The sequence below is a fragment of the Phaenicophaeus curvirostris genome, chromosome 4, assembly GCF_032191515.1.
Source record: "Phaenicophaeus curvirostris isolate KB17595 chromosome 4, BPBGC_Pcur_1.0, whole genome shotgun sequence".
In the NCBI taxonomy this organism is placed as follows: domain Eukaryota; kingdom Metazoa; phylum Chordata; class Aves; order Cuculiformes; family Cuculidae; genus Phaenicophaeus; species Phaenicophaeus curvirostris.
The window spans coordinates 660,235-777,511 of NC_091395.1; the positions used below are offsets into that span (position 1 = coordinate 660,235).

General features: G+C 46.6%; 4 protein-coding genes across 6 annotated transcripts; 2 read left to right on the plus strand and 2 right to left on the minus strand.

Moving 5' to 3' along the window:
* Positions 1-13,973: 13,973 nt before the first annotated feature.
* Positions 13,974-18,527, minus strand: LOC138719653 (uncharacterized). Its single transcript, XM_069854957.1, has 4 exons — positions 18,120-18,527; positions 16,283-16,289; positions 14,964-15,020; positions 13,974-14,728 (listed from the first exon to the last, which is right to left on the minus strand). Exons 1-4 carry the CDS (start codon positions 18,525-18,527, stop codon positions 13,974-13,976), a joined length of 1,227 nt encoding a protein of 408 aa, XP_069711058.1.
* Positions 18,528-18,542: 15 nt separating this feature from the next.
* PAQR3 (progestin and adipoQ receptor family member 3) lies at positions 18,543-27,087 on the plus strand. Of its 3 annotated transcripts, none has more exons than XM_069855057.1 (7): positions 18,543-18,747; positions 19,579-19,741; positions 20,761-20,916; positions 21,618-21,815; positions 23,171-23,261; positions 23,573-23,721; positions 24,811-27,087. In XM_069855057.1, exons 1-6 carry the CDS (start codon positions 18,563-18,565, stop codon positions 23,713-23,715), a joined length of 936 nt encoding a protein of 311 aa, XP_069711158.1. In that variant the 5' UTR covers positions 18,543-18,562; the 3' UTR covers positions 23,716-23,721; positions 24,811-27,087. The 3 variants fall into 3 exon arrangements, with proteins under 3 accessions (XP_069711158.1, XP_069711159.1, XP_069711161.1); XM_069855058.1 differs by having other exon boundaries at positions 21,681-21,815; XM_069855060.1 differs by lacking the exon at positions 18,543-18,747 and having other exon boundaries at positions 19,726-19,741; positions 20,685-20,916.
* Positions 27,088-27,638: 551 nt separating this feature from the next.
* BMP2K (BMP2 inducible kinase) lies at positions 27,639-83,850 on the minus strand. Its single transcript, XM_069855019.1, has 16 exons — positions 83,576-83,850; positions 63,685-63,803; positions 62,316-62,421; positions 60,540-60,682; positions 60,134-60,255; positions 59,064-59,145; positions 57,778-57,910; positions 56,358-56,461; positions 54,119-54,198; positions 52,261-52,421; positions 51,102-51,283; positions 50,029-50,124; positions 49,099-49,279; positions 46,892-47,056; positions 40,937-41,035; positions 27,639-32,988 (listed from the first exon to the last, which is right to left on the minus strand). The coding sequence occupies exons 1-16, from the start codon at positions 83,730-83,732 to the stop codon at positions 31,550-31,552; spliced, it is 3,369 nt and encodes a 1,122-aa protein (XP_069711120.1). The 5' UTR covers positions 83,733-83,850; the 3' UTR covers positions 27,639-31,549.
* A 1,285-nt stretch (positions 83,851-85,135) lies between these two features.
* LOC138719654 (micronuclear linker histone polyprotein-like) lies at positions 85,136-86,611 on the plus strand. The gene has a single exon (XM_069854958.1). It carries the CDS (start codon positions 85,136-85,138, stop codon positions 86,609-86,611), a length of 1,476 nt encoding a protein of 491 aa, XP_069711059.1.
* Positions 86,612-117,277: the final 30,666 nt, after the last annotated feature.

The window sequence follows — 117,277 nt, forward strand, 5'->3', positions numbered from 1 at the left end:
GTCACAACTGCCCTCTGAAATATATCTAGCTTTGGCTGCTTGTGCAAACAAATGTAGTATGACTATGTGCACAGGTAAGCACCTACGCTCTGACTGCATCAGTCAAGATCTAAAATCTAAACAGCCCTTCAACAGCAGCCACAGATGTTAGAATCTCAGCCCTCATCAGAAGAAAACTTGTTCCAGGGGAACCTGAGCCTGCAGCCAGCCCTCCCCTTGCTGCTCCTTTCGCCACATGTCTGCCCAGCACTCTAGAGACGAACAGCAAAAGGAGCAGCCCTGTTCTCCCTGCTCCTGCCCTTCCACTCTCCACACTGTTCTTTTTACTCATCTTGGGAGTTCAACAGAGGAGATATCTCATCCTCAGACACCCTACAAACCTCTTAAGGACTTGGCAGCGAACAACGCATTGCACTAGCTATACAACTCAGTGCGTTTAATGGCCTGCTTAGAAAAACCGTGAGCCTATTTATGGTGATGTGAGCCTGGAGCCAAATGGAGTACCTTCAAGTACCCCACTGCAGAGCTGACAGGTTTGCCTATCACTGACAAAGCAACATATACACAGATACAGCAACTGATGTACAATTCCAGACAGCGCTCAGCATGAATTACAAGCCCTGTCCCACCTTGTCCCGCACATTTAACACGTGACGGCTCCTGCAGGATATCCTATCAGGTGGTCTTTTTCACACTGCAAGCATATCAGCATGGAAGATGTGCTAAGGGAGGAATGCCCATCCTCTTGCCAGCCAGGTCTGATGCTCATGGGAAGCTCCCTGGTACTGCCCAGGTTTTACAAGATCCTGGTAGCACAATTTTCACCTGAGGGACTACTGCCCTACTGAGGTTCTCCTCCTACAGGGAACTCACACTCCAGCAGTTAACTCCTCCTCTACTCCAGTTTCTGTCTCCCCACAACAGCCCATCAGTGTGTGAGAAAACAACCTGCCCCTTCAGCACTGCTCAAACCTCTTCTGAGAGCAGCATTGCCACCCCACCGCCTCCCACCACTGCAGAGCCGTGAGGCACTTTCCTCTCCTGAAGCAGGACAGCATGTGCCTGGAACATGCAATAGAAATTAAAATTTCCTGGAGAAAACAGACTGGATCTGATGAGCAAAAGCAAGAAGAGGTTAACTGTCATTCAGGAAGGTCAGAATCCTCAACTGATTTGGTGAACAGGAGCGCTTGCATCTTCCCACTTAAGACAGCCTTTCCCAAGTAACAAGATAGCAAGAGAGCATCTTTTCTCTCAGAATTCATTTCCCCAACAGGGTTGTGGGGATCCTATAATCATTAGAACAGAAAAGGAATCTAAGCAAGTGAAGGAAATTAAGCTGTCACTTGGCCAAACACAACATAACCCATACCCTGCCTGCAGCATCGCAACACTGGGTAATCCAACTACATTGCAGTTGGATATTGTAAAAGATATTGCATCATCCTTTAAAAAACAACACAAATAAAAAGGAAAACAAGAGATCTCTTGCAACACACTCTGAAAAAAACCCAAAAAACCCCACAACAACAACCAAAATGAGACTTGCTTGTCTTATGAGGCTTGAACTAAAGGTAGTTCAAGGTAAAGGCAGCTCTGATTTCCAGCTGCTGAGCAACAGCGAGAAGGAAAAGCCGATGTACTGCCTGCCTCCCTCCTGCGTGAGCTGCACAGTTGCTGGGGTGGGCATGTAGACCGCGCATCCAAATTGCCCAATGTTCCCTGCACTGGCCTGATTGGTCAATTTGGGTGACATATTTTGGGCATTGATGCTTACTCAGTGACTGCAACTTGTACAGCATCCACAAATCCCCATCTGCATCTACAGATGGTCCCTTTTTTCCCCTTCCTTGCTCCGTTGTACGTAACAGCTCCTCAAGGGTGCAGAAAAAAGAGAGAGATGCAGAGTTGCTGTGCTTTGCTGCAGAAGCCAGGTAGATGTTAAGTGCAACAGAACTAAGAAACCCAAATTCTGAACCTGCAATACCACCCATGCCCGGCGGTCAAAAACCTCTTTGTCCAGTTCAAGCTCATACATAAAGCCCAGACTGGCACAGCATTCAAATGTGGATGTAAATTTGCTGTAGGACAAATGCAGTTTTCAACTATATGACCTTTATTTTTACTCTGTCGTTTAATAAGCTTTATCCTGGACTTTGTAAAATATTCTCTTTTTCTGCAGCTTCAAAGATGATAAAATTTAAGTTACAATATTTACCCAAATCTGGGGATTCTTTACAATGCCTGGAAGAGCTGGTGAAATGCCACAAGGAAATCAAGGCCCACTTTTACTTGTGGTGCAAAATATCTACCTGTCTTTTCACATTTCTCCTTTCCTTACTGTCCGTTTTCTTCTTTGCTGTTAAATAGAGACACGTGGGAGATGGAAAAGACATGCTTCACCACTCACCCGGTTTCGTTGTGCTTAAGCTCTGATGAAACTGACCCAGAGCCACGGGAAAGGGTTAAATAGAGAAGATTCAAGTCATCTTCTCTGCATAAACACATATATGCTGCTTCTTTCCAACTGAGTTAACTTACCTGTATGTTAGTACTTAATGCTGTCAAACTATCCTCAAGACCCAGGGCTTTTACCTGGCAATTTATTTGTTATTTTTCGTTGTTTGTATTACTAACTCCAAAGCGACCAAGTGAGGATTCAGAGCCCAACAATGCTCCAGATGTGTTTATATTTTCACAGAGACAAAGGGAAGTCTCATCATCCCTAAACACTGAGCTGGGCTCCTGTATCAGCTTTAAGTGCTCTTCGCTGCGTAAAGCCCAGTGTGTGAGCAGGTACCCGGGAACTCATTAATGCAGTGCCTGGGACTGCAGCACCGAAATGCTTCAGAGCTAGGGAAGCAGCACCATGCACAGCACAGGAAAGTGGGTTTTCCTTAACAATTATACATGCTTGTTCCTCCTGCCATTCTTTTATTCTACAGATTTCTCTTTTCCTTCATCTTTTTTTGCTGGTTTTGAGCATCCACTGGTAGAGGCCCACTTTGAGCACCTTGGTGAGATCCAATTTACATTAGTCCAACTCCGAAAACACTTTTCATACAATATCTTGCCAGCTGGGCCCAAAACTACTAATCCACTTTTAAAACGTAGACCATTTTGTTTTTTAATCACACACTTTTATTTTGAGTTGGGTGCACTGTAATCCATGGAGTTCTGTAATTTTCCACTTCATTTATTCTGGATTTAATGAGCTGGTAATAATGTATGTTTCCAGCTGAAACACTTGCCTGAAATGCGGAGCAGAAAGTCACAAAAGTAAAGAACTTGGAAAGGAACCGCTGCTGCGTCAAGTTTTATGGGAATAAAATTAAACGACATTAAGACATGGAAGAGCCAAGAGAAATCTGCCAGGTATTGCAGAGGGAAAGCCATGGCTAAATACCGGTTTTCCTTTTTTAATACGTTTTTTTCTTAAATTTTTAGCTTTAACTGCTGTGCTAGGCTAGACCCTTGAAGAAGTCTTGATGCCCCTCAGCACAGCATCAGTTACAGCTACGATCTCTTATAACAGACAGGACATCCCTTCTTCACTAAAGCCTTTCCCTCAGCTCCCACTGAAATCCACACAGGGCAGATTCAGATGCGGGTCCCAAGAAGTCAGGCTCCTATCATTCCCCTGGGCAGCCAAGCAACGGGGCTGATTTTTGAAGGCTCGGAACAACCAGAGACACTGGAAAATCAGGCCACTTAATTAGATGTAAAAATATGGGGCACTATTTTATACCTTGAAGCGCACTCTGAAGCACATGTCATCTCTTTCATGGCTTGATAGCTTTTTGTCCACTCCAAGAAAGCAGCAATTTGATTGTAAGTGATAGCATCCCTAAGTTTCACAGGTTAAATGCATGTTTATGTCTAGCACGCGTTCTTCTGCTCCCTCTGGGCATGCACAATTGAAGCTATCAAGTCATTATATACTACATACGTTATATGCACATGATACTATCCTGTCATTATACCAGCAGAAGCCTTTTTGGTTTGCCAAAGGTAAGTTTTCTAAAAAGCAGCTCTCCATCATGTGAAAATACATGCGGCTTTCACCTTGTTTCATTTTAAACTAATCAGAAAAGCCGCATCTTCTTGCGGAGCGCTCTTCTAAATAGAATAATAGGTACAAAATCACCTCATCCCTCTATTATTTGTCAGTCCCATCCAGTGCCAGGAAAGAGGGAGTATTTGCAGCAGCTACCTCAGACACCCGTGTTCACTGCTAGCACGATGTGTTCCAGCACAGCTACTCCAGCGAGGATCCAGCCTAGTAGGTCCTGTGTCAGCTAGATCTTGAGAGGAGACTTGGCAAAACCTCCCACCTGCCTCTTAAGCAGCCAAACTGCTGTTAGAGATGATGTTTAAAATATTAGTTTCAATGCTGCATTCACAGTCCTGCTCTGCAAACTGTAAACAAGAGCTGATTAGCCACAGACATTTTCCCCTGTAATTAGAGTCACTTGTCAGTTAACAAAAAACCCAACCAAAAACCAAACTTGCCAGGAAACAAAGTCCTGTGCTCTATTTTCACTGCTCTACATGGAGTGCTGCGAATAATGCGGCTGTGCTAATTGGTACCCATTAGGATGCTGACTCAGAATCCCCCTGCCCCGAACTGGCTGCCTTTCACTGATAATTACAGCGCTGGGAAGCACCCCCCAACAGCGCCAGGGCTAATCACAGCAAATCCTGTGTACGTCGCAACATTGCATTATTCAAAGTGGTAATGAAATTCCAGGAAACATCAGATGCAGCAGGTACATGGAGATAATTTTGTTTTTATAACCAATTTCAGTCAGATAAATACTAGAATCCTTTCCAATTTTCCCCCCGTGAAACTAAAGTGTCACTGAGATTTACAGCCCCCTCAAGTTCCCTTTTCAGAGGAACATTCATTTACATAAACAGATAATCCCAGATAAAAATTTCCATTAGACAAAGGTGAAATGGATCAATTTTCTCTGCCAAGACAAATCTTAAATCTTGAACAGATAGGGTCATTATTACACCAGGCCCATTTCAGAAATAATGTATTAAAAAAAACCCTCAGCCGATAGCAGCCATTTCCAGCTTTCCAATTATCTTTAAGAAAAGCTTATTCTGTGGACAATAAAGCACATTACTGCACAATATGATACAGTCCATAAAGATCACAATGTTTTATGAAAGGTTAAAGAAAGCTCAGCACATTTAGGGGAATGTCATAACCCACAAAGTCTTTCAAGACTTCGCTGAATCCAGGCACAGGCTGAGCAAATATTGCACTACACCTTGCAGGGCTCCCCTCCTGGTATCCAAACACCGCATTTGGGAGCATGTGCCACTCTGGTTCCACCCTGAAAATCGGGAACTCGTGTGCCATAAAATGGGAGGTAAACGAGATGCTTGGACAGCTCTTCTTCCTCCAAGGAGGACACGCAATCACCCATCCCTGCTTTATGTGCCAGCAAGGAAGCAGCGGTCACTTAGGAATCACAGAATCATGGAACGGTTGGAGATTCCGCCCAGTCCCACTCCCTGCCATGGGCAGGGACACCTCCCGCTGGATCAGGGGCTCCAAGCCCCATCCAGCCTGGCCTTGAACCCCTCCAGGGATGGGGCAGCCACCACTGCTCTGGGCAACCTGGGCCAGGGCCTCCCCACCCTCACAGCAAAACATTTCTTGTAAGATCTCATCTTGATCTCCCCTCCTGCATCTTCAAACCATTCCCCTCATCTTGTCCCTGCACTCCCCCCTCCCCCCCGGGAGAGCTGTAGATACCAGTGCTCCATGTCTGTGGATGTGCTCTGAAATAGGAGAAACAGGAACTACCCAAGAAAGAAATGAGAACCATCAGGCACATCTGGACCTGGTTTTCCAAAGGCTTCCCCTTTTTCACAATGTAAGGCAGACGTATTTCCACTCCTTTGTTAAGGGCAACACGAGGCTGTTGGGGGAACTGAACAGTCTTCCCAGCAGGGACCTGACTCAGTGACTTCATCTCTGTCATCTTTTAATGGGCTTTTTTACTGCTCCTGTTGTGACAGGTCTTTGGACTGACAGCCCAGTGGAACAGGGGCTGCTGGCTGCCATTTGCCCTCACAGAAGCCAGCACTTTGGATCCCTGCCTGGGATCTCTTCTGCCTGGTCATCACCACAATGGGAAATGCCCAAACTAAGGACTAACAGCAACCCACCCACCTGTGGAAGAGCAGCCACCATCTACCTAAATGCAAAAAAGATGTGAATCTGCACAAGGAATTTTCAACCTCTTCCAAGTTCTTTCAGTTTAGCTTTTTCAGCCTTTTTTGACCTAAAGGTCATTTTCTTCACACAAGCACGATCCTATCAGGCAGTTAGTAAAGCAGAGATGGGTCACAGTGTCCCCTCTAGGATTCCATTGCCCAAAGTTGTTATTCAGTCCTTGTACGTCTGAACACCTCTTACAAAAAGTGATGTATTGCCCCATTCACGTGGAAAAGATGGGGCAGTACGAGTCTTCAGAACAGCAAACTTATTCTGTAAGAACCAATACTCACAGAGCTAAGACTTGACTTGTGAAAAGAAGACCTCTTTATTCATTCTCACCACCAAAACCAGTTAGGTTTCTCTTGTCAGGTTTGGTATGTCCCTAGCTGGAATCACTGGTACAACAGATTACCACGTAACCACTACTGAAAAGTCTCTTCCTGCAGTGCTAGAAACGCAAGGAACTTTTACTGACACCGGTAGAAAAACCTGACATGAAGCAACCAAACAGTGACACCGCTCGATACAGCTGTATATCCAGTTCATTAGTTTGCTGACAGCACTGATGTTGAATGAAACTACACGTGCTGTAAAAGAAGAACAATGCTCTGAAATGAAAGCTAGGCACATTTCTCATGCAACATTTGTGCTTTTATTTCTGTCCTGTAGAAACAGTACAGAAAGGCTGTTGCTGACTTCTATAGATTGAAGCTAATTGCAAACTATTAAAAGAGTCACTTAGCGCAGAACTGCTGAACCACAGAGTGCCAGGTTAGAAGGGACCTCAGGGATCAGCTGGTCCAGCCTGTTAGGTGATCTCTAGTTTAAACGAGATGGCCCAGCACCCTGTCAGGCCGAGCCTTTCAAGTGTCCAGTGTAGAGCAATCCACCACCTCCCTGGGGAGATGATTCCAATGTTTAATTGTTCTTATGGGGAAAAATTCTCTTCTGGGATCTAATTGGAATCCAATCAGAATCTCCCCAGGAGAAACTTGTACCCATTGCCCCTTGGCTTTTCCACGTGAATTACTATGGTATCAGTATGCCCTCTGTTTGAAAAAAAAAGGTGACTTTCTGTAAAGTAAATCAATGCCCCAGTGGGGAACCGAAATAATTACTTAAAAATAATCAGATAAAATACATCTCTTCTATGCCCCCTCAAACAGCTTGACAACACCACCACTCCCTGTCAATGTTTTAAGCTCTCTCAGCCCATAGGCAAGGATCACTGTAACTCAGAGAGGACACAAGACAGCACAAGATCGAGCAGAACCTCGCCTCTGTCAGCTCTGTCTCGCAGGCACAAACACTGATTCCACTTGCTGCAGTTAGCAACACACATCACATGGTAAGAGGTGTGCTGCTTTTGAGAGGGACGGTGTTTAACTCAGTTGGGCAGTTAAGCTGAGGATAATGGATCTCAAAAGCCACATGATTTACTGACCACAGCACAGAAGTCACTGCAGAGGAAGGACCTGGATTGCCAAAAGACGGGTCACTGGACTAAATCGTTCTAGACCTGGTTGCCACACGCTTCTGAATAGAACAAGGTAATTGTTGTAACCCTGAAAAACCCGAAGTCGGCTTTTCCTATGAACCAGTATAACTATGGTAGGTCAAGTTGGGGCCTAATCTGCTCATTATGCAACATTCCAGCTGATTATTAATTGGCTGGAGATGTAGCAATCACATGAAAAGAAAAATAATGTTGATTTTCAGAAGCGTCAGGCAATGTGATTAAAGCTGTCAGGCGCAAAAATCAGCACCGCTTGAATAAACAGATCGGTGCAGTTCACTAGAAGGCAGCCCATGCCTGTCTTCATCATTGTAGAAAATTGCTTTAATTTTGAGCTCAGAAACTCTTCCAAGTAGAGCCATTCTTCCTTTCACTGTTATCGGAAACTTTTAATGCCTAGAAATACTTACTGTTGCAGTCACTGGCATCAGTCATAACATCTAATGATGTGGAGATTGTTGCCTTATAAAATTCACAGCTGGGTAGCTACATGGCTCAAGGCTAAAACCTATTTCAAAATCCAGTGTTTTAGGAGCGAGAATATTTATTAAAACATTTTGCCTATTAAAAATATATGACAAATCATTGGTCATTCCTTGTGATGCAGTGCCAGCCCTGTTTTGGGCTGTCGGCTTGGGATGACTGCTGAAAAGCTGGCAAGCCTGTCTAACAAGCCTGCATCCAAACAACTTACTAGTCCATCAAAAAGAGGAAGAAAAGAAGAAAAAAGAGCATTCCAGCAGCCTGAAAGAGACTCACCAGTGCCCCTCACGTAGGGTGCCCAGAAACTTGCTCTGACGTACAGCCACTGTTGGTCTCTTCAAGCTGACAGTCAGCACCTGCCATTCCAAAAGGGAAAACGGCTTGATCTCCTCATGTCAGCAGCTACACTGAAATAATAATGAGGCTGGGATCTCCTTTTTTCCTGGAAATGTGACAGAGAGAGAAAAGCTGATAAATATTCTTGCAGCAGTTCCACAGGTATTTGGCATCTGCCGTCACAATAGGATCCAGGTCTTAACTTGGAGAACACAAAGATGAATACCATGAGGCTAAACAAAAAATCTGGAATTGTTGTATATCCCCCCATCTGCACAGTATAAGGATGGTCTTGGGCACTCCCCAGGAAGGATCACAATTTTTCTGGGTGGAACTCTCTCTCAAACAAGTACTTCCATTGAAGTCAGTGGGATACCCAAGGGAATGACTGCAATGTGGATACAGAGCAATGGATGTGCAAAGTCATCTACACTCCCTGGCTATTTGCTGCTCATCCTATCACTCCTCTCACTCTGGCTGGAAGCGACAGGTCTCTCCATGAGGAGAAACACCACAACCCTTCACAGCTGCAGGCAGGCAGGCAATGCTCCAGTTGGGCTTTTCCCTCCAGCAGCAGCATCGCTGACGATGCCAGGCAGGAACTAAGAGGTCTCGCTCCCTGAACCGATGACAGCTTCTGGATACCAAAGGGCAGCCTGGGGATGGGAGAATGAGTGCAGACTGGACTATGTGACTACAAGGGCAGAAGGTCCCCAGATCAGAGGTGGAACCACATTCTGTTTGGTCTTTGCCCTGCAATGCCCAATCAGACGTCTCACCGCTGGTGGAGTTATCTGCTCTTCCTACTAGATACACAGAAGAGAGGGCCAAGCATCGAACAGACAGAGCTCGCTCAGCAGCTGTTAAAATGGCTTCCTGCCTCAGGCAACGCCAAGGGGGAACTGCACACAACTACATCCAGGGGACCCAGGAAAGCAAAGCCCACTCAGCAGGTGTCTGGTTTTAAAAGATCCCAGCTTAGCCTTTTGGACTGATTCTTCATCGAGAAGAACACCATGTTTTATAGTTGAAACAAAAACTATCTCTATTACTAACGACCAGGAGACCAGCCCTGACCTCAGTGCGCATCCCCTCACACAACAAAGTGTGGACACCACCATTCATACTTCCACTGTACAAATGCTCCCAAAATGTCAGCCATTCCTAATGATCCTAAAGTGACTGCAAATGAAAGTGCAGTTCTGGGCAGGGAAGCGACTCTATTAAAAAAAGAGACAGAGAGGCCGTGGCCATCGCCCGTAGCTGTTCCTAGCTGCCGTCCAAGTTCTATATATTAACTAAGCTTATGTACAAAAGCCATTTTTTAACTACTGCCAGCACTGCAGAGTCACTACAGCAGCAATAGAGCAAGCTGTTCCACCTCATGCCTCATCAACATTTCCCACACTCTGGATTAAAGCGCCAACATTAGCAAATTCAGCTGCCCTTCAAACTTTCAGCTCTAGTCAGGAGGAAGCATCTGTGGCTGTGCAACTCCTTGCAAGGCTGCTGAAAAAAGTCCTAGCTTGACAGAAATAACCACAATGGCCAAGCCTGATTGCTCTCCATCACACATGGCCATAGGACAAGCAGGACAGCTGCTGTTGCTCCCTCCCTAAGGTTCCATAATATCCATGCGGCACTCTGGTTACCACTTGAGCCCTCTCCCTGGCAGCACAGATTAGCAGTTAGCTGAAAGCTTTCAGAACTCCCTTATCATTCAGCACGTCTGCGAGAATCAAACCATGTTAGAAGCGGAAGAGGCACACTTCAAATGTTGGTAGGATCGCTTCCCAGTGACGCAGCAGAAGCTGACAAAACAGCAGCTCGAGCGATGTGTCTGATGTGGAGTGAAAAGCTTTCCATCCACCAGTCACTCAGAAGGCAGGAATGCTGTCAGAAGGCATCTATCAGTTTTGCAGGCTGTAGGAAAACATGACACAGAATAAAGATGGGCTTTGGGCGAGAGTAACAGAACTCTGTCTCCTCATGGCTGAGCGTGCACAGCACGAAAGTTACATCACTGCTTCATTTTACCCAAGCACAGCATCTAGATGAGACCACGCTGTCTTTATCCCAAGGGTACAGAAAAAGGAGCATCAGCATGATGGAATCTTCAAGGCTGGTGTCTCAGGTGTCTGGGGTGTGTCGATGAGTGTGCACGGCTGACAAGGTACGACACAAGGCACGGTTTGTGAATGGAAGGAAACAGCAAAGACAAAACAACTGGAGAACAGCAGAGAAAAATTCTAACCAATGCTTCTAAGAGTATGAAACCATCTTATACAAACCTCGCTTAGTGCTTGATAACTGAGAAAAAAATCCACACGTTAGCTTGCATATGTGGAATTAACTGATGAAATAATAATTTTGTCAGATAATTTGATGACAAAAGGGGAAAATTAGGCAGGAAAACAGGCTACCGACCCGCTTCCCTCTCTACCCTACAGAGGATTTTCAGTACAAGTAATTGTAGAAGCGTTCTAGGGCTCCCAGCCTCACATTGAGACAGGACTGGAGTGTCTAGCAGCATAAAGAGTAGACAAAGATAACACAAAACAATACATTAGAAACAATTGCAGGATTTTTTGTACTTCGTTCTTTACTGACTTTCCAGCACTTCCCAATTGTCTGCCCCCTACATCTTCGCATTAAAGGTCTCGATGACTTAAAGAAGCTGGACAGAGAAGCATGAGAGAGGGAAAATGAACCACATATCACAGGATCCCAATCCTAGTATCAAGATAACTGGTGAAAACCTAAAATCTCATAAAACAAATGAAGCAGCAAGGGGAAAAACCCAAATCTAGCGGACAGGCAACAATATCCACAGTGTAGTCAGCTAAGTCAGACAATTGTCTCCTCCTCGTTTCCCAGATCCTTCCACCCCAAAGCATTTCTAGAGACAAGGCAAAGCTTTATTTTGACATCTCCAATTCTCAAATTATATTGCTGCTACTTAGCAGAGATTTTGGCATTTAGCAACACAGGCAGGAAAAAAAATGTGATTTGCATGCACTCGTCTTGGCAAAAGAAGGAAAAATAAGTGCAGGGAAATGCTCCCAAATGCCAACCATCCTGGCTTCATTTGGGTTTGCAGTGGCACCTCACAGATCAGATTTAAAAGCATGTTAAACCTTTGGATGGGACTTCCAAAAAGCTGAAATCAATCTAGGCATACAAATCCTCACCAGAATCGAACGTGTGTCTCCTGTCCTGAGTACAACAACATTCCAGTCCCTTCAGAGGTCAGTCAGCAAAGGCGTGGATTTACCCAAAAGTGTAGGAAAGGGCACCCCCAACATCAAGAAATCCCTGAGTGTCCGCACAGCTCAAAATGTGCTTAAAACATTACTGAAAACCCAGCCTCTCTCACGGTCTGTTGAGGAGCTACACAAGATGCTATAATCACGTAAGCCACAGCTGTAGGACTACCTACAGAAAGGCTATTTTGACTTTCAACAGCGTCTTAGAAACATTACCCCCTTTGGAGAAACCTGCTGTCAGACACTCTGACCAGACGAGGGGAGATTCAGGGTTTCGCAGGAGCAGTCTGGTTCCTACTTCAGCAAAGTCAGAAACCACATGCTTGTCTGAGTGAAATCACCGTATCGACCAAAGCTGTCCACAGTTCCTGGAGTTTCACCCTCCCTATAAATCAACCAACCCAACTCACCACAGCTAGAGAAACAAATCCTCTATGGACAAAACAGTTTGTCTCTAAATGCCTTCTGTCATGGCATGAATTCCAGCTGTGATAAAATTTTACAGGCTAGACAGGGTTAGAGAGACCTTTCAATATAAAAAAATATTCCAAAACCTATGCTCCTAAAATTCAGGGCTCCACAGAAAGGAGTTCCTTTTTTCTGTACCAGTGTCACTGGGAACAGGGTCTTGTGTTAGGCAACACCACCTCACATGATTAAGCTGCTTTCCAAACAGTTTCTTTCCTTCCTTGAAAATGCCCCTCACTGCTTTCCCCTCCAGAACTTATCCAGGAAAAAAAAAGCCATTTGTCAATTAATTCCAGTTCCTTAGGTTCAGGACTCTGTTATGCTGCGCAATTGCTCATGTGCATCTGCTTGATATGGAGGGTAGAAATGCTGCTAAATTGGAACTCAAAGCAATAGGCTGGACAGCAGAGGTGCCTCTGCCATTGTGTGCAGCGTGCGTTTCTGCTGACTGTGAGCTCTCGCGCAGCAGGAAAGAGCCCAAATGCCACCCCTGCTCTTGCTATTGGCAGCTGTTCTCTTATCACCAAAGAGAATTTATCGCACCACTGACAGATGCCGAGATTCAGAAGCCGGAGCTGAAAGCCAAAGGCATTGAGTCAGACAACAAAAACACCAAAGAACAGAAAAAAAACAGGAGGAAGAGCCCTACCCAAAGAAGTCACTTCACTGCACACAGCGCACACGCGTCTCTCGGCGGGGAGAGGAAAGGGAGCCGAGTCCCCCACGGCAGATGTCGGTGTTTTGTTCCGAGCACTCCTGGAAACACAGGCTTTACATTGAGGAGCACTACGGGAAAACAAAAGAACTTCATCCCCAAAATCCCAGTGCAAGGAAGAAATATGTATCTTCAGGGATGGTGGCCTTGAAACCAAGCTCTATCAGTATGAAGACCACCCTAATTACCAAGCACAAGGTACTCTCATGAAGGGGGTTTGAGGATCCAGGGCATTCCAGGATTTCTATTCCCTGCTCTCCCGACTCTCCCAAAGACTCTCTGACTCCCACAAAGCCATGAATCTTATTTTCTCATACACAGCTCCAGCACATATCAACACCCAGTAGTTAATATCACAGATGCTTTGGCTACTTTCATGGAAGGATGAGACGGGACCTCCCTGTTTTGCATGACAAGGGACCTTAAATATCTCTGTCTCCGATGTAACCGTCAGTAAACAGCATTGTACAAGCTTTCTTTGCCCACTGATACAGGATGAAAAGTGCTTTATGCACATGAATAAATACATGGTCCCTGCGGTCATAAACCAGGGCCTATATTTTATTTACAGGCTTTGCATCGAAACACACTCCTGAACACCGTGTTCGGAAATACACCTCCTTCTTCCCATCCCAAGGGAAAACACAACTGCTGCTGTACACTGGCGAATTAAAACAGCCCTGTCCACCGATACAGCTGTAAGCAGATGCAAAGGGAGACAAATGATACCTTCCACCAACATTCCCAAAGGTATTTTCCCAACTAAGGTCAAGCTGATGACAGATTTCATTCCCAGGCTTTAAGCTGCCTTTCCTGGAAAACTCCGAGTCAGCCAAATTCTCTCACGGCAGCAGATTCCGGCAGTGGGAAAAGGAGTCCCAGGGCACCTCCCATTTCTTTGCTTGCAATAAACATACAAAACCAAGTCGGGAGCCGGCGTTTTGCCGGTCAGTCTGGGAGAAGAGGCTCCAGCACGGAGCCACAGCTACCCCGGGACGAGCAGCGGTGCCAGGCTGACCCCTGCAGGGCGAGCGCGGCGGCAGCGGCAGCAGGGAGGGACTCCCGACGGGAAGGGAAGGGATGCTCCACGGGGGAAGGGAAGGGATGCTCCACGGGGGAAGGCGAGGGATGCTCCACGGGGGAAGGCGAGGGATGCTCCACGGGGGAAGGCGAGGGATGCTCCACGGGGGAAGGCGAGGGATGCTCCACGGGGGAAGGCGAGGGATGCTCCACGGGGGAAGGCGAGGGATGCTCCACGGGGGAAGGCGAGGGATGCTCCACGGGGGAAGGCGAGGGATGCTCCACGGGGGAAGGCGAGGGATGCTCCACGGGGGAAGGCGAGGGATGCTCCACGGGGGAAGGCGAGGGATGCTCCACGGGGGAAGGCGAGGGATGCTCCACGGGGGAAGGCGAGGGATGCTCCACGGGGGAAGGCGAGGGATGCTCCACGGGGGAAGGCGAGGGATGCTCCACGGGGGAAGGCGAGGGATGCTCCACGGGGGAAGGCGAGGGATGCTCCACGGGGGAAGGCGAGGGATGCTCCACGGGGGAAGGCGAGGGATGCTCCACGGGGGAAGGCGAGGGATGCTCCACGGGGGAAGGCGAGGGATGCTCCACGGGGGAAGGCGAGGGATTTTTTTTTGCCACGAGCATTTGAGATACTCTGGACAATTCTTCTTCCAAGTCATTTGCCCCGTTGTTCCCTGAAGGAACCAGCGGAACAGAGCATAAAGAGATCGGTCAGTACTACAGAGTTGACATCAGGCAGCACAAACCAACCTGCTGCTTATTCCCAGGGGTTCCTCAACCAGCATGCTCAGCAGTGGCCAGGGGGTTCTTCCTCACGTGCCTGAAGGGGGGACAGTCCAGGAATACCTCTGGTGACAGAAGGGGGCTCAGTTGGCGCAGCTGGGCCTGACAGGGAACAGTCAGGCTCACTTGAGATCTCCTGGTCACCTCCCTGAAAGCCTCCCCACTTTTGTCTAGCCTTAGTTGCTGCAGAAAAGCAGGGAACATCTCAGGCATACTCATTTTTACTCCCAGTTACACTTATCTGCCAGTAAAATTAGAGATATGGTACAGGAATTAGGGCAAGCTACTCACTCCCCCAAGTGGGTCACTTCAGGTCAAAGCAATCTTGCACAGATGGCTAATTTCAATCACTTATGCAAGCCACACAATTGTTCAATAAGCTCCAAATAAATAGTGTAAGTAATTAATTTAAAGCTGCCCTAATTGTTTCTCAATTTCCCCTATTAATTTAACCTATAACACTTTCCTGATCAGAGCTTCAAAGCTTTAACTTAAGAGCCAATTAAACTCCTCTTCTGAAAAAGAAGTGCTGTCAGCTCCGATCCCTCCTGACAGAGCTCTTTGAAGCACTTGGGATTCCATATAAATTGCACAGGGCTTGGAAACAAAGCATTTTTCCCAGGTATCATGTTCTCAGTGCGCTAATGAGTCAATGGACAATTAAGACTAATTACAGTTTTAACTTAGTAGCAACTTTCTAAGCAGCATTTGGCCTGACAAAAGCAAGTCACCACTCAAGCAAACAACGACTCTCCTTGTTTCCCAGCGGACCGAGCAGGAATATGGGTTCTCCAGCTAGGTTTCACCATAGCAGCAACAGGCTGCTGGGGACAGCCGGAGCTCCCTCACCTGAATTAATGTTGCAGCTACGTTTTTGTTCCCTTAAATGCATGTGTGTGCACACACTTACATGTAGTTTCGGCTGGGATAGAGCTAACGTCACTGCAATCGCTCTTTGGGACTGGCTATCATCAGGTGATGAGCAGTGGTATTTTAACATATACTTTTACACATAATATTATTACTATTATTCTCTCTCATTATAAATTGCTTCCCCTTTGAGCAAGCTAGCAGATAACACCTTTGTAGCCTCCTAAGACTTAGGGAAAACTCTGGAATCTGAATTCTCAGTTCCTCCATTCCCTCACGTGTGACTCGCCGAGCCACCCCTGGCATTGGCCAGCTTCACTCCCCAGCACCGCCCTGCCCACAGGGTGTTTGACCACCCTGTGCTTCCCTGCGCACCTGATGCGACTGTGCCACCTGCAGATGGGATATCACAGAATCACTAGGTTGGAAAAACCTCGATATCCTGCGCTCTCCATCCTAAATACGGCCAGCAGCGCAATTCAGGTCTCTCCCCTCCTGCCAGATCTGCATCTACGGATCTTCTTTCAGAACGCACTTTCTCTGTGTATCTTGCCTAAATCATTATGTTTCTTTACCTGCAAGCTAGGGGGACGAAAGAACAGAAACAGAGAAGCCATAAGGGATGGAAGACAGAAACAAAGTAAAGCAGGAACGAGACATTCAGAGATGTGCTTTGGATACGCCCTGGAAAAGCAAGGAAGTATTTAGAGCTAAGCCTGCTAAATTATTACTATGAACACAACTCCTCCGGGTAGCTCCCCGAAGCCCTGTGGTATACGCAGGGGAAAAACATGCCCAGCACGCAGGGCAGCTGAGAAGGAGGGAGAAGGCACGAGGGGCAGTCAGGGGGTCTGCAGAAGCAGGAGGATCACAGCGCTCAGAGCATGAACATTGATATATCTTGGTGAATGATTGATTAGCGAGAATAGTCAAGAGTTGCTACTGACCAAAGGCAACTCATTTGGGGGTAACTAAGCGGTGTGGCATGGAAATTGGAGGTAGAGGGGGCACAGCTGGTGCGACTGCAATGCCCAGACCTTGGACGTGTCATTCTGGGTGTCAAACGCCCATCACCCTCCACCTTGTCCTGCTCCAAACCCATCTCCCTACCATGGGAAAATCTTTCGTACTCCCCGCACTCATGGAGATGCACTCTCACGTTTAACTACAGAAAAGACATTACCGGCAAGCAGGAGCAGGTGAGTAAGGGTAGCCAGTCAGCACACCCATTTTCAGCCTTGATTCCCATCCAGTGACTGACTTCTCCACACCTTTTTTCTTTAAACTAAGAATAAAAAAAAAAATAAAAGCAACTGGCAAAGAACCCACAGCTGCTCTTATTTAGGCAAAGCCAAGCCTTTAGAAGAATTGTCTTCACTACTAATCACAGAACGCCAGATTAGAAGGGACCTCAGGGATCAGCTTTTTAGATGATCTCTAGTTCAAATGAGATGGACCAGCACCCTGTCGAGCTGAGCTGTGAAAGGGTCCAGTGTAGAGCAATTCACTACCTCTCCAGGGAGATGATTCTAATGTTTAGCTGCTCTCACAGGGAAAAATTCTCCTCTAGAATCCATTCGGAATCTCCCCAGGAGAAACTTGTACCCATTGCCCCTTGGCTTTTCCATGTGAATGACTATTGGATCAGTATGCCCTCTGTTTGAAAAAAGGGTGACTTTCAGTAAAGTAAATCAATGCCCCAGTGGGGAACTGAAATAATTACTTAAAAATAATCAGATAGAATACATCTCTTCTATCCCCCCTCAACAGCTCAGCAACTGCACCACTTCCTGTAAATGTTTTAAGCTCTCTAAGCCTGCGGGCAAGATCAGTGCAGCTCAAAGGGGACACAGACAGCACAAGATTGAGCAAAACCTCGCCTCTGTCAGCTCTGTCTCTCAGAAACACACACACTGATTCCAGTCCCTGTGGAACCCAGTCTGAGCTGCACAGCAGGGTTATGTGTTCCCAGGTGCAAGACCTTAGAGCCATCTGCATTGGACTTGATAAGGCTCCTGCTAGCCTGCTCTTCCAGCCTATCCAGGTCTTCCTAACCTCCAAAGATAATTAAGACTACTCTTCCTTTGGTATTTCATAGACTACCCAGAAGAAGAGGGGGGGGAAAAAAAAAGCATAGAATCATGGAATCTTTCAAGTTGGAAAAGACCTCCAAGCTCATCCAGCGCATCCACCAGCCCAATCCCACTGCACCTGTTAAACCACGTCCCGAAACATCTTGTCTAAAAGTTTTTTTAAACTCTCCCGGGATGGAGACGCCGCCACTGCCTCTGCCAGCGCTTCACCGCTCTTTCCGTAAAGCAATTTTCCCCAATATGGAATTGTTCGGTTGGAAAAGAGCTTTGAAATTATCGAGTCCACAAACTACCCGCTCTGAGCCCCCCTGGGCACAACCCGAGGCCGTTCGCCCCCTCGTCCCAGGGCCCCCGGGGCGGGGCCCGGCGCCCCCGCGGCCTCCATCCTGGGGAGGGTCGCACCGCCCGGGCGCCCCCGCGGGAACCTCCATCGCCAGCGCCTCTGGGAGCCGGACACCGCCTCCCTTGGGCTCCGCTCCTGCCGCGGCGGCCCCGTGCGGGGTGTCGGTGCTCCGGGGAGCCGCGAAGGGGCCGCCGAGGAGCCGCTGACGGTTAAGCGGCTCCCGGGGGGTCCCGGCTCCTGCGGGAAGCGGCGCGCGCGCAGCTCGTTGGGGGCGGCGGGGAGAGGGAGGAGCGCGCGCCCCCTGGCGGCCGCGGCCGGGGAGGCGCGGAGAGCGCGGGTGCGTGACGTCATCTCGCGGCGCCGCTCGGGGTGCGGTGACGCCATCTCGGCGCGCCGCTCGGGGCGCCGGCGGGGCCGGGATGCAGGCGAAGGCGCCGCGGGGCGCGCACTACATCGAGCTGGGCGGGTACCAGTACTGGCCCGTGCTCGTGCCCCGCGGCATCCGCCTCTACACCTACGAGCAGATCCCCGTCTTCCTCAAGGACAACCCCTACATCACCGACGGGTACCGCGCCTTCCTGCCCTCCCGGCTCTGCCTCAAGAGGTGAGGGGGCCGGCCCCGCCCCGCCCCGATCTGGCCCCCTGGGCCCCGTTCCGTCTCCCTGCCTCACCCTCGTCCCGTGCCGCCCTCCCCTACCTCCCCCCCGACCCCATTCTGTAGCCCCAAGGCCCCGTGCCTCGCCCCCAGCCCCGTTCCCTTCTGCTCCCGCCCTGGTCTCTCTCTGCCCGGGTCCCCTGCCTCATCGCCCGCCCCATTCAATCTCCCCTTGGAACCCCCCCCCTTAGCCCTACCTCGTTTTCTCTTCCTGCTCGGTTTTGTCCCTCCCCCAACCTCACCTTCCACCTTGTTCTGTCTTTCCCCAAGTTCCCCTGCGTCCTCCTAGCCCCGTTCTTTCTCCCCCTGAGCCTCACGCCTCGCCCTTAGCCCCGTTCTGTCCTGCCACCCAGGCCTCCTGCCGTGCCCCCGCCCTGTTCTGTTCTTCTCCTGCTCCCTTTTGTTGCGTGTCCCCCACACCCTTCCTGCCACCCTCTCCCCCAGGCCCGTTCTGTCTGCTCCTGTGTCCCCCCCACCTCACCCCTGCCCTGTTCGGTCTCCCCCTGGGTCCCCTGCCTCACCTCCAGTCCTGTTCTGCCCATCCCTCCTCACTCTATTCTGTTCCCTCCCCAGCCCCTTTGTTTCACCTCCACCCTGTCCCAACCCCCCCAACTCTGTTCTGTTCCCTTCCTGCTTCTCCCCCACCCCATTCTGTTCCCCTCCTGGGCCCCCTGTCTCATCCCCAGCCCTGTTCTGTCACCCCCCAGGTCCCCTCACCTTGCCCCTACTCCGTTCTGTCCCCTACTGCCTCACCCTGTGTCCTGATCTGTCTCCCCGCAGCCTCTTCATCCTCTCCAATGAGACCGTCAACATCTGGAGCCACCTCCTCGGCTTCGTTCTCTTCTTCGCCCTGGGCATCCACGACCTGACAGCCGTCCTGCCCGCTGCTGGCGCCTCCCGGGAGGACTTTGTCATCTGCTCCGTCTGCCTCTTCTGCTTCCAGGTAGGGCTGGGAGCCGGGATGGGAGAGAGTGGGGCAGCCCCTCAGCTGCACTGCAGCAGGGTGGTCTTAGGTGGGAGCCCCAAAGCTTGTTCTCTCGCTTTAATGAGATCTCTAGGAAAGACGGGGATAGACTTTTTATCAAGTCCTGTTGTGACAGGACAAGAAGCAATGGTTGTAAAGTCAGAGGGGGAGATTTAGACTGGATATGAGGAAAGTCTGTTATGCTGAGAGTGGTGAGGCACTGACCCAGGTTGCCCAGAGGTGGATGAGGCCGCATCCCTGGAAATATTCAAGGCCACTGGGTTGGATGGGGCTCTGAGCAACTAGATGGAGTTAAAAATGCCCCTACTCCTGCAGGGGGACTGCAATAGATGATCAAAGGACCATTCCACCCAAAGCATTCTGTGATGCTATGGTTGAACTGGTTTTGACCTGGTTTGTGTATGGAATAAGGCAGGAAGGGCTGAGCCTGGCTGGCTCAGAGAGAGCCTGTGAGAAACAACTGCCCAGTCTCACAGCTGGGCACTGGGGTCCAACCGGTGTCTGCTGTAGCTCCCCAACCTGCGATGCCAGTGTAGAAGCAAACAAGCAGCCTGTGCACAAGAGTTTAAATTCTCGTGTGTTCTCTCAGGTGCTGGGTAGTCCAGGCGGATTTGGACTGCGCTTTCTGCTTGTGGTAGTTTGGCCAAGCAGAATTCATTGCCCCACTGTGCTCGTGCAGACACGGTCCCATTCCCTTGTGTTCTGGCTTGTCATTTGGCCTCACTAGCCCAAATTTCTTAGCAGTGAAACTGGAGATTATCGAGTCTTGCAAAGGTTGCTGTTCCTTCTTCAGTCTGCTAGAGAAGCTTACACCAGTTTATGCTCATTACTGGTAGGAATCATAATTATCTCCCGTAAGTTGCACCATAAAACACGTAACAGGTTGCTCACACACTCTCAGGTTCTGAGTTTAAGCTTGCTGTACTCTCTGTGCCTGTATAAGAGCCTGATGCCTCCTTGTTTGCCCATATGTGTAGGTGTGTATGCTCTGCTCAGTAGGATATCATCTTTTCTGTTGCCACCGCTCGGAGAAGACCAGCCGACGATGGATGGCCTTAGATTACGCAGGAATTTCCATTGGCATCCTGGGCTGCTATGTGTCCGGCGTCTTTTATGCATTTTATTGTAACAACGTAAGTTTAAAGCACTTGCTCACATCACATTTAATTCCTGCAGTCCCATTGTGGTGGCTCCCATGCCGTGGGAGGGGGGCTGACCACTGGGTGTCCAAACGGAACATTAGGCAGGAGACGGAGGGAAAGGGAAACAAGTTCCTTCCGGGACAAGCAGAACTGTGCTTGCTGAAGCGAGAGGCAAACTGAGGTTTTCCTTTCTGGCTGCCACACACACAGGCCTCAAGAAAGTACATCAAGGCAGGGTAAACATACAGGTAATAAGTACATAAGTAATTCAAACTCCCTTTCCCACTGGGTAGCTTACCTGAGACAGAAACAAGATCATTTTCTGTACATCTAGTAGAGGAACAGTAGAGCGAGTTCCCTTCAGAGGCCTCAATTACATCCAGGTCTGCAGCAGATGCAGTGATCGGGTAGCTGCACGTGTCTGCATAGGCAGAGGTGAGTGTAAAATGGTTTGGTGAAGGCACTGCTGGAATAAATGGTGTTATGCCAGGTTTTTCTGAGCAAGAGGCTCCCTTCCCTTGCTGTCAGCCGAGAAAGACAAGTCCATCCCCTCAATCCCCATCAGTGCACTCGCAGCACCAACAAGAGAGTTGTGCCTCATTACAAACAGTAGCGTAAGCTTTCTACCCCAAGCTTGCTTTTACACCCCGTGAGAACGCCCACAAACCTGCTTTCGTTTCTTCTTTCCCCAGTACTGGCGTCAGGTATATTTAATCACTGTGCTGGCAATGATCTTGGCAGTGTTTTTTGCTCAGATTCATCCCAGTTACCTCACGCAGCAGTGGCACAGACTGCGCTCCCTCATCTTTTGCTCCGTGTCTGGATACGGAATTATTCCCACCATCCACTGGGTTTGGCTCAACGGTGGTATCGGTGCATCTATCGTACAGGTAAGAGGAGATGAGATTTGCTTTGGCTTGTCTCTTTCTGTGTTCCCTTGGTCCTCTTACACTTGGGGAACAGGGTGAGAAGCAGTGGTAATGAACATTTCTTGGAGCACAGAGCTCTTTCCCATAGAATGACCCAAATGCAAACACTAAAAATCGTGTTAGGAAGCAGAAAACAGGCTGGGTCAATTAAATCTGCTCTCATTTAGAACTGCACACGAGGAGGAAGGCTGGGTGGACTCACAGCTGAGCGTATCTGCCCGAGGGACGGAGCAGCCTGCAGGGGTGGCTGCAGCCTCGCTCACCCAGGGCAAGGGGCAGGAGCAAAGAGCCAAGTCAGCTGCAGAGTGGGAAGAGGGTCTGCCCAGCTGCTCGAGGGCTCTGGGCTGTCTGCCTCCACAACTCGAGAGGAGAGGAGGGAACCAGAAGACAGTGATGGGGTGATTATTTGCTTCCTCTTCTGAGCCGTGGCATGGCAGCAAAAATGAATATTTGCCTTCTAAGCCCCCTGTGTCTTACGGAGCCGTCCTGTAACATCACTGTGAGGTTACTCTTACCCTGTTCGTGTCTTACCTCATAGTTATGTTCTGAAAACCAAGCGGCACCTAATGTGAAACCCCCAGAAAGCGCTGCAGTTAAACCAGGGAACCAGTTGTGCTGTAGAAGCTATGACTAGGGGTGGTGGGTTATCCTGTTCCAGAGCGGCTGCTGAACATGTAAGAGCATCATCGATGAGCATAGATAGTCTTTAGATAGAGACCTTCACACTGACTTAAAACTGCGATGAAGGGCAGTTGTCCCCCAATACCTCCCCTTTCATTTCTCCTGGTACAGCAGAGTGGTTGGAATAGCACGAGCTTGTCTTCTGTACTTCAGCAAAGTGCTCTGCCCCAGTAACAAAACTTTCTGTTAAAGCAAACAGAGCAGCTCGTGAAGGGGCTGTTGGGATTATTTACCGCTCAGCATGCGGTACTGCTGTGCCCTGGGCTCTAGCACCTACAAACCTGACTGGTAAGTGAGGTTTTGCACCTAAGGGATCCTTCTCACCTACTTCTCCCGTCTGTGGCCGCTCTGCGTGTCAGAAGATGTTCTGTTACTGACCGGTTTTGTGTCTGCTGCAGGCTGCACAGAAACGCTAAGGAGCTTGTGTACAGAAACAGGGAGGTCATGATAAAAAAGGTTCTTCCCATTTCTGTTTTCCCAAGCTTTGGCATTTGCTTCCCTGTTGGATTTTGTTTGTGGATAACACAGGTAGTGAAGTATGGTTCTGTTTTGTCAAGCCTTTTTCTTTAGGGACAGGGTTTATTTTTCAGCTTCTGCTTTCTGAGAGACTAGGAGAGCTTCCTTTTCTTTTGCAGGAGTTTGCTCCGCGTGTGGTTGTCATGTACTTCATTGCTGCTGTGGCTTTTCTCTTCTATATTTCCAAAGTTCCTGAAAGATACTTCCCAGGTAGGAAATGGTCTTCTGGATATTTTTTTACTGCAGCTGAACTTCCTGTAGTGTCAAGTCCTTACTGCAAGTCCTGAATGTTCTGTGAGAGAGCAGGCTGACTGTGCTCTGTGTGAAGTGTTCTCATGCAGCGTAAACGTTGTGTGTATTTGCATCAAATACAGACAATTTCTGTCCAAGTTTGTTAAAGAACTTCCACTGCCTCCCAGCGAGCGTATAGTTGAGCTTTGGGGAGGCTGATCACTAATTGCATTGCCCCCGTTCTTGCTGAATTTAACAACGAAGCCCCTCGCCCCCTCTCTTCCCCACAGGCCAGTTGAACTACCTCGGCTCAAGCCACCAGGTGTGGCACGTCCTTGCGGTGGTGATGCTGTACTGGTGGCACCAGTCCACAGTGTACATCCTGCAGTACCGACACAGCACGCCCTGCCCTGAGCGCAGCGACGACTCCTGAATACAGGTACGGCTGCTTCCCACCATGGAGCCACAGCAAGGTTGGGGTGGGAAGGGATCTTTAAAGGCCACTTCATCCAACCCCTGCAGCTAGCAGCAACATCTTCAACTACATCAGGTGTCTTAGAGCCCTGTGCAGCCTGACCTTGAGTGTTTCCAGGGATGGGGCCTCCGGTGCCTTTGGGCAACCTGGGCCAGTGCCTCACCACTTTCAGCGTGAAGAATTTTTTCCTTATGTGTAGACCAAATCTCCCCTCTTTTAGTATAAAACCCTTGCTCCCTGTTGCAACAGGCCTTGATAACATGTTCGCCCTCATCTTTCTCATAACTCCCCTTTAAGTATTGAAAGGCTGCCAAAAGGTCTTTCCAGAGACAATAAATTACTTCTCTGAAAAGTTCCTTTCTTGATAAATCAATCTGTTTGGGTGCCTGCACTCTGTGATGTCAGAGGAGCCTTGTCATCTTAGTGAGACAACAGGACAGCATGAGGTACCAAGTATTTAGGGCTAAATTTAGCGATTTTCAAGGAAGCGAATGACTGCAGCTCCAGGGCAGCGGTAACTTGCACAGGGACAGCTTATGTGTTTTATGTTTATGTCTGTGTTCACTAAAAAAGTAGTTACGTCATCATTGACCGTGCCATTGCTGCTTCTGGAACACACAACACCCATCTATGCCTCCTGAACTGTGATTAGTCGGGGGAACGGGACTCTCACTAGGACAGGGGTGAGCAATCCTGGCTTTAACTTGCACAGATGTCAGCCAGGCCCCTCGTGAGCTTCCCCAGATGAAATGCTGGTGTGTGCAATACCTGCTTTTAAGTGAAACAGCAGTGATTTGCTGCCAGGCACTCTGTTCATCTGTGCTGCTGAACTGCCTGTGGCCCCAAGCAGCTTTATGATGGGCTGGGCAGGTCACTCGCAGCGCTCTCACCATTCTAATAACCCTATACAGGCATCAGTATTGGTTCCCAAATAGCTTTTTCCTCAGGCTCTTGGTGTGCTGAGCATTGGTCTGCGTTCCTGGCAGTAGGCTAACAGTTGGTAATCCCACATACCCAGCGAGTGACTCCCCTTGTTTTCCCGCTTTGTTTCAGAGATGCTGCCACAGCATTTCTGACTTTGGGGGCCTAGACCTTACCTTGTGAGCTGAGCCACGAAGAGAAGCGCTGAGGCTGTTCCTTTTCTGACTCCTGGGCTGCTACCTGCTTGCTGGACAAGCCTGTGTTGTTACCGGGATCTGGCATTCACTTCCTCTTCTGCAATCGAGGATAAAATATCTTCCTGGAGCGGGACAGTGCAGCGCTGGCCTGTTCGAGTCTGCATTCGGATCATGGCAGTATTGATTCTGCTTGGTAAACACGAACAACAGAGACTGTGACCCTTACTGAGCTACCAGGCTGTATCCCGGGCTGTCTGGTTTTGTTCAAGTTAGTCACTGAGAAACCGCTTCTGCTGGTGTGCTTGGAAAACCACGGTTCCAGTGGGGCCCAGTCTTGGATTGCAGTCACAGCAGCATGGCGTGTGGCACCCATCACAGTCTGAGCGGTGCGGTTACGCTGCAGCATCAGAACGGTAACGGATCAAACAGACTTGTGACTCCTGTACTTCTCTGGACAAGCTCTTTCCCTTCCTCAGGAAGAAAACAGCACACGTTGTCCACCACCACCACATCCTCATTTCAGATCTCAAAAACTTACCCTTCTGACATGGATCATGCCATTACTTGAAGAAATCCCCATGGATCCCTTTGCTAATTTGGAATTCGCACTCTAAAGTAGTTCAGGAGTCACACTAAGCCTGTGTGTTCCCATTTGTTACCATCTTGCATCACTAAGAGTTTCCTTAAGCTATCTTTGTTTAGGAGGCTGAAATCCTTGCAGCCCGGGCAGCAAGCCTGCAGCTGGTGAGCACCAGCCCTGGAACATGTGATGATGCATCGAACTGTGCTGGCAGAGCCTGTTACTCCTGCCCCAGGCTTTCCCTGGTAACCAGGCTGCCTTGCGTTTGGACTCCGTTGTGAAACCATCCTAGGTTAGCGCTGAGACATTTCCATAGCAGGCAATTCTATAGCCGTAGCTCAGCATGATTAAGTTCAATGGGTGCCAATTTTTCAAAAGGGATTGGAATTATTTGGATTTTTGGGTTAGAATCAGTATTTTTGTGGCTGCTCATGGATAGCAGCTGCGCTTGTGTTTACAGTTCAGCTGAGCAGGGGCAGCAATCACTGCTGCATCACCTGATCCTGGGTGGGTCATTATTAGCTGGTTGGAGATTACCTAGCTTGCCTCAAGACTTAATGCCAAGCGGTTTGAGTTTGGGACCGGTTGCTGGCGGACACGACTGCACTGATGTGGCAGAAAGCAGGAGCCACCGTCACGATTCCTGCTGTAACTACAGGCAGGAAGGTTCTGTTCCAGGATGATGAACCATCAGAGCTGACCTTGCTCCAGCTCCCTGTCTTACCTGCAGTGTGGCCTTTGGCAGCGTCCCAGCACCTCCTCTCCCGTTTTGTCATGTCCACAGCAGCCAGGGCAGCGCGCACAGAGACAGCACAGACCTGGTATCCTATGTCCACAGCCAAGAGAGGGACAGCGCTGCCCAGGAAAGCCTTAGGCAGCCCTGCCTGAGGCTGCGCAACCCGCACCAAGCCCTTAATGACCCGTTGGCCTTGTCAGTGCTCTGCCATTGCCTCCTCCCCCCAGGGAGGGTTTCCCTGAGGGGTTTTGCTTACCCCGAGTGGGCCAGGCTTGCTCTCTGCATTGCCCTCCTCAGGGCGGCTGCTGCCTCCTTCCCCGGGGCTGAACCAGCCCAGCTGCCTCAGGGGGCCTCGCTGGCATGTGCCAAAGCCGCTGCAAAACAGCGATGGAAACACACCAGGACACATTGCGATGGAGAAAGTGGACACTCACCCCCCTGCTGGGGAGCAGCGCTGACTGTTCCGCTCAGGGTGGGTTTGGGTTTTTAACTCCAGGGAGAAGCAGCAGCAAGAACTGACATTGCATTTACGATTCAGCTCCCAGACTGCGGAGCCGTTCCTTGTAAACACTGATTTCCCCTTTAAACTTGACGGCCAAGCAAGTTTCAAGTGCACTAATCATTACTACTGAAGCCTGATGAGGAACCTGCCAAGTACAAAAGCCCTTTCCAGTGATGTGAGAACAATAATAGTCCACGAGTGTGTGTTTGTGTATTGAAGTGCAGTGCGGGGATGTGTTTTGTATGTAAAGTCTAACAACTGTCACAGTTTTTACTGGAGCAGGACTGCCAAGCGGTTTGTTTTTATTACTGACAGAATTTATCAAGCTGCATGGTGGTCTTTTCTGTATGGACTGAGCCTGTAAATAAATCCAAGCCCATGGGCTGTTTATGGGGAGTGACCTCCCTCCGCCTCGCCTGAATGTAGGTGGGAGCTGCTCAGCCACGGGGCGACTCGGATTGCCAGGGCAGCATCTGAACGGCACCGTTCCAGTAGCGCGGGCTGTGTTCGTGTTCCCTATGAGGCAGCTCAGTGCGCTGCGTCCCAAACCACTGCCCTGAGGGGGTCACATCACATTAAACTTACGCCTGGAAGATCGGGGGCAGAAGTGGGTCCACTGAGACAGCGCTGGGAACTGTGCACGGTGATAGGAAAGGGACTGACCCTCGGTCACCCCCTAGGAATGGGAACATGTCCTTACAGAATGGCACCGCAGAAAGACTTAAAAAGCAATACTGAACCTATGGAATTAAGAAGAGCACATGTTAACAATGTGTTAGTCAAAGACAGACGATTGGGCAGCAAATAGAAGTATTTCAGAACACTTTTGAGGGTGTGGCAGGAGCCTCAAGCCACAAAACGCAACCACCAGCAGCACTGATAGCAAGTAAATTAAAGCCTAAGTGGAAACAATCATGCAGTGTTTAAGGAGATCTGCACACTCGCTGTTACCAGTTTGTTTATTGAACAACTGCAGTATTTTGTTGTACATCGGTTTCACAAAAAAGTTAAAGTTCTCTGGTTTAGTGGTACACAAAAAAAGCTTTAGAAACTTGAAGACTAACAAGAAATGGAAGTGTCGGTCAGGAAAGTGCACTTAAAAGCTGAATGCCAGCAATTTAAAAATAGTTTTTATGCTCTTCACTATTAGGTGATGCCTTAGTCACAGGTTGAGCTGTACCTACCCGTCCCTTGATTCTCCTACCCAAAGACACAACGCAGCAGCCACCCGCGGTGCTTTTCTCCCTCCCTGCAGTCACACGGAGCTATGGTGGCTGCCGTGTTACTAAACTGCAGCACCTCCGATACACGATGTGTGCGAGCATGGAGATGGTTTATATATTCTTCTCATATATAAAAATACATGACAGTATAAAAGACTCCAGATAAACTCTTATTCTCACAGTATTGACTGATTTTCACAGTACTTGGCTTTGCTAACAGGGAGGCCCAGGATGATTAGAAGCTCTTTCCTCCTGAGCTGGTATTCATGGGTCTTGCATTACACGACTCGGCCAAAGCCGCTGCCTGCATCCTGGCCACTGGGGTCCACAGAGGAACTCCACCACCTTATTTCCCTTTCCAGGACCACAAACGCTAAGGGCTTCCCAGTACCTTTAGACAGAATCTCTCTGAAGTAGCTCAAGACCTGTGCTCCAGCCGTTCACCGTGCTGCAAGGGAAGCTGTGGATGTGACCTGCTGTGTTCCACTGGCAGGAAGCGCCCATTCCTTACCTCGCTGTTATTAGGGTCTTCCCAGGGAGCACGGCGCACGTGTACGCAGCCAGGTCTTTCCCGTGTGTCAGGTAAGGTGGCAAACACACATCTGAGCACGCGCAACCCCTAAATAGATGCAAAAGAGTATCCCCTTCTCTGACAGTACTACACGTCACCCCTGGAACAGTGATCAGAGCGAAAATTAAACCCAAACATAGGTGTACTTGTGTATCAACGCTTTATACCATGCAAAGTCAGCTTGGTAAGGCAAACTGATCTCTCTTCAGACAAAGGGAAAGATAATATCATTCTAACTCCAGAAACAAAAGTTACATTTATGCATAACCCTGTTCCTTAAGTGGAATACAAAGAAAAAGGTTTATTAAGGCCACTGGAAAGCCAGTATCACCGGCCGTAACTCGCACAGCCAGAGGCACAATGCCAGCCTCAGAGTAACACGGCTGACAGTTTGCTTTTAGCTCAGTTTCTGTGCACAATCTCCCTCCTTTACAGTCACAGAACCCTCTGCCAGAACCCAAGCCAACCCGGCACACAAGGAAGACCTGTAGTGCTCCCTGAAGTCTCAGGGTAGACAGAGAAACCCCAAGCATGCTCCCTTCCACTCTTAATTTACCTGAACGCCAGGACTGCCAGCGCAAAGCCTCTTCCCTGTGTCCGACAGCAGCCACTCTCCCTTCAGGCAGGGCAGCCTAACCCCTTCCTCTGGCACCAAGCGGCTGAGCAAGCCCTGAAATTGTTTTCCCACCAAAGAAAGCAGCTGCTGTGTGGCTTGGGGGAGGACTCGCTGCATTGCAGACCATGGGTCCATTGCCCCTCATTTTATTCTCGTTGTTTCCACCCACCCCAGCTGTCAAAGCTCTGCTCTGACGGCTCCTTGGGCAGTTAAAGAACGGCTCAAAAGGAAACTGCAGGAAGGCAGCTCATAAGCACACGCAGAGGGAAAAGACAGTTAACCTGAGAATCAGAAAATGCTACAGAACTTGGCGTGCGCTTCTTGTAGCCTTTGGCACAAAACACCCAGGTGAGAACAGCAGTGATAAAGCCTAAGAAACCCTGTGCAAATAGAGCCAAACCATTTCTACTCATCATCTCCCCAGGGCTTGATTCCTAAAGCCTGAAGAAATCCATGGAACCAAGTACAGCTTTAATATCTCACTTACACCCCATGAGAACCAAAAATGAGGAAGATAAAGGTAAGAAAGGGGTACAGATAGGGATGAGCTGCTTCCAAATTCCAGAACGAGGGGAAGCCACCTCATGTGTCCCCAAGGGAGGACCAACTTCTATCAGACCAACTGCAAAGGAGCCAAGCGACTGGTGTTAAATGCGTTGTTTTTAACCCATACTGTAAGGAATTCTTGACCTCCAGACCTCAGGACGACCATGTAACCAGGAGGAGACTGAACAAAAATGCACATCCTAAATACTTCACCTGCTGTCCTGCAAAAGGAGAGGACACAGGGACACACAACCCCCAGTCCTTATGCCCTCCATGCACAAACATCCAGTTATCTACTCTTCAGCACCATGCAGAGCGGAGACATAAAGCCGAGACAAGCAGAGGAACTGCCTCCTTCTGCCTCCTGTTGTGGATTGCCACGGGGAGAAGGCAGATGGATAGGACCATCCTGAGCAGGGCTCGCTCTGCCGACAGCACACATGTCTTGGCACAACCTGCAGGGCAGCAGAGAAGCCATCCTGCCCACCTCCAGCACATACTGCTACATCACAGGAAGGGAACCTTGTCCTCGACAAGCCCACTAGCATCACCTTCCCGTTCCCCATCAGCACCACACGCTTCGAGCCACATCCCATGCCTCCGAGGTACTGAGTGTGGCAGGACCCACCCTGCCTGTAAGGCTTCGTGGTGCGGAATGCAGGTTCCTGGCACAGTGGTGATTAGCGCCAGCAAGCAACCTGCCTCTCACCGCTCCTGCCCTGCAACAGACTTGGGGCCAGGGTTGTTTCCTTGACGCTCAGTGCATTTGGCAGAACTTTCTTACCAAACACCCTTCAGAACAACAACAGATCCATGGCAACTTAGAAGAACATTGGGTTACAGTCATCTCAGACAATTATTATTGTTTAAAAAACAACAGATTTGAAAGAATACACGTTTTCTTTGCAACATAACTGCAAGAGGAAAAAGAAAAGGCATTTTCAGACACCAATTCCAATTTGTAAGCAAATAAATTCGATGGTTGCACCTCACAGTCGACTGCACAAGCCATCCGGAATGCTCCATGTGCCAAATGACCTCCTCGTGCAAACCAGCGTGCTGAGTAGTCTCTGAAGTGCTGCAAACCCTGGCTGCATCCCTGCTGGTTTGCCCCCTACATTCAAGCTTTGCATCTTGCAAACCAGTGTATTCTCTGTATCTTATTTTACCTCTAAGCTTCCAGTTTGCTACTTTACATTAATGGCACTTACTGTAAAAAAAATAAATTGACCATGTAGGCACAGAGAAACTCGGTCTGCCTTTCACCTCCGCAGCTGCATAGATGTCTGCCAGGTCCTGAGCCACAGCCGAGCTCTGGAATTCGGGGCCACAGCCCCCAGAGAACTTGGCTTCTTGATTTTTATGATTAATAATAGTCTTTTTCACCTCAGAAGCAAAGATCTGACTGTTTCCAGCAGACCAATCCAGACATTCATATATTTTGGTGCTTAGGCCTGCTGTGACCAAGACATGAAGAACCACCACGTTCCATTTGCCTACCTGTACCCACAGGAAAGGTTTTGTGTAGGATCTCTGCCCGTTCCCTCCCTCCAGCTCAGTGCAGAGGGGCTGAAAAGGCAACGCAAAAGTGCAACGTGACAACATGCGCCAGGGCCCACGGTCAGTGACAGACAGTGACTCACATCCCATCACCCTTTTCATTCTGGAGCCATCTGTCAAAACGATGCCCTTGGGTTGGTTTTTTGTCTTCTTCTCCCAAAAAGCCAATAAAAAATTGCCATCATTCTCGGTTTCATCATGCAAGTTGGCTGAGCCTTCTCAAACATGAACAATCTGTACAACCCATGACCCTGTCAATTCAACCAGATAAATTACGCCACTAATTAAACCCTCTATTAAGTAACTCGGCAAGATGTCAGGGGGAACCCAGTGGAAACATTTACTGTTTGGAAGGAAAAGGAGCTGCTCCAAAGGGATCTAACTCCAGCGCCTGTTGCTGCTGGCTCTGCGCACTCTGCACAACCAGTTCTGTGAAGGGTACTGCACCAAAGTCATCTGTTTTGAGCCCCTCGCTGCTGTGAATGGCTCCATGCAGGGAGCTTTGCCGGGGTCTACCAGCCACTACTACTGCACCATGATCCCCGCAGTTGTCACCAAACCCTTGATGCTGGGGGTGCCGCATCAGGTCCGGCGGGTGGAAGGGTTTGGCTCCGAAAGGATCCAGCAGGCTCTCATCTGTCTGCAGAGGGTTGGTTCGATCTTTGCTGTCAGTCAGCGCAACGCTGATGTTCTCTTTGGAGTCTGAGATGGTCAGGAACTCATTGCTGCTCTGGGAGTCCCTGCGTCCTGCTTTCTTGTGCCTGCGGGCTCTCTCTGGGGTGCGAAAACTCTGTTTTAACACCTTCTTCGTGGTGGTTGGGGTGCCATGGTGGCGCTTCCCGTTGTTCTTCGAGACCTCCTGCTTCATGCGCCTTTGTCGGGAAGAAAGCTTCTGCAGGTTACGCTGCTGCTTTACCTTCTGCTGCTGCTGGCTCCCTGTGATCTCTTCAAAAGGAACCAGCCCAAACAGGTCCTCTTTACTCCCACCGCTCTTGGGGAGAGGGGAAGGCTGAAATGGGGTGCAGCCAAAAACATCGACGCTCTGCAGAGATGAGGGGGAGAGCAGAGGCTCAGTCCCCACCACCTGCCCATCTTGCTGAGTCACCTTTTTGCTGAAGGGGGCTTTGGTGAAAACATCAAAGTCATCCTGCTCTTGGGTCAGGCTGGGAAAAGCCATCTGAGAAGAGATAGCTTTGTCCATCTTCTCTCTTGCCTGAGGCTGCAGAGTAGAAAAGGGCACGGCCCCAAACACATCGAATTCCTGGCCAGGGTTCACCTCAGTGACAGTACTTGGCACCTCAGACAAGGCCACATGCATTGAACTGAGTTCTTTGATTTCACCACTGCCCACGCCATCTCTGAATCTACTGCTCAGGAGCCCTTCCACGGATTTTTGCTTGGTACGATCAGAGTCAGAATCAGAACTTTGCTTCTCCTCCTCTTCCTCCTCCACCTCTTCCTCCGAGTCCATGAGGAGAGGCCGGTGACCTAAATTCTCTGGTTCTGTGTCATTGTCATCATGGAAGTCTCCGTTCTCGCCTTGCAAGACTTCTTCATCCTCCTGTTCTTCTTCTTCCTCGCTGCTCTTGGGAGAAGGAGGATCAGATTCAAAATCGCTCTCTGACTCATCACCACCTTTTGGCACTTGTCCCTCTGCAGTTTTCCTCGCTGGCCGGGGATCTCTAAAAGCGTGGCTCTGTCTTCCAGCCTTGGTTGGTGTCCCTATGTTATTTCCTTGGTCACCAGCTGAGTTGTTTTCTGCTTGTTTTCCAGGGGAACCTGCAGGTCCAAAGAAAAATGCAAAACAAGACTTGAAATACACTCTTAAAGTCAACACTTTCTCCACACACACCACAGCCACACAAGAGCTGATGCAAATGTATATTGTGCACTCACTGAGGGCAATCAGTTAAAGCAGATCTGATACTTCTAATGCTACTCGTAGAACTGATCAGTCAGACATAGCTTTACTCCTCAAGCGCAAGAGAAACACAATAGCAGTGGGTTTGGGACACGAAGGAGGGATCAGTGGACACAAGGGATCTCTAGAGCCAGCTTTACATACACACACACACATCACGCAGCCGCTGTGCCCCAGGGAAATGGGAGCCAGCGTGTTTAAAGATTTTAAGTTGGGTTTTTAAAACCTATTTCTTGAAGTGCTTCTGCTGCTTCATTCATGAAAACAGCACGGGCAAAAGAAATTAACCATTACAAAGAAGTCACTTCAGACCTCAGGTACTGTTTCCCAGCAGCGACAGAGCTCTGTGGGCTCTGCCCCGCTGGCTGCTGGGCACTTTGTGTACTGGAGAGCAGAGACATCTTGTTGACCAACACAACCCTTTTCAGCTGGGGAAAGCGTATTTGCTGTTGCAACGTCCTTTTCCCTAGGACACAGACCACATGGCAGCCACACTGCCTGAAGGATGCATAATCAAATCTGTAGTGCTAATAACAGCCACGATAATTGACCCCTCTCTGCAGACAGAGCAACTGCCCGGCATGGGTGTGCAATACTTGAGAGCAAGGTTATATTGGAGCCACTCCAGGTGGAATATTAAGCAGGTCCCAAGCTTCCGATGGGGGCCAGAACACCAGCAAATCCAGCTGCGCTTCAGCTTGCGGGGTCTGGGATTGATGGCCGAGTTCACCTTTACCCAGCCTGTACTCACCCTCATGACACTGTGCCCAGAAAGCCCGAGCACCAGGGCCAAGTTCTTCTGTCTCCGGTGTCTGACACAAACCTGGGGACACGACTCGGTCCTCGGTAAAGCCATTACTACCAAACTCTGCGATAGACCCCTGACCCTTCCACCTCACCAGAATTAACGCCATCCCCTTACAGCTTTGTTACACCATCACTGACATCTCCCCAGCCACACGTGTTCACAGCAGGGGCAGCACTGGGGGTGGGTGTGCGCACCAGTCATTGCTCTGAAAAAATCCCCAGCCACAATCCAGCTCCGATTCTTCTAACATACAAAGTCATTTCTCAGGTAATTTCTCCTTTCCCAAGGGAACTGGCATGCAACTCCCAGGCCAAATCAGTCTTTTTTCTTTCTATGCTCCAGGCCAGACCACAAAGTTCAGTTTTACAGGATGGTTTCTACCATTTTGAAGAGGAATAGCCGATTTCTTCCTCCAGGAGCCCTCGCACTCTTTGCAATTACACTTAAAACAACAATAACAATTCTGCAGCAATGTATTTTATGTGCGGATTTAAAACCAAGATGACCAGAATGACTAAAAACATCAGGTGATTAGGGCTTTGAGCTGTTTTTTCTGTGCATGTGGTGTCAGATTGCTTCTTGTCTACTGTAATTTTAAATACTATGTATTTGCTTTACCCACTAAATTGGAATCTGGATTATTTAGCTGCTTCCTTTAGATTTCCCAAAGGTAAAGCCTTCGCATTGCACTGCACAACCCCCTGTCTTCCAAATCCCGCTGTTTACAATATTTACTGAGACACTAATGTTAACAGAAATGCAATTAGATTTAAAAGGAGAAGTAGAAGGAAATATTTCTAGGTTAGATGTTAACAGCAAAACCCCCAAACCTTTCACACATGTCAGTCTTCATGAGTCTGCGCTCCCAAAGAATGACGAAACCTTTGCATAGAGTTTCCAGATGCAGAGAACAATTTATGAAGCATTTTCTTTTAAAGCCAAGAACTGAACCGCAGGCCATCCAACGTACCCAGGAGGTTGAAAGAGCATTTGTGAACTGCTGCCACAGTCACACTCGCTGGAAAACAAACTGCAAAGGACAGAGGCGAGATAAAACCCAACCTCTACCAACCCTGAGTGGCTGAACGAGTCGTTTCAGCCACACCATTCTCAGCTCTTAGTCACAGACAACTCTGCATAGAGCACACAGCAAGCAGGACTTGACAAGGCACAGCAAAACACCGCAGGCTATTTCCCAAGCGACACCCAAGGGATGAGTACGGGCACACAAACCACCCCAACACCTCTTAACAGACCCACCAACAACTGTAGCAACAGGAGTACCTGCTGACAACACGCTGCAAGTGATTCTGGGGATCAGCCACCCAGACAACTCAGTTTTTCAGGAATCAGTATTAACATCCCAAATTTCCTTCCTCAACCCTAACAACTGCCACCTCTGGAAGCACTGGGATGGAGCCAGGAGCAATTCACTATGCGCTCCCACCTGCTAGGGACTCGTGTTCTATAGCAAAGACGGACGCTGCGTGCTCACTGTGGATGAAGTTACCGGTTTGGTTTGCACACTTGGATCTCTGAACCACTCTTCAGGGAAATGCTGAGCATGTTACTGACAGAGGCAGGCACGGAAGGTGCTTGAACAGCCAGCAAGGGGACTGAAAATGTGAAGTTCCTGCTCATTTTCACAATACTGGCCACACAGCTTTCTGTCTCGGCACCAGTCAGGTGTGGGGCTTCTTGTTCTACCGAGGGCGACGAAGCAAAGTCACCGCACACCAACTACAGCACATGATTTTTGATGGCGAGAACGAAGAACCACGCAGGCAAATACACTGAGCCAGTGTATGTCAACAACCATCCCTGCACATGAGAGAACGCTTTCCAAACTACCTCTGGTTTGAGGCCAAAGATATCGCAAGCAGATTTATTTTCTAGCCGTAACATCAACATAGCGCCCAGTAATTAACTGCCTGCTAGGTCATCAGCCTCAACCCCTTCATCCCACTACCAATGATTTCTGAACAGGGCTTCTGGATTTCTGGCTCTTTAGCCCTGACATTCCTCCTCACCCACCAGCCCCTTGCCAGTTACGAACACTACTTCTTTATTACCTTCATGTATTTTGTACAGACTCAAAATGACTGAAAAGGTAAAAAGTTGTGCAGGGATTAGGAACTCATGAGCTACAGGAACAGCTCGATAACATTAAAATTTCAGAACCACCGTGCCCATCTCTACGTGCACAAAGTCAACAGGACAGCAAACATCACGTGGCAGAGAAGGCTGGGAGCTGCAACTGCTCCTGCGACACCGCTGTGAAGAAAGCACCCTGGATTCTGCAGTATTTCAAGAGTGCTGGCTTCGCTGCTCCCCTGGTTAGGAAGAAGCAAGTATCTTGCTTTATTCCTCAGCTGGTGTGGAGGTGCTGTCAATAGAGGGGTCTGCTCCAAGCAGACACTACTCTAAGACACCAGTCTAAAGCGCTTCACAGTCTAAGATAGCACCTTCTTGCCTGCAGTGTCTCTGGTTTAGTTCCAATGACTGGAAGAAAAACTGCAGATTGGTGTCAAAAACAAACCAAAGAAACAAACCCACCCTCCATAAAGCTACCAAACCCATGGAATATTTTCTTTTTCTGCATTACAGTTGCTCCTCTTTCGCTCCTAAAGTCATCAGGGAACAAAACAAACACCATGAGCCACTATACACTACAAACAGAAACCATGACCCAAGAGGGAACGTTCCCTGGTTAATGACAATTTAATGCTCTGGCCGAAGAGATTTCATAAATGAAATTCTGTCACCTTGATTTCATGCAATCTGCTCAACCTGAGCTGCTGTGGAGACTGTTCTGAGAGAGGTTTATACAGAACGCTGCAAAACGTTGAGCAACATCTGCTTGTAATGTACTGTCCAGATTACTACACTTCTAATCAGGTTTGCATCTTGTAGGAGACAATTGTTCTTCTCCCAAACGCAAGGCAGGTGGAACATCTTTAATCGTATAAGAAGATCCCAATCTTCAAGGAAATTTCCCATTCTGATGTTCTTTTTCGAGACATCCGATTATAAGAGGATGAATTCTCTCTAACAACTGCAGTAATTACATGCCTGCTGCTGGTTCATCATTTTAGGGTATTGTGGGGGTGGCAGCAGAGAGGGGCATAAGGACTTTAAGCTTCCTTTGAATTGGGAACATACTGCCACCATCATTTCAGAACAATTTGCCACATGTCAGGCCTGAGGATTACCGGCACGCTGCAACTAAATCTGCACTGCTGCTTTGTCGAGGGCCAGGGCAGCAGCTGCTGAATATTGTTGTGGGGATTTGCACTGCTTACCCCCTTCTTGAAAGGAGAACTACAATGGGAGAACAAAACACTTCTGCCTGCCATCTACTGCTTAGATATGCTTTCAGATAATTAGTCTATGGGTTGAAGTGCGTTATTAACAAAAGCAAAACGTAACAGTGATTGCTTTAAGATTTCACACACATAAATATCACTGCATCGTTTTGGATGCCACTGGCACTGCCCAGACCTTGTTTATTTATGCAATATGTGAGTAAGTTTAAGTTACTTTGGAAGGATTACCTGGAAAAGCTGAACATTAAAGATTATCTTGCTATAGGGAAAGATCTTGAGCCTGCCTTCAGCAACACCCGAAACCAGAGCCACAGGATGGATATGGAGTAACACAGGCAGTATTTGCTGAGTAATTAAAATGATAGGAACTTATTTTAATGGTCAAGTTACCTAAATTTGGAACACTGAAGAGCCACCAGATCAAGCTGCGGGTGGGAGGATCTGCTAACCAACAGTTCCGGAACACCAATTGCCAAAGAGATGTGAACTGATGGCATGAGCTGCTTTAGTATCGTAGAGGACGTTTTTTGTTTCTCCTGTCCCATGTTTGTTGTTTCTTGCTAAACCATAATGAGCTGCATTTCACTTAGAGCTCTGGACTGTGCAGTAGCTCAAGGGCTCCAACACCATGATGCAGAAGCTTGCAGGGGTCCAAAATCTTGTCAGAAGCAGGTTACAAAAAGGAATCAAATGAACAGCTGTCATCCACATCTCTTCATGCCAGAAGAATGCACTTTGATGTAACACCGTGAGTGCTAATAATGAGCTACTGCAGCACAGCCCTTCCAGGGATGTCCTCTGTCCACGTCTCCAGACCGTTTCCATTGTACTGCTGGCTGGTTTTCAGTCAGACCCACAGAGCTGTGACTAGCAAGTTACAGACCACACCACAGAACGGCTCCTCTTCACAAACACCCATAACAATCATTTAAACACAGCACCAACTCTCTGAGCGCAGGAGGTCTGGAAGCTCCAACGAAGCCACCACACAACTAAACTTGCTTTTATCCCCAGTCTCCATACAGTGAACATGTGTGCAGTGACTGGGGACGGGCTACCTATGTGTGTCAGAAAAGACAAACGTGACTTGATCAAGAAGCACCAAGCCTACAGCACATAAAGTGAGCTTTACAAGCACTCAGTGGAACAGCTCAACAGAGGACCTGAGCTGGAGCTTCATCCCAACAAGACAATCCACACAACCGCTCACATTCCCCACAGGAGCAAAACACCTGGCAGACAGCTTCAGGTCAGCACTCAGACTCCAGTCGAGGTTTCTCCAACATCTCCACTTCACACACAGTCCATCCACGGCATTTGGAGAGTTACCTCAAATCCATTATTGCTTCTCTGAACTCCAGATTAGAGCTGAGGGAAGCAAAAGGCAGTTAAATACCAGAATGAATGAGTGCAAACAAACATAAGATGCAAAAGGCCACCGAGTACAACTGAACAGCAAACTGTACCATATTCATGACCTTTCCTCCTTATAATTTGGAGAAAATCTGTGTCTGTCCTGAGCTTCTGAAACACTCAACTCAATGCTAACAAAGGATGTTACAACACAAGCTGGTCAACACACTTGAAAGAAAAGCTGCCATTCCAAAGTGCCGAGCACAGGCACCAATTTTTCCACAGTCACCGTCCAGTGTTTCAAGCATTCCAGAACCAGAATCTGTTTTCCACAATACGTGCCTGTTCCAAATGCCCTATCATGGGCTACTCAATCATGCTTTCTTCTCTCTTTTTCATAGCAAGTTTGCTATGGTAGTTTTGTTTCTGTCAGATGAGGCACTGGAATGCTTTCTCAAGTCAATTTTCTTTTCCAGTTGTCTAACCTTCCAAGTCATTATTACCTCCCACAGACACTGAGGCATCAAACAATGCCTACGGCAAGTTTACATGCAGCGAAAACAGTTTTAATTGGACATACACCAAGCGTGAGTAACATTAACTGCTTCCACACTGCTCTCCTATCTGCTGTCATAAGAGAGCCCCCATATGTCTGTTTGTTTCACCCAAGCTGTTTGCCCTCTGCATGGCACATCGAGCGACACACATTGCTGGCTCTCCAGTCCCACCTGATAAGAATAAGCACCACAGCTCTGACACATAAGCAGCCTTAGTCCGTCCAGCTCCACGTTCTCCTTCCTGGTGATCCTTGCAGCAACAGCAGCTTGAAACGCACTCCTGGCTCCGCAGAAAAAAATCTCAAGGGCTCACAACGGTAGCACCCCATGTTCCTTTCCAGCGATGGTAAAAGGTTTCAAGCTTCAGCCTCTGTGTCTCAATTTAATCACCTTCCTGGACATAAGTAAACGTAACCGACAGCACTCATTCTGCTGGACAACCAGCTCCTTATGCCAAGCTGTTCAGTCAAAAAGTGACACATATTCAGCTTCTTGCTGCCACCTCTCACCAGACGATAGAGAACCCTCAGCAGAGAACCCTCCAGCCTCCAAAACAGCAGAAATACTGAGTACCTCTATACAGCTACAGCCCATATGCAAGGGCATTTATGAACCCAGGACCTACGTCACACAGCAAAATCAAAGCAGACCAAGACCACAGCTCCCACTCAGAGGCTGATAACACAGTAGAATCCATCTTCAATGGGAACTGTTGCTAGTAATTAAGTAAATGTTTGGGTTTTTTTATTGTGGTGCCCACCCAAGCAGCTCCAACACTCCCCTCCTCAGCTGGCCAGGGGAGAGAAAACAGCAGTGTGACCCTGCTCGCTCTTCACCATGTGTACCCGGAGCACGTGTGAGCACTCAGCAGCCCTAGCAGGTGATCTTCAGGAACGCGAAATGAAGGCAAAAGGAAACACGGATGCTCGCTTCAGTTGACCGCAAGTGATTTATTTTAAGGCACATTATCTGAGCTTTTGAACTGCTGTAAGAGGTTTGGCAAATCACATTAAGGCACCTTTATCACACGAGCACTCTCATCAACACTTACGTGGCATCAAAGTGGCTCCATAAGTAACTGCTTTTCTTTTTAACATTTAACTGTCATGTAGGCTTTGCCACAGGTTCCAAGAACAATTAAAGTGCTATCAAGCAAACGTTAAAACTGGCTTTTCAATTGGAGGACGAGGCAGTTTCGTATTCACATTCACTGTTCACATACAGGGCTATTTTCACTTCCATGCAAAATGAACTGAAACGGAGCAATGAATATCATCCCCCCTCCACAGTACAGATAACAGCAGGTATTTTGCTTGGTTTGACTCGACTGGCTCCAAAACCATACTTGAAACACAGCAGAAGCTTACAGTCTTAACTGGGCTGCAGAATAGAGCTAAAGAAATAGCATGAGTTGGAAGCAGGCTACAGGGAAGCAGCAGAATTTCATCTTCGCAAGCAGTCTGCCCTTAAAAGCATTTTTGATTCTACACAAATGATTTGCAACGCACTGGCCCCATGCATTTGCACTATGAAGACGACAGTCTGCACGCTGGGCAAGTACCAGGACTTTGACGCAGCGGTAAGTTTTATCTGGAGGTAATCAACATAAAAATCTCTTCAATACATCTATTGTCCTGAGGCAGCCAACACGGTTGTCATTCTTTGGTCATTCAACCAGATGTCCAGACATCAGATACACAGACATATATGTAGGTATGAATACATAGATATATTAGGCAGTGATGCTACAGATGTAACTTGCCTGGGTGAGAAACGAAAGGAACTGAACCAAAGGGATCTTCCGGAGGATTGCTCTGTGGAGCACTCTTATCTGAAGATGCTCTCCTGTCCACGAGCCTGTCTGCAAAAAACAAAACGGAACAGAACAAAACATAAAATAAAGTAAAAATGGCAGGTCTTATGCCTACACAGATATCTGCTGCATGGGCTTAAGGAGGAATATACTCTCAGTAGGTTTTGACGTTTAAAGATATCCTACATCTTTGATTCATACTTCTTGGAAAATTCACCTGCACAAAACTATTGTTAATCCCCTTTCCCACCAAGAGCGGCAGGTATCTGGTGACAGAATGCTTCGAGTGAGGATCTCTGACACATAACGTGCAGCCTACGTGCTCTGTTACAGAAGCTGGTCCATCCCTGTGCTCAAGGTTCTGAATCAGAATCATAGTGCCTATTTAAAGTGCAAAATCAGTCATTTCAACCAAGTGCGGGCCAGTCTTTGTCACAAAAAAGAGAAAATCAGACAGTCACTGTAAAATAGCTATAAGTACTTAATAAAACATATAACATCTGTTAGTAATTAAACACAATCTGAATGCCAGAGCAATGCAGCGTCTGTTTTGTACGATCATCAGCTGTTCAGAGATGGATTTTTCCTTTTTGAAATAGGCACATAAAAGCTTTTTAACACAGAAATTCAGAGAAGTTTTTCTGCCCAAGCTCTTATTCTAACATTGCTGCCAATGTAAGATCCAGAGCATCCAGCCCCACCGCCACGATGCAACTCATGAGGGTGCAACTGAGGCCCATCACCCTCTAGCCCCATCCCTGTGACAAGGCATCCACCATCGGCAAACACTCCACATCATTTAGGCAAGAATACAGCATTTTGCTTTCCCCTTTTCACTGCAAGCAGCCACTCTTGGAAATAGTTCGCAGCGCAGCCTGCTTGAGGATCTGCCAGCTGCAGAGGCACAGCAGAGCTGTGCCCTCATCACCTACCCATCTACCTGCACATTTCCCATTCAGCCCTTCAATACTGCACCCAGGAGACTTCGCAGAGCCAGCCTCCAGGGACCAGAGAGCAGGATAACCCTCTCCACACACAGATTAACCCCACACACAAAGCCCCAGCGTTTTGAAATTACAGGCCAATTTTCACAGACAAGTGTTCCGGTTGTGTAGAAGTGTTCATCGTGCAAGTTGTCTCACTTATACCTACCAGTATGCTTGCCAAAGAAACACAAGCAGGAGTTGATCCACCACAGGCAACCCCTACTTAGAACATAATCCCAACCAAGGATTCAAAACGCAGGAGACGAAGGAGTTGCTCTCACCTCAGCCTATACACAGGGACATGGGCAGAGTAACCGACCCGAAACAAGTCATCCTATGGTGAGACAGCCATGCAGAAGAGAACACCAGCCAAGACACAGCGAAGACCAGCACTGTGTACTTCATTCCATCGGCTTTGGGCCTTGGAGAGAAAGAGCTGCTGAGCATGACATCCAAGCACTACTCATTCCTATTGAGTACTCATTCCTGATGCTAAACAGTCATACCCACATCCCTTCCCCTCCTCAGGGAGGAACAGGTTGGGTTTTTGGTTGGGGGAGTTTGGCCAGGGTGGGGGGAAGTGTTTTGCTTTACTGTTTATTTTGAGTCTTGTCTTAGAACAAGTGTAGGTGACCTTCATCTTGTATCTTTACAAACACAGACCAAGTGAGGGATGCTTTTGTTCCACCACCCTTAGTGTCTTGCCTCCAGAAGAAAACCAGTTGGCTGCAGCACAGTTGGCAGGCAACTCTAGGGTAAAGGTGCAACAACTTCAATCACCCTTTGGGGAGTCCCCTAAAATGGTGGTGAACAAGACCCAGCAAGTTCAAACCCCCAGGTGATCACTGGACCTTCCAACTTGAGCAGCAGAGTGAGGGCAGCAGAAAAAATGGATTGAGATGCATGTAGGAGTTAAAACCTTGTATTTACTCACTTGACCTCATTTTCATGCATGGCACCTAGGCTTATATGTACTAGGATACATTTCCCTGGAAAATTAAGTTTAAAATGGTTAGTTCAGCCAATCTAAGCCACTGTTCAGTCACTGTTCCAGTGTTCTGAGGCACAAGTGTGTTTATTCACCTCTAAACAAGATCTATTCGCTATCAGAGAGCATTTGAGAAGGGAGACAGGGATGATTTCTCCAGCTTCACACAAGCAGGAGCAGATCCAGCAGGACTGTAAGTAACCAGCGTCATTGTGCTTCAGAGGAAACATCCTTAAACCACGATCAAGGTTTTTCCCCCCTCAGTGGATGAACACACCAATGCTGCCAGCACAACACAACCATGTGCCACAGGGCACAGCGGCACCTTCCACAGATCTTTGCAGCCCCAAACACGGAATCTAGCTGTTCCTATTTAAGTGACAAGCCAAGATTCCTCAGCAGACAGCACTCGTAGGCCTTGCTCAAGTACAAGCAGCATTCATGACAAAGGAAGCCTGGTAATCACCACAGCCCTATCCTGCATCGATGGCCTAGGTAACTCCTTCGTACTGTACATACTGCAAAGGATGAAGAGTTCTGTGGGCTCTGCACCCACGGTTGCCTCTGCTGAAGTACCAGGATGACTCTGGACCTCATGAGAATGTGTGTGATGCACTGTGAAGGTTGTGCTGGTATTTTTTTCCCCCCGATGAGAAAGCAGATTCATTTCTTGACTCCAGTTCTGCACAGGTTAAAGTGGTTGCAGGAACTCCTTTTAAGAAATCCGTTTCTCCACAATGCTGTTGGAATCTCAGGACTGCACGTTGCTTCCAGCCCATCACCAATATCAATGATAGAACAGTGAAACAGCAGAATGCACTAGAACCAGGAGCTCCACCTTGTACCTCCCTGTCAGAGCTCTCTAGAGGTGCCCTGTTCAGAAACCTTCCTTCAGTAGCACATTTCCTTTCACTGCAACTGACGTCTTCTTATTATGAACACTGAGAAAGTATAAGCAAGGTTTCCTGTTTCTGAGTCAGATCCCTTTAGAAAGGGAAAGTGATTAATCATCACAGCAATATCCATCAACACACACATTGCGACATTAAGCTGCGAACATAAAACAGCAATGTCAGCATGACCAATTACGATGGCATCCCGATCCTCTCACAAACGCCGTATTTCATTACTTGTGTACTACTGTTAAGAACAACAGCTTGGAAAGTAGCTGACAGACTCAAAAATATTTTTAATTAATGCATAAGGCATCAGCTCAACAACACAAACCAGGCTTCTGGAAGCAAAATGAAATTATTCATGTTCTGAATGCTACCCAGCACCATGACATTGCAAACTTACCTAGCACCGTACTTGAGTTATGAAGGACAGAACAACAAGCAGGTTTAGTAACAGAAAATACCCCCATTTCTCAAACCTGTATCATTAATTCCATTTGCCCTAGATAGAAACTAGGATCCACAGTAAACCCAGAAAGTGAGAAGGAAAAATACTTAGTAATGAACAGCAGTGTTCTCTCCTATGAGATCACCTACATCTAAAGAGAATTAAGCCTTGATCCTTAAGACCTGATGAAATTCCAGGAAGTACTGTACTGTTATAGACAATCTTTTTGGTATAAGCCTTATTTGTACCATTTCCCCAATTCCTCATTAATCCATCTAAATTAGAGAATGTACCAGTAGGCCAAATCAAATATAAATATTCCTTCCTTGACTGCTGTAAACACTTTACGAACACTGCAAGTTAAGTCCACACAACCTTTGGCACAACAGCCTCAATATCACAAAACAAAGCTCAAAGGCCTTTCAAGCCCTTGATTCATGTATCCACACATACACACAAACACTGAGATGACACCCAGCACTGCTCCCCCCTCTGCAGCACCTGACAGAAACGAAGCCAAAGGGCTGAGAGAAGCTGTAACTGCCTCCATTTCCTCACAAACAAGCCTGCCATCTAGTGTACTCTCAGCCAAGCAAGTACGCTTATTTTTACTGCTATATTTTCTGTATTCATGTGATTAAAAATCCCTTTTGGCTTAGTAATAACCCACGTAACTGTGCTATTCCATTTACTTTTCTGATAAAGCATATCAAGTCCATTACCACAACCAGCTCCTCCACGCAGTGAATTCCAGTACAAACTAAAAGGAGAACCGAAACCATACCCAAGTACATTCAGCCTTTAAAAACCTCAGGCAATTTTCACACATGTAGTACAAAAACTGGACAATAGAATTACAGGAGCAGTTAAGAATTCCTTCTGCTGGAGATTTAGAGACAGCAGCTAGAAGCACTAGGTAAAGGAGGCAATAACTTGGAACTAAGTCTAAGAGTTTGCATGCAATCCAGCATTTTCACCAGAAGGGCAGCCAATCACTGGCAGAGGCTGCACAGGGAAGCGGTGGACTCCCCAGCCCTGGAGGGGTTTAAAAGCTGTGTGGATGCAGTGCTCAGAGACCTGGTGTAGCAGTGGAATTGGCAGTGCTGGGTTAACAGTTGCACACAATGATCTTAAGGGTCTTTTCCAACCAAGACTATTCTGCAATTTCCTATATGCCCAGCTCACCATAACCAGCCAATTGAGCTACTCTAGGTAAGCTCATCTCTTAGATAGCATTTTCCTGCTTATTTGTAAAGCCACTTGAAAGTCCTGGGTCAACATGACAATCTGTACTTACGCTTGTCCCAAACGTGGTTTAACCCAGTCAATCTTGTAACACCAGGACTACAGACAGCGATGGAACAGTCAGAGACTGGAAATGGGCAACATTGTGCTGACCTTCTGGTTCAAGCTACCCTTCTCCAGATTCAAGAGTGTATTACCACAAAAGACCTCCAAGGCTTCAACTGGACACAGTGTGCTTGAAGATATTCAATTCTACTACTAAATAATTTCAAATTCTAGACTTGGATTCAGAAACAATGCTCATTTTCCATATCTCCCAGCTGGCAGTACGTGATTTTACAGTAAAATGTGTGCAGGCCACACCCACATCTCCAAAACAGGAGTCTTATTTGATCAGCACAGGATACTAGTGAAAACAATCAGCCCAAGTTTCACCAAAAGCACATCCAAATCAGACAATTCCCTTAAGGATTGCCAGGTAACGCACACATCTTGTTCACCTACATTTAAGGACACAGAAAAGCAAGAAAAAAAAGACTCAAATGAAGGCATACGAGTTTTTTTTCAATTACTTGAAATTCAAGTTTACTGTATTTTTAATTGCAAGAAACTTGCAGGCAGTCAGCCAAGAATGTACAATCTGGATTTTGATACTGTCACATCTTACAAGTCTCACTAATAAATCTGATCTTGACAAAACCAGTTCTAGGAAGAACATCCAGTTAGTGAGCATGTGTTAGTAAGCACCAGGAAGCAATTAGGAAAAGGCAGTAATTCCAGTAAAAACCATCGAGATAACTGACTTCCAGAGGAGAAAGTTTATTCAGCTATCGCCATACCAGAACAATAAAGCAGCCCTTACATGTAGCCACTTCGAGAGAACATTACAGAACATTAACATAATGTAGTAGATCGATTTTCTTTCAGCATTTTCAAAGGACATATCAGGCCCACAGAATCATCAGCTCTGCTGTGCAAGGAAAAAGCTGGAGAGGAATAAAGCAAGCAGCCAAACTTTTCTTCCCATCCAACAAGGTACCTCTGCTGTTCAGAGCTTTGTGACAATCCAGGTGACAAGCATATTCAAGAGCTAACATATTACCATTTCTGCAGTATTCGAGCCAGTAAGAACCAATTTCAACAGTGAGTTCAAATATGAGGCACACATTTCCAAGAAAGGAAAGGAAAAAAAGAAGATGGGCCCAACTGCCCTCAAATGCTCAGAAAGAATTTCTGTACACAGACTGCGTGGCCCTTCCACAAGACTGGTGCTGGAACTGCAGAGCCACTACAGTGCCCTCACTTACTGTGAAGCAAAATAAGCCTTCAAGTGTCCCTTACTTGATCTTAGCAGGTCAAATTCTCTGTCCAGCAGCTCCTCCTCTGTCAACTTGGAAAAATTGTCCTCTCCGAATGGGTTCCAGCCTGACATGTCAGGTGGGTTGCTAACGCTCTGCTTTGGGTAGCCAGCAATCACTTCCACATCAGGCATTCCTGATCTGTAAAGTCAGTTCAGGGAAGCAAAGAAAGAAGAACGTTACAGGATTGTTGACCAGGGTGAAAGTCGACAACATCCTTCATTATTCCAAACTATTACATACAAGTAACACACGTGCACTAGCAGCTTAGCCCAAAAGCATCTGAGCGCTAATTTAAGGGAACAAAATTATTTATAAGATGTGATTTCAGCATATCATTTATGTACATAATTCTTGGGCTTTTATTTTTCCAATTCATTAATTACAGCCAAAGCACAGAATCCTTCATCAAGGCGACATGCAAACATAAGAACTGTATTTCCCCTGTGGTCATTTCCATATTGCCATAGGAGACAGACTTGTTTTCCTCAAAATAAAAGCACCCACTAAATACGTTTTAAGTTTCCATCAGTTCTCTCTATTTTCAAACTATATTTTCTTGGCAGACACATTAAGTGTCTTTGAATCTTACATCTACCTGATTGATTCCACTAACATAACGAGCTGACAACACAGCTTCTGCTTGTATTGGTCTCATCTACAGAGAAAATGAAACCTTTGACCGGATGTGCTTTTCCTTTCATGCATGTTTTGGCACCTTCCATTTCTCTCTGTGTCTGAAAAGGACTGGACAAGCAGCCATGGAAAAGTGACCACCTACTAACTGGTTCTCCCCCTATGCTAGCCAGGCTCTGTGGGCCACACCAGCATGGCCACACTGCTCCACTCCATGTGGAACCATCTCTCCAGGAAAAGAGAAAAGGAAAGGGGGGCTCCATCCTGCCAGCTGGGGTGCTGCCATCCCACCAGGCCACCAGCTCTTCCTGCTGAGAGGAGGACAGCATGCAATAATGCAATGCACTTGCTCAGAAAATAAACTCAACACCTCTTCCTTTAATTAAGAAGTCACTTGTTTTGTTTAGAAGTTCAACCTTATGCATTGCAAACCATTGCTAACCTGCAATCACTGACTGAGCTATACAGCAGGGTCAAAACCTTCAGCCAAACACACAAAAGAGAAACTGTAAACATCCATTTTTACTCCCAAACAAATGACTCCTTTCACTGTGGCAACAGACCTGACCAAAGCACAGCTGGCCAGTCTCAGACACGGACAGATAACAGCAGGACAGCATTTTCTGCAAGGGACTAGACCACCTCATTGGCAGGATGAAGCCAAACCGGTCACAGTGATGTGTGACGTTCTATCCATTCAGCCTAAAGCTGCAATGTATTTTGCCTTTGACTCCTTCAACATACTGTAAGCCAGAAGAGAACAAGAACGACAGCAAGACCTGAAGCACATGCATCATGCTACTAACTGAAACTCTGTGGCACAACTGCACCAAAAACTGCAGCACTCCCACAACTGCAAAGGACTTCTCTTCTGATATAGAAAAGGAAAAACCTATATAAACATATAACCTAAAATAACAGCAAGCACCTCTAGCAGTACTTAACCTAAACAGGACAAATCTGTGATTTTTCAATTTTTAAATCAGAAAAAGAAGGATTTTTATTCCACGCACTAGTTTTCATAAGCATTCCTAGGAAAGGCATTATTTATCATACTTTATTAAGCGAGGGTGAGTCTGTGGTCCCCTGAAAAGGGACCACATCACTAATGAGGTGCGCACCATCATTATACAACGTACTTAAGTCAGACCATTGATCAACAGACAGAAGAGTTTATGCCCTAGCAAATAAACAAGCAGAAAGCCTCGTTTAAGAGTGCCCGAGATGATTCTCACATGCTATAACCTCATTCAGTGAAGGCTACCGACGATCTTAAGGTAGATGGTTAGCAGTTAGCTCCTGAAGTAAGTCCATGAACAAGTGGAAGACAGGTTCCTTAAGAACTTGTATCAGGCTCATCTGTTCACATGTGCCCCATCCTCCTCCCAAAATATCCAATATCTCACTAGCAGCAACTACCAAAAGCTTTAAGCAATACCTTACTATTGAAGCAAGTAATTTCTGAGCAGAGGATTCAGTAGCACTCACTGCTATAAGGAATGTAAGCAGTCAGTAACCCTCTGGTACATCCATGTTGGAATACTTGCCTGCTAGCAGGGAAGGGAGAATCCACCACTGTTCCAGCACGCACTGGGAGCGACCCAGGATAGGAGATTAAGGCTGGTGAGAAGTCTTGTGGAGAAGGGATATATTCAGGAGATGGTACCTGTTGCGACTGCTGCTGCTGCTGCGCCAGCATCTGCTGCTGTAGGAAAGCCTGCTGATACTGCTGCACCTAGGAAAGATAATGATCCTGTTACCAAAATCCACATGGGCCAGCATGAATTTCTTCTGCTAAACAACACTACTGGCCTTGCTGCCTAACACATCCACCACCATCACGCTCCAGAACAGCTCAGCAGCTTCAGCAAAGGACAGCAGCCAGATCTGCCCACTACACGGGTGAAAAGAAGCGGCCCTAACAAGGCAGTGATGTCCTTTTCCTCTTCCAACAGACTGCCACTCAGCTTTTTGTAATTGCTGCAACTTAAGTATATGCTACTGCAGCACCAAGTTAGTTTTCATCACACATGAACAAAAATAATCAAGACCTCATGACTGTTTCTCTTGACTTTGGATAAAAAGATTATTCAATTAGCTTTATTGTTATTAAAGTAGGAATTTGATGTTACTGTGTCTTCCATCACTGTGTAGCGTAACATGCACGTGTTGTGTGGTCAATACAGGAAAACGTAAGCACCAAGTATTCCTCCAATTAGTATATACCTCCTTAAGCAAGTTCAGGATATATTCCATCCAGTTAATACTGAAGTGCAGTTCCAGATAAGCTTTTATAACCACATCTGGGTTAACATTGTTTTCCCAACTGAATATCATTTTAGATGCTGAACTCTACACCGTTTACCCCATCCACAGCTCATTATGACTGCTCATCATCATCTTTTACTGCGTCTTAACAACAGACTTACGAACACAGCACATATTTTAAAACTGTGCCATATCTACGTTCCATCCTTGACGTACCATCGCAGGATACTGAGACTGCAGAGGTTGCTGCTGGTACACAGACTGCATCAACAGCTGCTGTTGGACCATCTGCTGGTGCATCGCTTGTTGGTACTGTAGTGGAAAAGAAGATAATGGCTCTAAGGAGTCATGATCCCCTTTCTAGGATTATCCAGATAATTAGACGAAGCATCAATTTGAATATCACTTCTGTGAATCAGCAGTATTTTTCAGCTAGGACATCAGATAACTGATAATCAGCCTGCAACTCAGTCACTGCAATGACTATATGCTTGAAAACTTTTCCATTTTTATTTTACCCAATTAATACCAGCCTGATTAAGAAAATATTAGACTAGGCATTCAGCAGCACTGCCTTTTCCAATTAACATTTTCACCTGTGCCGAGACCCTTTGGAAAAATAATTCAGCTGTGATTTAAAGAATAATCTGTCTCAAAGCAGTCAGGGGAAAAGTGGAATAGCAGTAAGCATCTTGTATAGGGTCTGGAAGTTCTTGCCTGACCTAGCTACTCTTCTGTTACTTTTACAGTTGCTTATGCTACGCGACTCAAGCAACCACACTTGACAGTAGACAAGCTGGGCAGTGCTAGAATACGTGGTACCCATGAAAAATCTGGATGGACAGACCAACTAAAAAAAGTTAACACTCTACTGATCAAAAAACACCAAGTAAGACAAAGACTGCAAAAATCCTGCTCAGACAGGGTATGTAGAGTCATCTACTCTCAGCATAGCATCATCACCTAGGTAATTCCTAACACTTCTCTCAAGCGCGTTTATACACACACAAAAACCTTTATTTTGGGCCACACAGCGGGGATTCAGAGCAAGCTAGAATTCAGGGTCTAAAGGCAAAAACAAGACAGCACAAAGAAAGCAACTTCCCAGGATAAGCCTTACAGTACCTATGGAAAGACAACTCAAAGGTAAAAAGCAGGGGCCGCAGCCTTTCTCTCTCCTAGCAGGGAAATGCAGGCAATAACAGCAGAAATGTTTAACTAACACACATTTCAAAGTGTTACTAACACATGTCTCCCTCAGAAACTAGTCTAAAGCACTTGACTAGTACCTGCTGGAGGTAAGCGTCCTGCACAGCAGGCTGGTGCTGCTGCTGGTGCTGTAGGTGGTGCAGCTGCTGCAGTCTCCAGTCCCCCTGCTGCAGCTGCTGGAGCACTCGGTGCTGCTGCGGGGTGGGCTGGCTGGGCCCGTGGGACGGTAGGATTGCTTGTCCGTTTCCGGGACGTGGGGTTCCTGTGATATTCAGACAACACCATGGATATACTGATCACTAAAGGTTAGCTAGAGAGCTCCCTGGCAGCTGATCTCCGTTTAACAGTTCAAGGTCAAAGTCTATACCTTCCCTCCCGAGCCTGATAACCAGTACAGCTGGTAGGTACTGAGTTCACTCTTCTACAAACACTTCCAGGCCTTTCAACAAACAATTGCTACTTACAAGATGAGGGAAGCTTTTTAGTCTCACAAGAGAGGAACCTGGGTTCAAGACTTCTGTTTCAGTAACACTGAAGCATCTAGCATCTCGCATCCTAAGCCTCAGAACAGACAACTTGGCATGCATACAACACACTCACTCAAATTCCCTTAAACAGAACACCTTAATAATTTTGCCAGTCAATTGGGTTTGCAGCCTTTTCAGTAAGCAGTTAGTGACATGAATGAATCTCTCCTGGTGCTCTATTTACATTCCAAAGTGCCCAGGAATCATCTGGTACTTGTCATAACATGAGAAACCTTCCAGGTTGGCTGTTATTTGGGTCTTGCCTTGTAAAAGCTGTTTACACCTAGGACACTAACGTTCCCAGTGGCTGTTTGATCAGAGGCTTTCATAGAATTGTGGAACAGTTTGGGTTGGAAAGGACCTCAAAGCCCACCCCATTCCACCCCCTGCCATGGGCACGGAAACCTCCCACCGGATCAGGGGGGCTCAAAGCCCCATCCAACCTGGCCCTGAACCCCTCAAGGGATAGCATAACTATGGCTTCTCCGGACACAGAGAAGCCTTACCCCACCCCATCCCTGAAGCTACTCTTCCTGTACTGTAACAGACACAAAGTGCAACGAGGAAAGCATTCGAGATAGAAATTAAAACTCTTGAAGTGAACATGTATCAAAGCTGTAACTCTTTCTGAATGTTATCCCTGCTAAAGCAAGAAGGGAAAGCAATACAGAATTCATTTATTCTGGTCCATCCTTAGACTTTGCGAGGTTACCTTTCTGCCCATGGTTACCGAATTCACCAGGAACTTGTACTTTGACTGGAGTCGCCGAGCTCTGGATCATCAGCACACCAGAAGTGGCAGTGCTCGAGTTGGCCTTTGGTCTTTGTCGCGGTGCAATTGAGGTTTCTGTTGGTCCAACGGTATCTGTTATTCTGAAATGGCAAGGTTTCCCAGAGAAGAGACTTGATAAAAAGAAGAATGTTTCTCTGCAGGGCCAGCAAAACCCACCATGCCCAGACCATGACACCACTTAAAACAGCACCAACACATCTGCACAGCTCAAACAAGGCTGACATGAGCCCACCCATTGCTTCTCACTCACAAGCTAACAAAGGCGGCATAGAAATAGAGCTGATCATTATAGCTGAGAGGAGACCTTATTGCTCTCTACAACTACCTAAAAGGAGACTGCAGAGAGGTGGGTGTTGGTCTCTTCTTCCAAGTGACAAGTGATAGGACAAGGCGGAATGGCTTCAAGCTACATCAGGGGAAGTTTAGATTGGACATGAGGAAAAATTTCTTCACAGAAGAGGTTCTCGGGCACTGGCTACCCAGGGAGGTGGTGGAATCGACACTTCTGGAGGGCTTTAAAAGGCTTGTAGATGAGGTGCTTGGGGACATGAGGTAGCTGACAGGTACAGTTGGCATTGATGATCTCCAAGGTCTTTTCCAACCTAATGATTCTATGATGACCAGCAGGTCCAGGGAGGTTACTTACTCTCCCTCTGTACTCAGCACTGCTGAGACCGCTCCTCGAATACTGTGTTCAGTTCTGGGCCCCTCACCACAAGAAGGATGTTGAGGCTCTGGAGCGAGTCCAGAGAAGAGCAACAAAGCTGGTGAAAGGGCTGGAGAACAGGCTTTATGAGGAACGGCTGAGAGAGCTGGGGGTGTTTAGCCTGGAGAAGAGGAGGCTGAGGGGAGACCTCATTGCTCTCTACAACTACCTGAAAGGACGTTGTGGAGAGGAGGGTGCTGGCCTCTTCTCCCAAGTGACAGGGGACAGGACAAGAGGGAATGGCCTCAAGCTCCACCAGGGGAGATTTAGGCTGGACATTATGAAAAATTTTTCACAGAAAGGGTCATTGGGCACTGGAACAGGCTGCCCAGGGAGGGGGTTGAGTCACCTTCCCTGGAGGTGTTTAAAGGACATGTGGATGAGGTGCTGAGGGACATGGTTTAGTGTTTGATAGGAACGGCTGGACTCGATGATCCGGTTGGTCTCTTCCAACCTGGTTATTCTATGATTCTATGATGGTATATACAAAACACAAACAATTTTCACTAACACAGAATACGTGTCTAAAGGCTTCTTCCAGCATTAAACACATACCACATAGCACAGCAAAGTGAAAAGCCTGCATAGAATTCCCAAGGTTTTGATTTGTTTCTATTAACAAGTACGGAAAAAAAGAATATTTTGGCGTAAAACCCTGGAATTTTTGAAAGAACAAAACTCACTTACCATCATAAATCAGATTAGATTTGCACATTTAAAGAAAACTTTTAAGTACAGCTCACCAGCACCACATTATCCCCACCTGCCACAGAAATCTTCTCTTGTAATTCACTCAGGAAAATAAAGCAGACCAGGACCAGACTAACATTTATTTCACCACAAAGCAGGATCTCTGTTTCTCTCCATGGATTCTCAATACAACAGAAAAAGCAATGGAGTGGAATCCAAAGAGAGACTCGGAGCAATCAGAATTGCGGTTTATCTACGCTAATGGCCTCCACTACCTAGACGCTTCTTGATTTAGTTACAAATACACAAAAAACAAGTTTCAGACAAACATGTAGCTTAATAATATCAGCAAAGGAAAGTAAAGCCAATTCTGCTGCTCACCTGGCTTTTATTTGGCTTTTCCTAGAAGCTGCCTCACTAGCAGTCATGGGTTCAGGAAGAGTTGAAGGGATAGGAGAATTCTTGGGAAAAATAAATTTGAATGCATTAAAAAAAAAAAGCATTAAATCCTGAAAGAAAAAAAAATCATTAACGATTCAAGAGGAATACTTGAGTTCCAGTTGTTCCTGTTACAAGGCTTCATGTGGAACTCGCTCACACGGCTGTAGATTAAAGTGTTTCAATTTAATACTATATCTATGTCTCTTACCTGCTGCAGAACTAGAACAAACGCAACTGGACTGGTTTTGCAACCACTTCACCTCACTTGCGCACTAACAGCTATCAACAATGAAGTAAAACATTTCCCCTGAATGTTTTCTTTTAACTGCACAGAACAGACCTATTTTAGCCTCAAGCTTAAGAGCTAACACAAAGCCTAATCTTGGGATGAAACAGTTTAGCCCACTGCGCTCTTCCACTGCAACACTGATTCCAGAAAACCATGCAGCATCTGTGCTTCTGTGGTCCATTTGCTTACCCTCATCCTAACCTAATTCCCGAATGGATTCACCTAAATCACATTAACCAAGCAGTTGGGGCAGGGAGGTGGAAGACGATCTCTAATTAGACGTGCACAACATCATTACGTAAAGAACACAACTCTGAACCTCTTCACAGATGGCAGAGACAGAGTTATCAAGTGTCAAACATTGCTCTGAAGACCACTGTTAGCACTGGAACTAGTCAGGAGTCTAGGAAGGAGAGAAGCACTCTTGTAACTTCCCCTTGACAAAAGAAGCTCCCATTACAGACAGAGTACGGCACACAGCTGCCTCTTCTAACCAACTGTGGTCACTGACACTCAAGGGGAGGGTCAGGGGTGCTTCATGTGCACATTTTTGTGTTGATCCTCTTAAGGCAGCATGGGTGCTGCAGGGGTAGGCACTGATAGGAGGAAACCAAGAGCAACCAGAGCAGGGACTGCTGCTCTCACACATCAGTGAACACACACAGAGCAGCTTCACTTGTAAGACTAATCCAGGCACTTGCACTTTTCTACAGGGTAAAGGGCAGAAGGAAAAAAAACCAAAAACCTCACAAGATGGACATATTCAAGTGACCCAAGTGAGGTGATTCCCCTCCTCCAATAAGTAAAGAAGCAAATTCTCAAATTACATTATGTCAAGGTAAAGCTATATCCTCACTCTTCTCTCAGGATAAAGTATTGGAGGCAAAGTACGGTTATTGCACCTCCTAATCACATGCTACAATGGGGTAATGCAAAACCAGGCAAACGACTGAAAATGTGGCTTTTACTGACAAACAGCAAGTGCCTCCCGGTCTTCTGATGGCTTTTTAACCAGTTTCCAAAAAGCTACAGTCACATTTACTGAGCACCTTCTACTCCAAGAATTGACACTAAAAGAATTCAGGAACTCCAAGTTCACCTTGCTGCCACTGAAAGAGTTTACCATAGCTGAAATTTATTCCAAAATGAACTCCTAGATGGATTTGTCCTGATGCCTGTTTTGAGAATCGCTTTATAATACTGAACACTATTGATGCGCCCTCCAATTCCAACACACAGTAATTAGACCTGTGGATGAGATCATCTTCGAGGGCAAGTTCGGGCTTCCAAACAAAGCTTAAGCTGACGTGCAAAGCACAGTTAGGACGGCAGGACAACCCAGGCACTACCCTCTGCCACCCCATTCACTGCAGTCCTTCCAATGGATCAACAGAATTGCTAAGGGCAGTTAAGAAAAAAGGTTCATCCAGAACAATCATGAATGCTCTTGGCACAACAGTTACAGCATTAAACCTTCTACTGACAAGAAGTTTAGGCTCAGTAGTGTACTTCATATTAATTGTGGTAGACACGAGATCAGTAATGGCTAAAAATCACAAGTCAGATATAACATGCATAAATACATATATTGTTATATAAATACACAGTTATACATAAACATAGAAGCTACATAATTATGTGTGTATAATTATGTGTATTCTTGTGTAGAGATAATACATGAAGCTATGCCCTCAAAATTAGTATTTTGTTTAGAGAGCTAATTGCATGTACGCAAATAGCAGCTTGAAGTGTACTCTGCTCTAGGTTTAAAAGTTAGGAACAAGGTGTATGAAGAAAATTAGATCACCTCTCTAAGTGGATTTGACAGACTTTTCTCAGTGCTACTTACAAAATACACTAAAAATACAGAAAAAAATCAAGACTACTTACATTAATATTAGACACTGGACAATCCTTTTTGGCGAGTTTAAAGGCAAAGTAAGACACTTGAAAGATATCAGGTCTCTGTCCTTGATCTGGTTCAAGCATATACCCTACAAAAATTGACAAGACCAAATTATCACTGCGGGATAGCAAAAGGCTCGCTGAGGCAAGAGGAAATTCAGTACCTCCACCAAATGAGTTTTCTCCATAAAAAGCCTGGGATTAAATCACGTACTCATAAAAGTGGCACTAAGACACAGAAAAGTATTTATTCATTTGAAAATGAACCCTGTTTTGTCAATTATGAAGTATTTGCACAAGGTAAATGCCATTTCTTAACCACGAATATGGTTTGGATTTGGAGTTTGCTGTTATACAAAGGCATAAACTATGTGGTCGGAACATTGAGAACTTGGAAATCAAATATAAGAGTTCCTATTCAAACTTTCTGAGTTTTTCATTATGTCAGTTGCCTGCTTTCAAGTTCACTTGCTCCAAGTTGCAAATGAAGGCAACTGAAAATACTCATTATTACTGTAATTAGTTCCCATATCTTTGTACCTCGATAAGCCTCAGAGCTCAGTGCTGATTAACATTTTCCTTCACACTCTTGGCGCTTATAAACCTTTGTCAGAATTCATGTCCAACATTCTGGGATGCACAAGGTTCATGAGGTCTTCGTTCTGTTATAACCTATGGACCTATCCTAAAACTCTCCTCAGTGTGACTCAGTTCAGCACATGTATGTTTCTGCACTAAAAATGCACTTCAAATGCATCCGAGTACAACTGTCCAACTTGAATAGAAAATTCTATTAACAGTCTGACATTTCACAGTAAATACACACTTAGGAGCAAAAAGGAACTATAAATAAATTCACAGTGACTCTTTTCATTCCCCTTATCCCTTTGTTGTTCGTGGCTTCCTACGGTAAAAAAGGATTCATCCTGCCTCTCTAAAGACCACAAAAAGTACTATTAACTTCAAAGCTCTCTGAGAGGTACAATATAATCTGGCAAGTCTTTGCACTGTTTTATTCTGTTTCAATTCCAAAGTTACTGACTCATCACCCAAATGCCCAATACCCAATTTTAACACGTCCAGGAGAAACCCCTGCTCGCATTTCGTTCACCTGGCTCATTTTGAGCGCCATTTCACATCATTTTCCTGTTGGTTTCTGACACCCCTCTATAGGCTGGCACGTCAGTCCTGTCTCTGCAGCACAGTTCTCTGCTGCACAAGCCTCTTTCCATGGCAAGCGCAAGAGTTGGGATGCAGCTGGTAGGCAGAAGCAACTCCCACTGCTCAGTCAAGAACCCAACCAGGCTGCACCACCCATCCATGTTACTTGCCTGCATTAGTGGGATATTCTGTGCTTTATTTGATTTATGGGGCAAAAGAACTGCCATGATGTCCAAATACTTACTTATCAAACAGTGCATGCTGTGAGAGTACCGGGAATTGTCCGGAATGGTAAAGCTTCCATCACAAATGGCAACTTGACTTTCTCCGAAGGGAAGTGAGAAGAAACAAAGTTTATACAGCAAGCAGCCAAGTGCCTGTAAAAACCAAACACAGGCACTGTAAAGGGAAGAGAGCAAGCCTTTCACACAATAAAGCAGCACCAATGAGTCAAACCGCATCCTAGCTACAGCTGATGCTTACGTGCTTATGTATGAGACAACTTGGGGATGCGACAAGCTGGTATAGAGCAGCTCTAGAAAGGCTTTCACACCAACTCAGATGTTAGACAATGAACAACCAGAACTAAAGCTTATTCCATGAGCTGTTTTGTCTATTTACCCAGAGAGACCACTGAATCAGTTTATTTACCTCACTGCACACTAATAAAACCACTTTCCCTTATAATGCTGCTGACAGGTTTCCACAAGAAATCATTGGGGATTATAGAGCACCAGCCTGAGCTGACTGAAAGGAAAAGAATTCTAAATCATAACCCCCTTGACTCAAAACGACCGCCACATGGCATTCATTTTATTCAAAGAAGACATAATCACCAAAGATACCTCTACTATATTCTGTGTTGTATAGCTGCATGATACCTCTCACTTCCTAAGAATTAGGGTTTTGGTTAGTAAATGTTGCTTTTAACTCCTCCCACACCACTTATGCATAGAGCCTTAGAATAGTTTGGTTTGGAAGGGACCTCAAAACCCATCCCGTTCCACCTACCTCCCACTGCATCAGAGGACTCCAAGCCCCCCATCCAACCTGGCCTTGAACCCCTCCAGGGACGGGGCAGCCACCACTGCTCTGGGCAACCTGGGCCAGGGCCTCCTCTCCCACACAGCAAAACATTTCTCCCTAAGATCTCACCTCAGTCTCCCCTTCTTCAGCTGAAAACCATTCCCCTCATCCTCTCCCTGCATTCCCTGACCAAGAGCCCTCCCCAGCTTTCCTGGAGACCCTCTCAAGCTGCCCTAAGGTCTCCCCACAGCCTTCACTTCTCCAGTCTGAAGAACTTCAACTCTCTCAGCTGGTCCTCCTAGCAGAGGTGCTCCAGCCATCACATCATCTGTGTGGCCCCCTCAAGACTCACTGTGATAGACCCGTGTCCTTCCTGTGCTGAGGACTCCAGAACTGAACACAGAGCTCCTAGTGAGCTTTAATGAGAGCAGAGCAGAGAGGGAGAATCCCCTCCCTCAAACTATAATTAGTTCCATATTTCACAGTACCAGATTTTTTGCTTACCCAGATATCTGCCTTGGTAGTAATTGGTTTTCCTCCATACAGATTGATCATTTCGGGAGCTCTGTACGATAATGTTGTGTACCTAGAAGTAGATAATTAAAAAAGGATATAAAAAGAAAGTGTATATTGGAACTGAAAGCACATTTTCCTGCACCTGCCACACACATGCCATTCACATTTGAGTTTCAGACACGTGCCCGGAACTGTCTAACACAATACAAGGCAGTTATTGCATCTGTGGCATCACAGGCAACATTTGGAGTAGCAACATAAAATTACCGTACACAAGAATAAACATTTAGGCAGCTGAAATTTGCTTTGAATGTTATTTCCCCTGCACATGTCATTTTCCAAGAGTCACTTAGCTTAAATACTGCAATAACCAGTTGTTTGAAAGATGTAATGCCAGAGTCCTAAGAGTGTTCCTATTGCACATGCATGAACGCAGGCTTCACAGAACTAACACCTGAAAATAATCACTAAACTAGTATTTTTCAGAGTATTTTTCAGAGCAGGGAAAATAAACCCCTGTATTACTTTAACTTGAGAACAAGCAGCCCACATTTATTCCTCTGCTGTAGGCAGCCTGAAGGGGCAATACCAAACAAAGACATTTTCTAGAGCATGACTGTATGACAAGTTAAGATATTTTTCTGATCAGTCTTAGGAGAATGAAAGTGGACCTTACTCTACAAGTAAGACTATGTAAATCCACTCCAATGCTTATTTACATCCATTCTTCTCCCGCACTGTTAGCAGTATTGAAAGAACACAAAATGAAAATAACAAGCTCCTAAAATGGCTGATAGTCAGACATCTTTGAAAAATCTGACTTCAAAACAGCAGGCTTTTTTTCCAAGTTTTACTCTACAGAGTCTCAGTTCTGCAAAAACAGCCTTTAAATAAACAGTAGAAATCTGTGCCACCAAAGAGTTTTGCTGTTTTACCCTATTTATGCCAACACCATTTCAAATTCAACCACAAGTTCAGTTCATGTTAATAAGATATGTGTGCATGACAATACTTGGAGTTTCCCCAGAAGCACAGTCATGCCACTTAAGAGAACTTACTTCTTAATTTCTTCTTCAACCATATTAACACCATCTTGTTGCGGATGAAGGCATTTGTTAGTAGCACTGCCAAAATCACAGAGAACATAGTTCCCGCTGTCGCTTAACAGTATGTTCTCCACCTTGAGAAGAAATCAACACATAAGAACATCAGAAATTAATGCCATTATTTTCATCTCACTTCACTGTTACTACACGTTCTCACACTCAGATGGGGAAAATGAATTGATAGGCTTGGCCTCAGCAGGAAGTGACCCTCTGTGGTTCAGTGTCTCTGCTTCCAGCTCCACATCAGCAAGTGCTTCCCTAACACGATGTCACTCTTAGACAAACACCTCCCATATTCTCAATCCTTTTTACGTAGGTTACTGATTGTAACAAGCATTCCCTTTTATCACGTCCGTACCTTCAGGTCTCGGTGAATTATAGGCGTTTTGCACTGGTGCAATCGGGCAACAGCTTCACAGGTGTCACAAAATATTCTCAGTACTTCTGACTCAGTGAAGCCCGTCTGCAGACGCTGGTTCATTTGATTCACAACTTGCCCAGCTGAAGAAACAAAGAATTTTTTTTTTCTAACAAATTCATATAATTCACAGAAAGATTTACATGCAGAAAGTTCACAAATAAGACGCAAAAAAGTTTTCCACAGTCACTGCACGGAAATCTAACAAACTGGTTTTCCAAATTCACACTCTTGGATCATGCTAGATAGAAAAAATACTGTCTCGAATGAAACAAAAAGCCTCCATAACTGAAACCTATTTGGGACGAATTGTCACAAACACAAAGAAGCACCCATCACACAAAGATGTCCCACAAGCATCTCCTGCAATTAGATCCATAGCCAGAACCCTGTCAACCACTCAAGTTAAACTGAGCTCATATTCCTGACATGCTCTGTCCTTCTGGGAGACAACAGAAAAAAGGACAGAGAACAAAAAAAACGAGCCCTAAATCCACCCTTCTAGATGGACCTCCATTAACCCCGTCATAGGTTTCTCTCTACAACCAAAAATTACCATTTCACTATTTTGCCAGATAATAAAAGGCTCTTCCAAGCAGAACGCTTACACAACACTAACAGATGAAGCAAAAACTCAGTATCTGCAGGGCCTTGGCAAGCATTTCGTTAAAACAAGGATGGTTGGAAAAATAAAAGCCTAACACCATCCAGGTATCTGGTAACTGACATCCCTGTGGCTGTTTACCATCAGAATTAAGGACAGAGCACTGCCAACAGGGAGTCTGACAGGAGCTGCCTTGAGAGTAAAGAAATTCACCTGTACAAGCAAAGCAGAGGACCAAGAACCATTAGGCCATTAGGTTTCAACTTCTCTCCTTACTCCCCTCCCTGAAACATACATCACAGCTGCCTTAGGCTCCTTACTGCAGGAGCTGCAATGTTTGCTGCTTCTGCTGCAAATAAAACCAACATAAACCTCAACTGAAAGTATTCTTAGAGCACTACAGAGGGTTTTAGACTAGAAAGATTGACCTGACACTTTGCAGCACTTGCTCCAGTATCACTTATACGGGTTAACCCTCATCTCATGTTATGAGCTAAGTGCCTCGCTACCCTACATTTTAGATGAACTTTAGAAATTAAAACCAATGGCAAGTTTATTCCAAAGCATGACGTGAAGAAAAATTATCTACAAGCTACCTTTTTGTGCATATTGTTTGAAACTACATTACATCATAAGGAGCGGCCCCAGGACTCGTGATTTTTGTCCAGCACTATGAAGACCAGCTGTGCCATGCTCATTTAGAACAAGTCAGCTGTCAGATAAGCTTAAAGTATCTTCAATATTGTTAACTTAAACAAAAATAGCAGAGGGAACAGCAGAGAAAAGCTCTCCCATCTCACCTGTGGGATTACGTTCCAGCTACACGCTGCTCAGCAAAAACAGCAGAGAAAATCTTCACTTCATACTTAATACAACTAATTTCCCTGTTTCTAATCCTACTTAATTGCAAAGCTGTGTGAAACCAGCTTTTACGTTTCCTCAGCCTTAAAGCTCAGTGCCTCAACAGCAGTGACGCAAACAGGAAGGCAAGAGGAACTCACTAGATTCCAGCTGCGAGATACATATGTTAAGCTTTTATGTTAAGGGAGCAGTTCTGAAGTACATATCCCAGCTGATGAATAAATTTTCCTCATATTTACTCTGACTCCTACCTCGACAGTACTCCATGAGAATGAGCACTTCCCAAACATTGTCAGTTATGGAGTTAACGGCACAATCCAAATAGCTCACAATATTCTTGTGCCCGGATAGCTCCTTCTGAAAGAGAAAACAGACGTTACACTTCAGCACAGAAAAACTGAAATGGATAAAGACAGTAGGAGTTTTCAGACAACTGTTTATGACAGAGTTAAGTTAGCTCCACGGCTCCTGAGAAGGTGCCACAAGCACAGAACTTCAGCTCATTGCTGCCAGCAGTGTCAGTGACCACTGCATAGCAAACACCACAACTGCTACTCAGTGAACACCATCTCTGTGCTGCTCGTTGGGCAGCATGAACACATCCGAGCTGCTGCACTCTAAAAACAACGTCATGAAGTATGAACAGCTGAAGCCTTGATACATAGGAGATAGGGGGGGGAAAAAAAAAACCAAACCCAAAAACCCCAAGCTACCTGCGACCATCCTAAGCACAACTGAAAAACAGGCACCCATAGTTTTTAAAGAAGGAGCAGGAAAACAGCAATAACTAACAGTTGAGACTGCAAAGTTTTGCAGATTTCATACAGGCTATTTAAGGCATCCCCAAGGAGAAACAAACAACTTAAGAGACATTTCACATGTGGAAATAAACAATGCTTTGTTCATATATGACTATACCAGTGCTATCAGCTGTACTAGGGAGCTTCTGCCAATGAGATGACTTGAGGAAATAGAAGCTGCCATGATTAAAGCATGCATAAGCTAGAAGTGCAAGGAGATGGAGATAAATAATCTACACAGCATCTGCTGGAAGGCAATAACAAACTTTCTCTTGCCCAGTCAGCAACTTAATTATTTTGTTTTCCCCAGTCAAGTAGCCAAACCCAAGTGTACCTGACTGAACCTTCTCTTTCTCCTCCTTTGACAGCCATCTTCTGTAAAACAACAGACATGGATGATGTCAGGGAGTTTGGTTGCACTATCAGCTACCTCAGCACTGGGCTGCCCCATCAAGCACAGGCTCACGCCTCCTCAAGACAGCAACGCTTGTGTAAGCCACCAGCGGCATCATTCAGCCAACAGCGCAGTGGCACACAGAGGCCTTGAGGATTGAAATTACCACTGCAGAACTGGAAGAAATTGGGAATCAGATGTACTGGCCACACTGACTGTGGTATCAAACACGATTTTCATAATCGCTTTACAAGTTCCTTGTGCTCCAATCCTAAACTCAGCATTAGTTCTCAAATTAACGGTGGAAAGTGAGGACTGCAAGATTAAAAGAAAACAAATCTAGACATGATTGTCATTGAAGAGGCATTTGGAATGAGTAAACTACAAATTAATACATTCTCCAGCTACAAATGACAGGTTTCTTACCATAATTGTGATTTCTCTCTTGCATATGTTGAGATCCAGCACGTTATTCACACACATTCGTTTCAGTGCACAACGTACCCCACCGTGGGTTCGTACCAGAAACACAGTTGAGAAGCCACCTGAAAAAGAAAAAAATTACAGTGAAGTGAAGCTACTTGAGTTTCTGTTATTCCTCCAGCCAACACCACGACACACAAGGAAATGGATGAGAAAGTCCATGTCAGGAGTAACAATCACTAAATTATTTGATATCTCAATCCATTTCAGTTAGGTGAGGTATTCTTAACAAACATATCGATCCTACAATTCTGTTAGAACACTGAATGAAAACATTTGAGAAGCCTTTTCACAGTCAAATAAATCTAAAAAGCCCAGCACAAACTCTCTGCATTCAGACGTGGCCTTTGAAGTGCTTTCAGTCTCATCCAGAAACCTGAGCAAAGTGAAGCGTTCTCCAGTCCACCAATTTCTATATCCCCCAATACACAATGATAAAGGTTAACACTAATTCCCCTAAACATACATTTTATAACATAAAAAACTAAGAAAAGGAAGTCTTGGGAGGCACTCAAGAAGCTGTGTAACTTTTCAGCACAGCCTGAACACAGGTAGAACCTCCCTGCCCATCAGAGACCGTGCGAGCAGTCAACTCCAAAGCAGTGTTTTTATCTCAACTCATGCTAAATACCCAGTTAAAAACTAAACTTTTTCCCACAGCTAGTCCCATTGGAGCATTCTTAGCCCAACAGTGGCATGAACCACTCCAGCTCACCTCCCACCGTGCGTTTTTTGTTCTTCTCTTCACTGGTGGAGAAGAACGACAGACAGGAACCGCATACAGAAGCAAAGCAAAACACCCTGCACATAAAGTTCCTCTACACACTTAGCAAACCAAAGGGAAAAACAACATTCCTGCTTTATCCATCTTCCATTCGTCTTATCACCTGCCCAAGGCCGAGCAGGTGACACCAGCACCATCTCCAGGCTCACATGCAGCTTTCCCACAGGTTTAGCAATCTCCATCAGACAAGAGTTGGTGTCGATCCAGACTTTCCCTGCCCGTTGTCTGATCATAAGACAGCTTTCACCATGGGAACTTTCAGCCAGGGCTGAAGCTCAGCTACACCACCAGGACAGAAATATGCAAGATGAAGCGATTAACTGCTCTGATAACCAGGCAGCCCACAGAAAGGCAGGCTTCTCGCATTTCCTGAGCTGATCTGCAAGCAGCATTTCAGTGGTACTGACTCGTTTGCTACGAGTCTGGAACAGACAGGCACGAACAATTCATAACTGAAATTTTATGAGGAACTTATTTCCTTGAGGGTTAAACACCTTATTTTTTAACTTAATTGCCCAGTTAAATAAATGAGATGCTACACTGTCAAAATGAAGCTACTGCCAGTGTTAATATGACATCTTAAATTATGCACAGTTGTTACAATTAACCAAGTTAGCACAGGGCCTCACCAAAAAACAAGCAGGACTCCTGATCTTCAGTTACTCAAGTTGCAATGCCAAACTCCAGCTGTGATGAAACCATCCTACGTTGTTTCCCTGACCCAGTCTGGGGAGCTGGATCTTTTGTACTCTCCTCCCAATAAAGATAGATTTCTTTTAAGCACCAATACTTTATCAAAAAAAGCAAAGCAACACTCTGGTAAGGCACCAAAGTAACAATTAGCAGACAAAGCCACTTCTTGTCTTCTTAGTCAGTTCTATAGCCTTAAAATTCCCCATGGTGAGCAGGAGGGCAAGAACAAAATGCCACATTTCAAGTTTCTCTGGCAATTGTTTTTATGTAACCACAGCACAGGACTGGGCAAAATAAATCACAAAAAAGTAGTGAAAAACATGTAAATATTCCAAGATCTGCTCTCCTCACCATTAGGTGGCAATGTCAGCCAACACTTCAACCTTGGAAGCGCCACAAAAGGACCCTATTGCCCATTTTGCCCAGCAGCAGTTCTGTGATCTTGGAGAGGTTTCCATTGGTAAATATCCCTGCTATAAAAATCCCTTCATCTGAGAGCCAAGTGGCATTAACTCTGATGAAAACCTGATGGAGGGTATTAATATTTACAGGAAAATTAACAGTTAAAGTTCTGGGAATCTCTATTCCTTGAACCATCAAACTTTAAACCTTTAAAGTTTGACGTTAAACTTCTCACTGAAAGTAATGAAGAAAGCAGTAATTACACGAACACGTTCAGAAGCTGGAAAAGCTTTCTACAATCTCGTATCAGCCAAAACAGGAAATACACTCAGTTTTCCATAACACAATGCATCCAGAAAAGCTTAAAATAAAGCTGTTATCACCTCCAGCACACAAAAAGATGACAAGGGAGTTCCAGATGCTAAGCCACCATTCTCCACACGCTTCCACTTTTCACCACCCTTCATGATAATTCAGGTTGCCTTCTGAAATTCCTGATAGAGCCAAGTCTCAACTCCCCACAGGTCCTTCCCCGTCTTCCCGCAGACAAGAAATGCCACATCACACAGCAACTGAGCCCACAACAGGCACGCAGACACCAGTATACGTTCTTTACCTACTGTACAGCAACCACAGCTTGGCCAGCTTTGAGGACTTTCTATCAAAAAGCAACACAATTTGGGGCCATCCTATTTATGAGAGCACCAAAATTTACAGTACTTGTGTGCAAAAATTGACAGAGGGCACAGTGACCCAATGTAATATCCAGGCAAACTGCATTAGTGCTCAGGCTGTCACTCAGTTCTATCAACCTCACCACCCTTTGTCATCTTGGTATTGCCATGTAGCAAGCCCTTAAGCTTTCCCGTCAGTCAGTAACTTCAAATACCACCAAAAAATTGCCACTAACACATAGAAGATAACGGCACACGAGGCTATGAGGCACAGGCAGAGAGCATACCAACACAAACCCATTTTTTCCTGTTCTGTACCACACCCTCAAGAACCAATTCAAGAGTAATTTGAGAGGCCACAGAAAAAGCAACCAAGGAAGCCACAGGGGCAGCAAATAGGGTCAGTGCTTGAGCCCTGAATACGGGACCAAATGCAGTTCTGAAGGGACCTGTAAGCAAAGCAAAAGCACAAAACAGCATCACTTGCCATGGACACAGCAGCACTGCATTCAGCCAACCTGTACTGGCCCGCTTGACCTTTGTGAGCGCACCCAGCAGCCAAGGTGAACCCATGGGGCACCACATCTGCCAAGGCGCATCCCTGCCACCCTCAGGCGTCGCCAGAGAGCCAACAAGAGGCTGCTGCTCCCTCAAAACACACACACACACACACACATTCTTTCCACTGTGCACTGTACCTTCAGAATCAAGTTCTCTCTATTCCTTTTACCAGATTTAAGACTTTGTGCTGGTTTGGGCTGGGAGAGAGTTACTTTCCTCCTGCTACGGGCTGTGTTTTGGGTCTGTGCTTGGACTGGGCTGGCAACACAGGGATGTTTTGGTCACTGCTGGGTCAAGGCCATTCCTGCTCCTCATCCACCTCACCAGCAGGCGGGCTGGGATGGCACGAAGAGTTCAGAGAAGGCACAGCCAGGACAGCTGATCCCAAATGACTAAAGGGTTATTTGACACCATACAGTGTCATGCCTCACATGTAAAGGGGAGCGGAGCAGGAGGAAGGGGAGCTCGTTCGGAGTGATGGTATTTGTCTTCCCAAGGAACCATCACGCATGATGGCTTTCCTGAGCACCTGCCTGCTGACAGGAAACGGGGACCGAGTTCTCAGTTTTCCTTTGCTTGCGCAGCTTTTGCTTTCCCTATTAAACTGTCATATTTCTTAGGGTAAAACTAATCCTTTCTTTACCCCATACTTGTTACAAGAAATACAGAAACCCTCTCTGTATTTCCATTTAGAATCAAGCTGCCTGAGAATCAGTCACAACACTGGGATGTTAGCATGCCCTCTTGCTATTCACTAAAAAAATGAATCCAACACATGTACTTCTACAACTGTACTTAACAGACCCTTGTATTTAAGTCAACTAATACCTTCTCTCAATAATGAGGAGAGCACAAAACATGACAAGTCTATTACCAGCAGTCCAATTAATTGACTGTGAAGATCAAAATGTTAACCTTTTCACTTACAGACTCCAAAATCCCAGTCTAACGGAAATGAGTTGAAAGATTAAATGGGTCCATTGCCTTCACTAACAGAAACTCAAAGTAAGAAATTATGGTAGAACATAGCAACAGATCACAATCCACTAGGCTTCACTCACCAAGGCAGCTCTTAAAGCTCCAGGGTGACACTGTCACTCAGACACTTGCAGCTGGAGTTATTAAAAAAGTTAAATGGAAGACAGAGAAAGGTTCTGTAGGGTTTTTTTTTTTTTCCTAATAAAAAAGAACGAGACCTTTCTTCTCACAGAAACAGGACAAGCATTTATGTTCAAAGAGACTAATGCAGTCTGCTCCCAGCACTGGTGGGACCAGGAAAGCCTTCAGCACAAGGCAGAGCTATCATCTGGTGCAGTTTGCTGTAGGGAGACAGCACAACAGTTTGTTTACATGCACATCCTTAACAAAAGCAGAACAGCACTCTTGTTTCATACTTACAGAACCATCCTCTAGCCTGGGAACAACACTATCTTCGAATGATGCAAGGATCTTAAAGGGATTTTTACTTCTGAGATGAACAGTAACGTGTTTATTTCCTTCAAATCCACTCTCCCTTTTCAAATGCATTTCTTGCCCATCCCAGGATACTGAAACAGAGGGGTTTTCTCTCTGCAGAGCAGGTCAGCATTTGTAAAGTGAGTTTCCTTTAGGCAGGCCTACAAAGTCCTGTCTAGTATTGCTGATGAGTTTCCTATCCACAGTGCAATACAATACACAACTGCATCCCTTCCCAACTCTCTAGAATCTCCTGAGATGGCATATACCAATTCTGGAATGAAAAAGGAAATAAGTTAAATAAGTGCAATCCATCTTTCCTAAACCAAGAAAAGCTTGTCAAGAGCGACAGCTGTTAGCAGCAGTGCACAGGATTGTTCTCCCAGAGACAGTTCTACGTCACTGAAGCTTCCCTTGGCAAACAGCAAGCTCCAAGAACAAACAGAAACCCCCACAACAGAGCCCCACCAACCAACCTGAACACCGGGTTTTTTAGGTCGAGGTCAAGACTGTTGACTAAACATTTATATAAGGGATTATGCCGTGTAATCTAGGCCAGAACAGTTAATTCTATCCCCTTTCACTCCAGTCTCTCAAACTTCAGCACGCTAAATGCATCATGTTACTCAAGATGTAACCAAGGCGATGTCTCCAGGCAGGATGTGCTTCCTGCCCAAGCTGTCAGAGAAAGCTTCCTAATGTGTCCAAGGTGTTGATAGGACACCTAGAACAAGCATCCGTGAGAGCAGTTAAAGAACAAACTGCACTAAAAATCTTTGAACAGGAGTTGTGTCCTCCCCCCCTCATCCCTCCCAGCTTTATCACTGAATTCAGCCCCATCTGTAGTTCATCTGAACTAACGATGGCACTGTGGATACAGACCAGACAGGAAAGTAAAGTTACTCTTTCTACAACACTGAGGATGATCAATGGGACCCACGAACTCAATTCATTTTATATATTGATTTCAAATGTCGTTTGCTAAGCACTTTTAATGCACACTGAAGTTTACTACTTAAAATGCTTGATTTTAACTCCAGTTTAAAAACAAGTGCTGAAATAAAACAGAAAACGGTTAAATCAGCAACTACAGATATATATATTTGTGCACTTAATGTTCAACCACTGTGACTTCTTTGGAACCAAACTCCCTTTTCATACTGAACCATTACCACCCAATTAACAAAACAAACACCTTATCTTTAACATATTCTTATTTGCTCTGCAGTTGGTCTTGCATCTTCCTTGAAATCACTATTTTAATTATGATTTAAATATGCAAGTGTAAGAATCCAAAGCAGAGAAAATCAGAGAATAGGTCTGTAACCTCACACACAAATAACTCTCCCACTGAACACCGCAAAGCTACCATGGCACAGAAACAAGGCAAAGCATAAGGTTTCCAGCTCTGGCAAAGCAGCTAGTTCTTCGGCTTCTTGGAGATGTGCCACCTTTCACTGTGGCAGAAACAAAAGAGTCACCAGGCCATGCAGAGACAAGCCAAGCAATTCATCATGCCAGAAGCATTTCAGACCAAGGCAGATGTCACAGGGAGCTTCTCCGGTTTGCTGGTTTTGTAAGGTGTTAAACACATACTGAATCAGCAGGACGAAACACACGGCTCTCCACCACCAGAAAGAGTCTGCTTGGTCTCGCTCATATCTGCGCATACGAATGCATCCACCAGTGAACTCCTAGATCATTTTTCATATGTCAGCATGATCCAAACTGAGTCAACCAGCAGGAATTAGTTGTTGAGAATACCCAATAGAACTATTTGAAGTGATCACTATTAGGTGTTTTGTTATCTCACCTCATCTTCTTTAGCTGTAAGCAAAAACTTCGGTATGTTTAAACTCTAATCATACTGAAGGAGCACACAGAGACATATCTGGCGTAGGAACAACAAGGGACCAATGAGCTCTTAAAACAAAAGTATCTGAGATGAACCTGCTTATACCAACGAACAGCACTGAAAACTGAACACTGAAACCTCTCAAAGACTAAGCAGCCTGGTGATTTTAAATAAACAAGCCATGCTGCAGTGGCAACAGGATTCTGAGTATCAGAGTAGAGATTATCAAAACCATTTAACATCTCTCGCACATTGACCATGTTTCAAGGGGTGTCAGTCGACAGGTAGAACTCTGAACAAGGCAGTTACTCATTAAATGGACCAGTTTGGAAGCCCACCTACTTCTGGGTTAGTCTCAAAAAAGAGAATTCTAGGACCCATTTACCACCTAAACCCAAAGGTGTCTTTCAGCAAAATTCCCTCTTACAAATGCAGCTATAATTCCATGTTAGCTCAACAGACAAGACAGTCAGAAAGAGACAATCAAATACTTAAGAAAGCACAAAGTCTGAAAAGTAATACTGTAAATTTAAACCAAGACTATGAGAACTTGAAGAGGTCCACACAACTACATCAAGCACACGGTGTTTTCTTCTAACGAGTTCCCATATGATTACACTTCTTTTAGAACTCCCCTAACAATACGAGCATTCTTGCATATCTTCAGAGTGCCTAAGGAGCCTCTGGACAGGTCAACCCGAGAACAAATCATCCGCACATTCAGTTGTCATTAAGTAAAAGCTGAGCGATACAACAGAGGTGATAACTCATCTAAACTGAACTCACTATGAAGGTCTCAATCCCACCAACATGGACCTTGCTACTGAGCTCTCTGGAGAGATCACTGGCCTCTGGAGGGTACAGTAACTTCATCCCCTTTTTTTCCAATAAGTTCGTTCTCCCAAACACCGTGTACAAACGGAACTGGTCCCACGTCTAGCACTGACACAACCCATGCATGGTCCCTACTCCTGCCGCATGGAACACATCCTGTACTCAGGTCCTTTTACTTGCGTGTCAGCAGTGTAATTAGGTGCCTCATATTCTTTAATGATCCCTTTGCTCTGTACCTGAGAGTTCAAAGCCAACGTACTAAGAGGAATCACCTTCTCCTGTGTTTACACTGCTGCAATCCAGAAGAGCACTTGGCTCTGCCACAGCTCTAAAACAGCACAGACCAAGCCCATTTAGCAGTTAGATGAGGATTAGTTCCAAGTTTTCTTCCTCCATAGCCTGTCTTTCCAAAGAAAGACCGCTTTCATATCCTTTCATGCAAGTCATTCAGTAATTACACAAAACAGAAAAGGGAAAAAACCTGTTTAGCAACAATTTCTCTAAATAAAAGCAGTTTTCCGACCTACAGGAATTGCAAAAGAACATAAGAACGCATCGTATCAATCGCTGACTGGGAAGACTATTTTTGTTTTATGAGAGAAGTGGCAAAATGCCGCAATAATATCTCATTAGAACTGCTGTTGAAAGACAAGATGCACAGATAGAAACCGCAGTCCAAACCAAACATTAAATAAATGAGCAGTAAAATGAGTCAGAACAACAGAACAAGGACTGGGCCATTCCTATATATTCATACATAACCAAGCGACTTGCACATCAAAGATTCAAGGCGCCACGGGAACAAATTCCACCATTACAATAATGTGCACATTTGGAAGGAAGCCCACCACATATATTATTCCAAATAAAATCTCCCTGAGTCCTGGAATATCAGAATTCCTTCCATTTGTCTATGGCAACCAAGGCATCGTCTATTATAGAAGCATTCAGTAATAAACCATCGCAGAGACAGAACATTCCAAGTTCTGCCCTTGTCACTTGTACAGACTTGCGTGACTCAGGGCAAACCCTTCGCATTCGTTTGCCTCCCAGTCCGCAGGAGGACAGCTCTCCCTCAGGGGAGGCAGTGGCTTTCAGATAAATACCTGCTCTGACACCTCTTGAAGGGCAAGGCAAAAAACGCTGAGTTCACAGAATCACAAGGTTGGAAAAGATGCACTTGGATCATCGAGCCCAACCATTCCTATTAAACACTAAACCATGCCCCTCAGCACCTCATCCACCTGCCTTTTAAACAGCTCCAGGGATGGGGACTCAACCCCCTCCCTGGGCAGCCTGTTCCAGCGCCTAGTGACCCTTTCTGTGAAAAACTTTTTCCTAATGTCCAGCCTAAATCTCCCCTGGCGGAGCTTGAGGCCATTCCCTCTTGTCCTGTCCCCTGTCCCCTGGGAGAAGAGGCCAGCACCCTCCTCTCCACAACCTCCTTTCAGGTAGTTGTAGAGAGCAATGAGGTCTCCCCTCAGCCTCCTCTTCTCCAGGCTAAACACCCCCAGCTCTCTCAGCTGTTCCTCATAAGGCCTGTTCTCCAGCCCCCTCACCAGCTTTGTTGCTCTTCTCTGGACTCGCTCCAGAGCCTCAACATCCTTCTTATGGTGAGGGGCCCAGAACTGAACACAGGACTCGAGGAGCGGTCTCAGCAGTGCTGAGTACAGAGGGAGAATAACCTCCCTGGATCTGCTGGTCACGCCGTTTCTGATCCAAGCCAAGATGCCATTGGCCTTCTTGGCCACCTGGGCCACTGCTGGCTCATGGTCAGTCACTGTCAACCAACAACCCCAGGTCCCTCTCCTCCAGGCAGCTTTCTAGACAGACTTCCCCTAGTCTGTAGCTGCTCAGGGTTGTTGTGCCCCAAGTGCAGGACCCGGCATTTGGCCTTGTTAAACCTCATCCCATTGGACTCTGCCCAGCGGTCCAGCCTGTTCAGATCCCTTTGGAGCCTCCTGACCCTCCAGCAGATCCGACACTTCCACCCAGCTTAGTGTCATCTGCAAACTCGCTAAGGGTGCACCCGATGCCTTCATCCAGGTCATTGATAAAGACATTGAACAAGGCTGGACCCAGCACCAAGCCCTGGGAACACCACTTGTCACTGGCCTCCAGATGGAGTTCGAATTTACCACCACTCTCTGGGCCCGGCCATCCAACCAGTTTTCCACCCAGGAGAGCGTGCGCCTGTCCAGGCCAGAGGCTGACAGTTTCCTACGCAGAACGCTTAGTTGTTTGTCCTCATGTCAGTCTCATAATCTCATCACCAGTGTTTTTATCATTTGCATCAGAGGTAGCAAGAATCAGGGTGAAGCAATGATTACAATACCTTTTGGGGGGAGAATGCTGCAAGTTGGCTAGTCTTCAGTTCTAGCACACAGACTTAATGTTTTGTAACATCTGCGTTCACGCCGCTCAAGAACCAAGCAGTATGTCACTTGTTACTCAAACCAAAAGAAATATTCCTCTTTCAATTAAAACAGACATCTAGGACCAAGCTTTCCCCCCCCCCAATTCCAGTTCTTAAGATTTCACTTTTCTGTGCATTTTCCTCTGCCCTGCTTCTGTTTAGAGTCCCAGATTCACAACCAACCCCACCTATGTCCAAGACACCCCAGTGCTAATAGTAACGAGTAACTGACCTATACAAGCATAAACAAGAAGAATGTGAAACAGAGGAGAGGAAGGGAAAGATTCCTATCAGCCTAACTGGTAGATAGACACTACAGAGACTGAAACCCATTCACAAGCCAATCCAGAAAGCAGGAGAAAAGGAATTAATCTTCTTTCTTTGTCAGCAGCTGGACAATGAAGAGCAAAACTAAAATCTGGAGTCCCTGTTCTCTCCGAGGGCTACATTCCCTGCCCAATTCATGAAGCTGGAGAGGAAAACACGGGACAAGCCACCTGTACTGCAGCAGAACGACAGACTGGAAGTGCCACAAGCTGCCTCTCTACTGCTGCTCAGCACCCCTGGGATCTGAAAACCACCCTCACTGGCAGCTTAAGGCATTACAAACAGACAAATACTCCCAACATTGCTGGAAGCAGCTGTTCATCGAGCATATTAACAGCATTTAAGCTAAACCTATAAAAGCACATGAGGAAAAACTTCCATTCTAAACAGATGCCTGTAAATCTAACTGTCTCTTAGGAGGAGGACAGCACCTCATCCAGGCTACAAATAGGCAATGCAGTCAGTGAGGCACACAGCTGCAGTGACACTGAATTCTGTGGCAGAGCACCAGGCCCAGGAGTACATGGTGGCTCCTAGAGCCAGGGAAACGCCAGGAAGAGAATAAAGAGACCTTCTAGGAGCTAGCAGCTCCCCACAGAGGTTGGCACAGCTTGAGCATTACCAAGAGCAACTGCAGGAGACTCCCACTGCCCTTGGGAGTGCTGCGAACCACAATCAAGAGGGCACAGCGGATCAAACAGCATGTGATGGACACCACAGGAAATAGGTACCTTGGACTCTGGAGACCCACACAGGCCGGGCTCTGCTGCAGTCCCCACTCTCCAGCATTCCAACCAAACCCAGACAGGAAACTCCAACAGCTGTAGACACCCACAAGTGAGGTCTGCAAGGAGAACCTGTGCCAGCAGCACACTGTGGACCCTGCAAAAAAGAACCAGCGAGTGCTTGCAGTGGGTTCAGCTTTGTCAAGAGGCACTGAAGCACCAGCCTGCTGGGGAGTGACAAGTGTACTGCCTTCCGGGAGCGAAGGTCTAAGATGCTACAGGGAACGCGTGTGCTCCTTCACGCTGGGACAGAGCTGAATTTCTCCACAGTAGCCAGTGTATGGGCTGTGTTTTGGATTTGTGCTGGGAACAGTGCTGATAACGGAGGGATATTTCAGCCACTGCTGGGCAGTGCTCACACAGCACCATCTTGTCTAGACCACGCTTTTGCCACGGATGGCTGGACCAAAAAATTCATGAGGTCCTTTCCAACCTGGTATTCTATGGCTGTATGACTGACTGTGTCTGTTCCTGCTCAGTCTCAAATGCAGACTAGAATCTGTTTACTAGAACCACCAGTTATCCGACACCCTTGCCCTCTGCATTTTGGCAGGCACAGAGCATTCATAGTGTCAGCTAACACAGCTCTGCTTACGAACAGCAGCTCACTGGACTGTGCTAGCCTACTTATCTCAGCTATTACGGAGGCAAAATATAGCCACAACAAGTAAAATATAGACCAAGGTTAAGAAATCTAACAGTTTTGAGAGTGAAGACTTAAAAATAATGCTGTGGACCAAAACAAAGCCAGAGACGAGCAGCACCTAACTGGCTACCTCAAACACTTTTCCTCTGAACCCAAGGTGCAATTCACTTAGCAAGAAGCAAGACAATCAGACAGCTTGTGTGCACGCATTGATGGCAAAACCAAATAAACGTCTACAGCTAGGAAGATGTCAAAGTTCACACAGTTAGCATATGTATTAACACACTCACCTTCCCAGACACCAAAGGAAAGCAAGCCTGCAATTACACTGCTCCGTGGAGACCGAGTGCCATCCCTGGCATTAACCTCAGTTCTCCACACACAGAGGCACTACACAAATGCTTCCATGTGGATAACACACTAGTTAACAACTGACAGCTCTGGTATTACAGCATCAGCAATGAGCATGCTCTTGCCAGAATCACTGCTTCCTACCCAACACCTTTCTGAAACTCAATTCTACTTTTATTAGCCAACAATTTTTTTTCTTCCATGCTGACTTGCAAAATACTGAGATCTAATTAAAAACAACAAGCTTTCAGCTGAACCAATGAAACATACCCACCCAGAATAAGATCCTGCACAGCTTCCTTTAAAGCCAGGCCAAGTCTTTCACAGACAGAGCCAATATATCCTCTATTATTACACACTGCCACAGCCTTTGAGGTTGTTCTCAAAGTGACAACACCTGCACGCGCACACACCCTTCTATGACTACTGTAACATGAGTAAAACCCATCCACAAGGGAAAAAGTGAGTAGATGGCACATACACTGGTTACATCTGTCTTTTGTCAAAATCTGGCAACGGGAAGATGGCTTAAGAGTGCGCATCATACTAACATGATACTGCTACAAATCCAGTTGCCTCTCCTGTAACCATCTGACTCTTGGCCACTATCCCAAAAGCTTAGCTCAGAATTGCTGGATTCCAAAGTTCTTGCTCAGTATTTCACTACTTCTGGCCACACAGAAGTTGACAATGTTCTTCAAGAGAACGAAGCAAGTATGTGCAGTTAAGAGGTTACATGTCTGTGTACCTCACAATGCCAAAAGAAGCATCCCTAGGAGATGCACAGACTAATAACCTGGCAGCCAAAGAGCATTAGGGCACATGTTTGTGAGAGCTGAGCCTGGTCTTAGCTGAACAGACACCTCTGTCAGCCTACGCATATTTCCTAACCTTTTAATTCCTTCACCCATGTAAGACAGGCACATGCAGCTCTGGAGAAGACGGTGAGAAAGACTGTTTTCCCCTCAATGTACTCCCAAGTTCCGCCAGGGCACTACTTACCTGATTAACAAAACTGAAGCTGAAGCATTCATTTTGGGCACAAATTTACATGAGAACATATTTCACCTGCACACTGACATCAGGCCAGGATCACATGCAAATACCCCAACTGCTTCCTGTTTGTTTTCTTTCTTATTGCACAGAATACAGCCACATCCCTCGATAAGCAGAACAATGCTCTCCTTTCAAGTGGTTACCTGACTCTCCAGGCCTGAACATTCCCAAGATAAATCCCAAGCACTACGGCATAGCCTCCCTCTCTGCCATTACCCAGAGATAACCCTTGGTTCAGTGTCTCCCCCACCACTCTGAAGCAAGGCAGCAGTGCCTCCCAGTAACAAAGTGGGACTGTGCCAGAGCCTCACGTGTGTCGCACTGCTCTTAGCCAAACCGAGATCAGAGAACTGCAAACAGTCACGCTGCTATCTTTCCTCCCTTTATCTTTTCAACTCGAACAAACCATTTCTGCTCCTGAAATATTATCAAAGCAGCACTGTTTGAGATGGACTAACAGGCATGACCTTTACAGTCGAGTGTGAGCTTAGATTCAGTAATGTTACACTCTGAAAGAATCAACGTGACCAATCCCAACTCAAATTCCCCAAGTTATCTTTCCAGACAACTGGCCAGCTCCTAGCCCATCTGTAGATTCCAACTGAAAACAAAATGGTAGTTACTGCAAAGGGCAGCAAGTCACTTACTGTGTAGCCACTAATGAAGAACACCAGTAATGAACGCATCAGCTTGCTGCAAATAAGGAGACTGCCATGTCACGTAGCCATGACAAAAGTGACCCTGCACCAGCTTCATTCATAATACCTGCCACCAAAATAAGCTCTCCCACTATACAAGCAGAATCTCCAAGTTAAAAAGCTGCTCCAGACCACGTCTATTGGAGTTAACGGATCTGCTATGATGGCACTTCCTGCTGCTTCTGAACAAAGTGCCACAAAAGAGCCCCATTTCCATGAGACAAAGAGGTGTACGCTGCACAGAACACTCATGAGCTGACAGCAGCTGCCAGAGCTGCACATCCCCAAGATAACTAAAAGACCTAAAAACTGGGATATGAAAGGTGAATTATAATGAGCCTTAACAAAACATCTGAGAACAGCAAGAACTTTTATGCACATCAGAAACCTCGTCTGTTTGGATTACTGACTGAATTGTTATTGCCAAGGCAGGTAAGGTGAAAAAATAAACCGAACTTCAAGACTATTCTAATTTTTTGACAGATTTCAGAGAACTTACTGTGCTACTGTTCTGGATAATAAGGGATTCAACCCTGACCACAGCTGTGATGCTGATTGAATTTTAGGATTCCCCTTCTTCACTCAGACAATTAATTGAAGAAAAACCTCCAGGAAGGGACACTTGTGCTGGAAATTCAACAGCACATACGCACAGTGCAAGGTCTCACAACACAGCACCTGGATTCCCCCCCACCAAGGTGCTCATTTTCTTAGGCCCTGACTGGAACAGAGGGAAAAGAAAAGACCAAATGAATAATGAATGTCATCCAACACTGACAAAGACAGCACGCTCAATTTAAGTAGGACGGTAGAGCTTGCAGGCAGCTCCTTCCTTCACTAGTTTGCCAGTAATGGCTCCAAGAGACTGCAGAGAGATGGATTATTAAAGAAAGAAGAACGACTTTCTGATTTCATAAAGGAAACATTCAAAGTTTCCAGTTGTCCTCTCTATTGTCCCTTTGCACAGAAAAATATGCCCTAATCCCAATATTAAACAAATGAACCAACCATTCTGTGCCATAAAGACATGTAACTAGCGAACTTAAAAGCAACCACCACCCATGTGGCTTTGTCCCTGCCTCTCTAGTCCTAGATATAAGGTCACTTACAAAACCAACAGCTTCCTAAGACACAGCACCCGAAGGCTCAACACAACACAGCTCCAAAATAACCAGTTTATCAGCCACAATGATTAAAATGAACAGCATAACCACTATCACTCAGTTTCCTTCCACATGCAGCAGGGCAAAGGAAACAGAGAAAGCCACAGCACGAGAGCAGCAATGTGTCACCTTCAACCCCTCCTACCCAGAATTCTAAGACACAGGAAAGCTAAAGAACAGCCTTTTGCCTTCTCTAAATAAAATGACACTGCCCATCACTACTTTACATCCCATTTGGGAACTTCTGGGAGCATGATGCACAGGGTATTACCCGGTTTCCTCCCCGTAAGCCTCTACATTTCACCTCCACTTTCCTAAGCAATGTGCTTGCTGGCGGGAAGGTTAACATGAAAAATCTCTAGTGATGGAATTACAAGAGCTCTGCACCCTCCCAATACAGCCCTTGCTAAAAAACAAGTTTTTCAGGGGCAAGATGATCTTCTTGTGATGTACTCACAGCACACAAGGACACTCCTCCTCAGTAACTTAGGGTTAACACCTGTATCACAGGCAAACAGCGATTAGCGGATAACCCCAAGACATCCAGTCAGGCAAAACTCTCCCACAGCCAGAGCAACATTCCCAGGATGTGACAAAAACTCCAAACCAAACAAAAACCCCTCATGCTTGTTTTAGGACACCGCTTTTTACTTCAAGGTTCTTTGCTGTGGATGCAACCACCCACTGCCCACACAGCACTTCCACCACGAATAAGAGAGCATCCCATTAGAACGTGCAAGATGGGCTAAGCTTCACACTCAAATACATTTTAATTGGGGACCAAGACCCAGCTCCTTTTTTGAGGCAATTCTGGCTCAATGAGCAAGGAGTGGCATGGATTTCCACCTCTTTGGAGGAGTACTTCCAGTGGGTAACACATTCAGTGCCTCTACATGCCGTTCCCTTAGGGCCAGGAGGGCAGGACAGGGACAAAGAGCAGGGGAATGCTGCCCAGCATGGAGTTCCTCCACAGCTCTGTTGGGCTCAAACCAGTCTAATTAAGCAATTGGGAAGGGTCCAGATCAGGTACTAACACAAGGGAGAACAAGGAGCCTGAGGAACCCCTTGAAACTGCAGTACTGTAAACACCAGATCAAGACATGCAGGGCACTGAAAACACATCTTTAGTTCTAACACGTGGAGGAAAACACTACCCAGTACTCTTTTTTTTAGAGGAATGCAACAGCACATGCCCCTCGATTCCATGAACCAGTTCCGAGTAGAAAACAATGAAAGCAGTGTGAGAATCATCCTTCCATGTGTGGGAGCCCACTGTACATTTCATCTGCAGCCTCCTTTTTTTCCCTTTTGGTCTTGTTTTTTTGTTTGATTTTTTTTTTAAATCCCTAACTCTGCTTGCTCTGTCTGCACTCATTAAAACCACACCCACACACTAAATGGCAACACAACTTGTAGCATGCCCACTGCTGTCTGCTTGTGGTACAAAGCCTACTTCAGACCTGGAAAAGCATTTGTTTACACAATTTAAACACCCCCAAGACCTGCCAAGCAATCGAGACAATAAGGCAATGGAGTATCTTCCAATGCCAGCCCTTACTGCCTCCAGAACTATCAGTGTCACTACCGTTACGACAAGGAACTCCTTTCTGTTTCAGTCAAGGAAAAAAACAAAGCAGCATTACATCCCTGTCAAGCCACAACTTTCTACCTCCTCCTATGGAAGCCAAAAAAGTTTGCGAAGTTGCTAATTTTTGCCTTCCTTTTCACTCCTCAGAACGTTAACCGTTCTGCACTGCCGTTTGAGATAAGTTAAAGGGGTGTTTCACACTGTGCCACATCCAGCTTGCTACAGTTCCTCAACTGAAGTCTTTCAGCACTGGAGTCACCACAACGAACTTCCCCGAGACTCTGAAAAAACAGAACACTCCATATTTTTGTCAAATTTAGTCTTCCAAACTTGAGCTGCATTGCACATGCCCTTATTCAACAAAAAAGATATAGAGAGGGGCACTTCTCCCTGCCTGTACCCGTCACATCTACCATCCCACTGAAATGCACAAGAACTCATTTTCTCCAAGTCACACCTTAACCCAAATTGTTCTGTGCCCATCTATGAGAACTAAAGCTTAAAACAAATGCCTGCATCCACCAACATACTGACCAGTGGGTTAAGAAATCACCAGAAATGAGGTGTGTTTAAAAGAAAAGAAACTATCTAACAACTCCAGCACTTCAACCTTTGTAACTCCTTCAGACGGATGAACTTACTTCAGGTAGTATTACCTAGATTTACGCACACACGAGAATCAGATTCTAATGCTGCGCACTTTTGCCTTTAAAGCATTGCAATAAAGCAATATTGTCAGACTACTGAAAAGCATTGAGGGCAACACCCATATCAGCACGGGAATTCCACCACAGATTGATTACTGCAGCCTAACAAGGTAGTTACAGCTTGAGCCTTCTGGTACCGCTGCTGCCACTCGCTCCAGTTCCCGGGAGCCCAAGTCCTCAGCAAAAACCAAGAGCTTGCTTCCCCAGACAACTCGGGTGCAAAATCCAGCCGGGGCAGAAGGGCAGGGTGTTTAGTTTGGGTCTGACAGATAAATGCCATCAATTCTAACAGCTGGTAAAAAAGCCTGTCCATATCACCCACTGCTAACAGAACATTACATACCCCTTCTGAAATAGGCTTGCTAAATTCATCTCATCCATTAACTTATTAACAATGCTTCGTGTTACACAACATAAAACTCCACTACGAGCCTCTTACAGTAGCTTGGAAGCAGTATCTTAACAGTGTCAAATAACAGGAACTACTCGTGAAGCCCCAGACCCTCAGTAACACTGGGTTTCAGAAAACGAAAGACAGAAATGCCTCATGCAGAGCAACTCGGAAAAATAAATTATTATTCCCACCCACATCCCACCAAGAAGGAGGATTATGAAGCAGGGGATTTACTAAGTTTTCATAATAGATTATGGTATGACTAATGCAACACCAATAACACAGAATTACTTACTACTAACTGTTACTAAGCTAAGGGAGAACCTGACTGTCAAGAAGCAATTCCTGCATCGAAAGCAGCTTCCTCATTCATAAGCTGTCGTGGTCTGTTGGGAGCATCGGAGCACCACTCAGACACACATCTGCTCCCCACACACACACTGCTGACCTAGCTGCTTCCTGGCACTTGGAGATGTTGAGAGTTGCCTTCCCATGGCTCCCTTGCTTCTTCCTCACCATCACAGCCACGCAGTTATGTCCCCCATGATCCTCTTACTCCTAAACATTTTTGGGTCCAAACATCTCTCGCGTTGGCTTTGAACACGCTTCCCAAGAACCAGCAGATCCGCACTGCCCTGGCTCTTGCTGGCTCCAGTCCTCGGCATCCATAGTAAGAGACCACAAAAAAGCTGAAGAAAACTTCCTATTTCAGTCTCAAAAGTAAGGAAGCCAGTTTGCACAACACACAGCTGTTATAATTTGTACACCCCTTGCCCCCAAGCCCTTCAGCACTACAAATTTGATTCCGCAAGCTACAAGAAGGAAAAAAGGGCTCTATAGTGACTCTCAAAAGAGGATATTATCACAAAACTTTTAATAATATGCTAAACTGAAGCAGGCAGCATGCAATTTTACTCCTTTCCGCTACATAAGTGGGTCTCGTGTCACCTCCTCAATTTGTTCCAGAGTCTATTTTCGTAATTTTTTAAAGTCGTCTCTATCCTGCAATCAGCCCTGCAGAGCATGGACCTCCTGTAAGACCACAACTGCTTTGAAGGAGCTCTCAGCAAGGACCACTCATATTTTAGGCAGCCAGGTACGTGGCTAGCTAGGCCCTAATCTCGTTTCCATAAGCCACGGGCAAAATACCGCATTCTAAATATTAAGAACCACTTCCACTACACTGCTAAAGCTTTTTCCAGACAGCAACAAGACCTTAGGTACCACCTATTCTATCTTCAACAGCAACGGCATCTGCATGGACTTGTTAAGCCTGCATCTTAAGTCTTGATCAAGAACTACACATAAACAATGAAAGTTTACGAGTACATTTATATGTGAAAGAGCCCAAGCACTACACACACACAAAATGATAAAGTTATTTTATTCACAACCTGCACAGCAACGTGTTGTAGTGCTACATACCTCATTGACTGCCAAGCAGACAGGGCTGGCCCTGCGCTCAGCGACCGGGGAAGCGACCGATACCCGTCACGGGCTGCCACCAGTGAGGCGAGACCGATGCTGCGCTGTTCACCCACCCAAAACTCAGACATGGCCAGCGTCACCGTGCCCCAGCCCAGGGGCCGTTCCCATCCTGCAGCTGAATTCCAGCCGACTCCCTGCATCCTCACTGCTCTCCCAGACCCACAGCACTCGCAGGACACCGGGTGCAGGGAGGGACAGGAGCCAAGCACCCTGCAGCACGGAGGACAGTGTTTCTCCACGGCAGAACTTGCCAGCCCTGCGACTCTTGCTCGTCACCCTTCCAGAACACCACTGCATTCCAGCAAGGAAACCCACGGCTTGGAGTTTGGGGTTCAGGATTAGCTGCCCAAAGCCTCTTACTGGATCAAGCCACCCCACTCGGAGGCACCGGTTACCGACTCCTCGGCGAGCAGCCCCGCACCCCAACATCCCGCATCGCCTTCCTCACCACCAGGACGCTCTCCCGAGCCCCCGGCACCGCCCGCAGCCGGAATGAGCCCCCAAACCCCCTTCCCCAGCGGGTGAGGGAGAGCGAGCCCGCGGCTGGCAGGGCAGGTGCGTGTCCCACCCAGAGCCCCTCGACCCCCTTGCCCTCTCCCCATCCTGGCCCCCGCCGCCTGCTCCCGGTCCAAGCCCCCTCGCTCCCTATCCTAGTCCAAGCTCTCTCGCCCCATCCCTCACAACCCCCACAGCCCCGCTCCCCATTCCTCTCACCCCCCTCCCCGTTCCTCTTCTCCGCCCCTCCCGAACCCCTCACCCCCACCACGTCCCCTCGCCCCCCTTCCCAATCACCCTCTCCCAGGTCTCCTCACTCTCCACCCACCCCTCCCCATCCCGCCCCGTCCCCTCGCCGCCAGCTTCCCCCTCCCCACAACCCCCTCGCCCCCTTCCCCCCCCGCAGCCTCCTCCCCGACCCCCTCGACCCCTCCTCGCCCCTTCGGCCCCGTCCCCGCTCACCCTCGGCCAGCAGCTCCTCGGGGGTGACCTGGTGCCGCCCCACGGCCACCCCCCGGCCCAGGACGACGCCGCTGCCGCCGGACCCCGCGGCCGCCGCCCCGCAGCCGCCGCCGCCGCCGCCGCCCTCGCACTTGGGCATGCGGGAAAACTTCTTCATGGCGAGCGGGGGCTCGGCCGGCGGGCACTGCCCGGCCCCGAGCGGGGAGCGCGGGCGGGGGCTGCGCCTCACATGCTCCGGGGGAGGAGGAGGAGGAAGAAGGGGGAGGAGGAGGAGGAAGAAGGGGGAGGAGAAGGAGGATCGGGGCGGGCGCAGCCCCGCGCGGCGCGGGGATGGAAATGCGGGGCTGGGGGGGGGCGGGGGCGGGAGGCGAGGGCGCGCGGCGGCTGCGCATGCGCGGAACTCCGCACTCCACGGGCGCGCGGGGGAGACACCGCCCTCCACCCCCCGCCCCCGCGCCCGGGCACGCGCACAGACTGCGCGCGCAGAGCACCACCCCCCCCCCCGACCCCTGAGGGGAAAGGGCGGGAATCGGGGAGGGAAAAGGGGGTACGGAGCACAGCGGGGAATACACTGACTGGAAAACAGAGGGAAAAGGGGACCTGGGGCTGAGAGAGGGATCACAGCATCGAAAAGGGGTGGAAAACGGGAATCTGGAGCTCAGTCTGGGACAACAGCGACCAAAAAGAGGGCAAAAAGGGGATCTGGGACATAAAAGCGGGGATCCCTGTGACTGAGAAGACCAGGAAAGGGGGGATCTGGGGCTGAGAAAGATCAAAGCATTCGAAACGTGGTGGAAAAGGGGGATCTGGAGCTCAGTCTGGGACAACAGTGACTGAAAAGTGGGCAAAAAGGGAATCAGGACAACAAGAAGAGATTGCAGTGCCTGAAAAGAGCAGGAAAATAGGATCTGGAGGAGAGGGCGGGAATGCTGTGGCTGAAAAGAGCGGGAAAAGGAGATCTGAGGCAGAAGGTGGGAGTGCCATCTTGAAAAGCTTGGGAAAAGGGGGGATCTGGAGCTGAGGGTGGGAGCGCAGTGACTGAAAAAACCAGGAAAACTGCTTCTGGAGTGGAAGGTGGAATTGGCATGAGTGAAAAAAGTGGGAAATGGGGATCTGGAGCAGAGGGCGAGAAAGCTGTGACAGAAAAGAGTGGGAAAAGGAGCTCTGAGGCAGAGGGCAGGAGTGCCATGACAGAAAAGGGAGAGAGAAGGGGATCTGGAGGAGAGAGGGGCAGTTCTATGACTGAAAAGAGCGGGAAAAGTGCTTCTGGAGCAGACAGCAGGAATGCCGTGACTGAAAAGTTGGAGAAGCAGGATCTGGAGCAGAGGGAGGGAATGCCGTGACTGAAAAGAGCGGGAGAAGTGCTTCTGGAGGTGAAGGCTGGAATGCTATACAGAAAAGAGCAGGAAAAGGAGATCTGAGGTAGAAAGTGGGAGTGCCATGACTGAAAAGCCTGGGAAAAGGGGGAATCTAGAGCTGAGGGTGGGGGCACAGTGACTGAGAAGAGCGAGAAAATGGGGATCTGGAGTGTGGAATTTCCACCAATGAAAAGAGGGGGAAATGGGGTCTGGAGGAGAGGGCAGGAGTGCAGTGACTGAAAAGAACGGGAAAAGGAGCTCTGAGGCAGAAGGTGGGAGTGCCATGAGAGAAGAGAACGGGAAGAGGAGCTCTGAGGCAGAGGGCGGGAGTGCCATGACAGAAAAGAGCGGGAAAAGGAGCTCTGAGGCAGAGGGCAGGAGTGCCATGAGAGAAAAGAGCGGGAAAAGGAGCTCTGAGGCAGAAGGCGGGAGTGCCATGAGAGAAGAGAACGGGAAAAGGAGCTCTGAGGCAGAGGGCGGGAGTGCCATGAGAGAAAAGAGCGGGAAAAGGAGCTCTGAGGCAGAGGGCGGGAGTGCCATGAGAGAAAAGAGCGGGAAAAGGAGCTCTGAGGCAGAGGGCGGGAGTGCCATGAGAGAAAAGAGCGGGAAAAGGAGCTCTGAGGCAGAAGGTGGGAGTGCCATGAGAGAAGAGAACGGGAAAAGGAGCTCTGAGGCAGAGGGCGGGAGTGCCATGAGAGAAGAGAACGGGAAAAGGAGCTCTGAGGCAGAGGGTGGGAGTGCCATGACAGAAAAGAGCGGGAAAAGGAGCTCTGAGGCAGAAAGCGGGAGTGCCATGACAGAAAAGAGCGGGAAAAGGAGCTCTGAGGCAGAAGGCGGGAGTGCCATGAGAGAAGAGAACGGGAAAAGGAGCTCTGAGGCAAAGGGCGGGAGTGCCATGAGAGAAAAGAGCGGGAAAAGGAGCTCTGAGGCAGAGGGCGGGAGTGCCATGAGAGAAAAGAGCGGGAAAAGGAGCTCTGAGGCAGAAGGTGGGAGTGCCATGAGAGAAGAGAACGGGAAAAGGAGCTCTGAGGCAGAGGGCGGGAGTGCCATGAGAGAAAAGAGTGGGAAAAGGAGCTCTGAGGCAGAGGGCGGGAGTGCCATGAGAGAAGAGAACGGGAAAAGGAGCTCTGAGGCAGAGGGTGGGAGTGCCATGACAGAAAAGAGCGGGAAAAGGAGCTCTGAGGCAGAGGGCAGGAGTGCCATGACAGAAAAGAGCGGGAAAAGGAGCTCTGAGGCAGAAGGCGGGAGTGCCATGAGAGAAGAGAACGGGAAAAGGAGCTCTGAGGCAGAGGGTGGGAGTGCCATGAGAGAAAAGAGCAGGAAAAGGAGCTCTGAGGCAGAGGGTGGGAGTGCCATGAGAGAAAAGAGCAGGAAAAGGAGCTCTGAGGCAGAGGGTGGGAGTGCCATGAGAGAAAAGAGCGGGAAAAGGAGCTCTGAGGCAGAAGGTGGGAGTGCCATGAGAGAAAAGAGCGGGAAAAGGAGCTCTGAGGCAGAAGGTGGGAGTGCCATGAGAGAAAAGAGCGGGAAAAGGAGCTCTGAGGCAGAGAGCGGGAGTGCCATGACAGAAAAGAGCGGGAAAAGGAGCTCTGAGGCAGAAGGTGGGAGTGCCATGACAGAAGAGAACGGGAAAAGGAGCTCTGAGGTAGAAGGTGGGAGTGCCATGAGAGAACAGAATTAGCAGGAAATGGAGCTCTGAGGCAGAGGGCGGGAGTGCCATGAGAGAAAAGAGCGGGAAAAGGAGCTCTGAGGCAGAAGGCGGGAGTGCCATGACAGAAGAGAATGGGAAAAGGAGCTCTGAGGTAGAAGGTGGGAGTGCCATGAGAGAACAGAATTAGCAGGAAATGGAGCTCTGAGGCAGAGGGTGGGAGTGCCATGACAGAAAAGAGCGGGAAAAGGAGCTCTGAGGGGTGATCTGCACAGCTGCTGCAAATCTCCCATGTGATTTGCCATCCTCAATGCCTGTTGAGAAAGGAACCTTGGAGATCTTCCTACACAAGCTCTGTTTCATCTGCGAGGAAACCCAGACTCCTGTTTGAAAGCCAGTGTCCAAGCCATGAGCAGCTGTGTCCTGCGGTCCCTCGCTGGATGGGAGAGGCACCAAGCCTGAGCAGCAGTGAGGTACGTGTTTGTTACCGCGCCCCGTGATGTTGAGGCAGTGCTGGTCACGGTTCCCTGGAAACGGTTCCTGAGAAATACCCTACACTTCCAAATTGTTTATCTCAAGTTTCTTATTTCAAATTCCCATTCAGACCAAAACTAAATTTTAGGCTGCCCAAAATGCAAATCACTTCCAGGTTTTGTACTGAAACAGTGACTCCAGCCACCTGAAAATGGTGAGAAATTGGAGTCGCTGGCACTTCAATTGGAGCCTGTTCTCCTTGTGCAGTACCCCCAGTGCAAATAGAAATGGGTACCTGTAAATTATTATTTCCCCGTAGCAAATTAAATTGTGCAATAAACCCCAAATTTACATGGGATTTCCTGTCAATCCGACGTACCTGATTGAAGCTGCATTTGAGGCATCTGTATGGGAATTTAACAATACGGCCTTTGACACTGAACATCCAGAGTTCGGATGGGCGTCAGTTGCAGCCATTAGTTAATTAAAACCTCTAGAGAAGACAGAAGCTTGAATCTTTGGGTTAACATTTCAGGAATCAAAGCAGTTTTTACTTAATCGTATTGCCATGCTCTTAGTGACAAAGTGACAATCTTTCTCTATTGAATTTATTGTACGTCGAGAGCACCAGTTTGCATCAGTGCTCCCCTTTGTGTTGTCATTGCTGTCCTTTGAGTAAGTGGAGATCAATGTTTCAGCAGCATGGAGTCACTCGTTCACGGCTTTCCTTAGAAGAGAAAGAGAAGCTGTGGAGGTGTTCCAGGCCAGGCCAGATGGGGCTTAGAGCCCCTGATCCTTTGGGAGGTGTCCCTGCCCATGGCAGGGGGTGGAACTGGATTGGGCTTTGAGGTCCTTTCCAACCCAAATCACTCTGTGATTCTATGGTTCTGTGATTTTGACCGCCGATGAAAGCAGCAGAGCACTGTGAGAGGAATGGTATTTTCTTAATGAGTGTGTTCTGACAGTGATACGTGCCTGCACTCCTTGGATATGTGTTTTTAGTTGTGTCTTTGAGAAAAAAATGCAGCTAGATTAAAAGCACCTAACTTCTGTGCTGGTGATTAATGCAATTTTGTATGTCCTCAGCAAAAATAACAATTTCTAAAAGCGATGGGCTGGCTTTCAGATTTGCTGGTCAGCTTTTGTTTTGTTTGTTCCTTTTAAGGTAAGAGATTGAAATATTGCTTGAGTTATGTCTAGGCAGGGCAAAGGGAACACTCTTGTGAGTCTGGGACCACTAATCTCTGCCTTGACCTCTGAGAGGTCAACTACTGGGCATTGCCAGCGAGTAGGTGTGTCGCGGTCGCACAGTGAGCTGTGGTCATGAACGTGTGGGGCTCTCCTGAGTAATCTCCAGGAGCTGCGCCACAGCTACCATAGCGTGTTCCACAGTTCGTCACAAGCTTGGCACCCAAATGGTATTTTTGTGTAAGATGCCAGCACATCGTGAGGAGGTGTCATGTTAAGGATTCCATTTAATTAAGTATAGATCAATGGAGTTGAAAATCAGAGGTATGAATCCTAAAGTGAGGAGAGCAGCTCCAGGGGTGGAGAAGATGCAGCACCTTAATGCAGAGGCTGCACCGAGCTGGGAGATAGGTTATCATTGCATTGGGGTTGCTACAGAGTGTTCTTTTTTCAAACCTTCAACTCGGTGAATCATGAAATCACAGGAGAGATTCAGCTTTTGTTATCAAATCAAAGACCAGTAAAGGTCAGCTTCTGCTTTTCATGGTCAACAGTGAACTTTCACTACATGAAAGCAGGAGAGAAAACACACAGGTCCCAGTTACGTGCTGTGTTCATCTTCATCACAGTAGTGCAGTACAGCTTGCTTCTTCCTTCTGTGGATTGCCTAGGGTATAAAATCCTGATGCCTTCTTCCCTTTTTAATAGTTGCACAATGGTAAATCTGTAACAGCATGTAAATTCCTCCAATTATTCTCTTTATTCATGGCATAATACACATAGTGAAACTCCTCTCACTGTTACTTCCACGAAAGCAGAGCTCTCAAGTTATTTGCAGTACAACAGTAACTGTATTCTGAGTGTCAAGAGAGCAAAACTCATATCTCATGTCCAATAACGTATCCGTGGCTGTGTTTCAGAGGGCTTGAAATCTGGGTCCCCCTCCTGACTACTAGACAGCCTTAAACATGCTTCACCTTTGTAGACACGTTTCCTGTCTATAAAATCAGGATAAGGCAGCTTTATGTGCACTGCTTCACCTCCATCTATGAAGAATTTTCCCATCCATAAAATAAGGGTAATGATTATTTACTCCATTGTAAAGTGCTTTGAAGACTTATGGAGGAAAGCTTTAGTTGAGTACGTTACTTGCAGATGAAACATGAGATAGCTCATGTGTGCTTGGGGTCTGTAATGTAGTGATTTAATCCTCTTTAAAACTGCTGAACAGTTCAAATGCCTTTTACCTTGTTTCCTCTTTCTGAAGCATGTCTCCTTACTTCTCTCCTTCCTCATAACTCTTTCCTCTATACAATACACAAATCGGTTTTAAATCAATCCCACGGGAAAAAAACAGCTTTCTGCAAAAATATTAAACATCTGTTACAGAAAGTAGTTACTAAGGCAAAATAAAACTGTGAGTGTTGTTTTGGAAGCGTCTCTTGCTGTTTGTGGACAATCTCCTTTCATTCTGATTACCCAAGCTGCATGTTAGAAATGGAAGAAGAAAAAAATTGACTTTCTAGAGATTTGTTGTTTACGTATGAAACCATTTCTGAAGTGTCACTTCCTTATTCTTCATTTAAACGACACGGGTCTGTGTCTAACAGACTTTCAAGTGTCTGGCAGTCACTGCAGTAGAGTTGTTTTGTCCTTATTCGGGTGCCTGAGGGTTATTTTCTATTCAGTAATAATTCAGTCAGTGTGAATAAAGTGCTGCCAGAAAAAAGGTTTTCCCAATAAGCGCTTTTAATTCATTTTCCCTCTCTTATCACCTCATTGTTGCATGTTTATCTTCCTTCTGGTCCCGTGGGAGCCATGAGAAACACCATTTTACACAGGGAAGGAGCTACACCATTTTCCTATGTTAGTAAATATTGTTTCTTAGTTTCATACTGCTGACCCTGATGGAGTCTCTTTTAGACACTGTTACTAAAAGCAGATAAAATGTTTATGATTAGCTAAATGCTGAGAAAACCTCAGGAGAAAATTGGCTTAGGAAAGCAGAACCTTCCCACATCCATTTCTCCATCACCAAGAGGCACTTACTGACAGTCCCATCTATACTTAACAATCTGTGGAGAAATGATATTACAAAAAGCAGCAACAGCAGACTTGCACATGTCCAAGTCTGGATTTACTTACAGCGTGGGCTGCGAGAAGCCTATGGTTACAGTGCCCGTTGGTGCTGCCTGTTGTGGTCTAGATCCACCAGCCTGAGAAGCTGCACTGGTCTTCTGAGCAGTCAGAAGCTGGGAAAGTTTAGTGGTTCAAGATCATAAGGGAGATATTGCAAAAGCACAAAAGGGAGCTGAGCAAATTTTCCCTCTTGAGCATTTGCCACCTCTGTTATAAAGAGGGAAAGTGACCAGAGCTAGGATATGAACAACTTTTCAGCCTTCATTATGGTTATCTCTGAGTCTACTCACATGGCTTGGAAGTGCACACAGCATTATAGGGAATCACTGTGGGTACCAGCATCTTAAGTTACATGTTTGGACCAGGAGTAACACAAGGCAGTCAAATGTATCATTGGGTATGCTGCCTTGTCAAAGTTCCCTTTTAACAAGGCACATTGAGTTGTGAATAGATTATTTCTTAGACAAGGCATGGAAATTCCTAGCTGAGCATCTGTCAGCCTTAGCTGCTGATAAGATGACCTCTGCTTCTGTTTGCAGAGATGATGCTTACGTACATAAAATGCTTTGGGATACGGGAGAACAGACAGCCCAGATTGTCCTAACAAAGGCTCGCTGCTGAAAACACCCCTGACTTCCACAAAGCACATCACTGTGCACTTTTTTTAAACAACCATGTGGCAAAAGTCACAGCTTCATGGTGTGACTTATGAGGCACTTACAAAAATGGGGTACAGGCCTTAATTCCTGCAGAACCCATTCATGCAGGCTGAATGAATGAAGTGGGATGTTTTGGACGGTTTGGATATTTATACAGAGGTTTGCAAGCTGCCTCTTTTTCCAGAAAAGAAGAAACAAGTTTTTCCTTTTAGTGCTATGTAACTCTTGCAAAATAGAAAATCAGACAGGAGGAGCGAACTTGCCCTTTGTGCAATGATAGATCTCAGCTTTGTGAGAAAGGGGAGGGCATAACACAAGTGATCAACTTAAGCATTTCCACATCCGTAGTGAACATGTGTCCATATTTAGGAGAGGAATCACTACCACCGTACACTGAAAACCTGCATGACAGAAAACCAATAAGGATAGTTAACTGCAGCCCAGGCTTTTTTCTTCCTCTCTGCCACTGTGCCTGAGGTTCAGAGCTACATTCCCTATTATCAGATGAAATCATTGCTTGTCTGAAATGGGGTAAATTGCATAACTTGGTGACAAATGAACCCATAAATGTGATTTTGCTATTCAGAAGCACTAATGCCACCAAACAATGACAGATAACCAAGAGAGGTTGCACTGTTTTCTGCAGAAGCACAGAAAGAAGTGTTTGCCCACAAGTTTCCTTGCAGGCTTTTACCACAGCACAAGACTGGTGTTTGTATTCATCAGCATCGTTTAGCCATGGAAAGGAGAGCGAGCATACACCCTTCTCTCGTCCGCTCATGCCCTTTCTAGGGAGCAGCTCTTCCTGACATGTCTCATCAGCTCACATCTGCAGCTGTTTAAATATTCTGATACACAAATGCTGAGCCTGGGAATTCTGACAGGCACCGAAGGAGACAGAACCACAGCAATGACTGAAGAACAAATGCAGCAGCAGGACCCTCCCCACCTGAGGACTAGGATGCATACTACACCCATCAATACCAACCAGGCTCATGGCATGTGGCCATCCCACCCTCCCCATGTCCACAGCACAGGAGCAGGAGAACTTGGCACCTAACACAGAATTAGCAGCAAACGGCCTTTGTATTAACAACCTACAGCTAAAAGAGCATCAGCCTGATAAACAACCACCACAATCCCCTGATTGCCTGATGGGAGCATGAATCTTCTGCTGAGCTGCACTCTACTTCTTCCCCACACGTGCTTTGTTTCTGGAAAAATGCATGTGCGGCTTCATTAAAAGCAGGATACAAGCTTGCCTGTCATTGATGAAGGGAATAAAGAATGGCTTGATGTTCTTTGAAGTACAGAACGCGCAGCTATCTAAGAGTGCAGAATAAATTGCACAATATATCCCAGAACAGAAACAATATGTCACATTATTAAAGACATGCTAATGCATAAAGAACAGGCTTAAGGTGGCAGGCTCTACATGACACTGTTATTTTTAAGGCAGACTCCCCCCAAGGTGGCATATGCAATTGTAGGACCTGGTGGAAATTTCACTGCTGGCTGTAGTAATTCCCAGAGGAGACATCTGTATCAATTTTTGGTTTGGGAGGAGAGGTCAGGAAGGGTTGAGCTTGAGCTATTCTTGCCCTGAAACTCAGTGACCTTTATAGCTAAATGTCTGCTTTTAACTGATAGGAAGTTGAAAGAAGGGTTCAAGTCTGCATAAGGCAGGCAAACATGCAGCATAACTTTAAGGCAGAAACTACTACTTGACCTCCTGTGAACCAATTCTGGTTTGAGCAAAGGCGGCTGATGGCTCTGGTGTCTCTGGACCAGTATTAGCACACAATCTAGCTTCTGTTAGACTGTTTTTCATTTCCAGGATTGCTACCCTAATAACAAGCCAAGCTCCCTTTGCCCAGCCAAGCTTGCACTAATTAAACCAGGTGGCACATCGCAAGCTTCTCTTCTTCCGCTGGCTGCTGAAGTGGAGAATTAAACCATGTTCACAGATATAACTCCAGCCATTTGTTTTGCAACCTCATACACCAGTGTTGGGCAACTACAGGAAAAAAAATGCACAAACAATAAAACAAAAGTGCAAAGAACAGCTTCATACTACAGTAGGCAATGTAAGCAGCTGTCTTGGTTGATCCTTCCCACAGCACACTGTTTTCTTCATTCCCCATTGTGCATCTCTTCCCAAAAGAGAAGTAAACCTTTGTCAGAGCCTACCAATTGGGCAGAGCTGGATAAAGCTGGCGAAGATTGCCTTCCTTTGTTTTCCCTTTAAAATATGAGGCTTTATTTGCCATTTATGCTACTGTGAACTTTGTGCCTTCAATTTGCAGAAATTAATTTTGTACTATAATGTATATATATGGAGGCTCACTGCTATTTGCAGACTTGAGAATTCTTGGTATCTTCACAATCTTTCACCATAACGTAAAAGGCAAAGAAAATATCAGATTCTGTAAAAGAAACATTGAAGTTGAGAAAATTAGATGCTCGTTCTGCGAATATAGGAAATACAAAATACTTGATTCCACAAGTATTACACTTGCTCTACATCACTCAAACAGGAAGAGTTCCTTGAACAAATAAAGGGGAATGGAATATGCTATATGTGCATGTAAGAAGCCTGCCCTTACTATATTCAAATCAGTCTTGGAGCCAGAGCCCAGTTTGCTGTAAACCTCTCCCAACAGCCTCAGTTCATTTTTCCTTCTCCTCCAACCCCCATTTTGCAGCTGTTGCCTCCACTTGGTGAACTCATTTGGAGATGGAGCATCATTTCGCATTTGGGAAAGCACATAGCTCCTTGAGTCATTCTGTAAATGACCATGTGAAGACAGTGGCCCTGTGGCTGAAAGTAAAGAAGATCACAGGGTCATCAGAACTAATAATTCCACAATGTAATACCGGTTGTTCTAAGAACTCAACCCATACCTGCCCTAAGGATGTGGGATAAAACCACAGGACAATGAGAGGAAGGTGCTTATGATGCGCTGTCTTAGAGAGACAGTATGGCTGATGTCTCCTTTGCAGTGCTTGGAGGACAACAGCGCTCAGGGGAAGACAGGGAAGAGGAGTCCCCGTGCATTTAGGGTGCTGAAAGCAATCAAGACATGGAGAGGAGCCTCCTTCCATCTAAAGCTTGCTGCTTGGTGAGCCTGAGACCTTAGGGTTGGTGTTACTTTGTGACAAGCAACAGGTACATCAATAGCTAGAAAAAAAAACAGAGTTTCTTCCCTGCGGCAGGGCTCATCCATCCCAGCGATGGCACAGTTACCACAGCCCTCAGAACACCTCTAGTGTGGGTGTCACAGAAATTCCTCACCTCTCTCTAATGAAGGTAATTAAATATGCACAGTGCCATAGACCAGCGTGAGGAATACACCTACGTGTGTGTATGCACAAGCAGTGCGTCTGCCTGGTTATTTCCAAGTCTGATATTAACATAGAAATCCATCTTCCCATTGTGGCGCTTTAGGCACACCTTTCTGACTTGCCAGTGGGAAAGCAATACTGTGGTTGTTCTTCAGAGAGAGCCTGTGTGCTGATGCAAGCCTGAACAAGAATCTCTAGACTTGGGTTGGGTGGGGAGGGAGAAACTGTGTTACAAAACATGCCTGCAGATTAATTCTTGGAGCATGTCAAGTTTCATGTAACACGGTTTTCTTTAAAAAAAAGTTGACAGTTCAGCAACAGCAGGTTTCAAACAGCTCCCATGGAGCCTGCATCCACCACTGTGCCCAATGCACGCTGGTACAGTTCTCTCAGGAGGACCCTGAAGCAGTGAAATGCAGCACATTCAGCAGCGCACATAAAAGGGACAGAGCCGATAGCTGGCTGTGCAAATGATGTTCCCCAAAGGGACATAATGGCAATGGGGAGGAACGAGGAAACCACGTCTCACTGGTTTACTCTGTTAAATGTTCCTCCATAGGTTTCTGGTGCCTCTGCTTCCTTAGGAACTTACTATGAGGAAGACAGGTACTATATTTTGCACCACAAGGTCAAGTCCCAGTGAAGCTTTTACAAAATTAACAAGAAATTAGTTTACTTAGCCTACACAGCTCTCTCTAAATGCACACACAGGCATTGTTTACTCCCACAGAGACAAACTGAACCCTTCCCTGCACTCTAAAGTCCTTTCCAGAACTGGATCCCTTCCCATACCCCTTTTCATCTAAATGCGTTTGTTTTATTTTAAGTGGTATGTTTCAACGTGTGTCCTCTTGAATCTCATCTACCACAGGCTCAGCAAGAGTATCAGTATCCTCATGGATAGCATCATGTAATATTTTAGATGCTATGGGAAGCAATCTCTTCTGTAATATTTTAGTCCAACATTTCCTGGGCTATTTCATCTCAGCTTTTTAAAAATGGAGTGCCCTGTAAAAGGAAACTGCATTGGGGGAGAAGCAATAAATGCTTCATTCAGTGTGCTTGGCCAAAATAGCTCACTGAGTCTTAAAATGAAAAGACCCTTGTCCATAACAACACAGACAATGTCAAGCACAGACAGGATGGTTTTGCCTGAAAGGAGAAAAAGTCTTCTAGCATTAAGGAGGAGGGATGAAATCTCTCAGTGGGTAGGACCTTAAGTTTGATGATGATTAGGATACTTAGCATGGAGGGTGGGGAAGAGATGACAGCTCAGAAGTGCATAAAGGGGACAGCAAAGTGAACCTCCCATCATCCTAAGGAAACCGCTTCCTATTGTTCTCCTCCTGTCTCCCTTAAGAGAATATTTGGGATAATGCATTGCAGAAGCGTTCCAATGAGAAAAACCTCTTCCTGTAGTATTTGCAATGCAGGTGGCAGCCCCAAAAGAAAATTGATGGGTACCTTAGAAGCCAAAGCCAACTTGGACTGTGATTTGCCACACCATCAGATCACACAGCAGTGCTAAGAGGATCCTACAGAGACTTCATCTGTTAACTGGGGTTCAGTCAAGCATGGTGCCTTTTTTATTTGCCATCGGTTAATTACTCCCCAGGCCAATTAAAATTATCCCACAAGGTTCAAATCAGCATGAACACTGTCTCACAGAACTGCAGCAGCGCTACAGACCTCAGAAAGGAAGCTTGGCTGAGGCTCAGTACTTCATCATGGTCACTTCTCTCTTCCCTGAAAGCAGCTAAGAATTGGGTTTCAACAGGAAGGACCAAACAAGCAGCAGTCATGCCTAAAACAAACATTTTATTCTGATAACGAAGGTACAAAACAAGTCAGTCTTTTGGCAGAGTAGCTGTTAAATGTAGGGAATGCTGCTCTGCACATCTACAGTATGGTAACTGCTCCCAAAAGGATCTCTCATATACCACAGCATTTGTCCCTTCAGGGAACACTGCTTTCAGTTCCTCCCTTGATCGTAAGTTCTCTAACAGGACTGAACTGGAAAAAACCAACCACATCTGCAAACTCTTTTGAAGCTGTACTCTTCCTGCACACAATCACTAGGCTGCTATGGAAAGGCTGCAGAGACAAGACTCGCTTTCACCCCAGTTTGCAGTACAGAGGAAGTTAAAGGTAGAGAAGCACACAGTGTAGTGACCCATGCATGGAAGCCCAGAGAGAGGATCCACGTGCTCCTCCTGCTTCTGCAAACAACTGCAGTGACACAGGACTGACCAGGTGGTGATCCAGCTGCCACACTGACAAACAAATAGTTTATGTGTCAGTTTACTTCACCACCATGAAATCTCCAAAAGTTAAGATGTGTCATGTGCTTTTAGGAGGAAATCTCCCATCTCTTGCCACAGGAACAGCATCTCTAAAGCCAATTTGCTCTTGCAGTCCTCTGCTTTTTGAGGGCAATAGGATGTGATTTGATCTAGGCAAAGTGCTTTCTGAAGAGGCCATTGCCTGCTTCCCGGATGGGCTTTGCATTGTCTCTCCATTTCGTTAGGATACACTTAAACAGGACTGCCAGCAGCAGGAAGTGCCGATGTGCTCGGTTGTGTTTTCAGATGCCTTAAGGTGAGCTGCCAGATTTCCAAACAGAGGTTTCCCTGTTTGAATGCCAAATATTTCTTAAAGAAAACATACTCCTTTTTCTCTTGTTGGTGATAGCGGTTGCCCTACTGGCATGGAAACTGTGTTCTAGTCACCTTGCATAGTCAGAAAATTTTTGCTTTTTTTTTTTTTACCAAGTAAATGAAATAAGAGCTGGTTAAATTACATCTTGATATGGAAGGTGCTTCATGCACAACTTGTCTATTGATGTTGCTACCAGCTTTCAGATAGATGATTACCTGTAGCAATACCAGAAGCCCTCACTGACCTTGTTTCCAAAAGGAAGGTTGCCATGACACACGCCAGCATTGTCTTACACCACTGTCTAGACATGGCCAAAATTACTCTCAGCCGTTACTGACACTGTTGTGGGCACAGAGATAACTCCGTGCTGTAGCCCATCAACCTAACACAGCACAAAGAAATTTCTTTAACATGAACTGAAACTAAGCCCAGACAACAGAATTGTGTTATTTCTTGGCCTGGCAACGTGAAACACAATTATTTTTGCCTTCACGTGTCAAAATGAAAAATGTGCAGCTTAGTTAGTATTTTTAGTTTGTAAATAAGAGATTTGTTCAAGGCTGAAAAATGCAAAAAGCCACAGACCATTCCTCAGGGAAAAAGTGTCCTCCCCTCCCTGAAAGCCAAACCCAGTCAGAACTCACTTGCTTATCTAAATATACATTAGCTCATTGTACATCTGCCTAGTCTGAAATGAAAGGTCTAAAGCACATGATCTGTTTTCTTATTCCTTTTTAATTCTCATCACATGTATTGTCCAATCTCAGTACTGTGAGGGACAGAGTATAAATAGAAAGCACGAAGTTCTGGTTTCCCAGCTTAGTATGAGCTTAAAACTATAGGCACAAGCAGGCATTTGCAAACCAAGACTTCAGGGCAGTATGTATGGCTGTCGCTGGCTTTCATTCCCAGATTGTGAAATCCCACCTTTACGTAGGCTGTTTCACCTATCCAGGTAACTGCACTGTGATATTTTTATCCAGGCTTGACTTCTCCTTGGCCTTTTTTGTCCTGCCTGCTTCCCTTCAGCTTACATGACTTCACTTCCCCTGTAGCAGATCCTCTTTCTAATCAAACCATCTCCCACCCAGCTGCAGAGCTAAAGAAAACTGGAACTAGGACATGACAAAAATGGTGTGGCTGCACTTTCCTAGTTTAGTTTGTGTTCTAAAAACCCCAGTTTTCCCGGTGCCCACCTTGCAGTGAGTTTTTTACAGGCTGAAGCTCTCCAATTGTTGGCACAGCACTTAACACGGAGCTAAGTTTTCTAGTTGATGTAGCTACATTTCTGTAAAAAAAAAGCAACTAGAAGGAGGAAACTCACCTCAGTTTCTTCATACTGGAGAAAAGCAAAACACTTATCCACTAGGAAGCACAGTTTGCCTGTCAGCAGTTACTGTTTGTGTCACATCAGCTCCCATCTACTTGACAAAGCAACCATGCTGAAAATAAGATTACATAAAGCTCAGGTTTTAACTTCATTCACAGCACCTAGGAACAGGCTGTGGACATGGTTCAGTCCCCAAAGATACAAAAGAAATAGAAAAAAGAACATAAAATATGTTAAGTGTGACATCCAGCATTGTCACCAGAATTCTGTCACCCCTATCACATAACTCTAGACAGAAAAATCACATTAAAGCCTCTTCATTAGTATTTGGTATTTTGAACCTAACATGCCTGGCATATTTGAGCTAAAAAATTGGTTCTGCTTTCATTTGTCTTGAAACCTTTGGGTTTTCCCCTTTCCTCTGGTACTTTGTTTACTTGTGTATGTATAAACACACAAGATAGATAAATACTAACAGAAAAACTACATTTCTCACCAAAGAGGTGACTAGAGAAGCTGAAACAAACAGATATTGCAAACTACTCCCCACAGTATGCTCGGGCTCAGGCTGTGGACCTGCAGGCAGCCTGTGCTGTGGTAAGATGACTGAGGCCAAGGGCTGAGTTTGCCTGCTCCCTGCTGCCAATTCACTGGATGATGCTGGCAAAAATCCCGCTCTCACACAAAGACACGGCCTGCCTCTTTGTCAAATGCCAGCTATATACATCTCCCACATCCCACTTACTGACTTCAGTCAGAGCTGTGCTTGGCAATGAGTTGGATAAGCATAGGATCCATCCTGAATTAGCTTGTATCAGATGACTTGCAGATCACAGGTGTATTCTGAGTCACCAGCTACTGAAAACAGCCCTTTGGAAACCCCAGAGTTTCCCTTTAAGATCTGATGAGATCAGTGTCACTCAACTGCAAATTTTACTCCCTCAGCAGTTTCCCACTTCCGCCTTGTACACAGTGGCAGTCATGAGCAGACTGCCTCAGAGTAGCACCCTTCCACACATCGCAAAGTGATAGGCACCAAGTCCCACCTCACACCAGCACCAGGACAGCTAATCTCCCTAAGTCAATAGTTCCTCTGGATTGCTGTTAGGACACAGGAGGGAAACACCGATACAAACCCACTCACAAAAAGTCTGAATGCCATTCTGCAAATCAGTGAAGTCTGACACTTTTCAAGACAAGAAATGCTGCTGTCAAGAGAACTGAACAGCATTAATCAAACTGTCAGTGTCACCGTCAGAAATATAGGGAAGGCCGCACTGATCATGGAATTGTACCAGCAGTGTAGGGAGCGTACACCTCAAAACCCCCAAACCAATCTATAAAAGCATTTAAAGGGATGCGGGCTTTTGTTTTTCAGCATTCCCTCTCCCACTCAGTGAGGCAGTAGATCTTTCTCTATCTTACAGACTTGCCAGTTCACTTCTGCTGAAGCAAACGGTGCCAGAGCTCAGTCCTTGCCTCTTGCAGCTCTGTTCTCAAGTTCAGAGTTGTGCCTGCTCTGAACAGAAGAGAATCAGACATTCCATCTTCAGCACTTTTGTTTCAAAGATAAATGGCTGTGTTTTGCTTCTTTCCCCATGGTTTATTCCAGAGATCAGCTGCCAATTCAGACTGGCTCAGTGTCAAGACTTGACACACAGCAAAAAAACCCCACAAACTCAAAAGATAGCAGTGCTCCATCTGATCGGCTAATTTGGAAGTTTTGTGCTGTCAGAGCTGCACCAGTTGGGAAGGTGGCAGACCCGCAGCAGTTTGAGACACCCGTTTCTATTACAGTGCTTTGCAAAAGGTTGCTCCGTGAGTTTTGGAGAGGAAAGCGATGGCTCGGGAAGCTTAAACTTTGAAAGGAAAGGAAGGAGGAAAGGAGAGAGCAAAGAGCAAAACAGCTAATTGCTCTAGAACGTTTGCAAACATCAGTGTGCAGCCAAGAAGGGCACATCTGTTTGTCCCATTTGCGCAGAAGATAAATGGAAGGTCAGGCAGAACAGCGCTGCAAAGCCAAACTGATGGCAGGCAATTAAAGTCGGTGATCACATCCACACCAGTGAGAATAAAAGCATCAAGGTACAACAGACACCATTTCCATGGGGAAGTTTAGTTTTACATCAGCTCCAGAGCAGGCAGTCAGATGCACATCTTAAAGCAGCTTGCATGTGTTGTGCTGTTTCAGAAGCAAGGTCTGAGTTACAGTTCTGCTTTATCAGAAGTCACTCCTAGAACTACAGCGTGCGGGAGACAGAAGTGTTCAGCCCAGGTCAGAAACTGTTCAGCTGTTCATGTCATGTTGTAATGCGCATAACTTGTTAAAAAACTATTTCCACCATACCTCTTCAGTCTAGCACCTGCATCTGTACAAAATCATTTAATGAGTTCCCTCTGCAATTTTGATTGGAAGCCTTACCCTGCAGAGTGAGTGCAGGTATGAAGTTACCTGTTTATTTCTGTTTCTTTGCTGGGAGCATCCAAAACCACTGACTAATCAAAAGGAGAGGCTCCTGCTTCTCTGGGAGCTGAAGAACTAACAGGAGTGAGACATTTTTCACCTGGCATTGTCAAGGAATGGGTTGCACCTTTACTCACAGCATGAAGATTTTTATTCTACTGCCATCTCACATATGGGAGATGCTAATTAACTCAAAGATTTGTTTTTTCTCTTCAGGATGTGTGCAAGAAAACCCAGCTGAAATGTCAGCTTCCACATTTCAACACTGACAGTTGAAAACACAAAAGAGAACTTTCCTCTTGTCATTTGCTAAGGGTTTGCTGGGGGTAGACACACAGGCACTGCTCAACACTCCAATTCCACATGGGGTTACCCCCTCCCACTGGTTTTTAGCATTCTCTTTTAGGGCTAGGACTGCATTTCCAAATCTTCTAACGTCAGTGCCTGACTAAAAATAGGCTTTTTGAGAAACTGTTCAGTCAAGTGCAGTGCAAAACTCCCACTGCGAATGAGAAAATAAATGTGCTTGTGTCTCAGGCTTGTTCTGACAGAGACATTCTTTGGCCACCCCAGCTGCCCGTCAGCTTGGAAATGGCATCAAAATCCTTCAAGGGACAGCTGGAAGCAACTGTGGGAGAGAGAAGAGCGCTGTCACAGAGCAATAACTCGGCTCCAGGCCCAGCCAAGAGTTCCTGAGGGAGGGACAGCATTTTCAGCACGGCTGGCTGCAGCAGAAGAGCAGTGGCACAACCAGCAGATGGTTGAATGCACTTGTGCTCTGGTGACTTCTCCAGCAAGGCTTGTGTACAGACCTCAAGAGCTTCCTCTTTTCATAAAAGGAGTAAATCAAGAAATTATATACCCTGCATCAAAAACGCCTTGATGCTACCACCTATCCTAACTATTACAGTTAATTATCTCTCAGACTTGAAGTGCTGATTTCTACACATTCACTGCTGCCTGCTAGGAGTGACACTTCAGAAAAGGACTCTTCCCAGGTCTCTGACTTTTCTCTAGGCCATAACCCTTGAAAACAAAGGGTGAGGTGTGCTCTCTGTGCTGGGGTGCGCATTGGTGGGCTGGTCGGCAAGAAGTGGCAGATTGTACGAGAGGACTTTGTTAACCTTTTCCTCCTATTCCAAGCTGCCCACATCCTCACATCAAGGACTCAAGTGTGCTTTAAGTAGCCAGACCCCATATTTAAGTAATGGTTAAGGCTGGGAGTCCCAGGTCCCACCCAAATCATAGTGTTTGTGTTTTCTTTTTTTCCCAAACAGGAATATCTCTTAGCTTATGATGTTTTATGCTTCTAGGATTAACTGTTTCAGATTCTCTTCACCGTTGTGAAAAAGGCCTATTTAAAATTCCCCTGAAAGCTCTCCCTCCATTATAAAGCCTCCAGAGCTGCTGTTTCAAACAAGGAACAGTTCACGTGAGATTTGTGGTTTACAGTGATAGACTCAGTAATACCCGCCACGCCTTTCAGTAGCTTCACATTCTTTAACTGACGTAACAAAAGATATGTTTTCCTCTGTAAAGCACAAAATCCTCCAGAAATGGAAGCAAAAGCTGCATGAGATCATCCGCTTCCAGAAGGAAAAGGCAGCATCAGTCACTCTGGGTGGCAGAACTGACTGCCTTCCAATTAAAGAACCTTTCCCTGGGAGGCAGACACCTTTTATCTTGGGCATGGAAATTATCTGGCAGCCTCCCTGCTGCTTTCCCTTGGGTGTGTGCAGACAATCACCAATATTATTATAAGCCTAGCAGGTAGAAAGTTCCAAGAGAAAACTGAGGCACAACAGATCATCACTTTCTTACAGGACTGAAAGTAGCATGAGATGCTGCAGAAATCTGTTTTATTTGAATTTTGGGTTCCACACTTTAGAAGATCCCAAAGCAATTTCCAAACCCTAGCCCTAGTTCTGAAGAGGTTAGGATCAACCATAGCCTTACTCACTGAAGAGGGAAAGGAGCAAATGCAAACAGAGGGAGGCCTGGGTGGGGCACAGAAGGCCAGTTATGGCTCGTCTCAGTTCGTTTGACTGGGCAAGCTCATATTTCAAACCGAGGAGGGAAGGCAGGGGCAAGAGGGAGGATGCCCCCGGCCCCCTCAGCTCCAGAGCCCCTGAGGAGACATTTCCTCCCTAGGTCTTAGAGGGAGATCAGAAGCATCCTCTCAGCAGTCAGGGTCTCAGTTGTGCCTTCACCTTTGTTAACACAAGGGCCAACCCACGGTGCATTCAGTGTTAGGCTGAACAAGGGTTCCTAGGCCTGTGAACACGCCAAGGGCAAGTGCTGGCGTTAAGCTCAGTGCATCTGACAAACTTGACAAAGCTAGGGCAGTCTTCTGCAATACCCAGCACTGCTTCTCCAGAAAAGCAGGGACAGTGTGTTCCCTGTAAGAGGGAGGTCTCAAAATATCGTCTGGTAGGCACCATGTACGTGTCCTTCAGCTTTACTTCAGGCATACCTTGTCCATGCTTTTCCAGAGAAGCAGTACTGGGTATTACCTAAAAGGTAGTTGTGGAGAGGAGGGTGCTGGCCTCTTCTCCCAGGGGACAGGATGAGAGGGAATGGCCTCAAGCTCCACCAGGGGAGGTTTAGGCTGAACATTAGGAAAAAATTTTTCACAGGAAGGGTCATTGGGCACTGGAACAGGCTACCCAGGGAGGGGGTTGAGTCACCTTCCCTGGAGCTGTTTAAGGCACGCGTGGATGAGGTGCTGAGGGACATGGTTTAGTGTTTGATAGGAATGCTTGGACTCGATGATCCGGTGGGTTTCTTCCAACCTGGTGATTCTATGATTCTATGAAAACAAGTCAGTAAAGCCCATAGACACCTTCTAACTCTCCTGGACCCGGAAACTCCTTGGGTCCCCCACGGGCTAGAGCAGCCAGTCACACCATGAACACATGGCAAGACCTGACAGGTGACTACAGTCCAGTCCTGGACCACATCTCTGCACCAGCATCAAGGGAAGGGAGAGGAGGGAAGCCCTGGACAAGACACATCCCTTGAGCCATCAACAGCAGATGAACACAGAGCTGAGGAACACACCCACCACTACAGGTTAGTTCAGTTGCACATTTCCCCCCACTCAACCCTAAGCTTCCACGAACAAAGCCCTAGGAAGCTCCAGAGGAGGGGTGCCTCCCAGCCATGAGCCTGGTACCAGTCAGTTTCTAGGTGCAGGTGTGACTATCGCCTCTACTACGCAAGATAAAACTAGCATTAAATCCTTCCTCACTGCTCCATGGGCATGGGTAAAGGGTAAAAAACCTCCCTCCTTCACTGTAGAGCTGCACTGGACAGGCAGGCTCTGGCCCTGGCAATACAGCTTTCCACGGCAAATGATCTGTACAAGGCATTGGGTTTCTTATTGAGGCAAGCTGTTCCCTATTCTTAACCCAGAGCCTCCTCAGTGACAAAGGGGACTGGCACAGGGTTGCATTTCACCAACAGGCTCCTGGGAGAGAGAAACTTGTTTCTAGAGAAGCCTGAGACACCGAGCTAAGAAAAACTCCAAGGATTCTGTGAAATGCTGAACCTATTACTCAGCAACCACAAAAAGCAACTGGTCTCAGATCCAGCTGCTGACGAATGCTGCAAAGTGACATCTTCCCATTTAGTTTGGGCACTCACACAGGGCTTTTGTTTTTAAGCAGAGAATAAATAATACTTATATTGATATGGCAAGAAGTGCTATATCATCATCTGTACTAACTCCCATCTCCAGGCAAGGAAGAAAAGGCTGGCCTGGTAAACTGTGCTGTAATAAATCCACCCTAAGGACCTCACACTTGTGTTGCACAAGAGTGCTTCCATTTATCTGTCGGGCTGTGTGCCCCATGGCTCAGGAAGTACCTTGTCCTAGCACCCCAAAACAGGCTTAGCTGGGTTATGAATAGCTAAGAGAGCCACAGCTTCCCAAACAACTGGTTTCCAGCCTTTGCACCTTGGGAAAACCCTGACAAGCCCAGGTCTGTAGGCACACAAGGGTCAGTCAGCACCACACTGCCTGGGAAGCAGCTGCTGGGAATCACAGCCTGGGAACTCCAGAGAGGGTATAGATAAGTGGGGACAGACAGCATTCCCTTTCTGGCCAAGTCCTGGCTGTGTCATGTTCTAAACAAACAAAGAAACAGTATGTGGGAGAAGGTTAAAGGAAGTGCAAAAACTGCTAGAAGTTTCAAGTTAGTAATAATCCACTGTCCAGATGGAAAAATATATTCTGCACCTTTCCAGAGGGGCATTTTCCTACCCCAGTGCTGTTACATATTTCCACAGAAAATCTAGGAATGAAAAAAAAAAATAGAGAAGGTGCCTCTAAGACCTGACCCTGAGCCAGGAGGCCTGTGTGTACCACAGAGGACTAGAACTAGGATTCCTGAGACTTGAAAAACAGGAGTGTGGCTGGGTACGGACCACAGTAAAGCACTTGCTGCACTGGAGTAGGGGAGGAAGGCTCCGCCATCCTGCAGGAAGGACTCCGTGTGGCTTTGACAAGGGGTAGGGACTAAGCAGGGCCGTGTTAACCAAGAACAGAGGAGGTGTGGAGTAACTTCTATTCCATATCCACAGGAGTGCTGTGTCCATATAGCGTGCTGCACTTCAAGAGGTGTGGGCAAACAGGATCAGCACCAGAGGATGTCAATGAGAATCATCAGAAGTCTGGAAGCCACAAGGCCTGTGAGTAAATATTTAAATGGAGGGAGTAGCTTAGCCCAGAAAAGAGAAGATCAAGTCAGTACAGAGCCTATTATGTATAAAAACAGCAAATGGGCAGGAGGCAGTCTGGGCAGCCATGTTCCCTTTAACCAGGGCAGGTAAAGGTGCACCTAAATTATGCCAGACATATAGGTTAAACATCATGGACAGATTTTTGTAGCTGCAAGGATAATGGAGTATCAAATGAGTCACCTGGGGAGATGGTGGTACTTCCAGCACAGGGAGGTTTTCATAACATGTTCATCAAACCCATACAGCTAGTCCTGCTCTGGGGTAGGAGAAACAGGATAGACTTGTGAGATCCCTTTGAGACTTATATCATAGTCTAGAGGAAACACTGAGAATAGTGAGCAGCTTCAGTTCCTCCTTTCCTCTACAAGTGAAAACAAGGGGGCAAGTATGATTTCAGAATACAGTCCTTTAGCAGCCCCATGTTCCCCCTTTACCTGGCTGATCCAGCCTCTCCTTTACTCATTTTTCCTCGCTTAAGAGCAAGCACATTGGTTTTAGGTTATTTTACATTCTCCAGGCAGTCCCTTTCTCCAGGGCTCCCTTCTCTCCTTCCCTAAGGATTCAATTACTTCATCACCTCCCCACATCTCACAAGCACCAGCTAACTTCTGAGGGTCCGACAGGTTATGTATCCCGTACAATCTTTGGCACCTTGCTTGAGTTTGCAGCTCACTGCTTCCATGTCACACTGGAGTAAAGCCTTGTATGCTGTACCCTTGAAATACTACCTGTCCACTGATGATAGTTCACATAATAAAGACACAGCCACCTCCACATCACATGCTCAGCTAGAACATAGACCAGCAACGCCACCAGCCCTGCTTGCTCTCCTTCTGCTCCCATGTGACTCAGGCCAAGCACCACACAGCATTTTGCAAGGGCTGAAAACCAGACTTGTTTCCTGGCTTGGCTGACAGGGCCAGAGGACAGAGCCTTGCCCAAGGAGAGCTTCCTCTTTGCTGAGGGAGTATCACCTAGAATCCGTTGGCGGTTTGCATAGCTTCTGCTTTGGCAGTTGCCCCTCTTTAGTGTTCTGTGGTCGGGCTGTGTCTGGTGCCTGCTGACAGCTGTGCAACTACAGCGGGAAGCACATACAAACAAAATAGGTGCACATTTCCAACAGCTGCTTTCCAAACAAGCCTTCTGGAGCTTAGTGCCCAGCGAGCACTTTGTACCCAGCTAGAGGCAGTCGTTTTTCAGCCATGCCTCCTGACAAAACTAAAATCACATCGTTCAACTGTTTCATAACAGATGATGCTGCAAGAAAACACGTCCCTCCAGCTGGTAAGGGACCACCTCTTAGTGAGGCAAGGTACGCGCTGCCATTAACTTCATGGGGCTGTTTGATCTTGGGGTGGTTGACTAACTAACATCCAGGTTAGCCATGATTCCTCACTGACATGGAATTTCTGTTCACGCTTCAATTTAAATAACAAGGATTATAACTTGTAGCTAAAGTTTGTGGCAGTTCTGCTTGGCTCTTCCCTTTCAGATTTGGGAGCTTGCCTGGGAGCTAGCTTTAGTGACAGAACACTAGTGATCAACCATTCCAATAGCCCAGTCCCTCAGGACAGTTCTGCCTCCTGTAGCCTCTTGCTTGTCATCCCATTTCTCCTGAAGGAGCCCTAATCCTCCAGGAAAATTTATCTAAGTTGTCCCTGTAATCAGGTATATAAAAGCATATTAACCTGTAAAGCAGACACCACGGGCAAAGAAAGTCCTTGCATTTGCTGTGCTAAGCCTGCAGAACGAGTTTTCCTTGAGCCCACCACTCGTAAGTAGAGAGCTTTAGCACCGCTGTCAGGGCTCCCTGAAGCAAAGGCTATAAAGAAGTAGGATTTGGCAAGAGCTGCTGTCATATGCAATACTGCCTCTTTGATCCTCCTTACACTGCTGTAATCATGCCAATATCTCTGCAAAACAGAACAACAAGGCTGCTGCATAAAGGCAATCTCCTCCTCACTTCCTTTTTTCCCCGATGGAATTTCTGCTTGGTGGCATTTCTTTCTGTACAGTCAGTAAGGCCCTGCACCTCCCCCTCCAGTCACTACCTCTTTATTGCAGCACCTGTGTTTGAGCTCAGGGGAACCCTGACTCAAAGCTGTAGCACCAACTGGTAGACAGGACACTGGTCTGCAAGAGAAGAGACCTCACACGGCCAGCCAATAACCAAGTTTTCCCTTTAGACTGGGAGCTCGACAGAACCACAGCCGGTTACTGCAAACCTGCCCAGCACATGGTAAAGGGTCCCCTACAGCAAACCACTGTTAGGTAACACAGACTGCTCTCTGGCTTCAGGGGCTGCACCATCCATCACCTGGACGCCACGAGAATGAACAGGAGTGCAGATCAACTGGGACACATGATGTCCAGAGTACACGCACCAGTCCAGATGGCAGTTGCTCCCTGCTGTGTTACAGGTATTTTCTCTGATTCTCATTGCATTTTCAATCCTATTGTATGTTGCACAACAGCTGAAGAGGAATTAAAGTCAAGTAGGAAACCTTGTCCTGAAGTCAGCCACAGCCAAAGCCTGACTCTGCTATGCCAAAAGCTGTGGCAAAGCTCCAAGCAGCCTTTTATAGAGGCTCACATTCATGTACTGCTAGTATCAGCCTTTCAGAACACAGTCATTGAAGATATCAGTCAAACAAAAATGCAAGTTCTTCCCCGCCCAGTACTTCAGATTCCTAAGCCCAGAAGGTAAGCCATAGGTGAAAGCTGAGGGAGATAAAAGTGTATGTACAACTGGCATGCAAGCTTTCACTTGCAATTACACTCAAGCTACCAAAGCCTTTTACTACGATACTTAGGCTTCACTATTTTGTTTTTGAAAGAACAAACCATGTCCAAGCTGCTGAACTATACTTATCTGGAGAACAGGAAATCAGAGCTTCCCTGCCTTTGCAGTTACCATCCACCACATAATTAGTACTTTCTTTAAGAACATGTGTTTTCAACTGGGAGCATCTTTGCAACCTTTGAATAGGTATTTTTAGCTACAAAAGGAAACAATGTGGACACTCAAAGCACTGTCTTCATTCTGTGTCAGCCCAGCAGCCAGGACAACAGGTCTTGGTTCACAACCAGAGCTCCTGTAAACTGCCATGGTATTGGTTTATAGAAAAAACTCTCCTGGTGTCCTACTAGTGTGGGAATTATGTCCTTTAGATGATCTTGCCTTTTGCATGACCCTTGTTTCCATCTTAGGGACAAACAGGGCCCTTTCATTTACCAATACACTTGAAATAAAAGGTGCCATTTAGAATGGATGCAGCGTTAGGTTCCCTTTCACTTGATGCTTGCAATACAGTTCTGTGTTTCAAATTAGTGGTTGCTAACATGTTCTTGAACAGAACTAGAGAGCTAGAGCAGATTAATACAGTATTCATTGTAAACATGGCATCAATTCATTGACCTGAGGCAGCAGGCCAGGTCCCAGAGTTATCAGTTTGTGTTTGACCTTAAATATTAGGCTTTCCTGTCTGTGTTTAACAGATTTGCCCCCTGCTCATATGTTCTAACCTCTGTAGTCGTGTACCAGTGTGGGGACATGAAAAAGTGTCTGGGTCAGAGTGGCAATGTCTGACATGCACATAGTCTGCACTGGGAAGAAGCACCATCAACTGGACAGCAACTGGGGCCTGGAGGAAACACAGCGACAGACTTTTTATCAAGGCCTGTTGTGACAGGCGAAGGAGCAATGGTTTTAAACTAAGGTGAGGGGGAAGGGAGAGATTTAGACTGAATATTGGGAAGAATTTATTTACAGTGAGGTTGGTGAGGCACTGCCTCAGGTTGCCCAGGGAGGCAGCGGAGGCCCCATCCCTGGAAACATTCAAGGTCAGGCTGAACATGGCTCTGAGCAACCTGGTCTGGTTGGAGCAGTCCCTGCTCACTGCAAGGGTTGGACAAGATGGCCTTTAGAGGTCTCTTCTCACCTAAACCATTCCAATTCTATGAATGTTAAACCGGAGAAAAACACAGTAAGCACACAAACGCTCAGGATCCCTGACCTACAGGATACAGTCTTCCCTCAGTCTGTCACAGACTTAAGACACAGCATCAGCAGGCTGCCTCAGCTACCCCAGAGCTCATCCCCCTTGCCACCAAGCAGAAAGCCTCTCAAATGCCAGGACAGCTGTTCTTTCTTGCACAGGCACTACCTAACTGTCTTCAGCTCCAAATATGGTTTTAGCAAGGTATTAAGTAGAAAATCAGGCAAAACGTAGGGCAGATTGAACACAGAAATCATGTCAGTCATTACTGAAAAATGTTATGACAAACAAGAAAATAGTAAGCAGAGCTGCTGTGCTTTCACCTCACACCACAGGTAAATAGCCCAAGTCATATTTGACTAACAGAGATCTCTACAGTGAAATTAAAAAGTTGATGTCACTGTATTGCTACAGCACCCTTCACACCAAAGCTGAGATACAGAGGGAGGCAGAGAAAACTCTTCCATTCATTTTTGAAATGCCAAAAACCCCACCAACATTAAGGGTGAGATTTGAAGTATTTAAAAAATAGACTATGCAGTGTTCCCCAGTGACACCTGACACCCCAGATGGAAATCCTAAGACTTAGACAGCACCAGTCCAGTTGTTTCCCCTGACAAAGTTAATCTAAAAAACATTCTCTAGTTTTCATCTGTGTTTTGATGCCCCTGATAATTTCTGAGCTGTGAGTATTCAGTTTCTTTGACAGAACAAAAAAAGCTTTCTGCTGCAACACAGTTTGAGTAAGTAGTTGGGCACGAACATTCAGGTCCTGTCTCTTCTCTGCAAAACACAACCTTAATTTTAACAAAGTGCTTTTGCATCGTAATTGCTCTGATTCCATGCACTGATTCACCCTTCTTTTACTAAGCAGCCTCCTCTTAAAAGCTCAGAGTTACATTAAGATACACAATAGGAATAACATGAAAACCCGCCTGGTTAAAACAGAGCTCATAGGTTTTCTAATCATCCCCCTTCAGTTCTTCCATTCCCAGAGCAGATTTGTCATCTTGAGCCATTTCAGCATGGCCATGGGCCTCTTTGTTGACCCATTAAGGAAGGAAAATACCCACGAACTACACACTCAACGTATTTCAACATTGTAATTATCCATGGAATATTTCTGATTCAGAGCTGGATCCTGACAATTTGAAGCATACCTTTAATATTCTAGAAAGAGTCTGACTGTGCGGGGATCTCTGCAGTAGCTTAATGCTAAGTGTGCATGAAGGAACACAGCTAACCTGGAAAATGGAAGCCTTTCCTAGCTCACCGGTACCTGAGCAGGTTTGGAGCAACAGTGCTGCCCTGGAGCCCCACAGCAGCTCATGCCAGTGCAGCACCGCATGTTGAGGGATAGAGAGGGCTTAGTTACACACAAGTGGCAGAGCTGGGAAGCCAGAAATCTTCCAGGTCTAACTCCCATCAACCTCTGCACCCCTTTCCAAAGGGAACTGTAACCTCCCTGCTGTTACATTCTCATCTGTGCTGCTGCTGACAAGCCACCACAGTGTCCAGCCAACCCTGCTCACACAACCCATTATGTGATTGACAGGGAGAGAACGGGAGCTAGATCTGAAAAGGCTTTTGGCCTCCTGCTGCACTGAGATTATGATTTAATGCTGAAAAGTTGGCATGGCAACCAAAAGCTTGGCGACCAAATGTCACGGCCAAGGCACAGGTCCAGAAGAGGGCCAAGCAACAGGCAGATCTGTGCCCTACATACACTGCTCAGCGCGTCCATAGCAGCAAGGATTACACCAGAAGGAGGCATTATTAATAAACAAGGCAGGTCTGCCATGAACAAACAGACAATTTCTCCAAAACACTGGTAAGGGGCCCTGGCACCTCATTCCGGCTCCTTTTACTCTGTCCAGTGATTGCCACACGTTGCCAGGACACAGTCTTGCTCCACACAGGGACTTGCTGCTAACTGCCACTGCGCTCTTGCCACGTCCCCATCCCCCTCCCCTCAGGGACAGGAGCCCGGCAATGCCCTGTTTCCCAGATCTGATGCAATTACCTCTTGTCATCTGGGAGTTTTCAAAAGCTTTTTGCAGTTTCTGCAATGACCAATGGAGCAAAATCCCCAACCCACACAACTCCAGGCCTGCAATGCACAAGCTGGAAAAGGGATGCAAGTGCCATAAAGGACAGGGCTGCCCTAAGGACTAATCGGTGAAGTTGAACTGTGAAAAGCTGTGTCAGATGGATCAAAGACTGCTCCTTCACTGTGCGAGCACTGTAGCTGCATCTCATGAAGTCTAAGATAGTAAGCTTGGGTGCCTGGTTAATACACACAAGACGTTGGCCTCATTTCTTGGGGGAACGTCTGTAACCCATTACAGCACGCCCTTGGCTATTTAACTGCTCCCAGGCTTTGGTTTCGTCAGATGGGGCTTCAAAAACATCACTTGCCTTTGGGTACACTCCCTACAAGCCAATACAGTGTCACCTTCCCCAGTCTGCTGGCACCAGTGCCAATCTCTTGCTTCAGAGAGCCAGGCTGTTAAGCAGATAAGCAAAGTTAAAGGCTAATAAGTTCCAGGGTTGGTTTGCCAAGTACTGCGAGCCAAGGATCAGTTTATGCCACCACTTGGCATTGTCTTCTGTGATCAGAACAAACTGAAAGGTGGCAGCTGAGGAGAAGGCCACTGTTGTAGCATAGACCTCTGCATCTAAAGGTGTAGCTAGAGAACAGGGTTTCAGCTTCCCCAAGCATCTTGGAAGGCAGGCAGAAAATGAGGCAGTATTTTAATGCTTCATTTCCAGGTACTTAATCACACAGCCTGTGGCGAGGGAAGCTCCTTTACATGTTATTCCCACTGCTGTGTCTAGACTGAAACCTCAAGTCATCCAGTCTTTCCCTGGATGAGAAATCCTGCCCTGTCTGCAAGTAAACAAAACTGCAATCTCCATCACTCCCAAGGCTTCTTTTCCTCATTCAAGCATTCCTGTTCCCCATCCTACACCTCACCACTCCCTGACCACATCTTTTCCCTCCCTAATGTCATAGTTTTCTGGATGCTTCTAGGCACACATCAGCTCACCCCCTCTCACATCATTTAACCTGGACCAGGTGACACAAACGAAATAATTATAACTGAGTGGCCGGGCTAATTAGACTCATGGATTTAATTTCACTGGAACTTCACTGTTCTGTTTTCAATTCACTCTGGCACCACAGGACACATTCCCTTTGTTCTTCACTCCCATCGCTAGGCACAGTGGCAAACGAATTACGTGGTTACTGCTTTGAGATTCCATAGTTGAAAATGACATTGGACAACAGAGCATCAACTTTGCTTTTTCCAGCTTTCAGGGCAGAGTAACTGTGTTGTGAGCCTAGAGTGATGAACCAGAGGAGTGGATTCTGTCAGCAACTGCAGCTCTGTGCCTTGCTAGCTAAAGATAAATGCTTGAGGAGTTCACTTACACAAAACCGAAGGGGAATTTCAGACTGCTTAGGCAGCAAAGCAACTCCCCCACATGCTAGGTGATAGTGCAGGCTGCTGGACAGTGCCACCATGCAAGTAGAATGCAGGTGCATGGGTAGCACCAAGCTGCTCCTCGCACCCTCTTGCCACACGGTCCCAGTGCCCTGTCAGAAACAAAACCAGCTGTGCTCATAACCCTCACTAGAAGAGCTGTTTCATCTGCAGGGCTCCATGAGTCCCGATTTACCTGAGCCTACCTGCCCCTCTGCTTTAACTAACACATGGGACTACACACAGACCTGTCAGACAGAGGTATAGCACTGGCTCAGCCCAGACAAACTGCAGGTCTCTCGGAGCATGGAACACTTGTGTTTGCCTGTGGCTGCCTGCCCATCCCTCTCCTTTGGTCTTGGGGTAAAGATAGAAGCCACACACTTGACTGCATGTGGGCAGCCAGTAAAATAAGCACAAGGAGGCTCACAAGCACACTTGCATACAGCCCAGGCTTTGTTCCCATCATGTTTACTCGCAAGGCAAACAGTTGGGCATTGTTCCTGTGTGACAAATTTTAACTGTCCAGCTAGGATACATCTAGTTACAGCTGGTTAAAGCTGTTTTCATTTCTTACCTCCTCCCTCTCCCTCTTCAGTAATTTAAAAATCCAGCCTACCCTGGACAAAAAGAACAAATGCAAGCTGACTGTTGGCTTCTTTCCTGCTTTGAATTGACACCGACTCAACCAAAGCCCTACCACGACCACCAGCAGAGAATGCGTCCTTACGAAGCACGGCTTGAACTTGAGAGGGGTCTCAAAGACTAAGTCCTGCACTAATGTTACTCTTGGGAGCAATTGAGAGATACCCTTTCCTAGTCCCCACTTAAGTGCTTCCGGCTTGTCAGACACTGGAGAAAGATGGACAACGGTAGAATTGGGGCACAGCCACAGGCACCTGAGAGCTCTTCACTACCCAGTTACTGGTCTGCCGTGTATGGCTAGTGCAGCAGGTACCCATCCTCTGCTGCACAACACCAAGTGTCTCATACAGCTCCTGACATCAGTCTCAGAAAATGACTATGGAGAGCTCTATCATCAGAACAAAGCCCTTAGTTTTCTGTTAGACAGAAAATTGATATCAGAACGCCTCTTAAGTGTTTGATTTGCACTCTTTCTATCACAAAAATTGCATTACCTTTTTCAAGGCAGCTTATTACTTTAGAAGACATTGAGGCTCTATCCCAGCAGACGAAACTTGTGTCTCAAGGATCTGATGGACTTGACAGAGAAGAGGCGACAAGCAATTTGGTGTTAAGTGATATAAGATCTGTTATGGATCTGCAGAGAGGACCCAATGGTCACAGGAATATAGAACCAAACAAATTCCTGGCTCATTGAGATCTGAAGTCGTGTTCTTAAAGACATCAGTGTCATACAAAGTCCATCCAAACAGATGCTCTTGGCACCACTGTTCCATCAAGAAGGTGGTTTCAAACCTCTTTGCCACCTTGGCCACTTTTCCTATGAACCACAGCGCATTCTCCTTTGAAGGCTCTGAATTCAGCCTTCATTTCCCATGAGCTGTTGTAGAGAACTGCAGCAAGGATAGGGTTAAACCAGGTAAACTACAACTGTGATCCAAGGTGAACCAAGCAATGCACCTCTTCCCATCATCCAGCATGGGGCTTGGGCCCTGTAACTGCAACAACAGAAGTACTGGGAAAAACATGAGGACATAGAACATTACTGGTGACAGTCATTTCTTTCTATACTAGATGGGAGGTGGAGACTGCAGCACACAGGATGGGCAACTGGTTCCAGTCACCTGGGTCACCAAGGGCAGATCTGGAGTCCTGACGGCTCACACAGCCCATGCCACCCCCAGCACAAAGCAATGCTAAAAGCAGTTTCCCCAATGATCTTACTTATGATATGTAGCGTTTAGAAACCAGTTTCCTCTCAACTTTTTTTCCTTTCTGTAATTAAAAGCCAGTTCTTGACTAGGCTGAAATGCCCCCAGGTAGACACAAACACACAGGGGAAGTCTTTCAGAGCATAATTTAAAGCTGAGCTTGTTCCGTCAACCAGAACTTTGACCTTTGGCTCCTGAACAAACAGTAGGGCTAGAAGCTAAGTGCACAGTTCACGTACACGTAATCTCTGCTTATATATGTGGTTGAACCAGTACGTTTCAAGGGCTATAAAACATGTCACAAAATTCACAGGTAGCAAGCAGAACATGAGCCCTGAAGTTCTTAATTTCTTAATGCCCACCAGAAAACCAGCCAACTCTGAGACAGCAGCGTTAGCATTTCTGCTGCACTGCATTTCATATGCTGCTTTAAACTTCTCATGCATAACTGAGCCGGGTGCCCCAGACAGCAGTTCCCCCTTTAGCAGTAACCTCTGTGTACGCTGGTGGACACTGGTGAGGGAAGGCAGGCTCTGCTTCAGCTTTGAGAGGCCAGGTCGTACCAGCATATCTCATGACAGCCCCTCTCACTTGTTCCTCCTGTTACCAAGAGCTGTGTAGATAAACTTCACTTTATCTGAAGGGAGGAAGTGACCACCGGATGAGGAGAGTCAGGAAGGACAGTGGCCTGTTGCACAGAGCAAGAGCTTTAGAGGAACAGTCATTTTCCCATGCAGATGGAAAAATAGAGCTGTTAACCACTTGGGTGCCATGCCTGGACTGGACTTACTGCCTGAAACTGCCTGAAAGGCCTCTTCCCTTACAGTTATTATAGCAGCCTTAAAATGAGAGGCTGAGGCAGGCATTTCAAACCTTGGACTCCAACAGGTACAGAGCCTCTCCCTTTGCTTTCAACTCCCCTTATCACCTCAGGTGCTTGGGCTTAGTGATCAGCCACTAACACAATGCCCAGGAGAACCAAGAGCTGCCCATCTTGTTCAGCTGTCAAAGGTCAAGGCAGCTGGAAAAAGCACTGTTTCCTCAAGGGTCTGTCACACAACTGTTTCAAGAGTCACTTAGACTGTCTTTGGAGGGCACCTGGAAAATTAAGCTGATCTGAAAGAACACAGATAACCAGGATGTTCTCTTTTCAGAAGTGCTCTGCTTAGACTTTTTTGCTCAAGGAGGAGGTCTGAGGGTAAATGAGACCTCACCTCCTGTATCAGGCTGCCAAGCCCTGAATGATATTTGTCCAAGTTACGCTTCTGACAGGTGGCTGTGCTGCTGTTGCAACGAACACCCATCCCTGTGCTCAGTCACCTGCTCAGGAGGTCTCTTCCTGGGCAGTGTCCTAACCTAGGTGGGGCAGCTCTTCATGGGGTCTTCCCTTTTTGAAGAAAAGAAAGGACAAACTCGTGTATTTCCCTATTTCAGAATTTAGCTTCAGCATGTCATTTGGGTAAAATTCATTTCAACAGTACTTTACTTTTCCTTGATCACAGAATCACAGAAGTTTGGGTTGGAAAGGACCTTAAAGACCATCCAGTTTCACTCCTTTGCCATGGGCAGGGACACCTCCCACTGGATCAGGTTACTCAAAGCTCCCTCCAACCTGGCCTTGAACACCTACTGCTATCGGTTCAAAACCATGTCACCAGTGAACCAGTATGTCCCCTTCTCAGCTGATTGTCACTCTCAAAGCTGCTGTTGATGTTATAGTACAAGTTTCACATGAAAATATTGATCATTTATAGCAGAGGAAACACATGTAACAAATACGAGGCAACAGTCTCTGAACAACGGTAATTCCCTTTCTGGTAGAAAGCAGCACTGCTGCACTTGCCTACCGAAGGGTCTGCTCACCCAGAGCCTAGAGGAAGTACACTGAAAAGAGACACAGAATTGCTGCTGTGAAGAGCTTCCAGCGCAGCAGAGAGTGAGCACTAGTATCCCTGTCACTTCCCACTGCCTTGCACAGAGGATTCCCTGACTCTGGTCAGAGCTTTAGTGCTGGGCAGGCTGTGCACACAGAGGCTCAGCCTTGCAGCAGCCCTTCCCAGCATATGCCCAGCAGATGCTGGGCACTCCCTGGGGGAGGAATGGGTTTAACCTGTGATAGATTCATAGAATCCTGGAGTGGTTTGGGTTGCAAGGGCCCTCAAAGCCCACCCAGTTCCACTGCCTGCCATGAGCAGGGACACCTCCCACTGCATCAGGGGCTCCAAGCCCCATCCAACCTGGCCTTGAACCCCTCCAGGGATGGGGCAGCCACGGCTTCTCTGGATAACCTGGGCCAGGGCCTCCCCACCCTCATTGTGAGCCATTTCTTCTAATATGTAGTCTAAAGCTTCCCCCCT

Coding starts and splice junctions, on each gene's coding strand:
- LOC138719653 (XM_069854957.1), bottom strand. CDS start 18,527: ATGGCGTCACCGCACCCCGAGCGGCGCCGCGAGATGACGTCACGCACC. Junction 14,729..14,963: donor AGGTGACCAGGAGATCTCAA/GTGAGCCTGACT, acceptor TGGTTCCTTCAG/GGAACAACGGGGCAAATGAC.
- PAQR3 (XM_069855057.1), top strand. CDS start 18,563: ATGCAGGCGAAGGCGCCGCGGGGCGCGCACTACATCGAGCTGGGCGGG. Junction 19,742..20,760: donor TCTGCCTCTTCTGCTTCCAG/GTAGGGCTGGGA, acceptor CCATATGTGTAG/GTGTGTATGCTCTGCTCAGT. Junction 23,262..23,572: donor TCCTGAAAGATACTTCCCAG/GTAGGAAATGGT, acceptor TCTTCCCCACAG/GCCAGTTGAACTACCTCGGC.
- BMP2K (XM_069855019.1), bottom strand. CDS start 83,732: ATGAAGAAGTTTTCCCGCATGCCCAAGTGCGAGGGCGGCGGCGGCGGC. Junction 50,125..51,101: donor AGGACGCTTACCTCCAGCAG/GTACTAGTCAAG, acceptor TTTCCACTACAG/TACCAACAAGCGATGCACCA. Junction 41,036..46,891: donor ATTTGACCTGCTAAGATCAA/GTAAGGGACACT, acceptor TGTTTTTTGCAG/ACAGGCTCGTGGACAGGAGA.
- LOC138719654 (XM_069854958.1), top strand. CDS start 85,136: ATGGGGTCTGGAGGAGAGGGCAGGAGTGCAGTGACTGAAAAGAACGGG.